Source organism: Polyodon spathula, chromosome 5, assembly GCF_017654505.1.
Source record: "Polyodon spathula isolate WHYD16114869_AA chromosome 5, ASM1765450v1, whole genome shotgun sequence".
NCBI classification, from domain to species: domain Eukaryota; kingdom Metazoa; phylum Chordata; class Actinopteri; order Acipenseriformes; family Polyodontidae; genus Polyodon; species Polyodon spathula.
The window spans coordinates 62942203-63086381 of record NC_054538.1 but is presented as its reverse complement, the minus strand read 5'-3'; the positions used below and the strand labels follow the sequence as shown (position 1 = coordinate 63086381).

The 144179-nt window shown below is 37.2% G+C and overlaps 2 protein-coding genes across 5 annotated transcripts; one reads left to right on the top strand and one right to left on the bottom strand.

The window, feature by feature from the left end:
* The first annotated feature begins 40178 nt into the window (after positions 1 to 40178).
* On the top strand, positions 40179 to 76584 carry LOC121316143 (serine/threonine-protein kinase VRK2-like). 4 transcript variants are annotated; one of them, XM_041250962.1, is made up of 14 exons: positions 40179 to 40249; positions 40965 to 41109; positions 41209 to 41213; positions 43478 to 43535; positions 44072 to 44141; positions 48432 to 48519; positions 50639 to 50747; positions 51357 to 51449; positions 52184 to 52316; positions 59623 to 59743; positions 63323 to 63381; positions 66417 to 66595; positions 74708 to 74848; positions 76148 to 76584. In XM_041250962.1, exons 2-14 carry the CDS (start codon positions 40990 to 40992, stop codon positions 76367 to 76369), a joined length of 1398 nt encoding a protein of 465 aa, XP_041106896.1. In that variant the 5' UTR covers positions 40179 to 40249; positions 40965 to 40989; the 3' UTR covers positions 76370 to 76584. The 4 variants fall into 4 exon arrangements, with proteins under 4 accessions (XP_041106896.1, XP_041106895.1, XP_041106897.1 ...); XM_041250961.1 differs by having other exon boundaries at positions 40237 to 40320; XM_041250963.1 differs by having other exon boundaries at positions 40237 to 40320; positions 74708 to 74831; positions 76148 to 76276.
* On the bottom strand, positions 76383 to 118747 carry fancl (FA complementation group L). Its single transcript, XM_041250965.1, has 15 exons — positions 118340 to 118747; positions 116453 to 116556; positions 108504 to 108562; positions 107554 to 107614; positions 103711 to 103767; positions 102869 to 102966; positions 99174 to 99270; positions 96893 to 96961; positions 86560 to 86710; positions 85101 to 85184; positions 77646 to 77691; positions 77472 to 77553; positions 76777 to 76893; positions 76619 to 76690; positions 76383 to 76471 (listed from the first exon to the last, which is right to left on the bottom strand). The coding sequence occupies exons 2-15, from the start codon at positions 116543 to 116545 to the stop codon at positions 76436 to 76438; spliced, it is 1122 nt and encodes a 373-aa protein (XP_041106899.1). The 5' UTR covers positions 116546 to 116556; positions 118340 to 118747; the 3' UTR covers positions 76383 to 76435.
* Positions 118748 to 144179: the final 25432 nt, after the last annotated feature.

Here is a 144179-nt window from a genome sequence, read left to right as displayed (position 1 = left end):
GAGTGGAGGTGATCTACATTTAACTTAAGAGAACAGTGAGGTTGAGTTTACCCGTTTTATAATACTATTCTGAGGATGAAAAAAACTGACATACAGTAAGTCTTTGTGACCAACAGGGAATGTAACAGGTTATTACTGGTGAGGGGCTCACACAAACATGCTAGTTCCCTTCATCCAGTCTCCTGGCTGTATTCTTTGCATGGGGATCGAGGTATGGGAAGGGGAATCTAGATGCATATGATAAAACATAAAACCCACATGACCTAAACCAAGAAATAAGCTTTATTCTTTTTTTTTTCTATGGCGATAATATTATCTAAACCTAAAAATACTTAAAATGAAAGTCCACCGTAATCTATTTGATGCAATTGTCTGTTCTACAAATCTAATAAAACAGCATGCTTTGATAATGTAATAAGTAGGTGGTAAATTTTACACAGGTTTGAGACCAAAATGAATCAAATGTAACCGATACCATTGTTATAGGCATTACCTATATGTTATATGTTTAACACTCGTAAAGTGTTTGACTAATCTTGTTATTCCTTTATTCACATTTTACTGTAGCTATTGTTCACAGAAACGCATGTACCTGCCAGTCGAGGGTCTGTGCAATGACTGATTAGATTATTAAAATGAAGCCCGTTGTGTACAAAGGTTATGCAAATCAAACATCTTAAAGTGCACTTGAGTTTCTTTAGTGTATTTATGGGTATGAAAATAAGAAAAATGCTATGGAACTGTTTATTTTAATGATTTCACTATCACTGTTTGCCACCATCAGTTCAGCAAATGCCTTTGTAAGGAAATGGGTATAAGATTTAACAAATCAAATGAATGGATAACAGATTCATTCTAATCAGCATTTTTATTAAAAGTCACCATAGCATTGTAACAGTTATAGGTTATATTTAAATGGTTAATCAAGGGGTAAAAGTTATAATAATGTAAAGTTTAAATAACATTTATTATTAACAACTGAAAACAAAACTAAGTACAATGTTTAAAAGTAAATCAATAAGTAAATTGTGATAGTGTTTCCTGGAGGGAATGTTTTGGCAGTAGCGCAGTTTCACTCGGTAAGAAAGCAAGTGGCTTGTTGTTTTGTGCTCACGCTATGTAGCGAGCGATCAGTCAATGAGTTTATGTTGAATGCCTGCAATGTTGGACTCTGATTAAAGTCATCTTGTTGAAGACAGTATCTGGAATGGCCTCGATTTCTAAACCCACATTAAGTCTCCAAAAGGTCTTACATTATTATTATTATTATTATTATTATTATTATTATTATTATTATTATTATTATTATTATTATTATTATTATTATTATTTCTGTTTTTGCAGAGGCTGTATATCAACAGTTTATCTATATTTATACTTTTTTCTGGTATTGGAGAGAATCTGTTAAATATGAATGAATTCACTATATTTATTCTCAAAATAATAGTACAATCAAATTGGTGGATGTAATGTTGTGAATCACAGTCATTCAAATTCCTCACAGTTTAGAAACTCCAAATTCTCTCTCCACTGTCATGACGTAGCACACACATACCACTCACATTCCTCATGTCTAAAGCATCACACGACTTTAAAGGGTGTGTAAATCGCGTTGTTACACTACAGTCCATCCTTAGCTTATGCTTTCGAGACTTTAGCTGTGAAAATCCTGCCTGTGACGTAACCTTGCGCAACTTTCTACTGTATAACTAAAGGCTGTATCAAGCAATCCTTTATTATCTGAGATCTGCTGGAAGTAGCCCTGACAAGTTTCTTTGACCAAATAGGAAAAAAGAAATATACAGTAAGAGTGGTTTAGAGACCTCTTCATTCCGAATTTTTTTTTTTTTCCAGGCAGGCCCGCAGACACCAGGCCAGTCTACAGGGGTCGCTGGTGCGCGGTGAGCTGAGGGCACCATGGCTGACCTAAGCCCTCCCTACCCTGGGTGGCACTCGACCAATTGTGCGCTGCCCCTGGGAAATCCCATCCATATCCGACAGTGAAATAGCCTGGACCCGAAACGGTGACCTCCACGCTATAGGGCGCATCCTGCACTCCACGTGCCTTAACTGGATGCGTCGCTTGGGAGCCCCTGTCCTAAACATTTTGACTGAATAACTTTTATATCATTAATATAGTAAAATGCTGATATTTTAGCTCTATCCATACACTATCAGAATTACTTGTATATATTATATAATAGGTTTATAATAAATATACATGTAGTCAAAAACTGTTTAGCAAATAACACAAGGATACTACGCAGCACTTTCTTATGGAATATATATATTTTTTTGTACAGTATTTGTGTAATGCTATATCTCGGTTTTTATTTTGTTTCCTGTATTTTTTTTATTAAATGTTGTTGGCCAAATGAGGCAGGCTGTACTTGTGCTGCTTCAAACCAACCAAAAAAAGACTTGGTGGAAACACAGTTTTGAGAAAGCTACACGCTATGTGGAGTCATGCAAGGTCAAATTGGAAATCAGACAGGTATTTAAGTATACTCTGCCGTATTTTAATATTAATTAGGTTTTTTTCTACTTGGAAGGAGACTCTCTCTGGCTAAAAGAAAACTACATGGAAATCCACACTACCTGAAATGTACGACCAAAACAGCTTGTGAAAAATGTGAGGCTTAAGTATCTTTTTCCATGGAAATCCAGCCATAGATAACAGGATTAATCATGGGCAACTTAGCATACATTAGGCTTATACCTAATATTGTCACATATGTCAAATTATATTGTATGAAGTTTTTTCTCCCGCTGATTCCCCCTTTTAGATCTCCAGTTCAGGGACTGTGGTGGAAGGAATGATGTGTTCTGTTCTGCAACTGACATCTATCTTAGATCTTATAGACGTTTTAAGCCATCTATTGCACATCCACCATTCTTATGCTGGCTCTCTACCTTGGCTGAATCTCTCATCCCTTTATTTATGTCTGTTGATGGTCCAGATGGCATGTTACATATCCAATCACAGGCTATCAGCTGATCTCTGGAGCCAGCATTACACTTCAGCCATCAACACCAGGCAGAAGGATATCTACATCATCAGATGGAAGGAAACACAAATGGATGGAGATGCAGATGGATCACATTAGTTTACTGTAAAGCCGAGTTCAAATCAGCATGAAGTTTTAAAATTTACTCTAACGTAATGGAAATCATGAAAATCTGGGTACATCCAGTGACTGCTGTGAATAGTGCAGCTGGCAACAAGGGAAAGACCTTGTGACAGCCTGGAGAGACAGCTGACAGGAGGAGAGAGAACCCATTGGGGCAGGCAAGGGTTAGCTACCCTTGTCGGCAGTATCCAGCTCTGTTTATAGGATGCTGGAGACACAATGCCCAAGACTTCTAACAAATTAGAGAAAAATACCCCTAGAGTCTGCAAGAGCGGGGGCGGAAGATGACTCAATGTTGGACAACATGGTTACTGACTTAAGAACGGAAACGGATATGAGAATGGAGAGAACTTCACAAAAGACTAGTTCAAGACCTGCAGTTAGCAAAGACATGGAACTCTAGGTTTGTGTCTGATGTTGGAGCAAGGCGACAATGGTCAGGGGTTTGAAGATTCATCAAGGGAGAATAAAATGCTTGAGGGAAAAGGGACAAGGGCCCCGCATTGATCAGTACTTCTTACAGAATGAAATCCAGCAACAGGAAGAAAACCACAGTTTGCAGGATATGATCCTTCTTTACCCGGTCAGACAAACCAGCATGAGAGAAAAGAACCTCAACGGGCACAAGCCTGGAGTTAAATGACAAAGAGCTTGTGAGAAAACTGTGTGGGACACAGTAAACACAGATCTCTTTTGCATTGGACAGGTTAAGTACAACAGTTGAAAAGAAGCTGGATAAATTTGGGGACATCATCTACGCATATGGAAGCGAGCAGTTTGGAGTTCAAAAAAGGAAGGAAAAATTACAAACTATTCCAGGAAGGCAGCAGGAGATTGAACGCTTAAGTTAGAGAAAGGAGACAGCTGAGGAAGCAGTGAAGAGCAGAACAAAGTCAGAAGGAGGGACTCAATCTGTTATAAGATAAGCTTGTGGAAACGCTACAAAAAGGAGCGTGTGTGAACTAAATAAGACCCATTCAAATTTTAATGAAGTTATTCACCAGTGAGAAAAATGGTAAACTAAAAGAATCTAAGTTTGAGCTGGAGAGATACTTGGAGGAAACACACAGATTAAAAAATGCAGGACACTATGTCAATTCCTTCAGACATCCCACCTATCAATCCATCAGAATACCAAATGAAGAACTGCTCACCTAAGTGGAAAAAAGTAGAGCAAGCTGTGAAAAAAGCAAAGGCGTCAACATCTCCAGGGCCTAATGGAGTTCCATACAAAGTGTACAAGAGTGCTTCAGGAGTTCTACGAATCCTGTGGAAACTGATGAAAGTGGCATGGGAAAAAAAGGTTTTACCAAAAGCATGGTGCTGAGCAGGTGGAGTCTTTAAACCAAAAGAAAAAGATTCTACAAGCATCAATCAGTTTTGCCCTATTTCCTTACTAAAGGTAGAAGGCAAGATTTTCTTCAGCATTATTGCTCAGAGATTGTCAAATTAAATCAGATCAATAGTGGGTTCCCCATCTTCACCCCCAAATAAAAAGTGTGTTCCTATCAAAAAGCTTTTCATAATCATACAGTAGCCCCTTGCTAAACCCGATATGGTTGTCTGACGGGTTTTAAAAAAATACAATAAAATGGCACACACATAAATTTATAGTTCTAAATGTATTTTAAATGTATAAATCATTGTGCAAAATGTGTTTCTGGTAGGCCAAACATTATATTATAAAAAAATATAAATCTGTACAGTATGCCTATACAGTACATTAGTAAAATCAAATAAATACCTAGCGCACTTTCTTTTCACTTTAGCCTGAATGCTACTGGTAACACAAAACAAATCATGCTGCTACATTGTACAATAAGAATATTGGTGTACAATAAGAATAAAAGATTATTTAAAAAATTGAAACAAAATTAAAAATTTTAACATTAAATTATTATTTTTATTAACTTGGCCTACTTAGTAGCCTAGACAGTTAACATCAAATAGATCATGATGCCGCATTGACAAGTTATGATACTTACAGGAGGACAGTCAAATCTCGTTAATACAAATTTCAAGGTACGTAATTGCCAGCAGCTTTAGTACATCTCATTATAATATCTGAGAACCCTCATTTGCACCATCCCCACTCCCCTTTTTGTGAATTTATACAGGAACGCCCAATAATTACATATTCATATTAGGCTGAACCACAAAGGAACATTGCTGCAGAAAAGCATTCCCTAAAAAGTCGCTAACAGCATTGCGCATATTTAGTACATTCCGTAGATATTAACCTCATCCATCACCTCTTTTTTGAGGTCCTCTATCAGCCTCTTTCCTCAAGCAGAATCAGTTGGACATATTTAGCACATTTCACCCTAGACTTCCGACTCATTTGCAACTGGTTTGAGACTCTTGCGACAGGCGCAACACTTTAGTACATCTACCCCTTGATGTTTTAAAAGCTGTTTGGGAGCACATTTTCCTGTTATATGTGGTGTCGACATTTTATTCCCATACTGTACTATCATAACGAGGCAGTAATCTGACAATAAATAAATGTTGCAAAACTAAAAAAATTCTTGCTCAGGATTCACTGCAGTAATGATGTATTTCTAAGGACACTAAAGAAAGTGGGGGGAAAAAGGTAAGAGAAAAAATCGCTTGTAAAATATAAATGAGTTTTAGTTAGCTTGATTACAACAGGTTCTATATTAAATAACAGTCAGATTGTTATTATTGACAATCAATAATTGAGAGGAATGGTAGTTCCTTGCGTCAAGTTACCAGCAAGACTGCCAGACCGTCTGTACAGCAAGGATAGTTTACGTGTTTTCAGGGTACTGGCACAGCAAAAGTAAATCAGCCAAAAGCACCATTTCACTTTTAATTTGTAGTTCCCAACACTTAGGTAAAATGTAGAAAAAAAGTGAATATCTATCATACAGTAAGATAAATAAATTGCAGATTTTTGCAGACTCCAGTGAGATTTGTCCATTATAGGACACCTGAGTTTATTGACAATTAACTTATTTTATCAGCATAGAAATTATACTAGGGAATGCACTTATTGTGACATATGTGTCATTTATATTAAATGATATATATTACAAATGTTTACATGCTATATATATATATATATATATATATATATATATATATATATATATAAGGTCTGGCATGTGTGGGATTTGATGAATGAAACGCTAACTTTCAGTTTGCAAGCGTGTTGTGTTACACTGTTACATGACTAGTTGAAAACAAGAAGTGTTTTGAAAGAGTCAGCCAGCTGAGAATTCCTGGGACACTTATTTTTTACATTTTGGAGTTAGATTTTGAAGAATTGAAGATTTTTGTACATAGTGCTTGAACTGCTTTCATATATTTTTACTTTGAAATTTAAAAATATATATTGTAACGATCTGAACAATTGCTTTGTTGCAGGACTTGTTTTCTGTTCAGTTTGTCTTGTCTGTCTTTTGTGTTACATGTATTTTAAGGGGAACGGGTTATACCATTACGCAGAATGGGAAAGGGGAGTGAGTGAATGAGTGGGAAGAATGCGTGTTGCTGTTTTCGAGGGGTTGCAGAGCATTGATGTGACTGGTTGATGAGACAGACAGCGGTGGGAAACAATGGGAGGTTATATAATAAGGGGGTGCAGGAGCATGGGGACTGGAGACAGTCCAATGCTGAATTTGAATGAGAAACCATGGGTGCGATTGAGCAAGCGTGTGAGCTGTGACCGAAGAGAATATGCAGTGAAAGTGCCAAGACTAAAATGTAAGGTTATTATTTTGGTGCCGTGAATTCAAACAACATACACTTTTTTCTACTAACTTGGCACAAAAACACAAGCCAATTTTATAGTTTGGTGCCTATTTGCTCGGTGCTGGCCAAGGTTGCCCCAATGGTTTCTGGAAACTTGGCTCGTGTTTTTAATATCTCCACTTTAAATGGCTGTGCACTTTTGATAACTTGGCATTTTTTTTCGCATTTCCAATATGTTTTTGTTTAAGTTTATGTAAAACAAGGGAAAGCAAGGGATCGCATAGTTTTGTGTTGAGTAATTAACATGCTTTATTCCATTTAATTAATCCCCACAACTTCTTAAAGGTAAGTACTCGGAAAATACAAGTTTCGGCACACCCCCACATTATGTAACCGACTCTTACTTAACTTTTCCATCACAATTCATGTCAAGGCACTATTGGATCATTCAAAGTGATTTTATTTCCATTAGAAGACACTAGGGGTTACCTTAAATTATTCAACATCTTACAAAACATTTAGTAATAACTAGTAATAGGCAGTTCAAAGGCTTAATTCACAAACGTGTATAGGCCAGTAAAGTGGAATTAACATAAAACTGATTTAATGATGATTGAGAATTGTATTGTATTGTAAATTTAAACACTGAACAAAACTAAAAGGAACTTTTTTACACCAGTCAACATTTTGTCTTCAATTTCTTGAAACATCTACTGTGCTGTACGCAAGGCCTAAGATGTATTGAAGTTTGAAAGGGGCATTAAAGTTGTTCTCCTAAAATTTGAAAAATCCTTAGACTGCATTTGCAATCATGAAATTAAGGACCACTGTTACACATAACTTATCAGCAACTTAACTGTCTCTGTTCGGTTGGACGTGATTGTTGACTGACAGGGGAATGAAATGACTGTCGAGGTTTGCAACATCTGAAAGACATCAGTCAGAACATAGTGACCCAAACATTAAATTCAAGTAGCAAGCATATTATATTGACAATAAAACTGCACAGGGAGTTGCACACAATTCATTTTCATAAACTCCTGGTGTGGCTATTCAGTAAGTCTTAATAAAGAGACCACTCCATGTATACATGCACTTTTTTTTTTTAAACCATTAACCTCCAACTTGATCAACAATGAATAACAACAGACCAGGTTCATGGAGCAAATTTTGTCAGAAGTCATTCACTGCAACAGCAATTAAAAATTGGAATGTAGCTAAATATAAGGTTTGGAACATTTGTTCTGGAGTACTAAATGTCTGAAGCTGTGACATAGGGGTGGCTGAAGGCGATCTGGTAAAAAGCAACACTGAACATTTTTTTAAGAGGTTAAATTATAGGCACATTTGTACTGGCCTACCTCTTTCTGAACTAATTGGCTCTCCTGGAGGGGTGGGTAATTGCACCTGACTACACTAGCTGTCCTAGAGCTCCCCTGGAAAGCTCCAGTAAGCTTCCAGTGTTCGCAACCATCAAGGATTTCACAGGTCAGGCATTGGATCGATACAGCTAAAAGCAGCAGGGACTGGTAATGTCGACAGCAGGTTTCAGAAAATGCTGTAAGTGCCAGTTTGTTTCCCTTCATGCAGCTGCTCAAGACAGCTTAATTAACCCTCAGAAAATACAATTTATCCAGAGGTTCCACGGGTCTAAGCTCGGCCTTAAGGGTGGACTGATGGCAGAGATAGCTGGCAGCTTTGAATTCCCATTTGTCCCTTTAATGCTATTACAGCTATGAAACAAAGAAAACATGTTTTTCGAAGAGGTGTTCTTCACATCCTGAAGAGCATGCTATAGGAGTCTTGAGGAGAGATCGTTTTGTTAGATCTCGCATGTGATTTCAGTTAGATTTGGGCCCAGCAGGGGGCATTGATCATTCATGTCCTGGGCAGCGTGTATGTGAGAGAAAGCCATATCCAACTGGTCTAAATGCTTCCTTACACTCTGGCAGAGTTGTTCCCTTGTTAGCTGTCTATTTTATTGTCCTATAACAGTACACAGCTGAGAAAAGTGCATTAAAGGTCAAACTGTAGCACACACAGTTACATTTAGTTAACTGAACAACGTTTAGCTAGATCCTGTTACAATGAGCTCTGCTGTAATCATACACCTTTCTCAAACATATAAACGGGTAAGAGCAGGTAGACTTTTTATTAATTATTAGACTTCTTGGAAATAGACAGAGCCTCCGCCATATTTTTTAAACTGCAAACATTTTAACTAACCCTACAGAGGGCATTTAACATAATGAAAAGGGCCTTACCAGACGACAAAGTTTCTTATGAGGATTCTGAACATTTACATTTTTTTTGGTAGTTTTTAACTCATTATTCCATTCCAAGTAATGCGGTTTGCTCAGAATTCCAACTGTGATCTGGTCTGGTAGCCTCGGGCTTGATCCCAGCGGTGGATGGTTCGTGGGAGTTTCCGATTGCCAAATAATTTTTTTAAATGCTACTTACATGGAGCTGTTCTTCAGTTCAGGTACCTCGTACAGAAAAACGAACATAGTTTGTGAACTCTGTAAAATGTAAAGGATAAAAGTATAGCTAACTTAATTTGGATTTGAGTGCATGTTCATGTATTTGTGTAAGTTTCAGTTAGGTTCTAACATTTATTAGCGAAATAAATAAAACAAAAGTTTCACTAATTAAAAATATCTAGTTGACAGCATGTTTTGTCGTCCTGTCATGAACAGTATTTTGTTTTGGTGTTCAATCAGTACTAAGAGACAAGGAGATTGCGAAAGGATGAGACGAACAAAAAAGGCAAAAACAATTAGCCGTCTTTAAAAGCATGAGGTTGCAAAGACAATGGGCTTGCATCACGGCTTTGTTTTTTTTTGTTTTTTTGCTTTTTGATATTCCATCACAAGGGATTTTATTTTACAGCAACATTTTTTGGTGTATCCATGATAAAGGTACTGCTCACCGTAAAATGTAAAGCTGTTTAAAGCATTTAAACGGTAAAGCAAAACCTGCACGTGCTTCAGAATATTGACTTAACTGTATCGATACCGTGTCGGTTTACCTGTCCATACTTAAGCTGGTACGACATGAATAAGAACTCCAGTTTTGCTAACGTTTCGGTACGTTTCCGCAATGATGTGAACAGGGTATTAGTCTACATTGAAAGACATCATTCAGAGGGTGTGTATAAGAAGAGAGATTCCCTTTCAATTCAAAGACAACCACCAACATTGCTATGGTATACGCCTGCCTATTGGGTAGGTATTACTGAGCTTTTTATATCAGAGCTGCCGATAGGCCCCTTCCTGGGATGACGAACTCTGTCCCGCCTTCCAAGGGATTAAAACCATCATCCTGAGAAAGCCATTTCTCATTTTTGATTCTCAAGACGGTACGGTAAGACCTCTTTGTTTAGCTGAGTGTGTTGATAGAAAAGAGCTTCTTGAGTCGACTGCAGTTTCCCTGCATTCATGTTGCAAGCTGGCTTGCCACTTTCCTGGAACCAGAGACTCCAAAAAATCGAGTTCCTTTTTCTGTCCTTAGCAGTCTACCCAGTTGTGCTGCAGGCTGCCTTCTTTGTTACTGTCTGTCATGTGTGAGCGACTGCCTATGCAGTACTATCCGTGTGTGTGTTTTTTCCTTTCTAAAAACTACACTCTTGGGAGAATACAGTGCATCCACGGGGATAGGTCTTGCCGCATCCCCCGCTGTCAAGTGATTCCACCAGCCGCTGACTGGGTCTGTGGATTAGCTGCAGCGCGGTTGTTAACAACAGCCAACCAGCCGTGTGTTCCTCCACCGGGCTCTGTTTACATACACCCTGCTGTAGAGTAGACCTCCCCGGCTGCGTAGGCCCACCCACCTCGGTGAGTTGGGCCTCTGGAACAAACAACAGTGTGTTCTTCCCCCAACTCTTTCTCCCCTGTTTCTTGCTGTTTGCTTTTCAGCTCGCCCGCCGCGGCTTCAGAACCTTGCGTCTCCCTATGCGCTGACCAGGTGCGTGACCACACAGATTGGGTAGGCACTGTTGCATAGCTGCTCCCCGGTGCTTCAGTACTTCCATGCATGCGTAGCCCTCTGTGTTCACTGCACATGGTGCACGTGGTGTTCGGTGCTAACAGCATCCAGTGCACATGTTGTTAGCAACGCTCGGTGCACAGACACACGGTGCTGCACGGTACTCAGTGCAGATAGTGCTCACGTTACTCAGTGCACACGGTGCTCGGTGCACACTGTGAGGATAAGGCTGCGCTCCTTGATGCGTTAATATCCCCGGGACATACTTTTGTGGCCAGCCGTGGAAGAGATTCTGCAGCAATCCCACCGGTAATGCAAGGCCTCCCGGCAGGTGGCCGCGTTACTCCCTTCCCACACTCCTGCATGGGCCAGATCGAACCGCTGGCAAGCTCCTCTGGCATGGACTGTCACTAGGACAGTTCTGGTTCCCACTGCTGCACTAGGTGACCTGAGGCATAGCCTACAGGGCACAACTACAGTTAAAAACCAGGCAGAGGCAGAAGGAACCCAGGTCGTGGCCAGCCCACACACCATCGTCCCAGGAGGCGGTTCCAGGGCCATCGCCCAAGGCAACCACCCCAAACTGCCCCGACACAACTTCAGCAGTCCCAGCAGTGCCCCTGAAGGCTTGTAGCCTCTGACCCCCTTTTCGGCACTCATGCTGCATTATTAGCACGCTTGCACCTCGGACAATGGTTATGCGCTTCAGTTCTGCTTGGGACTTCCTCCCTTTCGAGGACTCACGAATACTTTCGTGACAGACCCTTTCCAGGCCTCGGCACTTCAAAAGGAAGTGGCCGACTTGCTGTGTAAGAGCCATTTGTCTCGTAGACCCCACCTCCCATGGTACTTTTTGCACAAAAAAGATGGTGACTTTCGCCCCATCCTAGACCTGAAGCTTCTCAATGGGTTCTTAAAAGAAATTAAGTTCCAGATGCTGATTCACTGTCTCATGCTCCAGTTAGTCAGGCCGGGTAACTGGTTCACCACCGTAGACTTACGGTACACGTATTTTCCCATTCCCATTCGTCCAGAGCACAGGAAGTATCACCACTTCGCCTTTTGTGCTGCAGTTCAGCCTCTCCCTAGCTCCATGTACATTTTCAAAGTGCGTAGATGCTATCCTGGCTCCCTTGTGATTGCATGGGATCAGAGTAATAAACTATCTTGAAGATTGGTTGATCTGTTCCCAGTTGTGAGAGGGAGTAGTGGCCCATACGGCGGTCGTGACCGAGCATCGGGTGAGGCTGGGCCTCACCATTAACAATGCACATAGTTATCTTACACCAGTGCAGTGCACGACGTACTTGGGGCTCCAGCCGCACATTTCTCTTGGACGAGAGAGTAGCAGCTATCCAAGGTCGCCTCTTCCTGTATCGACAGGGGTCGCAGGTCACTCTGGTGTGGTGCCAGAAACTGTTGGGTCTGATGGCCACAGCCATTTCAGCCATTCAGCTGGGTCTAGTCTGCATGCGCCCGCTGCAAGCGTAGCTCAATGTGTTTCGCCTATGTCTCAAGCGAGACAGACATCGGCTGACAGTGTCTCGTACGTGCTCGACAGCCCTACACTGGTGGAGGATGATGGCCTCTCACCTGTGCGAGGGTGTGTGGATGGGAGTGGTGTTAAACCTCCAAGTGGTGATGACAATGCCTCAAACTTGGGTTGGGGGGAGGTCTGGAAAGGCAGAGGAGTCCGCAGATCCTGGTCGGACCGTTGGGCGTCTCTGCACATAAACATGCTGGAGTTGCAAGCAGCCTCCCTTGCTCTCCATAACTTCCTCCCAGTGGTTAGGGGTACACATGTGTTGATCCGGACGGACAACATGACAGTGGTGGCATATGTCAATCACCAGGATGGGCTACGGTCCCCGGGGTTACATCGCATTGCCTTCAGGCTCTTGACATGTGCTCATAGGAACTTTCTGTACCTACGGGCATCACACATCCCTGGAGTGGTGAATTGGGCAGCAGACCTCCAGAGGGAAGGTCAGCATCCGTCAGAATGGAGACTCCACCCACAGGTGGTGGAGTGCATTTGGGAACGATTTGCAAAGTCGCAAGTCGATCTCTTCGCCTCGGCAGAGTCGACACACAGCCCCCTGTGGTATTCCCTCCACCGCTTAGGCAGTCCACTTGGCGTCGACTCCCTAGACGAGAGCGCTCCTATAAGCGTTCTCGCCAATTCCATTACCCCCTGGCCTTTCTCGAAAAGGTCCGGTTAGAGAAGGCATCAGTTCTTCTAGTGGCCCCCAGGTGGCCCAGGAGAATCTGGTTCGCTACCCTGTGCCAGCTTTTTCAAAGCCAGACCTGGGAGATCCCGCTTCTCTGGCACCCGGAACCAGGCAGGTTCTAACTATGGGTCTGGACCCTGAAGGGAACAACTGGTTAGCCCTAGGCTTTCAGATGCAGTTGTGGGTACATTGCAGAGCACTAGGGCAGATTCCATTAGGCTATTGTATGCCTACAAGTAGAAGTATTTCCAGAAATGGTGTCTGACTAATAGTCATGACCCAATCTCTTGCCCCATGCCTGTACTGGAGGATCTCATGAAGGCCCCGTTTGAGCCTGTATACGCCATAGAGTTCTCTCAGCATGCCTACGAAAACAAACACAATAATAATGCTTTTTAATGAATGATTTTGAAATATCTCTTTCCCCCTTTTTTTTAAGAAGCCAGATTCACAAAGTTCTTTAAAAGTACTCCATACTGTCATTACAAAAGAAAGCATAATAGTAGTTGTTTTTAGAATTATATATAGAATAGTATAGAATATATTATAGAATATAGTATAGAATTATTCTTCGAAAACAAACAAAAAAACAACTCAGACTACAGGGCTGAACTGTTTGCAAAACACATCCTTTCATGAAAGAACATTTATTGGGGTATTTATATTGACTGTAGTGTTAATGGTGTTGTGTACTATCTGGTATAATATTTTCTATTATGTCCAGCCCAGTCCATTATGAGTGCAGCCAAGGGGTAACTGAACATGTGCTTCTGGGATGTTGGCATTGTTTTAAATTATTGAAGTTACTTGCCAGTGGGTGTTCCTTGTAGTTCACAGTATAGGGCACTTGTGCGTTTACTTTATTAAATATTTAGTACAGGCCTTTCAAGCAACAATATATACATTGCCTTCACACAAGTTTTTAAACTGAACAGTTTATAGTAATAGCCCTGTGTGTAGCATTGTGTAAAAAACTGTATTGTGAAAATAACTCAGTCAAAACTAAAGATAATCTGTGATAACCAATTGTCTTTGAGAACACATTTGTTGAGAACGTATTAGATTGACACATGTCTACACTTTACATAGGGACTGGACTAAACAAAGGGGTCTATTATAATGTTCTAAACAGCAGCAGATCTAAATAACACCCCTCTGTAACGCCATTTAAACTGTATTGATGTTTAACCTTTAGCAATTATTTATAGACCTTATATAAATACCATGTATAGTTTTGATAAATACCATGTATAGTTTTGTTTATCGGGGGCTTTAGTGAAATGTGTTTTGATTGGGGAGTCATCCCTGAAGTTCACTGAATACATACTGACTACAGCAGTGTTACTGTGTGATATGCATGTAGAGGGAGTGGGATTGCAGCACAATGAGGAGGAGGAGGAGGAGGAGGAGGAGGAGGGGGGTTTGAGGGATTGCAGAGCTTTGCATCTCCGCTTAATGAAAAACTGTGAGATTTGCATCCCAATGGAAAATAAGCCAACAGATGCTTAAATGAAGTGGTAGTCCTGACAGTAAAATACTGTACTGCAATGTAACTTTAATTCAAAGGCCATTACACATAACACCAGCAGTTAAACTAGGCACCCTCACGAGACGATCGCTTCAAGTATACTGTAGTAAAACAGGATTTTGCAGCCTTGAGTAAACATAATTGTGATCATATAATAAGCTGCTTGCCCACGAGGACTGTTTAAACTGCTATGGTACGTTTTTCTAATTGTAACACGACAGTGTGGCCGAGGACAGTGTAAATTATCAGGTTTTACAGTTTTAAACCGGTGTTGGTTTTATTTTTCTTACACTGTGGTGGCATAACAATCGCTAATAAAACAAACATAACTAAACAGTACTTCGTGAGGAACAAACACTAGATCTCTTATTCGAGTTTTGGTATCTTTTTGATACTTCTGCTTCCTTATGCCTCTATACCCCCATCACAAAGCTATCAGCTAAGCTGTTTCTATCATTAACTTTAACAAGCAGTTAACCAATTGACTAGTATCCATAATTTGTTAAAGAAAAGCAGCAGAGGATTTTTCGTGGGCGTGCATACATGCAGGAACTTGTGACATCTAGTGGCCAACCCATTACACTACAGCCAGGGAACATGCTCTTCTCATTCTCATTCTGCACCACTGTAATCATATTGGTCCCCTTTTAAGAATCAGCTGCTTATAACAATCAAAACACCCAGAACGGATATGATTCTTATAAACGGAGTGCGCTGTGTGTGTGTGTGTTATATATATATATATATATATATATATATATATATATATATATATATATATATATATATATATATATATATATATATATATATAGAAAGTCTACACCCCCTTTCAAATTTTTCACCTTTTGTTGCCTTATAGCCTTGAAGTAAAATGCATTAAAATAGTTTTTTTTTTTCATTTATCTACATATCCTACCCCACAACTTCCAAGTGAAAAACTGAAATAGACAACAATAAAAACTGAAATAGTTTGGTTGGATACAGTGGCTCTCAAACAGTATTCACCCCCCTTTGGACTTTTCCAAATGTTATTGTGTTACAACATGGAATCAAAATGGATTTAATTAGGAGTTTTTGCCACTGATCAACACAAAAAAAGTCAATAATGTCAAAGTGAAAAATATAACCTACAAATTGTTCTAAATTAATTACAAATATAAAACAGAAAATAAATTGATTCACCCCCTTTGCTATGACACACCTAAATAAGCTCTGATGCAACCAATTGTCTAAAAGTCACATAATTAGTTGAACGGAGTCCACCTGTGTGCAATTAAGGTGTTTCACATGTTTTCAGGTTAAATACACCTGTCTCTGGAAGGTCCCACAGTTGGTTAGTACCTTTCCTAACAAAAGCTACATCATGAAGACGAAGGAACTTATATATATATATATATATATATAATTTCATACACACACTGAGATGCAACTTAGTTTTAAGGGATATCCTCAGCGCAAGATGAAGTTGACCAGGTATGATTGAAATTTAGCCTGGAAGGGATAACACCTTAAACAGCAATTTAATGTTTTGGCGTTGACTAAATGCTTTGAGGTCTGGCCTGGAGGGAAGAGTTACCAATACTACTTCTAACAACCTCTGGTTTTACTTGGTAATCATCCAGCCAAGTACAGATAAGACCAACCTGTGAACGCAAACTTTCGAGCAACTTCCTCATTTTAAAAGGGTCTGTGACAGAGATTGAACGACACTTGGTGTTAGATCTCCCTCCCGCCGAGAGGGTACTAGATAAAGGGAGAAGAATACCCTGGACTAAAAGGCATGACACTTTATTCTCGTGGGTAGGTGGAAGTCGGCCGGCTAGAAAAGGGGCTGAGCAACGGTACCCGAACTCAATGACCCGAACGGGAAACGGAGTGGCATCCGCGGATTGGAGAAGTGGATGTGCTCATTAACCAAGGGGTCATTAGCGAGGGTATAAAATAGGGCCGTAGCAAAGTAATCTGCTCCTTAGTAAATGGTTATTGTTAAACCTACAAGGATTATGTGTTGCCGTATTGTGAAACCGTGGGGTTGTCTTGTGGTTGTTAGTGTTTATTAATTTGTCTGTTTCTAATATACTACCAGTAGCACGATCCGGAGCTGTAGTGAAAGCCAGCATAAACCCGGACATCACTTTCACCCCTGCATTTCACAGAGAACTGTAATACGCCACTAACACTTATTCACTGTCACCAAGAACTGTGTTTGTGTTTCTGTTTAGTGTCAGTGTGCTAAACTGGACTTTTTGTTGCGGGTCAAACCCGTAGGATTTTTACAAATGAAGTGATACACGCCGCTGTATTCACTTTCATCCTTTATTATTTACAGGTGTTTGCCATAAGGCTCTGGACATTGCATTTAACTACAATAAACACCCTTGCACCTGTTAGTAATTGTTTGTGTGATTCTTACCTGCACTGCACTCACCAGTATTTTAGCAGCATGCTACATTTTTAATAAGACACTATATTCATTTCATACATATTTCTGAGCCACAAGAATAGGTATCCTATACTGAGATTCTGTTTGCTTTCTTGCTTTGATTGCTTACCATGTCTCTCTTGTTGTTGGGATGAATCTATTCATACAGCATTTCATGCTACAAAATGAGTGTCAATAAAACATATTTTTAAAAAGGTGAAAGAAGATATGCAACCCTTACAAATCTATATGTAATGCAGTTTGAAAAGTGGCTTTTTAGTGCATGTTCTGCTTCCTGTGTCACTTTGTTTTGAATATGTAAGCTTTTTCACAGGCACAATGATACCTAGTTATGTGCAGAAGAGCCATTACTCATTTTCATATTCATACACATCCTCAGAGCTGTCATACTCAGCTCTCAAATAACGCACACACATCTATCCACAAATGAAATGCCAATTGCAGTTCTTCATATGAACCTAACCCAGATTTAGAAATACTGATGTAGCCTGTTGTACTGATGTAGCCTGTAAACATATTTCAAAGAGCTCACTGGCAACTAGATTCAGTACTTTGATGGGAACAACATTATGCCAGTAATGTAGTGCAGTAATCAAGATATTTATATTACTTGGACACATCCTTGTTCCATGTTCTTGACAGACCTAAAATACATTAAGAATAACAAATGGATTTTTGCATTGTGCACGTCCACGCACCCCATGCTTTTTGAAAGTGTCTTGGTAGCCTAAAGCATTCTATTCACCCAAGGATAGAAACATTCATTGATCTGCAGAGATTTGTTCACAGCTTAAAGCCATTGAACCATCTGTTTAGTAATCATTTGTTAGCTTGTCCGGAACCCATCAGCTGCAAATGCAGTGCTAACATATGAATCTTTTTTTAATAATAATTTGCCACTTCAAATCCATTCACTTTTAACCCAACCACCTTTATGGGCCCTAATTCCTAAACTGAGTGACTGGATAATAACGAATAACAGGTAGCCTTTACAGATGGGCTGGATCAATGGTTCTTCCTGAGAAGAATAGCCTTTTCTCTTCGTGTGAGACACCCAACCAATTAATATGTAATTGTGAAGAGCAGAACCACAGTCACTTCAAAAGAAATGAACTGCAGCCTGCTTTTAGACCTTGAACAAAAAAAAACACTTTATATATATATATAATATATATATATATATATATATATATATATATATATATATATATATATTATATATATAAAAAAATTTAATTAAGGAACTACTATAGCTTATCTTACTGGCCACAGCTAAAGGGGTATTTAACCACGGCAATAACAATGTTAAACAATAGTCAGTTGATTTTTCTAATTAACTATTCTTAAAACCCTTATTCTCTCGCTCCATTTTTGAAAAAAAAAAAAAAATCTTTGACCTAATAGTACAAAAGAAGGTCTTGTATCAAGATTTCTACAACTGCGATTTTTTTTATCCCTAATGGATTTCAGCAAATGCCCTCCTGTGCCAAGTTATTTTTCCAGAAAGGCTCGATTAGACATAATATAATGAAAGTGTCACAGACTCGTACATTTATATAAGACAATTGGTTTATTTTATCACAAGGAAAAGTAGTGAGCTGAACTAACCTTAGCCCGCAGTCCCATTACACTTTTTTAAAGATAGAATTTTTTGCTTTGTTAGTTTTTTTTTTTTAATCTGTTCAATGCAACACTGATTTTATTTTCTATGCTATACTATTTTTTATTGAACAAAAAAAAAAAGATATTACACGCATTTTACATTATTCACACATTATATGGGTTTTATGGTGGGGTTAAAAAAATGAACTCGATTTGAAGTAAAAAAAAAAAAAAAAACTATTTTTTTCATTTTAAAACTATATTATTTTAAAAAAATCTAAATTGATCCTAGAAATATGATGAACATAAACTAATTTGACAGCTATAGTACTGCTGCAGCCTATGTGGCACAACACACCGAATAACCCCACTTACAAAAGGTAAACAACAAGTTTATTTTATGATGTCCATAACTTAGTCAAGAGAATAATAAAATACAACTGTTTAGCAAATTTGAAAACAGTATGTCTCCATCACATATGAGACAAAAAAGGGCAAGGTTGATCAGTTAAATGGCAAAGTGTTTATAACACCCAGCACATATGAAATCTTTATCTCAACTAATGATATATGTGATTCTCCCAGTTGGCAATTTGTCCTGTGAACAAACTCGACTGTAAGAATACAGTGCTACCCCCATTATAACGTGACCCGGTATAGTGCGGAATCAGTTATAACGCGGTAAGGTCGTGGCTCCCATTTCCCCCATAATGCAATTTGACTCACAAACACTGGGTTTTATTGTTGTTTTACATTACCGTATTTAAACCCATTTAAGTTGAAACTGGGACATATAGTACTTATAAAGCTCCCATGCTTGCATTGTATTTATTTATTTATTTATTTATAAGTAAAAACAAACTGTCCGTGAATGTTACAAAACAAAACCAGTGTGTATAAACATCATTGGATTATATAAGAGCGGTGCCAATTTTAAGCTGGTGGAATAGCAGTTTCTATTATACTGTATATATTGTTTGGCCCTAAATATGATAATGTTACTGACGAGAATACGGTGTGTGTGTGTGTGTGTGTGTGTGTGTGTGAGATCAGGAAAGCAGGAGGCTTGCCTAGGCAGTATCTGAATTATGTGATGAGCTTCGATCCAGTTGGAATCTACTACCAGACAAATCTACTTAACAGCTGAGGCTAAGGTTTATCAGCAAGTTTAAATAGTGATTAATAGTGCTGCACTTTCTGTAATTTTATGGCATTTTTTTTTTAACACAAAGTATGGTGTCTCCTATTACAATTATTATGATTATTGAGAGTCATGCACCAAAATACTGCACATTCCTATCTAAGAATATCCTATAGGAATATTGCAGAAGGTTTATAAGCTGCACAAACTGACCCAGTTTAAATTTTTGGTCCGGATATCAGATCAACCTGTCACAAATGATTCTGTATCCCTTTGTAATTACAAAACAGTATTTAAAAATATATTTTAGTAATGTGATAACACCGTGTAACACATTTTTTTTTTTTTTGGTTCCTGGGTAGTAAGTGTTATTTCCTAATTGCTTATGCCTCAAAAGTATAAAAAATGGCTATTATTCCCCACAAACTTTGCTTTTGTGACCAGGACAGTGATATTTCAAAATATCACTATTTCCAATGGGAAAACGGGCAAATGTGTGTCTTTTCGTTCACATAAAGTCAGAAAAAAACAACATATGAATCCAAATTAACAAGTATTTATACTGAAGTAATACAAAAATGACTACAAAAGATTTAGAAGTGAGTAGTTTTTCGAGTATAATTTACAGTATAATCGTAAATCTCAAAAAACTACTCACTTCTAAATCTTTTGTAGTCATTTTTGTATTACTATAGTATAAATACATGTTAATTTGGATTCATGTGTTGTTTTTTTCTGACTTTATGTGAACGAAAAGACACACATTTGCCCGTTTTCCCATTGGAAATAGTGATATTTTGAAATATCACTGTCCTGGTCACAAAAGCAAAGTTTGTGGGGAATAATAGCCATTTTCTATACTTTTGAGGCACAAGCAATTAGGAAATAACACTTACTACCCAGGAACAAAAATTGTGTTACATAGTGTAATTCAGGATACTAACCAGGGCTGAAACTGCTACTGTGTGTATTGTGTGTCCTTAGTTATGCTCTGATATAGAGTGTAAAGTTTCAAGCCAAGGAATTCCCAAACACCTGACCCACTGGATGACAACAATGTAAAGATTACATTTTTCCATGCATATTAAATTCAAATATCCAGTTCTGTGTTAATCTTATGTTGACACAAAATAAGTCATTTAAGTTCTAGGGGGGGGCTCCTGGGCATGACAAGAAAAATCCCTGGACCCTGAATCCCAAGTTAAAAGAAGTTCAAAAAAAAAAAAAAAAATTATATATATATATATATATATATATATATATATATATATATATATATATATATATATATATATATATATAAATTCTTTTTAAAAACAGCATTGCTTGTACTAAAAAACTATGGTCTCGTGGGCAAGTGGTACATTGAGTATTACATAAAAACAACTGGACAAAACATTAAAAACTGATGTCTGCTAAGGACAGTATTAAAGTATAAAGTGGTTGACAGATAAATACTGAGCAGGAATACATCACAGATAAGTATTCAATTCAGGAAATACTGTTTACACAAGTGAACAAACTGCAACAATTACCCTTCAAAAAAATGTGTCTAGTACTGTCTAGTAGGGCAGCAGTAATTGAGCACTATAATAATTGAAACCCAGCCAGTAAGTTTAAATTCAGGTTTCACGTACTCCTACACAAAAACACACAGAAAATGACACTGTACACACATTTAATCATACTTCAAACAAATACAATTACATCCTCTAACACAATACTCATGGTTTAGGTACATTGGATAGTGGGTGTACGAAGCAAGAAGTCAAAAGAATGTATCTAAAAAGAGACGTATGTTCCAGACATGTCTAATGAGGCATTGCAGACAGCCTTGGCAAAACTACTTTCATCAGCAATCTAAATGGATGAATCCTGAAAAAGCAACTTTCATTGGTGGATAGGGATAGGGACTAGTGAGAGAGCAGTGGCGGCTTGTCAGAAGAAGCATATTTATTTGTTTAATTAATTCTATATAATATGCAACAATAAATATAAAACTTTTATGCTGAGGCAGGCAACCAATCCAAATTCTCCACTTTGTCATCATTGTACGTTTGGAGGAAGCAGACATGCTGTGGTCTCCTCTGTAGTTATGATTAGCAATTACCAATCAATGCTGTGTAACTACCAAAACAACCAGTCCTGTAGCTGCCACTACCACATCAGCCACAAACCACAGTCTGTCAGCTTGACTGGAGCTCTTTCAACAACAAACCAAGACACGGACAATTCAGTAATATTGCTCCATTCAGTTATCTGACAGAAACTACTGTATCTGCAACTCCAACAAGTAAATAAACAGATTTGTTTTTTTTCTCTCAATATGTAAATCATCCTTTAATATATAAAAAAAAAAGTGGTACTATTTTCTTCAAACTTTTCTGTGTAAACATTCCATGCTTAGGATGTTAAAAATGATATCTTGTGCTTCTTGTGACAGGGACAATTTGTCAAAAGGGAAAGTTTTGATGACTTATAAATGTGTTTGTTTTGTTTTTGGTTACACTTACTACTATCTAGGGCAGAGTAAATAAGTTTTGACTTTTTAATAGAGTAAGAAAAGCAAGTCAACATTAGATTAAAAAATGTATCTCATACTTCATGCACCTCCTGGAACAAAGCAAATTACAGTTCACTAACTTCACGCCCCCAGTATTTCTGTACAGACAGCAACATCAAGGAAGCAGATATGACTAAATTATGTTTAGTTTAGGGTTCTACATTTCAATTTTGCCTCAGGCTTTTGAGACATTAAGGCCTTAATCTAAATCCTGGTCAGTGCATTTCCCAAGAGCATAAATGAGTTTATTAGCATCTCAGTGGTTGCCCCAGTAATGACAAAGCAGTTGCTCATTACTGTTCATTAGATTCATATTACATTTATGTGCAATTGCCATACATCTTCTATTCATACTTGAATGGAAAACAACAGAAGTGATGAGACACCTGCTCAAAAACCCCCAGCTATTTTATTGCAATAGAACAGACCTGCTAGGGGTCATTATGTATAGACGCTTAATTCTTTTCAGAATAAACTGCTGTAATTAGAGTTGTATGTATAGTTGTCTAAAATTTGTTGTGTATGTTATGTACAGATAATATACAGTACATCTATCCAGTTTAATATGAAATATGGGACACTATTCACAAAGTGTATTAATAAAGTTTGATATTCACAATGTTCGAACAGGCTTTAATAGTATGCTAGCCCCATCTACTCTACATACTGACATAGGTGAAAGGTTACATTGTCACTTGATTTGAATGAAATAGTAAAGGCAGTTTTATAGAAACATGAATAACTCTATTTTGAAGTGACATAACCCAGAATCACTCAGAATGATGGCAAACCCCATAGAATCAGGGGAGGACCATGCCTCCTGTGTGTCAGAAAAGTGTAAAGTTATTGTTGAATGAGAGTAGTAAAGTGAACACTGTGGGATGCAATTATTGATTGGACACTATTAGGACCATTTGATTTTATTCGGTCTTGGAGCAAACCACTGAGGCACTAGATTACAACAAGAGTTAAAACAGAGAACAAACCCTTATCCATGCAATTAGTTATTTCCATACCCTCAAATATTATGGTTTTCAAAAATACAGACTAGTGGGGTTGATCTTATAGCAATGGAAAAGGTAATAGTCTTTAACTTTATCTTAAAGTGAACTCAATAAAGTCCTTTCACTCTTATTTAGTTGGCCTACATGTTAAGTTCCATGATACAAAACATGACTGTAAAGTCAATGTTCCTTGTGGCACATTTTTAAAGGCAACTCAGTTTGGGGCTAGTTCTTTGTTTTTAGACAGGCTAAGTTGGGGCTTCTATAGACCTGATTTTAAACAGTGACTTCTGGGATGTAAATGGTTTAAATGTCCAAAAAATGAATGTCATTTTGATAGGTACATAATTTAATATATGTTGCGATTCAATTATTTTCAGCAAATTGCTGTAAAGACAGATGTTGCTAGGAGCCAAATTGATTTTATCATTCAGTTTTAACCTACTGTAACTTAAAAGATCTCTGAAACAAAAAACTTAAAACCAAAAAAAAAAAAAAAAAAAAAAAAAAAAAAAAAAGCTTTTAATAAGCAAAAATCATCATCTTTGATTTACAATATTGTGCAGTGGCGGTGCCTGGCTCTCCCCAGTGAGGGAGCTGAGGTGGGCTAGGCAAAAATTTGAGGGGGCTACACTGCACTTTGTGTGGGCATGTATAGTGTCAATGTTTCGATATGTCTCACAAAACTTCAGTATTAGGATTAAGTGCCTGTTAATAATAATAATAATAATAATAATAATAATAATAATAATAATAATAATAATAATAATAATACAATGGCAAGAAAAATTCCTACGCTCTGATTGGTTAGCTATGCGCTCGACCCATGATGTTGTCCCAGCATAACATCATGGATCTATTACTGGAATTCTCCTCACTGAAAACCTAGATAGACATACCAATCTGCCACAACTGTCAAAAACACAGAATAAATTGCACAATTCCTGAAGTGAATTTTACCTTAAACTACATGACAACTGTGAAAACCTTGTTTGGCACAGCGCCTTCAAATACAGAGCAGCCAGGAGACCAGACAGCACCTCTCAATGAGAGAAAAAAAAAAAAAAACATTAAAAAAAAAGATACCTTGAGATCGACTCTGAGGGACTTGACAAGATAGAATCTGGCAGAAATTAAGCATCCACAAAACGACAAACCAACTTGGCAGGCAAAGATTTTATGACTGGGTGAGTGAAAGTAACACAAATATAGACTTGAAAACTGTCACGATAGAACACCTTTATACAGTTCTACTAACCCAGACAGCACGCTGATTCTGGCCCAGTACTTGCCCGATTATGCCTGCGATTCTGGCACGATGACGGCTGCTGTAATCGGCCTGATGTCAAAACTATTGAATGGCCCTTAATTGGGCCGAGGGAACTGGGCTTAACCCGGCAGCCAGACCCAACCTGATTCCTGTGTCCCAGATCTGGCCCGATTCTGACGATTCAGGTATGGCCCAACTCTTCTGGCCCGTTGCAAGTTATGTAATCAGCTTTGAATTTTACATTTTAATACCAAAAATATGTCCCTCATTAAAGGCTTGCAGACCCACAACTAAAAATCACATTTTCTGTATTCACCTCATCTTGTTATAGTTAAAATGACCTATTATAGCTTAACAAAAAAAAACTGCTTCCAGTAGCTTTTCTTTTTTTCTTCCCAAAAATGTCACACTGTTTGATTAACTGACACTCATCAAGAAGATATTCACGAAACACAATTTAGAGAAAACTCGCATAACAGGTGAAAGAATTTTTGCAACGAGTCAAAATAGGATTTCAAAATGGGGATTAAAGCAAGTTAACTAAATAAATAAAATCATTGTCAGTAGACACTCTGATGTAGCACCTTTGATTTGCAGTTTTTGAAGTGTGTTTTATTTTGCCTCTTTGTACAGTCTCCTGTCTCCTCTGTGCGTTACCATCGCTGGTAGCGTCACATGACCTGTTTTGTTTACTTTTTGTGTGTTAATAAATCCAGCACGCCTACAACTCCCATGTCTCTCCGTCTTGCATATCAGCGTTTACCCACACACGACACAAGTACCCTGTCACACTGGGTTATAACAAACAAAAGTAAAAAACCAAGCAGATCTAGGAGTGCCCATCAATGCCTGGTCAAAATCAGAAATCTAAAAAATTCTTAAATTTTATGTTTTCAGGCGACAAACAGAGCTATGATTGAAGAGCTTGTTTGACCCGCCTATCTGAATAGCATCACTCACTTACTCACTCATTTCATTCATAAAATCTACAGAGGAAGTTGGTTTCAGAAAATAGGCATATATTTAAAAATGTATTTTTATTGATGACATGAATATAAAATATTTAATGAGATATAAAAGACACATTTGTTTTAAACAAATTATTAAAAACTAGATATGTATTACATACTTAACTTACATTCTTAGTTACTCCATTGAGTATGCTCTCCAACTCTTAGAACAGGAATGAAAGAAGAGAGGGAGATTTGGATTCTGCCCAAGAAGCGGTGGGCAGACCGTCGTTTGACCGGGCAAAGCCCGAACATGTTATCAAAATTTATTTCAAGCTTTTCCCAAAGTCAGCGGCCTGTAACACACACACACACACACACACACACACAGTCAATTAATTGCTCAAGTTCATTTTTCGGGAGATACATTTTTTTAATGCATGTATTTTTCGATTGCACATAACCACATTATGTAGCAAAGCACTCAAACTGAAGGACTTCTGAATGGGAAGTCTATTTTTTAAAAACTTTGACAGTTCATTGGATAGAAAGAAGGTTACTTGTATCTACTGTCAAAGTGAGTTTCAGATTCACAGAAGTGCATCTTGTCTGCTGTACCACCTGCGTGCTAAACATGCATTCACTTCTCAAATACACTTTCTAGTAGTTCTGCTACAGACAGCAACAATACAACAAATGAAACCCGTCAGTGTTGACAGAATACATTTAGAAATTCAGGATCGCTGCAAACCCATGAATCAAGCTAAGTATGATACTATAACCAGCGCTGATGCAAAGTCGATGGCCACTGACTTCAGCCCCATTAACATTGTAGCTTTGTTTTATTTCAATTATCACATTTATGTTTAACTATATTACTTACGATTATGGAGGATATAACCATTACTCAGTGAATGCTTTGCTTTATTTAGGCAAGTTCAAGTTATTAATAAGTGAGAATTAAAGTATTATTATTATTATTATTATATTATAGGCAATGAAAAACACTAGTTCATGAGTAAAGGAAACTGATCATTTTAAATGCAGTAAGATGAGTGACTCAAATGTGATTCAGCAGTTCAAACAATTTAACAACAAATGCTGGATTGTAAATAAATATAAAAACTGTAGTAGAAGAACAATTCAGCCTACGCAATGTCAACTACAACAACAATCGTAAAATTTTTATTTTAAGCATACACTGCTTAAAAATGCAGCCCAACTTAAATTGTTCATTTAATCAAAAACAAAAAGATGTCATAAAAATATCCGGTTACTTGAACTTGTTACTAAACAAGACGGCACAGTAATCAAAATGCCGCCGAATACACCCACAACCAATGCAGATTAGGCAAGACACACACAAATTATAAAAGGTAAAGGTTAAATCGGGTAAAACATGAAAATCAAGTAATAATTAGTAATAATTAAAAACCTAGTAATAATTACTGCAACAAGATTAGAAATAAGAAAATATTTCATGCATATTTAACTGGTCATTATATATTTGTCACAGTACAAATTATAAACAAGACAAATATGAAATGTTTTCCTGTGATATCCTGCTGTTTATACATATTACTTACTTAAGTGTTATAATTGATGTATTCAATGTATATTGCTTTGATTAGTGTCTGAATGTTCATCCCTAATTGTGCTCTGCAACATTTAAAAAACTAAACAGTTACTGTACTTTCAGAATTGCTCGGTGTGTTGTGCCCCCTCTTGTTCTGCTGCTTCTGATACACTAGCTGCAGAGGCCCGAGCAACAAGTCAAACACCACCTATTCCCACTCTTATATCTCTGAAACCACTCATAGGTTTTTTCTTCCTGACACACAGAATTAACCAATCATTTACGTTTTGAGTGACTGATAGGTGGTTACGGCTTCCAAATACTGCATCAAAAACATGCCCCACCCCACACTGTTCTTAACTACCTTATCACCCTTCTTCCTTTCTCTAAAATGAAGGCAAATAAAATCCAGTTGTTTTTTTTGTTTGTTTTTTTTTTTTTTTTCAGCCCTGATGTTTAGCAGTGAAACCCCTGCCAAACTACAATACTAACCTTTATACATGAAAAATAATTACCAATTAAAAACTTAAACTACTTGGCAGTAAAAACAAACAATTCAATCTTAATAACTTAACATTCTTTATACAGGACAGTACTAAATAAAACTAACATTTTGGCAATATTTATAATAATAATAATTCTTAATTGTTGTTAAAGAAGCCAAAACTAAAGAAAAACCACAACCACAATAAAGTGCTTTTCGTGTGAGACACACCTCAGATACATATTAAATACAAAACAATACTAATAAAATCAAAAGATACAGGCCAAAGCAGTTTCAATTGCTAAACTACATAAACAAGTCTTCAAGTTTTGAAGAGCTGAACTGAGAATTGAGTTCTAGAGCTTAACCGCATAGTTTTTCAAACACTACCTCCATTGCAACTGTACCTCACTTCGGGGGGTTGGTGGTCCTCGGTTGGCCTTGCTTGACTTCTGACTGACATTGGAGATTGCACCTCAGTTGAGGGAGGCTCCTGCTGGTCCAGAAGGTGAGATCCTGTGACAGTCTAATCACCCCATACTATATTTTATACTAGGTCTATCAATGATGTACCTCAATCTTTGAATATTAAAATATGCTGTGTGCTGTAATTAGATAAAAAAAAAAAAAAAAATTTATATATATATATATTATAAAAAAAATTAAATATATATATATATATATATATATATATATATATATATATATATATATATATATATATACACACACACACACACACACACACACACACACATCTATACAGTACTGTGCAAAAGTTTTAGGCAGGTGTGCAAAAATGCTGTAAAGTAAGAATGCTTTCAAAAATAGACATGTTAATAGATTATATTTATCAATTAACAAAATGCAAAGTGAGTGAACAGAAGAAAAATCTACATCAAATCAATATTTGTTGTGACCACCCTTTGCCTTCAAAACAGCATCAATTCTTCTAGGTACACTTGCATAAAGTCAGGGAATTTGTAGGCATATAATCAGGTGTATGATTAAACAATTATACCAAACAGGTGCTAATGATCATCAATTCAATAGGTAGGTTGATACACAATCATTAACTGAAACAGAAACAGCTGTGTAGGAGGAATAAAACTGGGTGAGGAACAGCCAAACTCAGCTAACATGGTAAGGTTGCTGAAGACAGTTTACTGTCAAAAGTCATACACCATGGCAAGACTGAGCACAGCAACAAGACATAAGGTAGTTATACTGCATCAGCAAGGTCTCTCCCAGGCAGACAGGGGTTTCCAGAAGTGCTGTCCAAGCTCTTTTGAAGAAGCACAAAGAAACGGGCAACGTTGAGGACCGTAGATGCAGTGGTCGGCCAAGAAAACTTACTGCAGCAGATGAAAGACACATCATGCTTACTTCCCTTCGCAATCGGAAGATGTCCAGCAATGCCATCAGCTCAGAATTGGCAGAAAACAGTGGGACCGTGGTACAACCATCTACTGCCCGGAGAAGTCTGGTCAGTGGCCTTCATGGCCAAAAACCCATACCTCCGACGTGGAAAAAAGGCCAAGTGACTCAACTATACACAAAAACACAGGAACTGGAGTGCAGAAAAATGGCAGCAGGTGCTCTGGACTGATGAGTCAAAATTTGAAATATTTGGCTGCAGCAGAAGGCAGTTTGTTCGCCCAAGGGCTGGAGAGCGGTACACGAATGATTGTCTGCAGGCAACAGTGAAGCATGGTAGAGGTTCCTTGCAAGTCTGGGGCTGCATTTCTGCAAATGGAGTTGGGGATTGGTCAGAATTAATGGTCTCCTCAATGCTGAGAAGTACAGACAGATACTTATCCATCATGCAATACCATCAGGGATGCATCTGATTGGCCCCAAATTTATTCTGCAGCATGACAACGACCCCAAACATACAGCGAAAGTCATTAAAAACTATCTTCAGCGTAAAAAGAACAAGGAGTCCTGGAAGTGATGGTATGGCCCCCACAGAGCCCTGATCTCAACATCATCGAGTCTGTCTGGGATTACATGAAGAGAGAGAAGCAACTGAGGCTGCCTAAATCCACAGAAGAACTGTGGTTAGTTCTCCAAGATGTTTGGGCCAACCTACCTGCAGAGTTCCTTCAAAAACTGTGTGCAAGTGTACCTAGAAGAATTGATGCTGTTTTGAAGGCAAAGGGTGGTCACATCAAATATTGATTTGATGTAGATTTTTCTTCTGTTCACTCACTTTGCATTTTGTTAATTGATAAATATAATCTATTAACATGTCTATTTTTGAAAGCATTCTTACTTTACAGCATTTTTTCACACCTGCCTAAAACATTTGCACAGTACTGTATATACACACACACACACACACATATACATGTGTGTATGTATATATATATATATATATATATTATATATATATATATATATACACACACACACATATATATATATATATACACACACACACACACACACACACACACACACATAATAAATATATATTTATAATATATTCTTATGATATATATATTTAATAGGTATTCAGAAATTATAAAAATATCTTAAAATAAGTCTTGTGAAACTTTACTGGTAATCAATTTGCTGGAACAGATTAATTACATTGAGAAGATCTGTCCCGACCTATAAAGAGAAAATTACACCAAATAGATTTATATGCAGTGTTACAGATATTGTTTTTCATAACCTTGGTACACAATCTTTGTATTTAGATTAATTGACATCTAGATCATTTAAATACACTGCGGGGTCCTTCAAAGTTGAACATTACTTTATTACATCTAAACTGCTTCAATTTGACCCACTATTTTATACCCAATTGCGTTATATGAATGCAACCACTGACTGTACCGAACAGGTAAACTGAAAATCAACAGTCATCCTCCCTTCCCTTCAACCCAATGGCCTGTTCACCCTCTTAACCTAAGCAACTAGCGTTATCAAGCTACTGAACCCTGGTGACAAAGGCCCAGGCTGGGAGGTCTCCGCTAGTATGGGTCACTGAAGCCACTTAAGGGCAATTAGGCAAACTAGCTCCCTATGATTTTCCTCCTTAACTCTGCCAAATCTGCATTCTTTGTGGGTCTCCTGCCATTACAACCCCACTGTGGCGTACACGTTTATCAGCTGGTTCTACGGCATTTCCAGTGCACCTTTGTTGGTACTATTGAGCCCAAGTAGTACAGTGCCTAAGTGACTTTGTGTTAAGGAATCCTAGACGTCTGATCTTGAACACCTTGTTTATTGTAGTTTTAGTTCTTTCTGTTTTTGTTTTACAATAGCGACTGTAATCTGGACTACTGTATAGAACATTAAATTGATTTTATGCACCGTCATTATATTGCTTGTACTGGCATGCAACTAGTGTGGCTAACTATCCACTCCAAATGACAGTGGTTTTACTAAGTGAACCACAGGGAAACCTCTAACAACATACTGTACCCCTCATTTTGGACCTGGTCTTTCCCAGCATGCAACAGTGATCAGTATTGCCAACTTCCGTTTCCATTGGCTCATATCAACACGGTATCTAGTAAATTACAGTACAACAATGGCATTATTTATTTTGCCTATATCAAGTATATATAAAACAATATAGTAGCAATATACAAACCGCTGTATGTGGGGTTTATCCAAATGTACACGTGTATAAATAATGACAAAACTGGAATATAGCAATACACAATGCTTTAGTATGTGATTGCTAAATTTGCTAAATATGTTGATAATAATCTTTTATGCAACTTCTGTTAAAGCCTCTGACAGGAATCTCTTCTAATTTTAATAATCTTGAGGTATAATTGCATTAAATTGATGCTGTATTATTCTGAAGTAGTCAATTCTGACCCACCTCTCCTTACTACAGCTTTTTTTTTAAATGTAGGGCTTTTAAACTCATTTAACTTTGTGAATAAAAGTTTGCATTGTAAGTGATGTCAGCTGCTGCCTTACAGTTTTTGTTCAAAAAAACATTAAAAATGTTAATACTCTGAACTTGCCATGAGCATTGTAATGATGTGCACTGAAAGACCTTAATCACTCATGAAAACCTGGCAAATTATACCTGCTTCTCATCCATATCGAGTATCTATTACTCGTGGACATAGCACATTAACTGAGTCATTATCTGTTTCAAACCATATGGACTTGGGTTTGGGTGGGTCATTCTGAAAATATCCCAAGGTGATTTGCCTAATTATGACAATTATGCAATCTCAATCATGGGGCCAGTTATAGAAAATGGTGCCGTGACCTTCTCAAATTGGTGTCAATATACCCAGACAATGACTGAGATGGGTGATATGCCCTGTGGCTGTTACAAATCCCCAGGTGCAAGCATGGTAATTACTTTAAAAAGTTTCAAAAAAGTGCAAATATCCAGAGCTACAAGATGTTTTGCTTAATGTGTCTGTTACTACAGTCTGCCAACTGTTAACCTCAGGTTTCAAAATAAAGTAACAAACTATGGGTTGTACATTTACTGGCAAACAGAGAGCACATAGTACATCCACTAGCCCTGATAATTAAATTTTTTATCAACTTGATGCAAAACCTATAGTAATCATAATAAAACCAGAAAAATTATATTTACTTCATTTAGCTTTCTTCTGGAACTGTGTTTTATAAACCTGAATGACACTGAGTGCATCATTCAGTGCACTGTTCAATAAAATCATTTAAATAGCTAAATGTGTCATCAGACCATTCCCATGTGATTCCTATCCAGTGACTTCAGTGTGTCTCACAAACTAAGCCATCAATCATGTTAATGAATAACCTTGTAATAATACATTTGAAGAAACACTTGAACAAATAAAGCGACTGTAGTTTAACTGCAATGGAAGTGCACTGATGTTTGGGCACTTAACTGCAAAGTATTAAACTGAAGGTGTGACTGCAGTTTTGCTTCAATGTAAATACACTGGTACAGCAAAAGTAATCCTTGAATGCCTGAGGTATAGCCTGCTAGCATGCTAATATTTAAAAACGAATGTGCAACATGTTTGGTTACAATTTATTTAAGGTTTAATAAATGACAGTCAGGGGCGTAGCTAGGAATGGAATGTCGGGTAGATGGTCAGGTACCTAAGGTCTGATGTCACAGGAAATAGTTTCCATTATAAACATGATTTAAATCAATTAAAACGTTGAATACATCGCATATCTCCCCTGGGTTTAAGCAGAGCAAAATAGCCATGACTGAAAATGTATGGTGCCGAGTGATTTTTGCAGTTTATAACAGTAGTTGCAGGTATACACTACAAACACAAAAGCACACTGCATACAACCTACCGAAACAAACACACTGTACACAATAACTGCAAAAAACGTTTATTTTGAAAAAAAAAAAACACAAAACCCTTAGCTGTACTGTAATCTCTTGGCTATATTGTAATAATATGTTACCTCTGTAAGTCATCCTGTATAAGGGCGTCTGTAAAGCCAAAATTAAAAATCATGGTAAGCTCCTGCAGCCTTCAAACCAAAACTGAAATCTTAGCTGTGCTGTGAATACTACATTTCACTACATTTTCTCATGTACAGCTAAACAAAGATATTGCGTTGGCTGCAAAAAAGTTTTGTAAACCTTTTAAAATTATATTGACATGCTACTGAAGTAATTTCCATATTTTGCTGCCTTTAAAATAAATAGTATACACGGGAGAAAAGTTAACCATAAACCTTAAAGACAAAACCCAAGTGTTTGTATGTCTTTACATTTCTCATACTACATATGAATAGTTATGAAGTTTTAAAAACCACAGATACCTTGAAATTATTAATAAATTTTAACATCATACATATCACTGACTCACTAGGTCATTGTAGTATGACTCGACACCAATTATGAAGTCGGTATTTGTTTGACCGAGTTGCCATAGTAACCAAATGCACGGCTCTGATAAAAGCATGATGGATGAGAAGCAGGCATAATTTGTCAGGTTTTTATGAGTAATTAAGGTCTTTCCATGTACATCATTACAATGCTCATGGCAAGTTCAGAGTATTAACATTTTAAATTTTTCTTGAACAAAAACTGTAAGGCAGCAGCTGACATCACTTAAGGCTAACTTTTATTCACAAAGTTAAATGAGTTTAAAAGCCCTAAATTAAAATAAATAAAAACCATGTAATAAGCAGGGGTGTGTCAGAATGATCTACTTCAGAATAATACAGCATCAATTTAATGCAATACTGTAAGGAAAATAAAATGCCTATTTTTTCACGATAAATTGCATAAAAGCAACTAATTATTCAGTTCCCAAAATATTTAAGACGGAAAATATAGTCGGAACACTCCCAACCACTGCATCTCCCATGTAAACCATTTCAAATGTTTTAAGTAGACAGAAAATAAATGTACTTACATATATTCGCAGTGAATGCACTTTAAAAAGTTAAACAGGCAGCGTCACCAAACCAGTGTGAACACAGTATTACATCTGAAGCAATTACAGGCAGTCCCACGCACTTACGACACAGTAGGTTCCTGAAAGTCTGTAAGTCGAAGCACATTTTCCCATAGGAAAAATGTTAAATTGCGGTGTTCCTGACTCTGACCAGATAATATATTGTTACAAAAATGGCCCGTTAAATTGTACTCATGCAAATATTTATTTAAATATTTACAGTTAGCCTGCTGAGTACACGCATATTACTCAGACACCTACCTACCTGCCCTCTTTAAAAAAAAAAAGGGGGGGGGAGGGGGGGGCTTTCCAATGACGTATTCAGTGTGTGTATGCGGTACTTCTAACCGGAACTACAATCGTCTGAATTTAAGCCCCTCATCATGTGACAGATTTCACAGCTTGGGTTTCGTTTTGAGTCCATTGCTCTTATTAGACATTGTTAAACGCAAATAAATTCTTAAAAAATACAGTTACATGCATATAACAAAACCCCACTAGACTGAGTCAGGGCGACCACGGCAGGTACAGCAGCTTGGACACCGTACTTGCGCATATGACGCATGGCTTGTGTCGCCCCGTGTTGTAAATGCCGTAAAGATATCATGAAGTCAAACAGGGTAATAATGCAACAGTCGGAAGTGCTGTGCTTTGTAAATTGAAGTGTCGCGAGGATCGCCTGTACTAAGTACAATGAAAGTCGGTCAGTTACTTACCATTGCCAAGTTAGTGTCTTCTCGTCTCTGCTTCACCTTACACAGGATAAAGCATCGGGGCTTGCAGTTATATAGCTATGACACTAGAAAATCGCATACGTCTCTTCAAAGGACAGCAATTTTAAGCTATTTGTCAACATTCGGCCAGCTGTCTTAATCCTGTTCACTCGAGCCTTTCTTTCGAGCGTATTTATTTTGCCATGTTGACCGGCGCCCTGCTACTAACTTACTTTAAAAATGCACATTAAAATAAACATCTGTGACTTTTGGCTCAAGAAACAGTGTGCCGTCATTCACTTCATAATATGGAAGTGACGAGAATAATTATGTGACAAAAACAAGTTTTGAGGCACTTGACAGGGTGATTTTTATTAATATTTATTTAACTACATTACAAGGAATGTAGATCTATTTCATAAAAATGTCCCATTTACAAAATACAGATTTACCGCACACCCTCAGACAGAATCCAGAATTGAATCATTTCGACTTTAGAAAATAAGACAATGATATTTTGACTGCAAGGTCTTCACCAGATTAAGTCAAGTCTTCACTTAAGTCACTTAAATAGAGCAACAATGTATCATTTAGTTATATTACAATTAGAATGATAACATTTACAATTAGCCAAATCACATCACATAATTAGAACATAATACCATTATTAACCACACATTTTACAATTATTAATCGAATTAAAAACATCTGCTTAATAATTAAAAACAGATAAGCAATAGCGAAAGTCGATTAATTTTCTATTAAATTAATTTCGCAATTAGAACAAAGTACCATTTTAAATTATACGAATGACTATGTTTTTGTAAGTTGAAACATCTCTAATGATTAAAAACTGGTAAACAATGGTGAAAGTCAGTTAATTAGGTCAATTCACATCACGTTAGGACATAGTATAATTTTCAATTATATGTTTTGTGGTTAAATATTCAAATAATAGCATATCTTTAATACTTAACAACAGATGCCTCTGTTCTCTTAATGTCACAATCAGAAAAAAATAAATAAATAGGAGTACTAAGACGTTACAAAAATACTTTTAAACCAAGTTAATCATTTAGATTACGCCTCTCTTTGAAGTAATCGTTTTTTTAATATTCCCACCTCTCTGATAAGGCTTCACATGTTCTATCCCCTGGTATTTTAAAGAACTCATATCATGAGCTTAAGCAATAAAATGTGAAGCAACCGGTTACTGAATATATTTTCCCTGTATCATGCTTTTATTTTCGCTAATTTTCTGTTTTAGCTAAGGATAAGTAAAGCCTTTAGTTTTGCTCTGCACTGAGCACACGATTAATAACATTTGCTGTTTGTGTTAGGGAAGGGTGTTTGAACATGTAAATGTTTTCTTCCACACAAAATTGTACCTATTGCAAAAGCCAACATCATACATGTCTGCTTCTGAAGAAGACTGCAGGTATGATTATACATAGGCCTGGAACCACCCTATGCATCTTACCACTTTTTATCACTTAAGTTATTAGTGCATTACACTGTGTAACACAATTTTTGTTCCTGGGTAGTAAGTGTTATTTCCTAATTGCTTATGCCTCAAAAGTATAGAAAATGGCTATTATTCCCCACAAACTTTGCTTTTGTGACCAGGACAGGTAAATTTCTAAATATCACTATTTCCAATGAGAAAACGGGCGCTTTTGTGTCTTTTTGTTCACATAAAGTCAGAAAAAAACAACATATGAATCCAAATTAACATGTATTTATACTAAAGTAATACAAAAATGACTACAAAAGATTTAGAAGTGAGTAGTTTTTCGGAATTTACGATTATACTGTAAATCACTTTCACGAATCAGACCCAAAATGTAGTCTCCCATCATGTTCTCGTTATACTGTCCTTGGTAGCGGCGTTCAAAGTCCAGTATATCTTGGTGGAAGCGTTCGCCTTGCTCCTCCGAGTACGCTCCCATGTTTTCCTTGAATTTATCAAGATGAGCATCAAGGATATGGACTTTGAGGGACATCCTACAGCCCATTGTGCCGTAGTTCTTCACCAGAGTCTCAACCAGCTCCACATAGTTTTTGGCCTTGTGATTGCCTAGGAAGCCCCGAACCACTGCGACAAAGCTGTTCCAAGCCGCTTTCTCCTTACTAGTGAGCTTCTTGGGGAATTCATTGCACTCCAGGATCTTCTTTATCTGTGGTCCGACGAAGACACCGGCTTTGACCTTTGCCTCAGACAGCTTAGGGAAGAAGTCTTGAAGGTTCTTGAAGGCTGCCGACTCCTTATCTAGAGCTCCGACAAATTGTTTCATAAGGCCCAATTTGATGTGCAGTGGTGGCATCAGCACCTTCCGGGGGTCCACCAGTGGCTCCCACTTGACGTTGTTCCTCCCCACAGAGAACTCGGTCCGCTGTGGCCAGTCCCGCCTGTGGTAGTGCGCCTTGGTGTCCCTGCTGTCCCAAAGGCAAAGATAGCAGGGAAACTTGGTAAAACCGCCTTGGAGACCCATCAGGCATGATGGCCTCTTGATGCCATCTCAGAAAAATGCAGATATGTATCCACTTAGGCAGCTGGAACTAAACTGAACTGGTGGGCTTAAGGCCCCTGTATTTATACTACTATTTATATTACTGGAAAGTTCTAGAAAGTTCTAGAAGTTACTCCAAGTTTACTCAGCACTGAATCTATCTGGAATGTTCTGGAAAATAGGTCAATTTCAAAATATCACTGTCCTGGTCACAAAAGCAAAGTTTGTGGGGAATAATAGCCATTTTCTATACTTTTGAGGCATAAGCAATTAAGCAAAATTAATATTTTATTTTTGGCCACTACTTAAAGGCAAAACTAATTTTATAGACCCTTTTACATGAAAACTTGAATCAATTCTACAGTATGTAGATTAATTGTGCAACTATATTTAATTTTTTCTATGGCATCATGAAGGTAAGCACAGCAACATTTATCATTCTGTTGCTTCAAACCTTTTAGATTCAGTAAAAGAAAGTACACATGAAATAGAAGCAACTGCCAAAGGGACTCAGGTCAACAATGTGATGTGAAATCTTTATTTTTAGTGGAACCAGGAATTCAGGTCAATAATGCACCTGTTGGCAGCTGTTCTCCACACACATTCACCCATAATAATGGTGCAACTCAATGGTGCATAATTTATCATACAAGGGTTGAAGGGATTAGTGGCACATGTGGTTTTAAAAATATTGCTTATACGTTTAAGAACCATATCTTATACAGCTAGCTTTGATGAAAATATCAGCACTAGATTTATGAAAAATGTTTTCAGTACAACAAAAAGATAATATTGAAAGAACCAAAGATATCCTTTTTTTCAGTTGCTTTACATTTTTTCTGTATTCTTTCCTGAGCTAGTGTTGCTGTAGGCTACATTCTAATTATCTACAACAACAAAAAAAAAAAAAAAAAAAAAAAAAAAAAAGGCTTTAAAAGGTGTCTGTCTGCAGATAAGACTTTGGGATTTTTTATGATGAATAAAACCTTGTAAAGAACTATGTACACATGTTGTAAACACACCAAAGAATAAGATTTTAGAATAAAATTGGAAATAATTGTGGGACACTGCAGCTTTAACACACCTGTGGCTCCTGGATTATTAGGACTGATGTTACTCCAAGGTTTTCTGTATCCAGCTGTGGGCTGTTGTGTAACCTCTGTTTATACCACATGCAGAGACGATCCAGCGAGCAGTTTATCACTAATCGATTATCACTCACCACTTTCTTTCATCTATTGACCTCAGCAGGAGAAATACAGATTTGTGTGCTGCCAACTCCAAAACAGCACTAACAGTGTTTAATGGGCAATCTTTATGCAGTGAGTTCTGAATGGAGGGCATTTCAGGTTTAGTCGAAGGAGTTTTCTACGCACTGTAGTCCAGAAGCTTCAGTTTTTAACATATTACAGTAGAAAGTCAATTATCCAATCTTTGATCAACCGTACTGGCTAATCAACCGAACGCACTTGTAATCACGTGATGAATGACGTGTGGTGCATTACGCACACAGCTAAAATGGCTACGAGATTTAGCTGCCAAAAAAGAACCAGCAGACTGGGGCAAATGAAAGTTACAGAATTAATCGAAACCTTAGATGGAGCATCATGGGCTTTAAATTATCGCAGTGTGGCAAATTAAAACAGTCACCTTGTTCTTGATTCTCTCCTATTTTCGTCAGTAAGGACTGGAGATCCTTTCTCTGTTATTGAGCAGCTAAGAACTTGTATTGCATTCATTTCAATTGCAAGTTATTACAATGCCTTAACAGCAAGTATCAAAGTATAGAAACATTTTACTGTTTTTTTTTAAGTTTAATGATTACTAAAGTTCTGTAATGTGTCAAAGTTGTACTTAATTGTATTCTTTGATGATTTTCAGAGTTTGTATATGGTAAGTTTAATTACAGTATTTCATTACCTTAACTGTAGGTGTTAAAATTTTACTGAATTGCATTAATTTAATGATTTGTAAAGGTTTGTAATTTTGTATGCTTAATGAGCTACAACAGGTTACTAGCTATATACCATCAGTAGGTACTTGCGCATGAATTACTTGTGCATGTTATGGCAATCTAAACATTATTAAAGGTACAGTAATTGTTATTAATACCTGTTCGATTATCCATACAAATCGATTATGCAAACTGGTATTGTTCCCAATTAGTTCAAATAATTGACTCTCTACTGTAGTTATTTAATAGATGTTCACCACAATGGTGAATCAGAAATACATTTTACTTGTTCATCTGCATCTCATAACACTCTTAAAAGTAAATCAAAGGCAAGATTCCAGCTAATCTATAAAGATTACTATAATTACAAACTGTAGACAATGAAGATTATGTCAGTGATATGTATTCCCAGCCAGTAACATAATATCAGTAGCTTAATATGCAAAAGTATTTCCAGATAAGGTTTCATCATAAATGAAACAAATAGTTAAGGAGGTAAGGTCTATAAACAATGTAAATGTGACATACAGACAGATGGTCAGACTAACAAAACAGACAGATTACGCAACTCGGTTAAAAAGAAAATCCTTAGCTAATGTCGTCACATTTGGTGTTTCTCCCAGTGTAAAAAATCTGTGTGTTTTACAGATGAACTAAAATAAGAAATATACTAGCCTAAAGTATTGGCAGACAGGCCTTCACTAATAATAACAGTACTACTACGACTACGAATAATATATGAAGCATTAAGCAGTATAATACAACCACTGTACAATTCCAATTTACAAGGGAGCATGATCAATGCTAGGCTACTTGTTTTTGACTAGGTTTCTATTTCCAAAAACAGAAAGAAGATACTGCACAGTTCACTCGAGCAGCATTTGCTGATTACAGCCCTAACATTGCTCTGATTGGTAATTCTCCTCAGAACGCCCCCACTCCATAAGCGATATCAATCGTTCTCAGAGTTGTCAGTTAAGGTACCGTCACAGGAAATAGATTTTCCGGGAGCTGCCAAATACTTGGAAAGAGAGCGCTGTCAGTACTTCTGTTTTTTTTTTTTTTTTTTTTTTTTAAATTAATTTATTTTTATTTCGAATACCTTGCATGTGAGTTACATAAATGTTAATATTAATACAATGTCTGGATATATCATGCAATGTGACACTAACAGTAATAACTTTCTTATGCGCGTGATCATTCCTCTGAATTGTTATTTCTGGAATTGTTATTAAATATAACTTTTTGCAGTTTCTGTAATTGTAAATAGCGTGTTATTATTGTTTGTTCACGTTTTCATATACGTTACAACTAGAATTTAATCGATCAGTATTTTGAACTTGACTAAGATATTGTTGAAATCACTTACAGTTTCGTTTTATAAACTTCTCTGTTTCTTGGGGTAGGCGAACGTTGTGAAAATGCCATTGATTTATTTATGCACCAAGCATAAACGCTGTATTTAGTCTTTGATATCTGACAACTATGTCAGCAACAAATTATTTGGTGATGGGTCTATATACTAGGAATACAAGTTTGATCATCAAAAAATAATGTGTTTGACAATAGTTTTTATTTTCATGCCTCATCTAATGTAACAAATGTTAGCCAACATCTTTTTGGAATTACCCTAGTGCTGCAACTAAAACTTAAGAAAGAATTGGTCTTTGAATTGCTGTATTAAACGTGCCACAACCTTCATTTAGGCATGGACAGTACTAATAGTTTCTTTTTTCTTTTTTCTTTTTGACAGTATTTTATGTTTTAAAGCTGCTGTTATGCCACCTAAAAAAAACCTGCTTCCTCAGTCATTCCCAGAAGGACTGATTGTAACTGACACACAAAAAAAAACATGGAGACTGGGAAAAATAATTGGTCAAGGTGGATTTGGGTTGATACATGGATTAATATCCATTATAATGATTTGAATCGCGTCACGGTCTGTGCGCTAATACGAAGAGACTGGTGTAACCAACCTAATGTAACATGTCATATTTTACCTACCAAAATGTGATGTGTTATTATATAATATATATATAGGTTATATATATATATATATATATATATATATATATATATATATATATATATATATATTATATATATATATATATTAGGGTTGGTGCAGCGATGAAGATTCTCTTGGCCGATACCAATAGGAGGCTGTGTGGTCCAGTGGTTAAAGAAAAGGGCTTGTAACCAGGAGGTCCCTGGTTTAAATCCCAGCTCACTCACTGTGTGACCCTGAACAAGTCACTTAACCTCCTTATGCTCGGTCTTTCGGGTGAGACATTGTTGTAAGTGACTCTACAGCTAATGCATAGTTCACACACCCTAGTCTCTGTAAGTTACCTTGGATAACAGTGTCTGCTAAATAAATGATACCGATAATAATAGACAGTGCAGGTAAGCTATTGTAAACCACTATACTAAGACATGGGTCCTATATTTAAACAATTTTATAATTATAAATTTATAATTTTAAAAATGAACAGATATCATTTACAGTTTTTGTGTTTATGACAAAAATGAACAGATATTGTTTACTTGTAGCATTTACTTCAGAAAATGAATACAATAACATAGTATTATGTTGTTTTCACACAAAAATAACATTTTTATAATGTCTACCTATACTGTCGAAATGAAAAATGTAGCCTACTCAATGTCAACTACAGTAACTTTAGTTAAATTGTTAAATACGCTGCAGTGTGTGTGTGTGTGTGTGTGTGTGTGTGTATATATATATATATATATATATATATATATATATATATATATATATATATACATATACATATATATATATATATATACATACATATATACAGTACCTTGCAAAAGTATTCAGACCCCTGACCAATTCTCTCATATTACTGAATTACAAGTGGTACACTGAAATTTCGTTCTGTTCGATATTTTATTTTAAAACACTTAAACTCAAAATCAATTATTGTAAGGTGACATTGCTTTTATGTTGGGAAATATTTTTAAGAAAAATAAAAAAATGAAATATCTTGCTTGCATAAGTATTCAACCCCCACACATTAATATTTGGTAGAGCCACCTTTTGCTGCAATAACAGCTTTAAGTCTTTTTTTTTAAGTTTTTATCCAGAAAATGTGACAGCAACTTTAATGGTTTACAGGTGGAGGCCAATGGTAAGGTAATTGTGTCCTTGTTAGGGCAATTTCTTTCATCGGTGCAAACTGGGAGCTTGCACAGCAGAGGGGTTGAATACTTATGCAAGCAAAATATTTCAGTTTTTTATTTTTCTTAAAAATATTTCCCCAACATAAAACCAATGTCACCTTACAACAGTTGATTCTGAGTTTAAGTGTTTAAAAATAAAATATCAAACAGAACGAAATTTCAATGTACCATTTGTAATTCAGTAATATGAGAGAATTGGTCAGGGGTCTGAATACTTTTGCAAGCCACTGTGTGTGTGTGTGTGTGTGTGTATATATATATATATATATATATATATATATATATATATATATATATATATATATATATATATATATATATATATATATATATATATACATACACATACACACATAGGCAGATAACTTTTTTGAAAACTATAAGAAGGGTTCAATTGAAAAATACAGTACAGCTTTAGGACAAGCACTAATTTTCTTTTCAGTCAAACTTCGTGAAGAGGACTCATTCTGAGAATACCCGTGCAGATAGATGGGTTGAATTGAACTCTGTAATGCAGTAATTTCTAGGAGAGTTCTTCTAGTTTAACTACATTCAAAACTAAAAAATACCGCATTAGGGGGAAAAAACAAACAAACAAAAAAAAACGTTGGCTTTTACTTGTAAAACAACTTTTCTTAGCTAAACCTGTTTGTTTTTCCCCTCATTAACATTAACAAACGGTGTCATTAAAAACAGCATGGGGGCCAGTGTGGTTGTTTTTTTAGGTGTGTTTGTTATAGCCCAGTCATCTGAAAGATGAAAGTAATTAAAGAAGGAGCATAGTCACATCCAGCTGCTTGTCTCTCAGCACATGTATCATTTGCATTGTGACGTGACATTGTATTATCCTTTTTAGATTCCACATTTTTCCTATCCAAATACGAAAAAAATGAAGATAACTTTGACATGCAGAACCAATGCATGCCTGAGGATGTTTTCAATTTCAATATTAACACATTATCAGCAGTGCATTGTGAAAAGCTTGAGAAGGAGTTTCAAATTATTTCAGTTTATTTTTGGTTAATGCATTTCTTTTTTTTTTATTTTTCTGTCAGCTTCCAACAATACTAGTGCACCTGTTGCAGAGGATGCAGCTTTTGTTGTTAAAGTAGTAAGTATGAGATGGCGTTTTCTTTTTAATTTCTTATTTCTGATTTTATAATGGTTGTTTGTCCACAGCCATGTAAAGTACATTAAAGTACTTCTGTACCATTTACTGTAAAGTTGAACTTCTTTATACTTTTCTGTTGTCAAATAAAATAATGTGCCTCTTATGCCTGAAGTAATTGATGTATGTTTAATGTAGGTGAGTGACTTTTCTTTAAGGGGGTTACACTAGTTATAAATAACAAGATACAGCAGTACACAATTACAGACAGGTGAATCCAGTGGAATGGCCTATTGCTGACTATACAATGCTACAGTACCTTGTTTCATATAACCCTGTATTAAATAGCACCATTGAATATATTGTTAGGGGCCTCACTTATGTTATAAATGCATTTTATGGGAGGGCGCCTGTTCAAGTTAAATTGAAATTGTACAATGGAGATATCTTTTAAGTTTTGGTTTGAATATGTATGCCGTCTTCTCAGAAATGTGGGTAGTAAAAAAATCTAAACGTAAAAGCCTGCTTATTTTCAATAGGAATACTCTGAAAATGGCTCTTTGTTCAGTGAACTGAAATTTTACCAGAGAGCTGCAAAACAGGAGTGCAGTAAGTACTACAATTCTGGATATTTTTTACACGGTATTATATTGTACCTTTTCTTTTTCCTGGGTTTGATTTCTATTGGCAGAAAGCAGTAGGCCTCAATCATTAGCAATAATAAGAGTGGTTGTTGATTGCCAGCAGGTCTTAAGAGTGAAGTTATATTACCAGATGAGGTGGCCCACTTGGGACAGAAAATATACTGTACCCACAATAAGAGCATTATCAATATGAAGTGGCTTACAATCGAAACTGCTTCTGCCAGTCAAATTAATAAGCCAAAATAAAGTAAGCCTTTTAGGTCATTATTGTAGTCATCACTCATTTTATCCTGTAGAGAATGGCTACATTAAAAATGGTCAAGCAGGGAAATTTCTGTTTATCTTGCCTGCTGTCACTGAAAAAATATGCAAAACTCACACATGACTTTATTCTACTGCTTTTCATAACAGTTAATGTGATGCGCTATAGACACATACATAACTTTAGTACTGTACTGATAGATCAGCATGTATACAGTATAGGTGAAAGAACACCAACACACACACACACACACACACACACACACACACACATATATATATATATATATACATACATACATACAGTGAAACTCCAATACGACGTACTGCCTTGGGATAGTAAAAACAGTGTGTTATAACTGAGGTATGTAATAACCAATACATACACATACCCGACAAATCAGCACAAAAATCAAAACCTAGTACAATATTAATTAATGTATATATAAAATGCATGTAGTATAAAGGTTTATTACAGAAGAAATAATATAAAACAATGTAACTAGTACTGTACATTACTGTACAGTTTGTAACATTCTGTATTTTTATTATTTAATACAGTAATTCTATGTTACCTTGGATAAAGGTGGTCAGCTAAATGAATTATAAAAAATAACAAACATGTAATATACTGAATAACTGGACTGTAATTAGTACAGTAATAATACAGTACAGTAATAATACATTATAGAAATAATAAAACTGATAATAAAAATAATATACAAGTCAATAAACATTACCATACAAACTGTCAGTTCAGGTACAGAACAGTAATCATTGCCTGTATGCTATTTTAAGTCTTTTAGGCCCTGGCCACATTAGCGTTTTAGAACAGAGTTATCAGCAAGTTAAAGGTCTTTATTTAAATTAAATTAAAGAACGTCTTATCCGCCCCAGATTTTCCCTTTGTGCAAATGCCCATCTAATTCTGCTCCTGTGTTCAATGAAAATAAACAACATTTACGAGGGGGAAAAAAAGAAAGAAGAACGTGTATACATTACATTGGTTTCTGGGATACAGTCATCCTGCAAAGTGTTTTTTTCAACTAACCCGGTTACATTACGGCAATCTGGATGCTCTAACACTGTTTTGCTAGGGTTCAGGTAAATCGGTTTTGAACTTGGTTGTCAATTTTTTTGCTCTAATGTGGGCAGGGCCTTAGACGACTGCCTCAGCGACTGCTGCTTTTTAAACTTGAGCTCTTTGACAACATAATTCTGACTGTGTTCACCCTTTTAAAATTTCTCTAATAATGTACAGTTTGTCATTAACTGAAATTGACAATCATTTAGCACTGGCCATGATAATAATGCATAAATTACAGTAATTAAGAGCAAGGTCAAGTTCAAACAGCAAGAAGTTGGCCTACGAGTATGCAATATGCGCAGCACAGACCACTGCATATCAGTGTGTGTGTGTGTGTGTGTGTGTGTGTGTGTGTGTGTGTGTGTGTGTGTGTGTGTGTGTGTGTGTGTGTGTATATATATATATATATATATATATATATATATATATATATATATATATATTTTTTATTTTATTTTATTTTAACTGTATCGGGATATAAACCGAAAGTATTGACCCTCCTTGGCATTTTTCCTATTTTGTTGCCTTCCAACCTGGAATTAAAATTGAATTTTTGGGGGTTTATATCATTTGATTTACACAACATGCCAACCACTTAGATGCAAAATATTTTTTATTGTGAAACAAACAAGAAATAAGACAAAAAAACAGAAAACTTGAGCGTGCATAAGTATTCACCCCCCCCAAAGTCAATACTTTGTAGAGCCACCTTTTGCAGCAATTACAGCTGCAGGTCTCTTGGGGTATGTATCTATAAGCTTGGCACATCTAGCCACTGGGATTTTTGCCCATTGTTCAAGGCAAAACTGCTCCAGCTCCTTCAATTTGGATGGGTTCCGCTGGTGTACAGCAATCTTTAAGTCATACCACAGATTCTCAGTTGGATTGAGGTCTGGGCTTTGACTAGGAGACATTTAAATGTTTCCCCTTAAACCACTCGAGTGTTGCTTTAGCAGTATGCTTAGGGTCATTGTCCTGCTGGAAGGTGAACCTCCGTCCCAGTCTCAAATCTCTGGAAGACTGAAACAGGTTTCCCTCAAGAATTTCCCTGTATTTAGCGCCATCCATCATTCCTTCAATTCTGACCAGTTTCCCAGTCCCTGCCGATGAAAAGCATCCCCACAGCATGATGCTGCCACCACCATGCTTCACTGTGGGGATGGTGTTCTCTGGGTGATAAGAGGTGTTGGGTTTGCGCCAGACATAGCATTTTCCTTGATGGCCAAAAAGCTCAGTTTTAGTCTCATTTGAACAGAGTACCTTCTTCCATATGTTTGGGGAGTCTCCCACATGCCTTTTGGCGAACACCAAACGTGTTTGCTTATTTTTTTCTTTAAGCAGTGGCTTTTTTCTGGCCACTTCTTTCGTAAAGCCCAGCTCTGTGGAGTGTACGGCTTAAAGTGGTCCTATGGACAAATACTCCAATCTTTGAGGTGGAGCTTTGCAGCTCCTTCAGGGTTATCTTTGGTCTCTTTGTTGCCTCCCTGATTAATGCCCTCCTTGCCTGGTCCGTGAGTTTTGGTGGGCGGCCCTCTCTTGCCAGGTTTGTTGTGGTGCCATATTCTTTCCATTTTTTAATAATGGCTTTAATGGTGCTCCGTGGGATGTTCAAAGTTTCGGATATTTTTTTATAACCCAACCCTGATCTGTACTTCTCCACAACTTTGTCCCTGACCTGTTTGGAGAGCTCCTTGGTCTTCATGGTGCCGCTTGCTTGGTGGTGCCCCTTGCTTAGTGGTGTTGCAGACTCTGGGGCCTTTCAGAACATGTGTATATGTACTGAGATCATGTGACAGATCATGTGACACTTAGATTGCACACAGGTGGACTTTATTTAACTCATTTTGTGACTTCTGAAGGTAACGTTGCACCAGATCTTATTTAGAGGCTTAATAGCAAAGGGGGTGAATACATATGCACGCACCACTTTTCCGTTATTTATTTTTTAGAATTTTTTGAAACAAGTTATTTTTTTCATTTCACTTCACCAATTTGGACTATTTTGTGTATGTCCATTACATGAAATCCAAATAAAAATCCATTTTAATTCCAGGTTGTAAGGCAACAAAATAGGAAAAATGCCAAGGGAGGGTCAATACTTTCGCAAGGCACTGTATTCTATGATTCTGTCAATAATGTTTAATTACAGACTGTTTCCAGTAAACATTAACCGCTTGAGTGGTATGTTGTTTTAACCTCTGACCATATCACACAAGTTGTTGAGTGTGTCATAATCTTGGAGTATATGGAGGCGCCCAATTTATCTTTCTGTCGCTTTTACAGTGTCTAGATTTTGTCTGTAACACATGGAATGCCCTTAAATGCAGAAACATATAAAGATAAACAAGCTTATCAATGCAGTGGGCATCTGTATATTCACAACCTTCAATTCACATGTTTCTTGTCTAGTTGTGACAAAAGTTATCATCATTGGTAGATGCATTTTTCTGTGCTGCTATCCAAGTACAGAATCATATGTCACATATTTATGGTGACTGGTTGGCAGTTGAGACTATAAAGAAAAATACCCAAAACAGTTAATTACGGTAAACAAGGTTTGAAACAGCAGTTTGATTCCAATTCATTTTGTGTAAACATAGACGTGAGCTTTTGATTTTGGCTAAAATATAGTTGTGCCAGTTCTTGGTCAATTTATTGTGAATGGAAACACATGATGGTCTTTAACTCTTACTCGTGTGTAAATTCTTTTTTTTTAGTAGGTTTTTTTTTTTTTTTTTTTTTTTTTTAATTTAAATCCCATTTATAAAAAAAAAAAAAAAAAAAAAAAAAACTGCCTGTAAAAACAGGTGCTTTTTATTTATTTTATTTTTTAAATGTGTATTCCTAGTAAAGGCATTGTGGTTTTTAGCCTCATGTTTACAATACTTTAAAAATAACTTTTTGCAGTAAAGAAATGGATGAAAAACAAAAAATTACCATTTCTGGGTATTCCTTGCTACTGGGGATCTGGTTTAGCTGAATTTCAAGGAAAAAGGTAAGCATACAGTCTTTGAAGATTAAGCATTTATATCAACAAAATAAAAATACAACTAAGTCAATAACAAAACACATTTGTATTTGTGTTGTCAATAAATGCACTAATAGCTAAAGTAGGTTCATACTTATCAATGTTATGAAATGCTAATTTACAGAAAATGTCCCCTTTTTGTAACCACAACCCCCTCCCCACCCCCACATTGTTTATAAAAAAAATGTGCATATTACATATCCTTTTCTGTATCTCTGGCCTCTTTTTCACTTCCTCACCTGCTATGTTGCAATAAAAATGTTAACTTGAAATTGTTCTAATAAATCTTTTTTTTAAGCCTTGTACACTCCCATAACAAAATATTAGGGAAAACCTCTTGTGCCGTGGTCAAAAACAGATTTCAGACAGGATATAAAAAAGATTAGCAGCTGAGCGACCTGGGGACCCTATCTGTTACAAAGTATGACCACGTGGCGTGCAGGGTGAGTCATGCAGTCAGGGGAGCTGGGGATTACACAGTGACTGTTGCATTGGCTTTGGTGTTTATGCGGGTCAGGGAGGCAAAATCAGCAGGAACTGTTTCTCCTTACCGTGCTACAGCAGGCCCTACTGACTAGTTGAGCTCAAACAGACACCTGCAGGCTGGCCTTTTTCTTCCAGGGCTTGGTAGCTCACCAACATTTGCTGTAGCGCTCCGGGGTGTAGAGGCAATTGGCTTGGTCTTGGGAATTACTATACAGTACACCCTCGCTATAACCAACCTGCTGGGGTCCAAGCCTTTTGTTCGTTATAGCGAAAGGAAAGTCAAAATGAAGGATAAACTGTTGGAGTAAGTTAATGAGATGAGATTGTAAATAAAAGTAGAATTACATGTACCTGTTAGTTTCATGTATGCAGTATTTTGCCTTTGCTTTATCCAATTAAAACACAGTACAAAAAAAAGCACAAGTCCCGAATTAAAGCTGAACTTTTATTCAAAATCAGTGTGGCGTGAATTGTTTCAAAGTGCACCAAATCTTAATCCAACATGCAAGAAGCCCAAACTGAGCTTTTAATCCAAATCAGCCCGACATGAAAAGCTAATCAGGTCTTCAATATTTTTATTTATTGTATTTTATTTATTTATTTTTAAATCAATTTTGCTTTGCCGCATGGTTGCTGAACAAGCCAAAAAACTAGTGCTTTTTTTTGACAACCTATATTCACAACAGAGATATGTGTACATTACTACTTTTTTCAATATAGTGTCCAGCTTTGTTGCAACATTAAATTATTTTAATTTCAGAGGCATAGTTACACAGGGTGCGCTTCTTGTTAAGACTAAAGAGTTGACTTCACTGCGGAGGTGGCATCCTGTGCGTTCAGACTGTGGTGTTGAAAGTGAGTGCATATTGTAACAAAAATCTGGAACGCTATAAGAATGAGCCTTCAGTCGATTCAGGGCCAAACTTGATCTTATTACAGTAATAAATGATCAACTAACAATTAACAGGTCACTGTGGGCCACGACCTACACCGCTAAAACAAATTTATTTTTTAATGGAATCTCTGGGTGGAACTGTTTTGTCTCTGTTTGTTTGCTTCTCTCTCCGCTTCACAACAACAACAAACACTCCCCGTCACCGGTCTTTAGCCCAATTTGGTCCCGCCTTGTCCCACTCCACGGCCAGTCTCCAGCAGCTCCTGTGGTCTGTGCCTAACACCCATAGGCTGTTCTACCAATGTGAAACACAGCCCCTCCTACTCAGACCTCACATGCGTTACAATATTATCTTTTTTTTAAATTTTATTATTTTTTAAATTTGGGGTCCAGCGGCCAGGTTCGTTATAATGAAGGGCGTTATAGCAAAGGCCGTATTGCCTTGACTGATTGCAATATCTCATGACATTACAACGTTCCAATGTTCAAAACGGCTCCCCACAAGACCAGAAAGAGCGTTTGTATTTTTATTTTGTATGATTTATTTTTCGGTCTTGTAGCTGCTTCCATTACTCTCAATTACTACCACATTTGTATTTAATCAGGGTCATGCATTGCTTATCTAAGATGGAATACTTTCAGTATTCTTGATTTCCAAAAGGGCACAGCAGATTTGATATGGGATTTTGTTTTTTTTATGATAAGGTACAGATTCATGGTGATGGACAGATTGGGCCGTGATTTACAAAAACTGTTTGAAGGAAATGGAAAGAAATTTAAATGGAAAACTGTTATGCAGTTAGGCGTCCAAATGGTGAGTGAACAGTGCGAGTACAGGTTTTGTATATTATATCTTACCAGAGACCAGTTTTTTAATATATATCTAGGGAAGTCTTGTGTTCTGTTGTTTAGATATTTTGACTTGAACTATTCGTCTTGTGGTAATTGTTTAAAATTGTCACCTACAACATAAGTTGCCAGAAAAGTTGCCCAAAATGGACTTTACGGACTGCATGTCGTGTAAAATTTAACCGTTTGAATCTCAGGTTATAGAAAAGGTGCTCTTTCCGTATACAGTACAATGGCAGCAGTTTTTACATAATGAATATTACAGTGTGTGAACAGTGCAGTTGTATTGAATGTAGCTTGAGGACTTGCTTCATAAATTTGAATGAAACCTGCTGGTTACGTTAACATATTGAATTACATACCACTTTGTAGTTTTCCATATACTTAAAACGAAAAACTGACAAATTGAATGTGACGTTTCAAAATCTAACATGAAATATTGCACTACTATTATGGCTTTTGCAATATCATTTTGTATTTTTTCTTTGATTTATATGATGTTAAATAAAATGTCTAAATTATGTTCATATCTTTTTTTTAAATTATGTCTCCGACACTTTTTATTGTTTATTAGCTGGATGTTTTGGAATACATTCATGAAAATGAATACATACATGGAGATATTAAAGCAGCAAATCTACTACTTTGCTACAAAGATCCAAGCAAGGTATGCAAACTTTCTTATACCTGTAATCGCTTTCAAAGATGCTTATAAAGATACAATGTAAATTGCTAGCTGTACCTTTGTAACTTTGTAACTTTGGTGCAATTTTTTATTTAATTTTTAATTTATAAAAACTTATATGCCAAAACATAAGGAACATTTCACCTGATGTAATGTGATTGTGTGTTGTGTTCATGTGACTTTTTGTGGCAGTAATTTAACAGAGTGGCCACCTCTGCACATCTCACTTGTCCCCCGTGAATGGTCACAAGTTCCTCTTCTAAGTTGTGTAGTAGACCTGGTTTAAGAAAAAAGTATTTGGACTTAGCAACTCTTACATGTTGTCTCAAAAAAGAATACTTCCTGCGATTAATTACAATATACTTATCATAAACACCACATGGTGCTGGAAGGTGTAACAAAGGATGCTATTCCATTCAGTTAATATTATTTTACACACATTGGTTCAGAGAATTTGGCAGATGATGGTGACGATGAATGTGCTCTTCAAGGTCATCCCAAACATACACGGTGCTAGCACAGTGGATGAGAACATCACCTTCAGGGTACAGGAGCAGCATTGTTGGCTGCAGTTGATCTACAGTAATGCTTGAATAAACAATGGTAGCTTTGTTGTACTGCAGGGACCACATGTCACATCACATGATCAACAATATTTGCATCTATTTCAGGATGTTGCCAAATTGAGTTGGGTTGAATGGTGATTTTTCTTGCAGGTTTTTCTGGCAGATTATGGTTTGTCATATAGATACTCTCCAAATGGAACCCTGAAAGAATATAAAGAGAATCCAAAGACACGCCATAATGGGACAATTGAATACACAAGCATCGATGCTCACAAAGGTGTAGGTAGGTATTTTCTTTTTAAATATCTATTTTAACTACACATAAATATATTGGTGTTTTTTTTTATTTTTTATAATCATTGATAGTTTTATGTTTAAAAGCACAGCTGTAGCTTGATATTCAGTACAGGAAAATGCACTTGTTTTTGCCTGAACTTACTTTGGGGGTACCATGCAGTATGTGAACATGGGAGATGTTATGTTTTATGATTGTGCCTGTTAAAACATTAATAACTAATCCTGTTTTTTTTCATGCTTTTCCCCTTGTTTTTCTAATTGATGGGCTGCTTCAGTTTTCTGATTTGATACATTTAGCAACATGAGTACCTTGTTAAGGGTGTTTGGTAAATGTTGGGTGTTTTGTATGCTTATGTTTGTCTCTTGCACTTAATGATAGAACAGCTACACATGTAAAAGCTTTGCTGAAAACTGTTACTATCCCCCTAGAGAATAAAACTAATAAAAGGCTTAGGAAAAAGCATTTGAGGCCTTTGTCGCTAACTGGGTATCGAGTGTTAATTTTCTTAAAAATCTATCTGATGGCCTTTCATATCTCTTATTTAAACTCACTTTGATGGTATTGGAAACACATTTTCAGGCAAATTACATACATAGTCTTTTTTATTGGATATCGATCCCTCTGCCTTGTGTTCCAAGTCAGGCTTAATTCGACAATTCCCTAATTAGTTAAAGTCATAACCTGTGTCTTGTATTCATTTACCATTAATTAAACCGTTGATGTTTATTAGACTGCAGCTCAAAGTCGATACTAGACCAAAAACATCTATAGACAGTGTGGGAGCTCAATATTGAGAATATGTAACATAACATCCCACTAACAGCTGAGTTGTTCACAATCAATATGGGTAATACAATACAACAGTACTAGTTACAATGTCAGCAGCTGAGAAAAAAGTCAATTCTAATGTTATGTTAGAGAATTGTTTTTTGATTGCTAAAGAAAGTGTTGCCTGTGTTATTGACACAAAGTCATTCTTTTAAGACAACAGAATAACATCTTTGTGTTTCATAAGGAAATGTGTGTCCGACTGTTGCCCCTGTATTCAAGATCAAACTAAGTGGCCCTCACCAACTCATAAATAATAATCATTTAAGAACACTTTTTTTTCTCTTGGTCTGGCTTAAGACAAAAAATGGTTGATTGTAATATTGCACACAATTGTAGCACAGCTGTGAAAAACAGTGTCATGTGTTTCCTCCCCTTCTGTGCAAGTGTGCATAATAACCTCCTGATTATTTCACTGGCAGGAGGTCATCGCATTCAATAGCTGCACTACTTATATGTCCTTGATTAACATTCCTGAGTTTAACATTAGCTTGAGTTACCGTGGAATGGAAATCTATCCCCAGTGAAAGTATCCTGAAACAGATCTTTCCCTGGAGGTCTGTCATTACTACTTACTTGTGTGGGTTTTTATGGTTGCTAAGGCAACAGTTTGGACAATGGAATACCTGAATCATATTTATCTACTTTTTTTTTTTGTTTGAAGGCATGGCTTATGTTTTCTAAACTTTAACATGTTTTGTTTTATTTATTTATTTAATTAAACAGTTGTTATTACAGTACAGTTATGGCCTAAAGTCAGAAGCTAAGCAAGGCTGGGCCTGGTCACTACTTGAATGGGTGAAATGGGTTGCCGCAGGAAATAGTATTGGTGGCTCAGTACGGCCACTCATCTTTCTGGAGCACTGTTCTGTCAATATATAACCCTCACCAAACAATTACACTTAGCAGAGCTTGAAACTCACATTAGCCCTACACCAAGTTTTGGATTGTAGAATGTCTTTTGTTTAGGTCCTTGATAAATCTGCTCTGAACTGATTACACTGATTAAGACATGCGAGTCTGTAGGTTTACTAATAGGGCTAGTGTGAGTTTGAAGCGCTGACTTGGTAGACTAACTGTTTAAAAGTAGCTATGTGGACTACCATAACATGTTATAAAAGTGTTTTATATTGTGGTATGCACAATGTACAATATCAGATTATAATTAGGATTCAGAAACCTGCTTAAAAAAACAGCAGCTATAAGACACTGTGCAGTAATATATTCCCCAACTAAGAAGTTGTGGAAATTGCAGGTTTGTAAAATGCTCAAATTCTTTGTTACATTTAATATTTCAAAGAAATGTTAGCAAATCCTTGTCATGCAGGTTGATAAATACTGAGAATTGTTTTATGTCCGAGGTATTTTTCAACTCGTAGTTAGTGGTGCTTAAAAATAATGTTTAGATCAATGCATGCTATAGATTCCACCTGAATTTTCTGTTGCTGAAGCACACAGTCGATATGTAATTTCTCTTGAGATATTCTGCAGTTACAGTATTGAGTTAGTAAAATACTCCAGACCTGCCTGAAATCGGTTTTAATTAACCATTATTGATGAACTCAAGTTACATTTTACTGAGTGGGGTGCATTATTAAATGATGTTATGCAGGGTTTTTAAGTGGAAGGATACTTGCAGTAATAAGTTTGACTCTATCTGCAGTCTGCACTAGGGTATTAAATTGGGCAATATATAAAAATAAACTTATAACTCCATGGATGATTATGATGAAATATGTAAATGATGACCTCTTTAACTTTTTCCGTGGTACTGCTTGAAAGTCGGCAGACATCATCATGTTTTCTAGTGCAGAACAAAATAAGTTCCATGGTGACATCACGATTTATTGTGAAGTATGCTTGGCTCCAACATTTATAAAAGACCTCTAGTGATCCCATAACACACGTGCATGCAGAACTTTTCTACATTAGGTGGGTCACAAAAACAATGATTTTGATCCTTTTTTCCATTAGGCATTTAGACTGAGTGCAATACAGAGCAGGATTTGAAACTTTAAATGAAATCACCATCAGGGCTTTATTTGTCATTTTCAGTCATAGGCTCTGTCTGTTTACATCTCTTGTAAAATGCTGATGTTCATGATGTAATTTTATGTAAGCAACAGAGACTAGCCATTTTTTGAGTCTGGTTAGAGGTTCACCATTTATTTTAATTTATTTTTGCAACACACTGCTCAAAACCTGACAAATATGTAATGGTAAAAGTAAAAGTCTGGTTAATCTTAAAGAGTAAGTAGCGGGGTTCCGAAAAATATAGCATTATACGTCCCCACGTGTTGCTGCAACGTACCTGACAACTTTTTACACTTATAACTTTCAAGTCTGTTTCAAAGCTCTTTTCAAAATGGCCGCTCTAGTGCACCTAGGGGGTGATGTAAGGATATGCACAAAGTGATTTGCGGGTTCAAAACCCCCATAGTACTGCTGTAAGTCGTGTTTCGTAGCCGTAAAGTCTGATTTTGCTGGCAGCAAAAAATATGGCATAGGTAAAGAGTGGTGTTCCAAAAAATGGAGTTGTCATTTTTTTAATGTCATAATGCCAGCAAATTTGTTTGACTTACTGTTTTTTGATTGGATAATATGTTTGTTGGATGGAGTAGATGGATTCTTCAAAAACTGACGTTAGACACATTCTTCCAAATTTTAGTTTTGCAAAAAAATCCACACATATAGGTAGTAGGGGTTCACAGGTTTGTGTCATGAACTGATATTTTTCTTGATGATACGATTATAGCTAGTTTTTTTTTTTTTCTTAAGTCAAATTAGTCCCCTGTGAAAAGCATGGCAATTTTTAACAAATTCTGCACCAGGGCTCTGATTTCTGCAACAGAAATTCTTGAATTCTGCTATAGCCTTTTAAAATCTAAATATAGGCAATCCTCGACTTACGACGCTTTGATTTACGATGCACAGCACTTACAACTCTTTTGCATTATTACTCTGCTTCGACTTTACGATATCAATACGGCATTTACGACACAACGAAACACGAGCCGTGCGTCATGTGCTCAAGCTCGGTGTCTGAACCGCAGTACCTGCCATGGTCGTCCTGACTCAGTCTAGAGTTTTTTTCATGCTTGTAAGTGTATTTTTTTAGAATTTATTTGCGCTTAACAATAACTGATAAGAGCAATGGACTCATAACAAAACCTCAGCTGTGAACTCTGTCACATGATGAGGGGCTTAACTTCAGGCGGTCGTAGTTCGGGCTAGAAGTACCGCATACACACACTGATTACGTCATTGGAAAACCCCTGGTCTGTACTTTTAAACAAGCCAGGTAGGTGTCTGAGTAATATGTGTGTACTCACCGGGCTGAGTGTAAATATTTAAAGAAATATTTGCATGAGTACAATTTAACGGGTAATTTTTGTAAAACAATATTATCTGGCTGAAGAGTTAGGAACGTAACCCCAATTTATAACATTGTTCCTATGGGAAAATTGCTTCAACTTGGGATGCTTCGGCTTGCAACGTGACTTTTAGGAACCAATTGTGTTGTAAGTGCGATGATTGCCTGTACATTTCTTTGTTCATTTGTATCTTTATAGGGCTTCTAAGGTTTCTAAATTAATCACAGTGTGTCACTGACAGCAGGGAGATAAGTTACAAAAAATACTGGCCTGGTCATGCAGAAGGTAGCATTCACTTACAGTATCTGGTTTAAAATGAATATCCATTTATTTATTTTTTTAAACCTGTCAGATTCCAATCTTTTTGCAAACTGATAAAAATACCTTTTTTTCCTAAACATTTGTTTCCAAAAACTGTGCAATTGTATAGATGTTTTTTATTTATTTTTATTTTTTTATTAATCAGAAAACAACAAAAGAAAAGCAGGTTGTAAATCGTATTTGTCCAAAACCTGTTTTATTGTAAAATGTAATTTTGGCTTGCGGTCTTTTTGTGTTTGACCTGCTGTGATAGTTTTGTATTGAAGGTTTAAAGATTTGAACCCATGACCCCAGATCCCACTGTGCTGCTATCGCACTGGGTTTGATTACTGCTTTTACGACCTGAATTGTTTTTTACGCTCTTTAGATCTTTCCAGTTGTCTCGCTTGTTTATTTTCCAACTTCGTGCTGTCAGCTTCTCTTACTTTTATTAGGGGAAGTATTCTTAAGTGGAAGTTGCTCTTTCCTACTGTAACTGCTGTTCCAGTTTTACAGTGACAGTGTGGCAGGGATGGGGTTAATTCTATCTGCCAGAATTCACATGGAGAATGTGGCTGGGGCCTTGATTTGAATAATTGATTATCAATCAAGCCCCTGTCACATGCTATATAAAGGGAACAAGATCCTTTGTTTGGGAGAGGAGGTTTGGATAAGTCAGTGAAGGCGAATGGCTAGCCTGATGGTGAAAGAGTGGCTTTGTGGTGCCTTACTTGTTTTGTTTAACCCTTTATTTTGGCCCTTGTTTATTTGTTATTGTGTTTTTGTTATTTGTAAATAAACAGCAGATTTCTGCTTCCAACCCTTCAACAGCCTTGGCTGTGATGCTGTCCTCACAGGCAGCTGTAGGAGTGTCCTCACAGGCAGCTGTAGGAGTGTCCTCGCAGGCAGCTGTAGGAGTGTCCTCGCAGGCAGCTGTAGGAGTGTCCTCACAGGCAGCTGTAGGAGTGTCCTCACAGGCAGCTGTAGGAGTGTCCTCACAGGCAGCTGTAGGAGTGTCCTCACAGACCGCTGTAGGAGTGTCCTCACAGACAAAGTCGTTCATGTTCATGTTGCTAAAGTCCCTTAAATCTGTGCTGATACCATTCCAGGGCAAATAGGTCTCTAGAGGCTGCAGAAACATGCTGCAAAATCATGTTTTGGTTCTAGTTCTTGTTTATCTTCTCCAAAAAAAAAAGTTAATCCAAGACGGGTGTTAATACATTGAAAATATGGCTAACTGTATAGTGATCATGTTCCTGTAAAAAAAAAAAAAAAATAAAAAAAAAAAAAAAAATAAATATATATATATATATATATATATATATATATATATATATATATATATATATATATATATATATATATATATATATATATATATATATATAATTTTTTTTTTTTGTATAATTGCATTGGCTTTGAATGTTCAGTTCCTGGCCCCTTGTTTCCACAGAGCGTTATGTGGTAATCTGTTACAGTCCATTTGCCCCAACAGATTTCCTGGGGAGCAGTTAAAGAATAATCTGCTCTTGAAACAGAGACCTTGGTTGATATGGTTCCTACTGAGACCTCCAATCCCCAAAATGGAAAGAATGAACTTGTGAACACAGATGCATGGATGGAGTCATTCCATAGTTAACAGGATTTTTATGGATGATGAAATTGCTATACAACAGTTTGTACAGCTATAGCCAAAATAATAGAAACAATTAAAAAAATGAAAATTATGTGAACTTAATTTAGATATTTTATTTAACATCATGTAATCAAAGAAACGACAAAATAATATTGCAACATTTTACTGGAAGCCATACCAGTAGTACGGTATTTCATGTTAGATTTTAAAATGTTACTTTTTTCAGTTTTTGTCAGTTTTTTGTTAAGTATATGAAAATATAATGCAAAACCTTTGCCATAGCTGTAGTTGAAAGTGTGTTTTTAATTTAATGTGGTAGCCAAGTCCCGTGTTAAGACACTGTACAGTGTGATGGTGTTCACAAATACAAAAAATAAACTGCACACATGGGATTTTAGAGCATTCTACTGGATTCTGAAACACTATTGTTACATTGGTAACTTATCTAATACAATACGGCCTTTGTCCAACTTAAAATGATGTATGGCCATATTTTGCTTTTTAAAAAACAAACATTTTCATAAACAAATTAAATAAATAGTTACTGTATTGAGGAAAACACGCCTTCTGCATAGCCTTTCTACTGCAATGTAGTGTATTGAAACAAGCTTAACTTAAAGCAAAGCAATTACATTGTTGGTTCTACACTAGATGGCAGTTTTGTAATATCTTCCAACTTTTTTACACTTGAGTGGTAGAACAGGAAAGGCCATCAGTGTTTAGTCTGTGCTTAGGGTCTCGGAATGGTCGATTCAGACCCCATGGACTTCCTGGAACATGTGTTAGTAATTTAGCAGCAGACATTTATTTCTTTGTTTTACTGCTTGGCTCTTTGAGAAAGTGTCGGAGCTGGTTTATGGGCTGTCTGGATCATGTCAGAGGCCACAGGGATCAAGTTCACATGACAAGCCAGACTAAGGAAGGATGAGGTTGGGGGAGGTAAGGAAACTGACCCTTTCTTTCAACTGCAACAAGTCACAAGTCTGTATGTGAACCGAGGCCAGAAAGTTGGGCGTTAAACTCCAGATACAGCTGAATAAACAAAACCTTGGCTTTTGCATATTTCATCAACAGGAGTTTAATCAAAGCCATTTTGTCTTGAACAGGTTCTAATCCTTCATCCTTTACTTTTTCCATGCTCTTAATCCCTCAGCACCTTCCAGAAGGGGTGACCTTGAAATCCTTGGCTACTGCTTACTTCATTGGATGTGTGGAAAGCTGTCCTGGGAGAAAGACCTGAAGAAGCCCTTGCTTGTCCAGGAAGCAAAAACAAAGTACATATGTATTACATTTATGTTATATGTGTCTGTGTGTTTATATATATATATATATATATATATATATATATATATATATATATATATATATATATATATATATATATATATATATATATATATACACACACACACTCACACACACAGTACCAGTCAAAAGTTTGAGTACACTTGCTGGAAACTAGTTTTTTTTCATAATTGAAAAATTTTACGTCATATACGTTTCTGTAAATACTTGAAAATGAAAACACACGTTACAAGATACAAAACATAAGGAGTATCAAAGCAATGTTCAAGAAAATTGAAAACTGTCTCTAAATCTTGGATTCCTCAAAATAGCCACCCTTTGCCTTAATAACAGCCTCACAAACACGAGGCATTCGGTTAACAAGTTTCAGCAGGAAATCACCCGACATGTCTTCCCAGCTCTTCTGCAGCAATTCCCAGAGATGTAGGGCACTTGTGGGTAGCTTTGCTTTGACTCTTCTGTACAGTTCGTCCCATGCAAGTTCTATGGGATTGAGGTCTGGAGACTGGGCAGGTCAGGTCATTAGGTTGAGTTGTCCTTCACTTTCCTTCTTCGCAAGATAGTTCTCGCACAACTTTGAGGTATGTTTCGGGTCATTATCTTGCTGAAGAATGAAGGGCTGCCCAACTAGCTGTAATCCTGATGGAATGGCATGCCTCTGAAGTATGCTATGATAGCCATGCTGGTTTAGCTTGCCATGGACTTGGTAAAGATCACCAACTCTGTCACCAGCAAAGCAACCCCAGACCATGACACTGCCTCCTCCATACTTGACAGTGGGAACCACACATGCAGAACTGATGCGCTCACCTTATATGCGTCTTACAAATACTTGGCGGTTGGACCCAAATATTTCAAATTTTGACTCATTGGTCCATAAGACCGACTTCCACTCGTCAAACGTCCAGTTTCTGTGTTTTTTGGCCCAGGCAAGTTTCTTACTCTTATTCTGCACTCTTAACAATGGTTTCTTTGCAGCAATTGTTCCAGTTAGGCCAGCTTCATGCAATCTCCTCTGAACAGCTGATGTTGAAACATCTGTACTTCTAGTAGCATTTAGCTGAGCTTGTATTTCAGGGGCAGTTAATCACCAGTTTCGCAGACTTGTGACTCGAATTAACTTGTTCTCTGATTCTGAGGTTACCCTTGGCCTGCCTGACCTTGTTCGGTCCTCATGAGTGCCGGTTTCTTCAACTCATCTGATGGTCTTGGCCACAGCAGTTATAGATACGTGCAAAGTTGTTGCGTTTTGTTTTAAAGATTGACCTTCATTTCTTAAAGTAATTACAGACTGTCTTTTTTCTTTGCTTAACTGAGCGTATTTTGCCATTTTCTGCTCCCTTACATTCAGGAATGACAAACTTGTGCCTATGCTACCTATATTTATAGTAATCATGGACTCTCACCTGTTAACAATAATTGGTGACAAAAGGTTAATTAGGTAACATCCTAGTTAACTCGGAGAACATCTAACAAAGACACTTTTGTACTTAGGCCAGTGTTCTAACACCGTGTTATACACATTTCAGACTTTTAACTGACTTGGGCTTCAGACTGAAATCCCCTTGCTTTGGGTGACCATTTCATTGAAATTGACAAGATTTACATTTTCATTTAAAAATAAATTTTTTGAATGCAATTCACTTATGATTATCAGCTTATATAAGTACACGTATCATATAATGAAATATTAAGTGTTTATAGACAAGTTTATCCAGTTAAAAGCATAGATAATCATGAAAAACCTGGTTTCAAGGTGTATGCAAACTTTTGACTGGTACTATAGAGAGAGAGAGAGAGAGAGAGAGAGAGAGAGAGAGAGAGAGAGAGAGAGAGAGAGAGAGAGAGAGAGAGAGAGAGAGAGAGAGAGAGAGAGAGAGAGAGAGAGAGAGAGAGAGAGAGAGAGAGAGAATGTAATTACTTACAGTGCAAACAATGTAATTACTTACAGTGCAAACAATGTAATTACTTTCCATGACACATTGCACACTTATTTAAAAGTAATTTAAGAGACACTTTTTAAATATGTACTAATTACCTACTATATATACATGAGGTGCTGTGTGCTTTTTGTTTCTGATTTAATCTTGACCATGAAATCTTTACTTTAAGTATACAGTGCCCATACCATGTACTGAATGCAATATGACCTTTATTGGTTGGTTGCAGGTACATTTATCGCCTATGATGCTAGTCATAGCATATTGTAACCCATTATTTGATCTGAACAAAGTGGGTAACTACCTCTCTTTTTTTCAGTGTCTTCAAAACTACATTTGAATTTTGGTTTCTACTATGTAAAATCTTCTTTTAGGCAAACCTGGTGCAGTTTGTATTTGTTTAATAGTTAATAGTTGTTTAATTATTGGCACCCTATAGTGGTCTAATGAGTACAATGTTGTACACCTATTGGTGAATTAACAGGTTGAACTTGCAGTCCACACAGGGTTGTGTGTCTCGTGAGATACCATCATATATTACAGTTACGCAATTCCACTTAGTAGACTTCGGTATTTGTTAGGTGTGTGCTAATACTTGTTAAGAAGTGTTTGGCGGCAGGTATGAAATAAATCAACTCACACCTAATGTGTTGATTTCAAAACAAGAAAAGCTGTCCTTCCCTGACCTTTACAACCAAGTATCAATCAATGGCAATTAACTTCCACACTGAGTGTTTAAAAAGTTGATTGAAAGCAGATTTTCCTCTCATTCAGGGAGCTGACATTGTTACTACTGTGCTGCCATACCAAGGCCGTAAACTGAGAATGGAAATGAGTTGCAAAACTAGCAAATGCAACTGATACTTTAGACTCTAAGCAGTATGACTCTTGGCAAGAACTTACACTTACGGAAACTGGGATATGTATTTCTTTGTCGAGTTTAATCAGATGTAACACCTTGCCCAGGACTTAAGTCCCACAGTTCATTCCAGAGATGACACATTTGTAAGGAGATGTAAGAAAAGTGAACAAAAGAAAAAAAAGAAAGGCGATAATAATCGCATATAAAATATAAATTTGTTTTACTTGGTTTGATCACAACAGGTTCTGTATTAAATAACGCTGATAGTTATTGATTGTTATTGATTGTCAATCAATAATTAAGTAAACAAGTGAAACCGAGGGACTGCATGGTTTTGTGTTGAGTAATTTAAAATAGTTTATTCCATTTAATTAATACCTAACAACTTCAAATTTCTTAAAGGTAATTACTCGTAAAATACAAGTTTTGGTATCTGTACAACTTATGGAATTTCTAACAGTGGTTAGTTACTCCATGTGGTTTACACTCATCTGAGAGTTAGTCTACAGTCTAGAGTTTTCAGAAGTTACAGAACTGTGTAGTTGCCTTTTCTGCTATGTGTTGTTCTTCCTGTCTGCTTTCTAAATTATACAAGTGTAACGTTCAGTGATCGTCTATTTTTGTATTCAATGTACAGTACATTTAATTTTTATTGTATTTGTTAAAAGCCAGTAGAATTTGGACCGTTCTCTGAAATATATTTTTTCTGCTTATTTATTTTTTTATTTTTTTATTTCCCTTTTAAGGCTTATGGAAAACCTCCCAGGTTCTGTAATTCAGTATTCTTCCCCTGAAGCCAACTGTGGTAAGTGCATTTGTTCAGGAATTCCGAAAGGGGAAATTATGAGATCATACGAGGAAGGTAGACCTTATCACAAGGTGCAGGTTGGGACATCATGAGGCCAGAAAGCAATAGATCCTTGAAAACTATTGAGGCAGCACTACACATTTTGCATTCTTGTCACATAACATAACATCAGATGTATTTCAAAATCAAAAACTGTAGAAAATAATTTCTTTTGAAGTATGTAATATTTTTACATGAGGGAGAGGATGATTGTGAGGGCAGCAGGGTGGAATGTGCATCGCTAGGGGATTCATGAAGTGTGAGAATGCCTTATGCACAACCTTGTAAAGCGTGCAGACAGCTGGACTTTCAAGATAAGACTAAAACATGCATCACTAATGTCTTGAATTTGAAAATGTGCATGTGATATACATTTAACTTAAATTATACTGTATACTCCTTCCTTAGGACTAATATATAGATTGCATGAACTCCTGTATCATTGTATTAAGGCTCAAATCTTGAAAGTGGGCAGAGAAATAAAGGATCCTGCAACACCCCGTTTCATCATTTTACATGTCACGGGATCCTACATGAAAGTTGCAATGAAATGGACAAATGAACAAAATGGTTGTGTTGCACACAATTTACTTTCTTTGCAAAGGGCCTGCACATCTCCACAGTGTGTGTGCTTTGTGTTTCTGTGACAGCTGGATAATGCGATTGCCAGCAGTAAGGGTGAATTTGTACTGAGAGGTTATTTATGTAGCAAACCCATTCCCTGCATTTTGCTTAATGTAAAATTGAGTTTTTACATTTTTACTTTTTTTTTTGTCTTAAACTTCAAGGGATGACAGCAAACACTTACAGGTGTTTTTGCAATATTAACAGCTTTCATTTTCTCCAAGTAGCAATCTAGTACAGCAGTGGTTCTCAACCGGGGACAAAATGCTACGAAAACCCTGGTGTATGCACATATCTCAAAATAATGCACAATTCGGCACGACCCCGGCAACATTTTATGGACGGCCAGTAGTGCCAAACTTAATGCAGCATGCAAATAGCTTTTGGTATCTAAACACCAATCAATGGAATAACATGGTTAAATAATACTTGAGTGTGTTCTGGCAAAGTGGTAAATATGTGCAGGTGAGTGCAGGGCAGGACGGATAAATGACACAGAAGATGATTTTCAGGTGCAAGGGTCTTTATTAACTGATTGTAAAGTCCAGTGCCTTATAGCGAAGCTGTAAATAATAATAATGTTGGAAGTGGTACAGCGGCGTATATCACTTCTGATTTATAATCCCATGGGTTTGACCTGTAACCCAAAGTCCGATTCCTTCACCCACACAAAACACAGACACAGTATTGACAGTGCGTGATTTTATTGCTAGTGGTGCAAATGACAGTTCCTGTAGTGGGAAGGTGAGTGGTGATATCCAGGTTTTTCGCTGGCCTGCAGCTGCAGCTCCGGATCGTGCTCAGTATTCTTAGTGAGAAAACGACACACAAGATAAACAGTGTTATTACACAGACAACGCAGAACACTCACTGTTTTCAATACACAATACCCGCTCCTTCTCGGTTGTTTAGCTTAACCATTTGCAAAGGAACAGATCACTGAACCTACGCCCCCCTATTTATACCGCCCATGACCCCTAGGTCAACGAGGGCATCTGCTTCAATCCTCAGATGCCACGCCGTCTACCGTCCGGGTCAGTGAGCTGGGGTGCCGTAGTTCCGCCCCTTTCCTAAATGGCTGACTTCCACCTACCCTAGGAAATAAATTGTCTTGCCATTTGCTTAAGGTTACTCTGTTCCTTATTTCTAGTGTCCTCACAGGTCGGGAAGGAGATCTAACACCAAGTGTCATTTGATCTCTGTCACAGTGTGCAGAGATTGCTTTTCAGAGCAATGCAGGTTCACGTAGCGTAGCGTAGTGCAGTGCAGTGCAGTGAGTATGTGTTTACACTGTGAATTGTGTAAACCACGCTGAACTCTTGAAGGAGCTGAAGTCTCCAGTGGTTTCTCAGGCTGCCATGGCAAAGAGAGTTGGCATGTCAACATCACAGGTGCCTCACCTTGTGATAAAATGTGATTTCATTATTTTTCATTTTTCAAGTTCATTTTGTTTTGGAATAAAAAAAAAACAAAAAAACACTTGACTCATATTTTAATTTATGTTGTTAACATTTAATCATAATGAGATGTGATTTTATTATTTTTCTTTTCATTTAGAAACAAAAAAGTGTGACTCAGGTCGTCTCAAATGGCTCTCGTTTAAGTGGAACAGCAGCTTATTCGGGATATTTTTACATCTCCCAAGGCGTCCCGATAAAACGGCACCGATCTATATTAGCAATAAAATGCATGTTTCTGCGAACTTTCCGTATGGGGAAAAAAAAAAAATAAATCACACAATATCGTGATATGGAAATTATTATCGATATCCTATCAAAATATCGATATTGGTGCCCACAAGTAAGTGAAGCTCGCTCTTTAATCCACAATAAATAAATACATAAAAATCTACATATTTTATATATATACATACATACATATATACATACATACGCACAGATACAGTTGTCGTCACAAGTTTACATACCCTCTATTTGCAACAATGTTATTTACCAATGTATTAAGTGTTAGAAATATTGTTTGATACACTATACTTACACAGCAATGATACCATTACTTGCTTGACAGTCATAGGATGCTGAAAGTTTGAATATGTGTGACTGGACTAGTTATAGGCCTCCTCGAGTCATAATAATCTGTAATGATTGTAACCTGGTGAACAACACTTGATAACAAGGTTAAAGTGACACTAAAGAAAAGTTGTAATGATTTGCGGCTCCTGGAAATCAATTGAATAGAGATGTGCACTCTATACTAACATTCTTATTTTCCTTTTCTTTTATATAGAAAGGATCAAGAGATGCAGTGAGTAATTTGGAGGGTAGTGTCTGTCCCTGAAGCCATTGGCTAGAGAACATTTCAGTGCAGTGTAGAACTAACCAAGACCTTGCTCTTTTATCTGCACTTAGGGGAAATTGCCAGGTTTTTGTCCTGTGTTAAAAGATTGGAATACGATGAAAGGCCAAACTACCAGATGATGAAAAATATACTTTTAGATGGACTACGAGAAACAAAAACAGACTGCAGAGGTCCATTGGATTTTTCCGCTGCTTCGGAACTGGAAGCACATAGTTCCAAGTGGAGTATCGTAAGTTGTCTATGACGTTTTTTGTTTAATTGGCTGCAGTTGTTGTGACCTCTGCTGTCCGCTTAGGTTTGCCTAAAAAAAGATTGATCTGTCTACCAGATGAAGAGATAGTAATGTTTGTTAACCTTGCAGTGACCCCAAAGATACAGCGTTCAAAACTGTAAACTGTGAACTTGATGGGGAACAGTAAAAATAGACTTCCTAAAGTGGGTGGAAAACTGGAGCAGTTCTTTTTGTTCACAGTACAGCTGTGGCCAAAAATTTTGCAGCACCTACATTTTAGGATTGAGCATAATTTTAACCAAAAAAAAACCCCAAAACTATATGAACATAATTTGGATATTTTGTTTAACATCATTTAATCAAATAAACTACAAAATGATATCACAGAAGTTTACCGGAAACCATAATAATAGTACAGTATTTCATTTTAGATTTTGAAATGTCACATTTTCCAATTTTTTTCAGTTATTTGTTAAGTATACGGAAAACTACGAAGCGTAACATTATTCAACATGCTTCATTTGACTTTATGAAGCAAAATTAGTTAATCTGGTAAGATGATGCAAAACTTTTGGCCATAGCTGTATATACAGTGATTTTAAAAATAGATGATGCTCATGACTTCATATACTGAGCCAGAAGCTTGTAGAGGGAACTTTTAAGCTATCTATTTGTACAGTTTTCAGGGTGAAAATTAAGCCCAACCCATTTCTATAATACATTATAATAACCAGATAGAATTAAACAGTCTATTAGGGGCCAGCTTCAAAGGCGGCTAAAAACAGTTTTGTTTTACAGAAGAAAGTAAATTGAAAGAAGACACATCCAAGAACTGCCTTTCACAGCATTATTCGTCTTTTTGTCTTTTACAAACAGTGTACACTACTGTTGTATTGTATTGATACTTCCAGTACTTCATGAAGCACTAGGTTTATACACCAGCTTTATGTTAGAATTTTTTTTTATATATTAGCGCTGCATCCTAAGAACTATTTGTACAAATCTTGTTTATAAAGTGCTGTACTGTTGCTCTTGGAAATGTTTATGGTGGCTTTTCAGTTCTTGCTGCTCATTTTCGCTTTTAAGCCAGAACGTATATTTACAGTTTGTATACTAAAAGAAACAACAAAAAAACACAACCTTTGACCCCTGTAGGTAGCCATACAGCAGCCATGATTTTATTAAAAAAAAAAAGTTGTGAGACCACCATTAAATAATGTAAAAAAATTCTTTCTTGCACAATTAATACAGGCACCACAGATTGTAGATGAGTAGCCTAGAGTGGGCAGCTTTTTATTCATTGGAATTAGTTAGTAATGGTATCCATCATATTTAATTTCAACCACTGAACTGTATGAAATCCTTAGTAGGCCAATTAATAACCCAGTATGAATGATTTCACACACTATACCGTGCATAAACAGAGCTCATGGTGTTTGGTATGCTTTAATATGAATTGTGCTTGCATAGTGGATACAGTTATCAACATATATAAAGGCTTGGATTTTTTTTTTTTCTAATGCATTTATTTGCAGTTCTCATTTTAATATATACCAGACCAAATGTAACTGAAAACGCACATACAAACTACCATAATGATACAGTTAAATAAATACATTCAAGTGTCCCTGCACCCAATTGTGATGATTTGCTAAGTTTTGTAGCTGCTACAACTGAAGACATAAATTATTCTTGCTGTCATAAATTAGCTCTTCGGGAGCAAAACCTTGGCACAAGAGTCTTGCAGCCTACAATTAGTGAGACAAAGCAGTATTTCAATGGCTGTGATATTGACATCTGTAGACCTGCATGGTAATCATTTCTAATATAAGAGGATATCTGTTTGAAGGGTTCCTTGCAGGGCTAATTAACTGCCAGTAGACGATGCAATTTTTTCATGATCTTCTGATTGTCACCTCACTCTTGTGAAACAATTATGCTTTATTGAAGCAAGTGGCTTACCCACCCCATTGTTAGGACTATTTACTTTCGACAGCAGACAAAATAAGTATTTGTTCTGATTTCTAGAAGTATAAGAAAATGATGCTGATGTTTACTTTTGTGTTCTTATTTCCAAGCACTGAGATAATATATTACCTGCTGAGTACACTGTAAAGTGTACGCTGTAGAGAATAATGCTGCTTAGGTACGGCTAATCAAAGATGTTACCAAAATATTTTTTCACAAAAACAACCAGATATTTGGTAAAAAGTCAGATACAACTATGGCCCAGAACTCCTTTGCAGTGGCCATCAGTTAGCAACAGATAAATATAGTTTTATTTTTTTCGTAAATCTTAATTTACAATTTTTATTAGCAATGTGTATGTTTATTAAATTAATTTGCATAATATTTGGATAAAAGCAGATGTGGGCAATGGCTTTTAGAGTGGTCCATGCATTCATAAGTAAGATTTCTTTCTTTAGGTTACTGTATTTAAACGTGTATGGGATATAGTAAAGACATTCCAAGTCTCATTTAATTTCACTCATTTTTTGGCATTGATTTATACATTTTAACTCTTTAAAAGAAAGGAAAAGACTACATTTTAACAGTGTTCCCAAATCTCACTCCTTTTGATGTTGTCACCTAGGCATCCCAGATAGTGTGGTGATCAGGATGAAAACAAACAGCAGAAACACTATATATTGTTACATTATGTATATAGTTACATTACAGCTTGGCAATTTTTAGTACTTTGCAATGAGTACACAGACAGCAATACAGTTTATTGTATTTCAAAAAAAAAAAATGCTTTGTTCTTTATTGAACGCAACACAAATTATTCAATTCAATAACACATTTCATTTTGTTTGTGAAAAATAAGCGTGCATATGGAAACGATCCTCACAGGAAGAATTCCCGCCCCCGGGCAGGTGTGTGTGTGTGTGTGTGTTTGGTAACTAGTAAGTAAAGCAATACACTTAATTTAACGACAGTTCACACAATTCAAACAGTTTACATGTTGATTAAAATGAATTAATTTGTGATTTAGAGGGGCGAGTTGAAAAACATTTATTAAAGTGTCCTTAGAATTTGCAGCCAGGTGGCAGCCCTATAGGCCACAGGTGTACAGTTTAGGATTGCTTTGACATCAACTTAAATCTTTGCAAGCATCCCTTGAATATAAATTCTTGTCCAGACTGAAAAGATCAGTGTTCATGCCTGTGACATTAATGTTCAATTGCCTCAGTGGTTGCATTACATTTCAAAGCTGTAGTTGTAAAAAAAAAAAAAAAAAAAGCTTCAATTTCATGCTTTCTTGGAAAAACTGAAGCTACATCTGACATTGAAGTATACTGACTTGCAGAGAGTACACTTTAATGTTTATGTTCCCTGCACCTGACTCCAAACTTACAGCCAATTTAGCTTGGAAGAGTTTACAAAGTGTGCCATTAATCAGCCCTTTTCAATGCACAGTATTCAGGTCAGTGTAAGCGCAAACTCAGAAAAGCTATCGCCATTCAGCACTGCAGTTATACTTCTGATGTAAACGAGTATACCAAGATGAGATGTTGATTCAGTGAAGACTATTAAAAAAAAAATACATTAGGGAAGTAGGTTAATTTGGTTGTAAAAAAAAAAAAAAAATCGAAATTGAGAGAAATTCTTGTGTCCTGGTTAAAGATACACCCCTGAGTTGCTCACTACCGGCCAGAGAGAGAAGTGCTTAACTGGACCAGTCAGCTTGAACTTTGTTTTAACACTGCAGCTGTGAGATGTGAAAGTAGTGCTGCATAGCCCTTTTCACAACTCTATAATTGATCTTATAAAAAAAAAAGTCAAAATGACTTTACCTTTAATGCAAGAACTATGTCATGTATGTGTTGGGTTGTATCAAACCTTTCCAGTGTAGACAACCTTGGCATTGTTGACACCCATCCTTTAATTTTAAAAGACCTATGGCCATGATGCAACCATAAAGCAAGTCATTTTTAACCTTTATTCATTTTATGACTTGATGTAATAAATAAAGACTGACCTAATCCAATCCATCTAATTTAATTAACCAAGTATTATAGTGTGGTTCCCTATCAAGTACGAAATGTAACAGTTAACCCTTTGCAGTCCTATGTTGGACCAGGTCCGACATTACAATTTTCTCTTTCCTGTCCAATGTCGAACCCTGTCCGACATCATCAAAAAGACGTAAAGCACAGGTCTCTAGTTATTTTTTCTCCAGAAAAAGCAGAGAAAACCTTTCAATGGCAGAGTTAGATCGATAGGAGCCTAATAAAACCGAAAAAAAGGGGGCATCTCATAGCCCTATCCACTACAGAGATACCACGGACATAACAAAAGAGGTCGCTGCTTCTGCATCCAGCGTTCAAAGAATAGCACAGACATTTGTAGAACTTTTTGGAGATGTTATAGTAATAAAATAATAACTTGGATCGCATTATTGAGGAGTTTTGGTGATAAAACGACTGATCAGGAGTGTCCTTTTGCAATTCAATGCCTTTTAAACCTGTTTTACTCTGAAAATAATTAAACAGCGCATGTAAAATAAACAGCGTGTGTGAAAATAAATTGGACCTGATACGCCTGAAAAGCGCTGAATAAATGGACTGCAAAGGGTTAACTCATGGGTGTTTATCCTAAAGACCTTGATAACCTGAATAAAAATACATCAACACTGCATGTCCAAGCCTGTGATGCAGTCATGCCCACCCCCAAGAGCATAGCTGGACTGCAGACACAGGCGTCATCATTATTTTTCCTTTCATGTGAACCTGACGTGAGGGACTACAAACAGATAAGTGTCAAGTTACTTGTATCTGCTTTTTCGCTTGTGTAAATTACACTAATTAAGGCAATTAATTGTTAGTGCTTCTAGTAATTGCTACTTACACGTATTGTGCACTCAGTCCTTTTTCGTTAGTCCCGCAACGGCTCAGTGCACCACGCAAAGCCAATGGCTTTCGTCGCCCCTTCCCTAGGATCGAACAACCTTAAGTCAGCAACTCGTGCTCTCTCAGGCTGCTAGCTTCGTTTGAAGTTAAAGAATAAAGTTTTGTTTTTTGTGATGAAAATTATATAATAAGTGGTAATAGAGTTGTTACTGTTTTGTGTGAGAATTTGTTTCTCGTCTGTATTTTTTTTTTTCCACAGAGCTCAGCAGTCCTGCTTTTGATAGAGACACGCACTTCTGGTTGAAGTGCTTGCAGTTTCTCCCATGGTCTCGATGCCACATTAGTTCTGCTCACAAAATTATTGTGAAGGCTATTAGGGCTCTAACAGTAGGCTTTCCTCAGTTTTCGGACTGTCTGGGTTAGCCAAAAACGCAATAGATCGCTCCCATGGTCACTAGGTCCAGACCTGCTCCTGTTCCCACTGGTACACTGTACAACAAACAGTGTTAACACCCCGATTCATTAGTAGCTGCTCGGCTCAGCTCTGCTTCGGGTCTGACTGTTTGCAGTTGCTCCCGGAGTGTTTCATTGCTGCCCTGGTCTCTGCTTGCAGTGCCATTGCGAAGACTGTCAGAGCTTTGACTGTAGGCTTTCCCGAGTCTTAGAGCTGTGTTGGTTTGCTTGAAGCTACCTAGGTTGGCACCCCTATATATTGCTTCTGCGATGACTGTGGATCGCAGACCTACCCCATTTCCGAGCCAGTACACGTACTGAACAGCAAATGATGTTACCACACTGGGGTACCACCGACCCATACCACGAGCCACACCGTACAGAGTTTAATGATCAAGGGATCATGTGAAGCAATCTGAGTAATGCGGTTATAGACTATTCTACTTAGCACAATTTTCTCTCACACACACACACACACACACACTACCGAAACTAGTGGTATGGTCCCACCCCGGAATAATACAGATAACCTGAATGCACAGCACCAGATTGAAACAAAAGTCTGCCAAGCTGAACTGACCAGATTGCTACAATATATTGATCTTACATTCATGAAGAAATATTATTAACATTTTTCAAGTACTCGAGTAATAAATTAGTGCTCGAGTAATTATAATTGTTCGAGTACTCTAACCCACCCCTACCTCAGACAGGTGAACCTGTATCTGAGTTGACAGAGGTTCAAGGTGTTGACCGTGCAATAGCTGTTGCAGTCAGTAAGGCCAGGCGACTGGTTCACCACGGTGGACTTGAAAGACTTGAAGTTTATTTTGATATAAGCATAAGACCAGGGCACAGGAGATACCTGTGGTTCGCTTTCCAAGGGACACCATACAAGTTCCGTCTACTGCCATTCAGCCTCTCTCACTGATGGCAGTAAACCTGCCTGGGGTGATCGACTGGGTAGCAGACCTCCTCAAGGGGAGTTCACAGCGCCTCACAATGGAGGCTTTACACGGAGGTTGTGTGCTTCATTTGGCAATGATTCAGGAGAGCAGAGAGACCTTGTTTCCTCCCATGAATTATCCCATTGTGCCCTCTGGTTCTTCATAACAGGAGCTGGGGATCCACTGGCGATAGATGCCTTGGCACACCAGTGGCGAAGGCAGCTGCTGGATGCCTTCCCACTGCTCACCATGCTTCTGCTGTATCTGGAGAATATCAAACAAGACCAGGAGACTAGTTTTTAGCTCTGATGCAGCTCCTGATGGACCAGCCAGCCATGGAGCCTCCTCAAATGCCACAACCTGCTCAGTCAGGCACAGGGGACATTGTAGCATCCCAGCCAAGCGAGCCTGCGGCTCTGGATCTGGCCCCTGAACGGCAACATTTGAGCCATCTGGGGCTTTCTAATTGGGTCATTGACAACCTGCAGAATGCCAGAGCAGTGTCCACATGCTCCCAGTATGGGTACAAGTGGGGAGTCTTTTAGATGTGCCTGCCTGGGGGTTTTGACTCCATGACCTTTGTGTTTTTTTTTGTCTGTTATGGGGCGAAGTCCCATGGAAAAGCCCTAAGCAGAGGCTATCCAAATGGATCACAGACAGAGTCAAGACTGCCTATGAGCAAGTCAACTTGCTCACTGCCCATTCCACCAGGGGCGTGGCAACTTAGTGGGCTTTGTTCCAGGATGCATCTGTCGGATACATTTGCAATGCAGCGGTGTGAGGTACTCCGCATACTTTTATACAGTTCTATACACTGAATGTTGTGGATCCACAAAACCCTGGCTTTGGAACATTGTGAGTGTTAAGGGCGGCTTCAGGGTCAACTCTTACAACATAAACATAGAGGCGAGTTCTCAGCTTTGGTATTCATACCCATGAGGTAATGGTTACATTTCGTACTTGTTGGGGAATGTTAGGTTATTATCGTAATCCTGGTTCCCTGAAATAGAAATGTAAACATTAACCTTCAAGGTTGCTTCGTCCATGATTGCAGTAGTCTTGAAGGAAATATTTTGATGCGTCTGCAGTCCAGTTATGGCCTCGGGAGCGGGCACAATTGCATTACAGGCTCCGATGTGCTGCTTTGATATACCTTATTCAGGTTATCAGGGTTTCTAGGATAAATACCCATAAAGTGAAGGTTAGATTTCTATTTCAGGGACCCAGGGTTATGGTAATAACCTGATATCCATTATGGTAGATTACTATTTTTGTGAGTTTAAGCTTTGTATATAGTATGTGTATACTTGGCATTGTGTACAGTATTCCTAAAAGAACTGCATGCTTTCAATTATGGGTTGTAAGTAAAAAGGCAGAGGATTCCATTTGAATAGACATGATTGGGTTGATTAAATATTGAAAGGCAACCTAGTTGCAATTTGCTTTATATTGAATCGGTGATGACAGCAGTGGGATAGCACCAAATCGTTTAGAGGCATTCCCTTAGTCATGCCAAATCTAACCTTATCTGCAGTTTGTGAGGTGTCATTTTGCATTTCGTATGAAAAAAAGGCAACTACTGTTGCAGGTTATTTTTTGTTTTTTGGGGGGAGCGGCGATGAGAACAAAAAGTCATACAAACTTATATCGATACAACAAAACTCAATGTATCCTAAGTCAGACATGTGGACTGTTCATATTGAATACAATGTTGTCCAAAATTGGTTTATTCAATTGTATAACATATATACATCTATAAATTGTGTAATTCAGCATATCCATGAAGCCTTAAATAAGTGAGACTATGATGTGTGCATATATTATCCTGAATACCTTTATTTTTCTCAACATTGCAGAGTGTAACCAAACCAAAATCAACTAAGCCTGAGCCAAGGAACTTGGAACATACAGAAACCTCCCATCAGTCTAAAAGTGCTGAATATCCAACACAAATTCAAACTCGCCAGAGGAAAGCTCAAAGTGAGTCACTAGAAAAGGTGAATTTTGTGGTTTAATAAAAAGGCATTATTGTTGGTGGGGGGGCAGGAAGTCAGCTCTTTTGACAATTCCAGTTGGCAACAGAAAAAAACAATTATTGTCTTTTAAAATCTTAAAAAATGAGTTTCCAAAGTTACAAAGGAATTGACAAAGTTAACTAGCCAATATTCTAAGCACAATACTGAAACCAGAACCAAAAGGACATAGTTGGAAATTAACAAGATAAGACTAAGGACAGAAGGTAGGAGACACTTTACGCAGATAGTGGTATGGAATGGGTTACTTAATCATGTTGATGCTAAATCACTGAGATTGTCAAGTTGGGTTTTAAACAAAGTTTTATGATAATTCACGTACAAGGAACTGGATGATTTATAGATTATCTGAATGGTGTTCTCTGGCTTCTACATTTTCATGTGTTCTTTTATTACAACAAACTTGCAGGGACCAGAATAAGTTAACTAACATTTGACAGTACAGTACTATTACAAACAAAAAACTATGCTTGTAACACAAAACATAATTTTTACAGTGCAAACTCCATGTATTAGGAAGGACATTAAGCTTTAGGAGAGGTATTCATTTTTTACTGGGCAAACAAAGTACATTTGATGACCACAGAAGGAATAAACTTGAGAAAACAGGTAACTTAGGAGGTGCAAAATTCCTTCTTTATTCTTATAAAGCATAGATCTTCACATCGACACATAGTGATTGCATAAAATATACATTTAACTTTGCATAACAAACATTTCTTTTCAGGTGAATAGTACCAACAGTATATTGCCTTACATTGTGAAAGTGAATTGGGTATTGCAGTTGTCAATTGAGATGTCTACTTTACAAGTACATTTCCAAATCGACAAATTGTGGACAACACTACTAGTCAATCTATAACAGACCTTACATTGCCAAGAAAAATGCTTAAAACAATTGCTTTTATGTACTCGGCCTTATAGCCTTTTCCTTGAAAAGTGTCTGGGGGTTCATTAAAGAGACTTCACATAAGGACCAGTGGGCCACAGCATAGCAACTCAAGAGCACCATGATACATTTCACCTGGTCATTAAAGTCATGTTGTGAAACATGCCTAAACAGACATTTTTATATGTCCCTCGAACTAAGGAGCAACACAAATGTGTTGAATGTGTGAACTCATCTTAAAAAAGATCAAGGTTTTGTTTTATTTTTTACCATTTAATAATAAATTATACAAACATTATTTTACACAGTTATATTCAAGATTTAAGTTTTATTTATTTATTTACTTATGATAATATAACCATGTGCTCTTACAGGAAATGGTGCCACTAACAAGTGGACTTCGTAGAAAAAAGCAACACAAGCCACTCCATTTACAGAACAGTGGGGACATAAACCAGGAAGAAACATGTTTGCCACCTTTGAAAGAATCCATCTTAATTGAGTGGCAAGCCACTACATCTAGAGAAGTGAAAATGTATTGTCTTTTAATACCATTTCTCTTAGCATTAATCTTGCTAGTCGTATGCTTCCTGTGAAGAAAAGTTTACTAGGCTGCACAACTGTCTGGATTTTTTTTTTTTTTTTAGAAGGGTGTTTTTGATTCAGGGCTTCTTGACAGTCATTTTCACAGTAATGGGCTGCAAAAAAATAATGTAACATTTTTTGTGTCAATATTACAGTGAATAGTTTTGTATGCATAACTGGTATCTTAGAAAATAAAATCACATTTAAGTGTTGAACTTTATTGTAACAGTCTAATAAATCAGTATGTATATAGGACATACCTTGCTACAGTAAGGGCACTCTCCAAAAATAATGTTAAAACTTTGTCTACATGAAGGAAGACCTCTCAGCCACTGCAGAGAAATAAAAAAATAAATACAAAATTGTCAATTTATAAAACAAACCAAAATTCAGCAAGTCTGACTGTAACGATTCTTACCTCATATAGACAAGCTTGATGGAAAGGCTGACCACATCGTGGATCATTGCACACTTGATCTGGTATGGCTGAATCCAGTCGATATGAATAACAAATGCCACATTCCATACTGAAATTCTGCAACAGTACAGTGAATACTTTTTTCATTCTAATGTTCTCATTTTGAGATATTTTACATTTTTATAGAAAATAAACACTATGTGCTCTTCTGGATGCATGCCGATGTATATTCAACATTTGTTGACTATACCATGTACCCTTTCCAGGGTTAATATCCTTTTACTGTAGTGCTTTAGGTACTTTCTTAGTGTGTTTCTTAAAAGCATCATACCAACTTTCACATGATAAAGACCTTTTTGGGCCGATAAATCTTTTAGTTGTTGCTCGCAATAATAAAGCTGTAACATTACTATGTAACATGCCCTTAAAGTTATCTCCTCCTGCTCCACATACAGTATCTGCATTTTGTATAATTACAATCTCTTTAAGCCACTTTTTAATATAATAGGATGGCTGGACATTTTAAACATCTGGTAATTTTAACTTTTACCTCATTTGAATGTTAATGATGCTTCTCCATAATGGGGGGGGGGTAGATAGAACATAAACAGAGTATCTATATTTAAATAGTTTTGGATAGTGCTGAGTATTTAAAGAAAAAAAAGAAATACAAGAACCAAGTTATTCAAACATACAGTTTTTTCACGGTTGGCAGGTATGGGGAATTCTATTTCCAGTATTTCCTTGATGTTTTGCAATACACTGCATTCTGGATTCCTAAAAAAATATAATACATTTTATATTTTATTGAAAATAATAATAATAATAATAATAATAATAATAATAATAATAATAATAATGAAGATTACCACAAATGCATGTTTGTATTCAATTTATTCCTTAGGGGGTTTACCACTGTGGGAAGAGAGTAATGAGAAACATTTATTTATCCAATAAAAAAAATAAAAAACCACAATTATAACAATAACAATTTCCATATATTAAACACAAAATGTCTGCTACAAGCCATGTATTAAATGACGTTTGGGTCAAAAGTGAATTATACATTAAAATAAAGTAGAAATACGAAAAAGATAATATTAGCTCCAAAGCTATACATTTGAACACATCTCCCTAACACTGTACAAAGGGCAATGATGTATGTAAATACTACTGTTGTTTAAAACATTAAAACAGGACCCTCCACTTAATTTTACATATTTTTACAGAAAGAAATACTGTAAACTGCAGATGCAGGGTTTGACTCAAATAAACATTGGCAATATTTAGGTCTGCTGTTTACATTGAATGTTTAGACCCAAAAATGCTACAGATTAACAGCTACACTGCAAAATAAAGCTACCATTTCACTTTGCCTGCGAGTCAGGCAATTCTAATACAGAAAATAGGTGTACCATTTGCCCTTGCAAGGCAATGACATCATTACATCCTGTGCTTATAACTAATTGTGTTGAGGAAAAAAAAGTGAAAGGAGCAAACTAAGACAGTTCAGCTAATTACAAAGAACATTACCAGGTAGGTCAAGTTAAATTCAAATTAATTAACCTTTTTGTATTATTTTCCAGAACTTCAGATTTAACACTGGATGGTTTTCTAATCATGATAATTTTATTTTTTTTTATTGTTTAGTTACGATATCTCTAAACTTATATCATCATATCAGTTATACCTGCACTAACAAACTGGCCTCAATTTGAGCAATTCATGGCAAAGCTGGGGCTGGTTATTCAAGTGTGTATTTTATATCAACGAAGCACATCGCTAGGCAACCAATAATATGGTCTGCATGTCAGTGCTGGCCAAGCATGACCTTGGACTTGAAGAAACAATCATGCCTGAACACTAAGTATGTTTCCTCATACCTAAAGCTGGCCAAAGGTGTTTTTTTATATCTAAAATATTCTAGACATCTCCTTTTTTTTACTGAACAGCATGAATATTGTGAAATATGTCTCCTGGACATATTAAAAGAACTGTACAACTACAGGTTAAATGACTCACCGCCGCCTCCCCACGTTTTTGGAATGATAAGTCGTTGCAGTTAAATAAAATTAATTTAAAAAAATACACAACGTTTAAATTGTACCACACATTTATGAAAAGCACAAGTTACCTCTTTAAAATCTACCAATAACGTAAAGCTCCTTGTCACAGATATAATTAAGTTCATATTTAAGAGGGTGGTTTTGTCTCACCATTTTCTCATGCTATTTTGGGTAGTACCTTTCAGGTAATTTGGGTTTCCATTTAGTTTTCTTTTAGGGAGAGAAACTTTCCTTCCAATTAAATATTAAAACTATGAGAGGGTATATTTAAATGTTCCTGTCTGCATTCCAATTTGGCCTTGCGCGACTACTGATATAGTGCAGCTTTCTTGAACTGGGTATCTAGAAAGATTGTAGATTGTGTTTTAGAACCGCAAGTGCACCAATACAATTAAAAAAACAGAACGGAAACAAATTTACGTTGGTTTTTAGCATGAACAGGCGATTTACCCACCTTTTACATCTTACCATGCTTTGGCTGCACACATGCTATAGTATGAGGAAGCTGCATACTACATCACATTCTCACGACAATGGAGAAAGAACGTTCCCCGAAATAGGAATATTAACCATTACAAATGGGTGTTTCCCCTATAAGACACCTGAACCTGAAAACTTTAGACCAAAGACACTCGTCAGAGTAGGGTGACGTAGTGCTGCTCCACCCCCGCGAGCATAAACTCACTACTCGCCATGACAGTACCGTCATTTTCCTTCGAGAACTGAGACAAAGGATGCTGCGACCTCAAAGTTAATGGTTAATATTCCTATTTCAGGGAACCAGGGTTATGTTCCCTTTCAAATAGGGAATATTAACCATTACAAAATGGGTCAGCATACCCAAGGTGTCGCAAGGACATGGAGCATACATAACACAACTGCAGAGGACAAGCCGAACCACCTTGTGCCTGAATCAACTACCAGCATAGCTGGAATAAAACAAGTCAGGACCCATCTTACTATATAAGAGTATACTTAACCGTTACAAGTCACGGTATACAACATTGAGTTACAAGCTATGCAAAGCCGCTTGTGCTACAACAATACTCCCGTAACTGAAAACATTAGAAGGACTCACCTCAAATTCTCTATTGTGAGAATCTGGGAAGCCGCCCTCAAAAGTTTAGTGCCAAATCCAGGATTCTGTGGGTCCATGACGTTCAGCCGATATAACCTGGAAAACGTATGGGAAGAAGCCCAAACCACTGCACTGCATATCCCCTGAATAGATGCACCCTGGAACAAAGCCCATGAAGTCATCTGACCCCTGGTGGAATGGCCAGTGAAATTGCACCTGTTATCTAGTTGGATAGACGCTGTTTAGACAGAGCCTGTCCCTGTCAGATCGGAAAGGAGGGTGATGGAAAGCCTCCAATTCCACCGACTGGTTAATATGGAGAGCCGAGATAGTTTCCGGCAGAAAAGCTGGGTGAGTACGAAGTGTGACCTTTGTTCTGGCCTCTGAAAAAATTAGACAAGTTTTCGATATTGAAAATGCTTGCAATTCAGTCACCTGCTTAGTGGAGGTGATTGCATGCAAGAAAGCTGTCTTGAAAGACAGAAAATTGAGCACTGAATGCATGGGCTCAAAACAGGAGGTTCTGTTAGCGCATTAACTCTTTGCGGTCCTATGTCGGACCAGGTCCGACATTACAATTTTCCCTTTCCAGTCTGACATCATCAAAAAGACGTAAGGCACAGTTCTCTAGTCGTTTTTCTCCGGAAAAAGCTGAAAAAAACTTTCAATGGCCGAGTAAGACCGATAGGAGCCGGAAAAAAAGTGTGTATCTGATAGCCTCATGCAACACATAGATAACACGGACACAAAGGAGACAGCTGCTTCCGCATCCAGCACTCAAAGAATATCAGACATTTGCAGAGCTTTTTGAGATGTTACAGTAATAAAATAATGACTTGGATCGCATTATTGAGGAGTTTGGTGATAAAACGAGTGATCAGGAAAGGATTTATCAGTATACACATCTATAAAGATGTATGTGAAAAATACAACGAACAAGGGGTGGAGATACAGTACTGGTTGTCCTTTTGCGATTCAATGCCTTTTAAACCTGTTTTACTTTGAAAAAAAAAAAAATTAAACAGCGCGTGTGAAAATAAATTGGACCCGACGCACCTGACAAATGGACTGCAAAGGATTAAGCAACACATTTAGCCTCCAGGGAGGGACTATTATCCTTCACCGGTGGCCTAAGCCAACGGGTGGCTTTCAAAAATTGCCCCGCCAGGAAGTGAGCTTCTGGGGAGACTGAATCAATTTTTATATGGCACACCGAGATGACTGTCAAATTTCCCCTCATCAAAGAGGTCCTATAAAAATTGCAGTATAACTGCCACAGGGCATATTGTGGGTTCAAACCCACAAGCCAAACACCACGTCTGGAACACACCCCACTTGTAACCATACCGAGAGCGAGTAGAGGCTGCCCTGGCGTTTTGCAAGGTGTCGATCCAGTGTTTGCTCCAGAGCTTGCAGACTGAGGGTCAATGTGGCCCCCTCTCAAATTTTTAGGGGGACATTTTCTTCAGAGAGGGGGTCAATATGTTCGTTTCAGAACCAACCACCATTTCTTATTTGTTTGTTTTAACATGCAAACAGAGTTTACTGACTTTTTGTTTCTGAAGAACAAAAAAATAAAACTGTAAAGCTGTAGATACAACCAAGGTGTCTCTACAATACTCACTGTCACTTTGGGGGAAAATATTGGGAAATGTGTCACAGTGATGTTGGTGTATCACTGAGTAAAGGATATTCATTGTATCAAATCACTTTAGAACAGGGGTTTTAAATCTTTTTAAGTTGCATACCCCTTTCCAAAAAATGCAGTCCACTGCGTATCCCCATCTGAGATAGTCATAATAAAATGAAAACGGAAAAAAAAAAGGTCTGCAAGATACAATAACATGATACAACACATAAGGCTTGGAGTGTGTGATGGATACAATTATTTAAGTTAATGTATTATAGTGGTAAAATATAAATTATATTTACCTTTGGATAAAAATAATCCCAAAACAGGTTTCTAGTTGTTGGAAACATCAACATCATTTTAACTAATGAATTAAAATCAATGAAGCCTCAGTGCTAGCCACAATCACTCAGAAATGACATAGGATGGGAGGAGTGGCAGTAATGTATTATTATTGATAATACAATTACAGAAAAGCAGGCAAAGAAATGTTCACTATTCGCGCATCTCTACAGCTGATCTTATCAAGAAAACACGTTATTGGTATTTTTAAATTCTTGGTGACTAAAACATAAAGTAATGATGCAAATTAAAAAATCCTAATAAAACGCTTACCTAGTATCAGTGTGATGGATGTCCCTGCTTGTTACCACACATCACTGATGATGACAGGGAGATTTAATAGAGCTTTAGGTCGCAAGACATTGCTGGCGTTTTTAATCTGACGGCATTTCGTCTTGATCGCCCTTTTCTAGTAATGTACTAGTATTGACCAACAATTCATATTTTTCAATGGATTGAAAAGCTAAAACTCTTACTCTCATACCAGAAGTAACAGCTTGTAAAATCAGACCACATGGCAATACTTCGGTTTCTGATTGGCCATACATTCTATATTTTGAAATGAACCAATAGTACTTAAGTTACAATAAACTTTAATCGGGTCATAGAAAAAAATATCGATTTGCAGGCATGAACGCACACAGGAAATAAGACTAGGCTTTTAGTTTTTTAAATATGTCTTTTTTTTTTTTTTTATCCCAAAAAAAGACTCCAGAACCGCCGAACTGTTTATATGACATTTAAAACAGGGCTTATTTCAAACGTACCTATTTAATATGTAAATTAGCCGTGTACGCACTCAACGCTCTGTCACAGCAGATCTGTCTGGTGTTAGCGATTAAACGTTGATTACAAGACAAATGTTTGCAATAGATTGGCAAGTGGGACTAAATAAAATGCGTTGTCCGCCATTTCAGAATTTTTCCCAGTCTGAAAACCACTGCATTAGAAGAAACCATGTTACCAACAGGTACAGTTTAATAGCAGTAGTATTTAAATGCCATTATCCTGACTGGTAAATTCTTACCTTCCAGCTGCCCCTTTATTTTGACAATTTCCATATAAAAAACTGCATTTTTGTTCTTTGACGTTTTTCATTCTTAGCCCCAAAGTAAATATTTTGGACAGTTTTCTAAACAATTTTGCTTTATTTTTACAACAAACATTGATGTTGTTGATAAACACGGACATCTGCTTCAGGTACTAATATATATATATATATATATATATATATTATATATATATATATATATATATATATATATATATATAAACAAGGTTAAATGATGGCCTGTGTTACACAGAACACTAAAAATCAAATGTCAAATATACAATTTCAGTGGTTTTGTGGACTTGCTATATTGTAACATATTTTAATACTGCACATAATGATATAGTTTTAAAAATGCTACTTGCCCAAACCGTGACTGCACATGAAGCGTAAACAAATTTCCTTTATTCCAATTCCGGTGGCGTTTTCATATATAGAGTCATTCATGTCATTATAGGCCTACTTGCGGAATTGCCAAGAGACAGTTGGTGCTTAACACATACTGATCGGTGACGCTGAATGCGTACAGGCGTGGAGGAATGCTCCTTCGAGTGACGTCCTACCCGGTTCTCTAGCGTACGCTTGGAGAATGGAGCACACAAATCACAAAAAGAGATGTCAGATCAAGGCGCTATGCGCATGCTTGTGGGCACAGACAGACAGAGTGCATTTTTCATGTCCGGCACTTGCAGGCAGTTTAGCTTTGCAAGAGACACATGGATCGAACCCAGACATTTTAATAGTGTGGTGTTCACAACAGTGTATAAACCACACAGTGGAGTATTAACACTTTATGAGCTCAGAACCGACACTAGGTACTGTCACAGAGTGCACTAAGTATCATCCCTTGGTACCTACACGGATTGGGGATCAACACTCGGTACCGATCCAGTTCAACAACTAACAATCGGTATGGACACAGGGCACTCTGCGCCAACACAGGTTCTAAGTACTGACACTCTGTACTGACAATTCACTCAGAACCAACCCTTGGTTCCGAAGCAGTAACCTTGAACTCGAGAGAAAGAGGGTGATACACGCAGTTACTGCTAGAAATAGCCTGTTTGCGAACAAACCTTTGTAATAGTGGAGCTTGGACAGCTACACTAAAACAGCAACAAGATGCTGAAGTTGGCACGCCCACAGTAGCTGCTCGGGTTTCAATACTTACCTTCCTGTAAGAAAGAAACTCAGTATATTATGCACACGCACACACATACACACACACACACACACACACACACACACACACACAACACAACACAAAGCGAACAGACACTGTAAATAGTACTATAAATTAATAATTCAACAATTAACAATAAGATCCTGGGAGGGATGGCAGTGGAGCCGCAGGCTTCCCACGGCACACAAGGCCGCGTTGGGACTTAACCAGAGCCAGCTGAAAACACACAATATACAGAAAATACACAAAATATATACAGAAAACACACTAAAAATAATAAATATAATTATTATAGCAATTCTGTAATAATCCCACACTGTAAGCAATTGCTAAAAAGGAGCACGAAAATACACAGGAGGATTTACTTATCAACTCTCTGATGTTAATCAGGTTAGACTGAAAAGAAAAACGACGATACTCTCAGGGCGAGTAGTGAGTTTATGCTCGCGGGGGAGGAGCAGCACTACGTCACCCTCCTCTGACCAGTGTCTTTGGTGTAAAGTTTAAAGAGCAAACACCCATTTTGTAATGGTTAATATTCCCTACTTGATAGGGAATTTAGAGTTTCAAGACTGCATGGAAACCCCACCAATGATACGTTAAAGACTGTTCCATAGTTTAAACTTTTTGTACTTTCGTTCCATCATCATTAAAAATGCAATACATATTGGAGAACCCTGTTGGTCACTTGAAGTGAGCCGTGTGTGTGTGTTTCGAATCCTACCCATGCCATTCTGCTTATTTTGAGTGAGGACACATAGGGAATATCTCTCCCGCAGGTTAAGGAGGAAAAGAGTGTGGGATCGCTTGCGTCATTGTACTTCAGCAAACCCTGACTTGTCAGACACCAAATCCAGACAGACCAATACAGTCCTCCTCTTCGGTAATTGGGTTGCAACAGTAAAGAGACTTTCAAAGTGGGTAGAAAAACAAGGTTAAAATGTATTTTAAAATCATGCATTCATTCAACATACCATGGTCAGCTCCTAGCAAACAGCATTCAGGCAGCATTTTAGGGTGTCTGGCATCTACCTCTAGATTAATTGAGACATTATTTCCTAAAGGAAATAAAAAAATATAACCACATACATTACATTATTGTACAAAACATTTACCACAATATACCAAGGACCTTAACCAACCAAAACTGCAAAAAAATATTTGGTAGTTTTATAAATGACAAAATCTACTGGAGAGGCATTGCTGACTTGTAATTTCAGTCTCTAAAAATGTGTGGCAAATGTAATTAGTAATTGCCATTACTGAATCTGAGCCACAACATATTAATTCCAAGGCAAGTAAAATGTAGGGTTTTTTTTTGTTTTTGTTTCGTTTTTCAATAGCAGCGTTGTTTTACATACATTAAACAACATCTTTCAAGAGACCCTCCTATGTTATGTCATGTCGCCCACCCACTCTCAAAACTAAGCTCAAATCTCAGCTCTGTTTGTCATAAAAACTGTCAGATATTGAGGGTTAACACACGTGAGCACAACTGTGTTGATCCCAACTCTGGCGCGGCTATGATACTTTTGCCAAAGCTTGCATGCTATGTGGCTGGAGATTTTCACTGCCAGACATGTTTATCCATTTTTTTTTATTTCTGGACTGATACATTGTCTTAAAAATCAAACACACTTTTAATGACCTTTGGCTTAAATTTTATAGACTTGAGCTTACCATCCTTATCTGCAATAAAGAAAGGAGGAAGGTGGAAGGAGAACATCAGTTTGACCATTTATATTATACAGACAGCACAATCTTATACAAATGATGGAACGATGATGGATCATTCAAATGTTGGTTTAGAATTGGCAGTGTATTACAAGACCATAGGCCCTTATGTTTACAGGCCATTTAGAGTGCATAAGTTATACTCCATTTTGATAGAACTACCAGACAAATGATTAGATTTTCCGATAAGTGTCAAAAAATATTGTGATGTCTACAAAGGGCAAAACAAACTCTATAATGTTTTTATTTTATTATTATTATTATTATTATTATTATTATTATTATTATTATTATTATTATTATTATTATTTCTAGTTATAAGAAATATAAAAAAGATCACAAAACACATACATATTCATTAATTTAAATTAACAGTCACATACTGTTTATTTTTCTATGAAGAAATGACAGATATTCAAATATTCTGGGTGACAGCGAGTTTTAGCTTTCTTAATCTAATTGCTGTAGCTTTATGGCAAGACAACGGAAAGTCTACAAGACGATAACTGGAAATCTGGTTCTGTAGGTTTTCTCAATTCATGCTTGTGTCAGCATTGCATGTTTTCTTTCCTTTCTCTAATTCAACATATTCTGCAGTGATAGAGCCTCTTTTTTCCTATTATTGCTACAAGCATTAATATAATAAAATAAACAAAAAAAAGTATTTAAAACAGTAGATTATTTCTGCGTTTCCATTACCTATTGCAATCCTTCGCATTGTAGCACTTCTTGTAGGTTTTTCTGGCTCAAGCACCCAGGTCATCTTGTCAATTTCATCCATTACATCCCAAAACTCCTTTAGCGACTCCAAGGCTGCCAGAAACTGGTTGTGAATATTTGTCAGGGAACTCTACGAAAGAATGAAAAGTTGAGCTTGTTGAATGGCATCCTTCCAACAGTAACACTGAATTATACAAATACTAACTATGGGGATGATAAACTTCAGCGGGTTACTTTTATCACAAATAACATTAGAACACAGTACTGTGCTAATTATAAGTTCTTGCTGATGTCTGATGACACAATGGGCCATAGTCAGTATGCTTTAATTCACAAGTTATTAGAAGACTTTTTTCGGTAGTCTGTTTTGATTAATGAAATGAAGTTTGGCATGTTAAATGTAGAACATTATTAAATACGACAAAGTTTCATGAATATTAAACCTTTATTAGGCAAAACTGACTTTGAAAACACTCTTTAAAATGACTCAAGTTAAAGCTTTGTGAATAGGGCACATTCTCTTCTATACTGTATAGACCCTGTTAATACAAACTGAATAAAAATAAAATAAAAATAATTAAAATAAACCATCAGCAAACTTCTACTGAAATAGGAGCACTATGCTTCTGTGCACCACTCAGCTGCTGTACAAGGAATAAAGGACTATTTGAATAATAATTAAAAAAAAACAAAGTTCGCCCACTCTACTATGACACTACAAATAAATACCTGAATCTGAATTTTGCAGGGGCAGTGCAAGCCTCCCGCCAGTAGAATGTGGTTATATATGTGTTTTTGGGACAACCGGGAATTTCCTGAACTATGTTATGTCTTGCAGCAAGCTGATGTTAACCAACTTTTTCGTGTTTTCTTTCTTCTAAAACAAATCTTCCTCAACGAGTAAAGTTTAAGAGATTTTACTTCTACTATACAGTGATGGTGGACGCTCAAGCCTGGTGCTGCCGGTAGCCCGCAGCCATAATAAAGCCACTGGCAACGAATTCCCAGCTATGCTACTTTAATACATAGGGGTACAAACGTGGCTATTTTTGTCCTTGGTAGGTACCCAAGATTGATAGGTCTAACCAAACTATAAAAGCAGTATCATTTTAAACGTTGAATAAATGGTGTCACATCCAAAAAAAAAAAAAAAAACTGAATGAAGAGGGATCTACATCCCTGTACTTATTTTTTCCTATTTGGTCAAAGAACCTCTCAGATAATAATGGGTTGCTTGGTACAGACTTTAGAGTAGACAATTGCACAAGGTTGTGTCACAGAAGGGGATTTTCACGCATAAGGTGCGGCTTCCGGACGTTTCCAAAGTGGTTGTCTCAAAATCTTGCCACTTGGAACAGCATATTCAATTCAACAGTTTAGATTACGTTTGTAGTTTTTACTAGTAGTGCACAACAATATGAATATTTTATATCAGCCTGCTACGTTTTTGGTCAATTGTACGTCTTTTTAGCATGAGACGATTTACCCACTCTTTAAAGCCGTATAATGTTTTAGACACACACTTCCTATAACGAGTGCAATGTGCGTGCTATACCATATAAATAAGGACTGGAGAGAGAGTAACGACTTTTTAAGCTGCATGGAAACCCGGCCAATTCTTGCTACCTTGGAATGTTTTGCTGTTTAGACAGCTCTGTAAGTTTACTTAGGAAATGTCCCCGAGTTCAGTATTTTTCATGATTCTAATTATCTCTGCAAGAAAACATAAAGGGACATCACAATGTCCAGTAGGAGTCACTACTAATGGTCAGGGGACAGGAGATTCTCTCCCAAATTGCGTGATTTAGTATGCTCATCCACAGATGAGTTCTGTTTAATCTTTTCAAACAACAAATATTTAACTACTTTAATGACTTAAATATGCCTTCTTAAACAAGCTCATAAATCACAACCAAATCAAATCACGATTGCCAGCTGATAGAATTTGGCCCAGCTTTACTGTCTTCTGTCAGAGTGACAGACTGCAGGTCATGTTCTCTATATGGACTATCCAGCTGGAGCCTCAGGTTTTTGCCTTAATCTAAACTATTCTGAAAGGTTTAGTCTGGAGCAGAGATCCCTGAATGCAGTAAGTTTATTTATAGTTATATTACACTGAAACAGCCCCATCTGTACAAGAAGCTAAAAGCAAATAGTGGAGCCCTCCAGCCAACTGCTTTGCTAGTAGAGGCCTGGGGGTGTAATCCACATAACCTGCTGCAAATAAAGGATTAAGGGAAGCAGGAGAAGAAAAATTACATGAAAATTAACTATAGTTTGCATTTGCGATTTATTTTTCCCACTTTCCTACTAACTAAAGAATTATAATTATTATTGTTGGAAGAAGATGAAGAAGATCTAAGCAGGAAAGATACACTGAGATGCAACATTGACTTTACATGGATGTCATGCCCCTGACTGCAGGGGAAGGGGGAACTGGAGCTAGTTTTTTGGAAGAGAAGCAAGTCAGAATTTATTGAGGACACTGGGGCTATTAGCGCCGCTATAAAACTAGCTAGGACTGGACATTGCTCAGATTAGCGATTTGTTTGGAGTAATCGTCGTACCAACAAGTTCAGACATACACTGCCCAAGGTTTCAGTAGCTTCGTAACATCCAAAGCTTTGGTTGACAAAAGGTCACCTGTAGATCTTTAGTTCTCCTGATCTGTAAAAACAATGTACTCAGCGAGCTTCTCTTCTGCCAGCTGCATAGGCTCGCTAGAAAAGGTTTTCTGGTGTGACAGGTGTAGGTCTATTACTATGCAAGACAAACCATGAATTCAAATTCAGCCTGAATTTAAGTTATTCCTCCCAAATTACAACTTTAATTTCTGTCCTATGAAAAGATTAGAATTACAAAACTATGATTGGGAGTGCAGCTGTGCAAAGTATGCTGTCATCTGGCTGCTATCAGGGAATTATTGTCCGAGAAAGTATCAACAAAACTGACTTCATCTGACCTGGTGCAAACAGTTGTCTGGTCAAAATGTTGCTGAGAGATAATCCAAAAATTAAGCTTTGCAAGCAAAGGGGTGTAAAAACTGTAGAAAACAGGCATGGAGGTGCTTTCAAGTACAGCAAGTCAAGCAGTTTTATGTACAAAGCCATAGTGTTCTCTTGGAAACCATACATAACAGGATGCACAATACCATCAGAGACATGTCCAAATACAATACACAAAGACTTATAAAAACGATACAAGCAGAGATTTTGAATACAAAGAATGCAACTTAAGTTTTCCATACTCTGTCACAATGATACAATACAGATACTATTTTTTTTTTTTACTTAGTAAGAAAAGTTAGAAAAGTAAGAAAGAAAATACAAATGTGAAAGTAAAAATTATAGGAAACTAAGAAAGCGGTCGATTTGATAAACCCTACACAGTGGCTAATGTTTAGTAAATGTTTGTATTTAACATGTTTTCTTGAATTGCCTTTTATTAGGTGTAGGGTGGCAATACTTTTGTCTGCGACAAAGTGTCTAACCCTGTAAATGCCAAACACTAATCCTGCTCTGTGCTCAATCAAAATGTTAAATGTTAAAAATGCCTCATGACCCTTTCTTTGTTCAGCTGCATCCAGGTGAGGGAAGCGTGGTCTGTGGCCAATCTGAACTGTCGCCCAAGAAGGTACTCTGCCTCTGCCCTTGTTAATTCTGCGAGCTGAGCCACTTTTATGGCAAAGTCTGAGTTAAACCGCCTGTAATACCCAGTTATCCCCAAGAATGCCCACACTTTTTTTGCTGACTTGTGGTTTCACCACTCCTCGCCGTATTGCGTAGCGCAGATATTTGGCTTCAGAAAGCCGTATGGCACATTGTCCGGTTTGCTGTTAACCCAGCCTCCCTGATGGAGTTTCATACAGCCTGCACCTTCCCTAGATGTGTCCCAATCCTCACTGTGAATTACCATGTCATCTAGATAGGGGTGCAGTGTACTTTCGGTGGGGTCTTAGTATTCTATCCCTCAGGTGTTAAAACGTAACCCGAAAGACAACATCACCTATTGGGGAAAAGTCATCTGGTGTGGAAAAGGGAGTCTTTTCTTTGCCTCTTTGGATGAGGGGTACCTGCCAGAATCTTTGTGAGGTCTAGCGTGGTGAAGGAACAGGCTTTTTCCCAGCCTGACTGATCAACAAGGACATTGGATACACATCAAATCATGCTGTTTAACTTCCTAAAGTCGTTCCAAAACCTGATGGTGCCATCAGGTTTTGGCACTAATACAATAGGACTAGACTTGTCATTACAGCATTTTCAAATTTGCTTAGCTTATCGCTTCCCTAGGAATTTGGGATTGCAATAAGGTTTTAGTTTTACTTTCTCCAAGATGTGTTATGATGTCATGTGCCAGTAGATTTATCTCGGGTTTGACTTGGGGGGTTTGGTATCAAGAGGAGGTAGCATTTCTTCCACCACCAATACCTCTATCTTTACATGCTTTCAAAAGACTGACAGTAGATTTGTTCACACTTTCGTTTCCCAGGCTGTCTAATTATATAGTTTACCTCGCACACTCAATCCAAAACTTTATAAGGGCCTAGCAAAGTGGCCACAAGTTTGCTTTCAACTGGGAACAAGTACTAACACTCGGCTCCCCCAGTTGGAATTTTGAAATTAAAACAAACATTCAGAATTATTGCAGATGGAGCTACTGATGGCAATAAAAAGAAAATATCCATAACAACATTTGCTATAGATTTGGCCAGACAGGGTGTGATCACATTATCCCCTATCAGGACAGTGCGTATGAATCGTGAATGCAGCAGTTTTTAAATCGATATATGATTATCCCAATAGTGTGCCAATCCGTAAAACAATAACAACGAGGCTGGAAAAACTTAAAGAAAATCGTGCTGCTGCTGCTGTTCATACAAAACTTTCAAAAGGGAGAAAAGGTTGCAATTACCACAGACTCGTGGACCCCATTCCCCAATCTTTCCACAGATGGAAGGCTTATTTCACTTGAAATTGTTCTGTAAGCTTTTGGACCGAACGGCTGTTTATGTTCAGTACAATTTTTATTTGTATGTTGGAGCTACTGCACAAAAGTAAAGGACCGTCAAGACACACTTCAAACAGGTAGGCCAGGCATCTCTTTTTACAATGTAAAGTTGTGTAGATACGTGAATTTTAATTTAGTAATACCTGACCATATACAATTAACTGCACAAGAAGGCAAATGTTACATTAATTACTTATTATATTACTTGATTGTGCGTTAGTCTGGTATTTAAAATAGGACTTGTGGCAATGTTTGGGGGGTTTACATACACTAGTAGAGTATGTGGAGGAGAGAGGTGTTTGATTCAAGGACTTGGAAATTGTAATACTCAAACAGTTGAGCAATAGATCTCAAAAATACCACCCTACTAACAAAAACAGCAAAATTTTAAATCTGAGGCAGACTTTTTAATATCAGTCACAGTGCTCTTTACAATTCCAAAATATTGTGCTATGTTATCCCTGGTAATTACCTTTTTCCAGAAGTGAAAGTATATCCAACTTTTTTCAATTGTAAGCACCACTCGCTTTCGTTTTCCTGTAGCCATTTTGCATTAGCGCTGTACAGTGGGTGATGATCTTTTTTTTTTTTTTTAAAACGTTGCCGTTTGGGCAAAGTTATAGTTATTATATATATATATATATATATATATATATATATATATATATATATATATATATATATATATATATATATATATATATATATATATATGGAATAGGTTTTTGTCTTTTTGTTGTTAAATTAACTTTTAAGAAACATACTATTCTAAAAACATTATACTATGCGAAAATGTGTTCATAGTATATATACTCTTCAAAAAAAGAAACACATAGGTGTTTTGAATGTACTTTTTATAGCATTAGTATGGCAGTTTGCATAGTAAAACAGACAGTTCCAAGAACCTTAACCTGTACAGAAACCATTAAGACATTCAATAATATCACTTTCAAAGGTCAAACAAAAATTCAAGGTCAACAAAAACCAGTCGCAGGTATGCCCACCACTGGCAGCGATGACGACCTGACATCTCCTGCCCATGGATCAAATCAGAGCCTGGATAACATGCCAGGGAATGGTAACCCACTCTTGTTTAAGTGCCTGGAAAAGTCCTTGTAATGTCTGTGGCTCGGGGTGAAGTTGTTGCACACGTTGATCAAGCTCATGCCACAAATGCTCAATGGGGTTCAAATCTGGAGATCAAGACGGCTAGGGAAGCACATGGAAAGCTGTGGTGGCCCGGGCTGTGTGCGGTCGTTCATTGTCAAAAATGACATTACGATGGTTCATGAATGGGATCACGACAAATAGCGCAGAGCTGACAGTCTGCCACTCACACCATGACACTCCCACCACCAAATCTGTCAACCTGTCACAGAGTTGGCCGCAAAACGTTCATGACATCGCCTGTATACCTGGGCTCCTCCATCTGCACGTCGAAGCAGAAATCTGGATTTATCACTGAACACCACGTTTCTCCATCTTTGTATGGGCCATACTCTGATTATGACACCACTGAAGTCGTAGTCAATGATGTTGCAGTGTAAGAATCACTCCTCTAACTGGCCTTCTTGCTCGGATACATGCCTCCCCTAGGCAGTTTCTGACAGTCTGGTCGGAAATTTTATGCATTCCTGGTACTGCAGATGTTGTAGAGGTTGCAGTGGTGAACCTGTCACAAATGGGCGTATGGGGTATAAATCTCTCCTGGGCTGCCGTCTACCGGATCTTGGAAGGTCAAGTGTTGCTGGTATCGGTGCCAAAGTAACCCTACAGTGCTCTAGGAAACATTCAGGTGCCGTGTCGAGCATTATTCCATTGAGCTTTGGTATGTCTAGGCATAACTTTGAAATTGTTTGCAGTGAACACCAATAAGACATGCAAGCTGAGAACCCTCCACTTTTATAGCCACACGGCATGTTGCACGTACAGTGAATGTACATGAATATTGCAAGTCTTAAGCAAACAATGTTAATTTTGGGAATATTTTGTCATTTTGGCGTACGTCATACATTTTCGATCCTGACAATGTGCCACCCTGTCAGCAAAACTGATTAAATGATGTTTTTGTTGCAATTTTTAAGAGATTGAAGAAAAAAATCTGCTATGCGTTTTTTTTTAAGTGTATAGTTCTCCACTAGCAACTTTAATTACAAACCATAATATAAACATTTCAATATATACTTTGGTGTGTACGTGTTTTTTATTTATTTATTTTTTGCTTTGTAGTTAAGTATTTGCAATGTTAAAATGTAATTTGCTTATTCAGGGTTTATTTGCTTAGAAAATACTAACCAGGGCTGTCAGTATCAAAATGTAATATAAAGAGTGTGTGTGTGTGTGTGTGTGGATATGGTTTAAACGTTCATACAAATGTAACAAAAGCACATCCCTATGCATTGGATATTCCTAGCTCTGTTAGAATGACTAAATTTTAAAAAATTAGCACCACCATTTTAGTACTTTTCAATTTCAACAATATAAAATATGTGCTATAGTGTTGCCAGGCATATAGGAATATACCTATATGCCCATACATTTTTGGAGAGGTTAGCTGCATATGCTAACAGAAGTTAATGTGAAACAAATAGAGGCTATCTTGGTTGCTTGTCTTCTGAACTGTACCCTTATTTAACAAAACAGGATTTGACATCATATTTGCATGTCTGACAATCTGTGATCTATTAGTAAGGTAATTTTAAAACCATACAGCTGCTTACAATCCAATACGCAATATTTTTTTAATTGAGTAATGCATGATCAACCGTATCAAAGGCCTTGGAAAGATCAATGAACAGAGATAAACATGCTGATATTTATCTAGAGTCACTTTAATATCATCCATAACTTTAAATGCTGCAATCACAGTACTGTGACCGGACCTAAACCCAGACTGCATGTTCTTTAAAATGTTGTTTGCATCCAAGTAACATTTCACTTGATTACTGACCACAGGTTCCAACATTTTTGCCAAAACTGACAAATTGGAAATTGGTCTGTAATTGGTCATGTCAGATGGATTTCCAGCTTTTAAAGAGGAGTAACACAGGCCGACTTCCAGACATTAGGCAGTTAATTTGACTCAATTGAAAGATTATAAATATAAGTAATAGGTTCTACAATAACTACAGCAGCTATTTTTAATAAAAATAGATCTAGGCCATCAGGACCTAATGACTTCTTACAGTCAATAGCTTGTAAAGATTTTAATATATAATTTACTTGAAAAGAACAACACTGAAAGCTGGTTGAACATGGGGAGGACAGACTGTTACTATCATTGTTGCATAGAAGTTCAAAATTAGAGGCATTGCTGTTTTGATCTTCAAAAATATGACCTACTTTACAGAAATGCTCATTAAAGACATTAAACATATTAAATCTTATTAGGTATAACTGAATTTCCCGATACTGTTTGCTGAGGAAAACCAGATGAATTTATACATGCAAAAGTTTAATTGTTTTCCAAAATGTAGTATGATTTTACAGAATCACAGACTTTGTGGCTCAAATGTACTGAAGAAAGAATAATTTACAAAAACGACGAGAGAAAGTAAAAATAAACTAATGAGTTTATTATTTTTGTTCTCTGTATTAAATCGTGGTAATTATTCTTTCTCTCCTGTTTCTTTGAGCCTGCATGTTAACTGCAAGGATATTTCATCACTTGTTGACTTTTGACACCGCTGGCGCATGCGTACCTCGATCATCGAGTGAAAGCTGGTAGTGCAGTTGTAAGTAAATGTCATAATTTTAAATTAGTGCTTGTTCATTTCGTGGAGACAATGGCATTGAGCGAAACCATCCACAAGTAATAAACGAAAGTATGAAGCTTTAAACCATCCCGGGAGAAAGAGTTTGCTTTCACTGGAAATTGGTAAACCTGTGTCTCATCTGCAACAAATCGTCTGCACACTGTGGCCTATACAAGGTGAGCAACTTGAAACGTCATTATGAAACAAATCACAACACATTTTCATCTGAATGTCCTCCTGGATCAAACTAAAGGCAGATGCTACTTTCGGTGTTCAGCAAAAAAGCTGGTTTAACGACTCAAGTTTTGTATGTGAGTTTTGTTTTATAAAATTGGAGTGTTGGCACTAGGTTAGAGAATGCATGTTTAAATGTTATATTGCAGGTCTAAAATTTATATCATATTTACATATATCTTACGTCTCACTGTTACCAGGAACAGTAATCCCTTTCAAAATGAATGCAGTGCATTTGTCATCCACAACGCTCTTAAAAGTACTTAATACATGCAGCAGTCATACAAAAAAAAGTCTTTTTCTTCCAACCAAGGATTCAGATCTTCAAGGGAAGAGCTTGTCAAAAAGAATTCTTGCAAAAATGTGTCTATGTGGGGTAATTTAGTGGGTTATGCCGTGCTAAGTTCAACTGCAATCTTTGCTCTGCTGTACTGTCTTTTTAACAAATAATAAAAAAATGAAAAAATGTGTTTGTCCCATCACTGATCATAGTCCATGAGCCACTCCTTTATTCATAACGAATTACAACTATTTATTATATCACTACACTTGCTAATTAAGAATATATTTTGTCTCACTTTGGAATGCATTCAGAAACATCACTTTTAGCCTTGGTGCTCATTTCTCAGTGCTCAAGAATGTCGGTTCTGGGCTGTAGTTCACCAACTCTCCCTGATCCTGCTGTGATACACCTGCACTGGATACTAGGCTTGCCATGACGCAAAGAGCCCTACTATCTCCATCTTGCCACGGTGCAGGTAATAATTATTCATTCAAATGAACATGTCACAGCAACAGCGGCAGGCCTCTCATCACAGCATAAGAAAAATACATCAAAACATTATCAACTCAGCAGGAAGACTGGGACCATAAGGTAACACTACGCATTTCTGTAAGGATGCCATATAGAATAAAAAGTGTTCTCATATAAAGAATTCTTGTATATGCTGCACCAGCTAACACTACAATGAAATTAGATGCCAAAAACAAAATTAATTAAACTGTCCTAACATATCTTCACAACTTTCCTGCGGCTTACAATCATTTTAATTAAGTTGCTGCCATACAAAGCAATCAGGTGTAATTTAGGGGCTTAGCAGTTTTTTCACATAAACTTGTTGGTCAGCATTTCCCTTTGATACATGGTCTTGAAGATTTTCTTTATTTTTAGGTGATCTGCATATTCTAGTACAGACAGCTTCAAAATGTTCAACCTATCCATGTACAGCCAGCTAAAGGCATGACAGTGAATGATTATTTTTTTTTAAATAAATAAAAATTGTATTTAATTATTTTAAAAACACAAACTTAAATACCTGCTGTGTCCAAGAAATGACAAGGGGTATTGGAAAATCTGCAGTGAAGTCAGGAGATTCAGCTGGATACTAAAAAAAAATGTAAAAAAAACAAGAAGTGAACCTTTTTCCTCTTAAGACTGAAAAACAACTACAGTGGCTTGCGAAAGTATTGACCCCCCCCCCCCCCCCCCCCCCCTTGGCATTTTTCCTATTTTGTTGCCTTACAACCTGGAATTAAAATGGATTTTTGGGGGGTTTGTATCATTTGATTTACACAAGATGCCTACCACTTTGAAGATGCAAAATATTTTTTATTGTGAAACAAACAAGAAATAAGACAAAAAAACAGAAAACTTGAGCGTGCATAAGTATTCACCCCCCCAAAGTCAATACTTTGTCACCTTCTGCAGCAATTACGGCTGCAAGTCTCTTGGGGTATGTATCTATAAGCTTGGCACATCTAGCCACTGGGATTTTTGCCCATTCTTCAAGGCAAAACTGCTCCAGCTCCTTCAAGTTGGATGGGTTCCGCTGGTGTACAGCAATCTTTAAGTCATACCACAGATTCTCAGTTGGATTGAGGTCTGGGCTTTGACTAGGCCATTCCAAGACATTTAAATGTTTCCCCTTAAACCACTCGAGTGTTGCTTTAGCAGTATTCTTAGGGTCATTGTCCTGCTGGAAGGTGAACCTCCGTCCCAGTCTCAAATCTCTGGAAGACTGAAACAGGTTTCCCTCAAGAATTTCCCTGTATTTAGCGCCATCCATCATTCCTTCAATTCTGACCAGTTTCCCAGTCCCTGCCAATAGAAAAGCATCCCCACAGCATGATGCTGCCACCACCATGCTTCACTGTGGGGATGGTGTTCTCTGGGTGATGAGAGGTGTTGAGTTTGCGCCAGACATAGCGTTTTCCTTAATGGCCAAAAAGCTCAATTTTAGTCTCATTTGACCAGAGTACCTTCTTCCATATGTTTGTGGAGTCTCCCACATGCCTTTTGGCGAACACCAAACGTGTTTGCTTATTTTTTTCTTTAAGCAATGGCTTTTTTCTGGCCACTTCTTCCGTAAAGCCCAGCTTTGTGGAGTGTACAGCTTAAAGTGGTCCTATGGACAGATACTCCAATCTCTGCTGTGGAGCTTTGCAGCTCCTTCAGGGTTATCTTTGGTCTCTTTGTTGCCTCTCTGATTAATGCCCTCCTTGCCTGGTCCGTGAGTTTTGGTGGGCGGCCCTCTCTTGCCAGGTTTGTTGTGGTGCCATATTCTTTCCATTTTTTAATAATGGCTTTAATGGTGCTCCGTGGGATGTTCAAAGTTTCGGATATTTTTTTATAACCCAACCCTGATCTGTACTTCTCCACAACTTTGTCCCTGACCTGTTTGGAGAGCTCCTTAGTCTTCATGGTGCCGCTTGCTTGGTGGTGCCCCTTGCTTAGTGGTGTTGCAGACTCTGGGGCCTTTCAGAACATGTGTATATGTACTGAGATCATGTGACAGATCATGTGACACTTAGATTGCACACAGGTGGACTTTATTTAACTAATTATGTAACTTCTGAAGGTAATTGGTTGCACCAGATCTTATTTAGAGGCTTAAGAGCAAAGGGGGTGAATACATATGCACGCACCACTTTTCCGTTATTTATTTTTTAGAATTTTTTGAAACAAGTTATTTTTTTCATTTCACTTCACCAATTTGGACTATTTTGTGTATGTCCATTACATGAAATCCAAATAAAAATCCATTTTAATTCCAGGTTGTAAGGCAACAAAATAGGAAAAATGCCAAGGGGGGGTCAATACTTTCGCAAGCCACTGTATAATAAAAGAAAATTGAATAATATAACATTCACTGAAAGAGGTTGGTTTGGACTTCTTTTCAGTTTCAATTCCTAAACTTCATGGCAAAGACGTTTAAATTGACCTACTGAAATGGACAGGACGATGCCATTTTTTTAAACTACAAATGGGTAGATGGTCACAAGAGAATTTCACACCTTGCTAAATTTAACCCACATATAAGCCTTGACTGGGTGTCTAAAACCTTACTTGTCCACTGTGAGAAGTGCTTAAATCTGGACTTGTGCTTATAGCTCCTGATTTAAGTGAGCCGTGGTTCACTCTAACCATCACAAACACTAAACAATTGCTACTACATATAACTAAGATGTGCTTCTTGCTATTTTTATATTGGTGTTGTTGCTTGGCAGTCAGAAACAAACAATATTATTTACATGTCTATATGACCTAAGATTTGAATGGCAAATATTACACATGAACACAACCTTAAGCAACCTCACCTTTGACTTTAATTTAACTGTAATCAGATGTTCTCTGCCAGAAGTGTCGTTAGCCTTCAGTTTGATGGTGCTGAATTCTGTGTCGATGTACGCAAGCCTAGGGAGAAAATATATGAATGGCTTGTTAAAATTAAGGGGTGGTGGTGATTCAAAGTGTTTGCTTTCCTACGGTTAATCTGAAAGTAATATCAAGTGGACATGCATTTCTTCCGTCAGATTTACTGCTGCTAATACACTAGTCTACTGCTTACTGTGACCATATATTTACTATGTGTGTCAGGGCTCACACTGTGGTCAGTGGGCACTATGTTGTAGTTTTCCATCACATGAACCTTTGGAACACACAGGAGGTTTCTGTCAGCCTATACTTATGTACACATAAAACTTTGTCAGGCCTTTGATCCAGCTCTGCAGTTTTATACTATACAAGACAAACTCACTTATGCTCCATATGCCGTGTTTAATAGGGAGCTGTTTTTATGTTATTGCCTTTAAATAAAACAATTAAAGTTATAATGAAATGTCTATTTGTCTAATAAAACAAACTGAAAAAAAAAAAACACACACATTCAATCCATTATTAAGAAATATAATTTGTGAATGAAGTACATCAATTATTAATCTTCTGTACTGTCAATCCTAGGAGTAATTTATATGAATGATAGATATTATAATAGTTGCTATATATAAACTATTTGACTGCTAGCGTATTTTAAAGCCTTGGCCTCACCTTTAAGCTGAATGAAATGGTAATGGTTTTAATTACCATATATATATATATATATATATATATATATATATATATATATATATATATATATATATATATATATATATATATAACACACAGTATCCACCACTTACACTGTACATGGTTATTTCAGGCAGTCATTTATATCAGACTCATAACTTTTGCCGTTTGCCATTTCAATAACAAAGGCATCGTTTATACTGTGTTAAGCACTCTGTATATTTCAGGCAAACTCACATAGATTTAAAAGACAAACGCACTGCTTATTATTCCACCAATCATCTCTTTTTACCTTGTTACCTTGCCATTCACATAGATTAGAATACAAAAGGCAGCATTTTACTGTAGTAAGATTAAGTAATAAGATTAATTCTCAAACTGAACTTAGTAGGGATTCAAGGAAACACATGTACATGGATTAGGGAGTGGTTAACATGTAGAAAACAGAAAGTACTGATTAGAGGAGAAATCTCAGAATGGAGTGTGGTAACTAGTGGAGTACCACAGGGATCAAATTTGCAGACGACACAAAAATAGGAGTGGCGGCAAACACTGCTGCAGCAGCAAAGGTCATTCAAAATAATCTAGACAAGATTCAGAACTGGGCAGACACATGGCAAATGACATTTCATAGAGAAAAGTGTAAGGTACTGCACGCAGGAAATAAAAATGTGCATTATAAATATTATATGGGAGAAACTGAAATTGGAGAAGGAATCTATGAAAAAGACCTAGGAGTTTTTGTTGACTCAGAAATGTCTTCATCTAGACAATGTGAGGAAGCTATAAAAAAGGTCAATAACATGCTCGGATACATTGTGAAAAGTGTTGAATTTAAATCAAGGGAAGTAATGTTAAAACTGTACAATGCATTAGTAAGACCTCATCTTGAATACTGTGTTCAGTTCTGGTCACCGCGCTGTAACAAAATATATTGCTGCTCTAAAAAGAGTGCAAAGAAGAGCGACCAGAATTATTCCGGGTTTAAAAGGCATGTCATATGCAGACAGGCTAAAAGAATTGAATCTGTTCAGTCTTGAACAAAGAAGACTATGCGGCGACCTAATTCAAGCATTCAAAATACTAAAAGGTATTGACAATGTCGACCCAAGGGACTTTTTCGACCTGAAAAAAGAAACAAGGACCAGGGGTCAAAAATGGAGATTAGACAGAGGGGCATTCAGAACAGAAAATAGGAGGAACTTTTTTACATAGAGAATCGTGAGGGTCTGGAATCAACTCCCCAGTAATGTTGTTGAAGCTGACACTCTGGGATCCTTCAAGACGCTGCTTGATGAGATTCTGGGATCAATAAGCTACTAACAACCAAACGAGCAAGATGGTCCGAATGGCCTCCTCTCGCTTGTAAACTTTCTTATGTTCTTAAAAGGGAGGAGCAGACGAGCCCGAGCGTCCAGAAAGGTGTGGCCCAAACATCCAAAGTGCAAGAGGGAGGAGCCCAGTGTGTCCACAGCCCAAGAGGGGGGTGCCGGTGTATATATACCTACATCTACTGAGCAATTATTCGAAATTTGTTCTAAACTAGCCCAAAAAGGACCATCATACATAGTGCTACATGTAGTTAGTGTAGAAGTTTTACAACCGAGAGCAAAAATATGTAGACATACTGATGCTAAAGTTATAAAAGAGCTTCAAGTTTAGATGCAAAAGAAGTCAAGGACCTGAGTCAATTATGCCGCACTGTGTTGTGGTTTTGTGCTCTAGACCACTTTAAGTTGAGGACCACCAAAATGGTTCATACCTTATAAACTTCAAGTTTGAAGTGAATACATCAGTTGCTAGCTACAAATGTTAAACTCATATAGCACGTTTTATACAATAATGTGGCAATACTGGTACATTGCATGTGATACAGTACATTATCTTTTCACTTGCAGTTATAGCCCAGCATACACAAGGTAACAGGTTTTGTTTATGCGGGAGGGTTCTCACTAAACCCTCATTGTTACTTTGAAAGGCTATGTAATGTTTTCTTTATCTTCACACTTGTATTGGAGGAATTAATCAGTCATGTACTGTTTGGAAAATTGTACTTAACCTTCCAGCTTAAAAATTTCCACAATGACATACATACATACATACATACATGCTGAGTTAGTTATATTTCTAATTAATCAATCTGCACCCCTTTAAAGTTAAAAAGTATAAAAAATTGAGAGAAGGTGTAACTGTTCCCCTGCTAGGGACTCTAAATTCTTAAATAATGTCATCTAGGTAAGCCAGAGCATATACCTGAAGCAACTTAATTGTTGTTGAATTAGAAAGTGGCCACACTGAACATTTGTTGAGACTGCCCCATCAGACAAGTTTGCTGTCTTTACATTTTGTATTTCACAGTTAATTAAATACAAAATACTTAAAAGGGTGGGTAAATCGCTTTAAATGTACATGTCAAACTTCATTGTATGTACAGTAATCCGTCGCGTATCCGCCATGAACAACCTCTCCAGCAACGTGAGTTTATTATTGAACAGAGAAGATTAGTTCAGATATTGTAGATCCTGTCAAAGTTTTCGTGCTGTTCACGTGAGATGTTCTGTGTGTTGATATGTAAATAAATCCTGTTCATTTGCGGGACGTATCAGCTTCAACCTCTGTCTCGACCTCCTGCCTGTCACTCAGCAGCGAATGCACACACCCACACGGCAGATGGCTATCCTGTCACAAGCATTAATACTCTGTATCTTTCTAAACAAGGGATTTAGGGGAGCTCCCCAATAAAAGCTGAATCTCAAAACAATAACTGTGTGAATATATTGTTACAGCTGTGTACAATGGTATGTAAAACAGGATTCATTCATCCAACTGTTTACATATCCGCCCTTACTCTGGTCCCACTACAGTCAGATATGCGACGTATTACTGTATGTATGTATATCAAACTTCATTGTACATCTATCTATTTATATAATTAAACACATACTTATCCCATCCAAGACTTTCTATTTCCTTAATAAGCTGTGTATAATATTGTGGAGGTGGGGCCGCATGCATCTCATGTCTGTTCTTCAAAGCCACTTCCTATGGGAGAAATGTACAGGAATTTAAACGCCAGAAAAAATAAATATATCCCCAAGACTTTGCAAGTGGAGGGAAGTATTAATTATTATTTTTACAATATTTAAACAGGTAAGACCAAAATAATATAATACCTTATTTCCAGCAAGCTAAATTATGTTTAGAACAGATGCAACTGTTTTGTGGTGAATTTATATTTAATCGCTATTGGTAGGAAAGGGGAATGTTTTATTTTAAAATTCATATACAGCTGTAATTCATAATTGCATTACTTGACAATGTCTACTTAATTTAGATTGCTATACATTTGAAACCATACAAAGGATTTTTAATGGCATTTTATGATAATGAAGGACAAAGCAGGGATCATCCCTCTAATGCTGTGTGGAAGCTGGGACCCTGACCAAACTAATTTGTAATCATCCCCAGTTTGGGGTGCTACAGACATGAAAGTGAACAACTGTTGATAAAGCAACATAATTTGCCAGCAGGATTCCAGGTTGAAAAATCAAGTATCTTGTAACCATGGCTGTGAACTAGGGTTGTATTTCTCAAATACAGCCACAGGGTTTATTCTGTGGTGCTGGTCATAACTGCTATGCTGCTTTCATTCAGCTAATTTCTGTGCCGGTTTGGGTGGCTTGCATTATTGTTCCTCTTACTGCTTTATGTTGCTTTCTGTTAGTCAGTATAGTACAATGCAGACACTAGTAAGTGATATTAACAGACAGAGATGTTATTACTCACCAAAAGAGTTCTGAGTTCAAGCATGAAACTAGCCAGATCACAGCAATGCTGCAACCGCTATTGGAGAAAAAAGAATTTGTAAAATAGTTATCAACTTGAGTGACCCTGTGCCATATCAGGAAACAAAACTAACCATCCACTTTAAGATGCATGTCGTTTTACATCAAGATTAATGGACAGTACTAAACGCATTCAATGTCTTCTGATTTGATTTATGGTTGTCTCCATTAGCTTAAAATATTAACTAATAAATGTAAAATCTATCATAATAATGAACTACATAGCCCAAGGTAAAACATAAATCTAGCCATAATATTTTAACATTAACTTTTACAAATAAGAACATTTTGCATAGCAACCATATTCATAATTTGAATAGTTAAAACCAAAAACCTGTATTAAAATTTCAAAGCAAGAATCTGTGGGAATTATTTGGCATCACAGTGTGAAGGTAAAGCCTTGTAAATATTGTACTCTGGTAATAAAGTTATATCTTTGCGTCAATAAAATGAAACGACACACAAGTAATAACATTTTCTTTTTAGGCGTTTTATTTTTTAATTTGGGTTTCACAGGCTGACCCTGAGACTAGTTCAGTAGATGCTGTGATATACAGTTAACTCGCATTGAAATTAACTTAACTTAATTAACAAATTTTCTACATGGTCACAATAAGTGACTGCCAAAATGTGAATTAAACCAATTGCCCAAGTTCAAACAACTGAGTGTAAAGGATATTGGGAAACGTATTACGTTGCATCCAGATTTGCTCAGTAATGTATTTTAGTGCTGTTTTGGGACTACTAACTGTATGATGTATTTGGAGTTGCCATAGTGCTCACACATCAATGTCATTTCCATGAAGTATTGAAATGAAAAAAAAAAAAACATGCATTATCCAAGCAGACAAAAATGGAGATGTTGAAAGTGGCAAATAGTGTACCACCAACAAAAAAAAAGAACACTATGCACAACAGCTGGGACATGAAGATTACAAGTGTCATTAATTTGAAATACACAATTTTTTTGTTTTTGTTTTTAAAATTCACTTACAGCCTGTGAACAGGATAGCTTGAGGGTGACGTCAGACCAGGAAGTGCAGAGACACAGTATTGTGGTTGAATGCACTGGTGCACGAGTTTTATTATAAAGCAAATAATTAATCAAAACAAAGAACAAATAAAACGGCACAGTGGCCAAAATAAATTCACAAAACAGACAAGGAACAAACAAGTATCATGCTGGTGTACAACCAGCATGGGTAGCAATTGTTTGCTCTACTTCAGTTCTCTTTACTCACATCTCTCAATCCACCTCACACTAACCCCGTTCAGTTTTTATACATGTGATGTTTAGCAATAAATTAATGAATCTCGAGATGGTCACACTCTACACGAGTTTAGTGTGGCTGGGGAATTGTAACCCCATCCATGCTGCAAAACAACAATAACAAAAGTGTTTTTAAAAAACCAAACCATACATTTAATATATATATATATATATATATATATATATATATATATATATATATATATATATATATATATATATATATATATATATATATATACACACACACACACACACACACGTTTAGATTTTTAACTACTGGCCCCTTGGGGTTTTTTTATTTTCAGTATGTTTCTAACTGTGTATGGTAACCAAAGAGAGCCCACGTCTCAAAAGAAAGTGGCTAAACAAAGCCTTTATAGCCAATATATGTTACTTCAGCCACTTAACACGTATATAGCAAGTGTTGTAAGAAGTAATCCAAATTTGGGTAACATTGAAATTAAAAAGGTAATTTAATGTTATGATGAATATAAAGACATACTAGATGTTAAGCACCACAACACAGTAACTATAAGAAAGGGCAAGATACTTGGAGTTGTAAGTTTTTTTTTTTTTTAAACTCTGGACTGCTGTTCAATGTAAAACATCTACTGTTGACATCTAATATACAACCAAGTATCCTTGTTTTGAATTATTTACAGGTTATTGAATAAACAAAGTAACTTGACTGATTCATCTGATGTCAGTACTTGATGGCTAGATGTAATTAGTACTGTTAAACTATTGTAATGTTGGAATGTATTTTCTATTTTGGCCAGGTTACAATATTTACACTAAGATTATTTTATAAATATGAGTTAGAATTAAACAGATGTAGAACACTTAGGTTGCTATATGACAGGTGTTATTTTATTCTGAATACACTATAAACTTACTTGGCGGTTTGCCCAATATTATGCTATACTGTTGCTTTAATTGGAAGAGATACATGCTGTGATGTTGCTGCTCACTGAGTTATGCATTTTAACTCAGTAAAAAGAAAAAAAACTTGTGCCTAAGGAAATAGGGTACAGAGCGAAGAAATTTCGTCTTGGACATTGTTTGACACTTTGTGAACCTGGCTAAACTTTACCAGCTTACACTGTTATGCTGTCTGCTTGTGCACACGCATTTGCTTTACTCTTGGTAGCGTAAGGAACCAGAGTTTGGGTAATCGAATACACAAAAAGGTTGCACCCTGTGTATTCAAATAGGAAACTATTCGAAATTCCCACCCCTAATCCTAATTATAACCACTATCAAAACAATGTTCATAATACAAAATAATAGCAATCCTATACAGAGCGTTGTCGCTTGTGTAGCCTCTCTCAAGTCAGCGCCAATCTTGCTGAATGATACTAGCGAGTCCTGGAAAGTTTGTGAACGCCATTTTTAACCTGAACCCATCGGGACATCTTACTGTGAGACTGGATATAATGTAAACGAAATGTTGAATTCACAACAAATAAAGCTGCTGTTTGATCCGCAAATCTCGGAAACTGACGCTAAACAAGGATACAAGTTACTTTTTTCCCCGTCATAATGAAGCCTTCTCTCTAAATGGTCGTTTTCATTTTTTTTTTTCATAATTACATTCTTTGATTTATTGTTTGCTTAGTTGTACAAAACCCGATTTGTAAAAGATTTTCCAGGGGAACGAGTATCAACACAGTACTTCGGTACGTCGCCTCAGATTCTGACTGTACAACAAATATGACACGCGGCAGGGAAGTTAGGATTAGTTCGTAGTTATGTTTTTAAAAAACGGTTTGTAAATTCGTTTTCAGCTTTTTGACACACTGGCCCATTTTCCTGTATTCATGAAACGGAAGCCATATATATATATATATATATATATATATATATATATATATATATATATATATATATATATATATATATATTCACACACACACACACACACACACACACACACACATATATATATATATATATATATATAACACACATATATACACATATATATATATATATATATATATATATATATATTATATATATTACACACACATGGGTTACCCCGTCACACCATATTTTCAATAAAATGTATGGTACTTTTCATTGTACTTTCATTGAAATTAGATTTCACTGGTAATGTAACATCAATAGAAACTGACAGAATGCATTTGGCTTACACTCCTGATAAGAATTACTGTTAAGACATTATTTTTTTTTGCTTGTCCCTTGAAATTTGTATTAATGAGAGTTTACTATATTTATAGTTTGAGTAAATCGTGTTAAGATCTAGTTTATTTTTCAAAATCCTGGGAAAAAAAGGAGCCTGGCCAACTGATGAAACAAGGCTAGTGATCGAAGTTGCAGTTGAAACAACATCCAAACAAATATCAGTGTCAGGAATAATGTGTGAATAAACCAATAACTCAACAACAGCACAAACCAACAACATTTAATAACTGGTATCTAATCCTTTATTTCGATTTTCAAAAAAAAATCATAACCAAGAATAAATTTAAATGTTCCTTGAAGTACCTGCTTTATGATGTGGTGATATCCATGCAATAACTGTTTCAGCTGCCAGCTACACTGCAATCTAAAATAAAGTTAGCATAAGTTTACATTTTTTTTTATCAAACAAAATACTTATTTATATATTCTTTTAAATGAAAAGATATAACATGAAACAAATATTCAGCTGGAAAGTTGAAAAATATACATTCAAAGATTAACAAATAAAAGTGAGGTGGAAAATACAAACTTCTGCAGTTGAAGGCAAAATGATTGAGCTGTATAAACACCTACTGGTACTTACTGCTCCCACAAAATAGAGTAATTAATGACATCACAAGGACAACATGAAGACAGATGTGACTTGGACCACTCAGCAGGTGGGGGTGAATGAAGGTTTAGCTGATGTCGGTCCCCATACACAATAAAATCTTGAGATTGTGTTTGACTTCATTCCTTTTTTTGGAGAACTGACGGTGCCAGACAGTACTTCCTTTTAAGGATACCCAATAGTTTTAAACAGGAATGCTTACTGATGGAATATTCTTAAATTAAAACAGCAATTAAAACTGAAGCGATCAAGGATTCATACTTTTTTCTATCTTGGACCTCCTTTTAAGTGATACGGGTCTGCAATTTACCACCTTGTCGAAATACAGTTTGCTAATCTACAGCTTTAAAGAAATTCACCTAGACACAGATTTTTACTGCTAAACACTCATATTATTATTAACATCATTATATAAAATAGGCACTGCAATAGACTGAGCATTTACATTTTTTTTAAACAAAAATAAACAACTAATTGTGATGCTGAATTTTCGCAAGTCTTCTGTAACATTTCTGCAACCCCCAGTTTAGAGCCTCAAGCCCAAAATATCTGCAGCAATCCACAACAGAACAGTCAATACCATTAGCAGGTAAAGCAAGGCAGTCTGGATCTATATACATTTTTTTAACGTTATTATTTTTACCTTGCATGTTTGAGCTGGAGATCTGAAGGCAGGATTATCCTTAAACGAAAATCCTTCTCCTAGGTCAGTGGAAATAAAACAAGAAACAAACAAATATATATGGCATGATAATAGTATGGCACATTTAAAACACACAAACAACAAGATCAGAAAAAAGTCACAATTCCAACTACACCTGGAAACCTGTTTAATTTACCGTATTCCTTTGAATTTAAGATGCACTTTTTAAACAATTTTTTCTTCAGAAAAAAAAAGAACCTGTATCTTAAATTCGAGTACAGTATAATGATGCATGTATTTAAAAAAAAAAAATCGCTAACAAAAGACATGACTACCAAAGTACACAAACAGCAACATGACTGACTTATGAGAAAAGACAAACCAACATGTTACTGCCCAATCTCAAATCATCCACAGCATAAAGGCAGCCATTTTCAAAGAAGCGTCATTTAGAGCCCTGTGCGGGTCCGATTTTTATGACCCGCTTCCGACCCGGACCTGCTACTACAGGAACCGACCCGAACACGCTGCAACACCGTCTTCTTACCTGCGACCTGACCCAAACCCGCAAGTGTTTGTCCTTTACCTACTGCCTGCGCCGACTAACTTGTTTTTTTTTTTTTTTTTTTATCCGCACCTGAACCGCAAACCACGAAAAAGTTCACATTCCGACCCGAATCCGACGCGCTTTTGCGGGTCACCCGTGCGCCCCTGACCCGATGCAGGACTAGCGTCATTAGCATCCTGAGGAATTTAAGAAAAACTTTTGCAATTTTAGCATTTCTAACAAATAGATCAGAAATGCTGATCAAACCCCCATATTTTTCGGCATGCCAAGCAATAGCACTGTTCACGAATTGGGAGAAAAACAGGTGTGAGTTATCACAAGTGGAAATGACAAATAACACATAACTGTCATGGTCTGTGTGATAGCAGACAGCTGCAAATTGCCTCCTGTACGTAATTGAGGATTTAACTTTGTAAATACATATTTATTTGATATTTAATTTTTTCCTCAATTTGAGGGTGGGAAATTTGGGCTGCGTCTTGAATTTGAAGGAATACTGTGTATTACATATAATTACTTACACACACACACACAACTGCTCCAGATAAGCTTTTGGGTCTGGAAATAACTTACCCTCTAATTTTAACACAGATAGTAAAATGTATTTTCATGGGGTAAAATGCAACATTACCTAGAAGTCATGAGTAATCTCGATAAATACTGTACAATCTTTAATAGTAAGGAGGTAGGCATTAAAAAAGAGCCTTCCATTTTAAATGCAATGTCACTTTGAGCTACTGTACAACCACGTGTTTTCTACAAGACTCTTTAATCCGCTCTGCGCATTTTTAATGAGATATCACAGACTCTGCAAACAGTGGCAGCATTTGCCCTGCAGTGTCCCCATGCAAACCTCGATTCCAGGGCCTGTATTCTTACCAGTACAACAGTATACCATGATTTTCAAACAGGTAAACGACTATTTGCATTGCATTTTACTACAGCAATCTCAAGAAAACACATTCACAGTTAGAAATTAACCTTTGGTACTTTCTCAGCGGCAAAGCGTGCAATTCTAGCTGAATAATCCAGTTATTTTCGGCAAATCTGGTGCATATTGTTCTGCAACGTTGTCGAAGGTAAAGTTTTTTGATTAATGTCATTCTCAGGTGTGAAAATCGTCTATCCCCTGACGCAACAGGCAGTCAAAAGCAAACGTAAGGCAATGCAAATCCAGCAAATTTCCCCCAGGATGTAGTCGAGCAAGAGACGAGGACGATACATTAGCTGGAAACGCATTTATTTTAATAAGTTTCCAGGTTCATTGAAATACGCAACCCTACACATGCAAGATGCCTGTATATGTATTTCCCTCATAGATAAAAAGAACGGTACAATGGCTAATAAGTCAATAATTCTGGTACAGACTTGAGGTGAATATAAGTTTTTTTTGAGCCACAACAACAGGGGGCCCCTTGCAATGGGTTGCATGTGCCTAAAACCGCAAGTCTCTGCAAATTAATTACGCTACTTATATTTTAACATTACATTCTTAAGCTCAGTGAACATGTTACATGTTAAAACAATATAAAGCCACACATATAAAATAAGGAAATGCATTAACACAAAAGTTATAAAACTGTTTGTTTAATATTATAGGCACCTTTGTTTTAGTGGTTACCTTGGATGATAGTTTCAGTTGTATTTATAGCTGGACTGGGGTGTTTATATACAACAGGGCTAACCAGAGATTGGATCATGTGTGTTAGGTTGGTTTTACTTGTATACACTTTCCTAGTAACTGAAGACATATTCTGGGCAAAGTAGTTGTTAGTGGAAGTTTTAGAGGAGGTGGCAGGGGAGGCAGACAAGCTGTGCAGCGAAATTGCTATGTGGATTTTTACACATTCAATTTTAATTTAGTTTGTAGATTAGGTTTGTTAATATGTAAAAACGTCAGCTACACAGCTTATCTGGAGCATTAATATATATATGTGCAGGGTTAGAAACTAACAATATTGTGGTACTAGTCCGAAGGATTAGTACCTTTCTGAAAGGTCACAAGCGGTCTTCACTAAAGCCCCAATTTAAAGACAGTACTGTAGCAATCTGTGCATTGATGTTTATGTACTGTGTTCCCTGCTGTTTGTTTGAGTTTCCATGTTGTGTGTTATTCCCTCCCCGCTGTGTCCAGCCGCTGCTTGTTTACCTTTTCCAGTGTATAATGTAACCCGCTGCCCGTTTGTCTTCCCTGGTCTGTTTCCCCATTGGTTGTTATCTGTCTGTCTTGATGGGTTGTTGTTCATCTGTGCCCATTGGTTCTGGTGTGCAGCTGAGGGCCAATGGGATGTGTGTCAGCTCTGGTACCTTGTTCTGCATAAAGGGCGGAGCTGAAATTATAAAAAGGTTCTGCGACACCAAACTGGTTGTTGTTCATGGAATGCAGTGAAGCTGATAGAGCAGTAGTCTCTGTGTGGGTGCGTCCTAAAATCAAATAAAGCATTCAACTGAAAAAAGCATGTCTTCTCCATTTTCTGCCTCCGGCAAAACGCTACACTGGCGTCAGAAGCGGGATTGAGGATGGAACAACTGTCCCAGTATGCCAAGGAACTCAAGACGGAGCTCATCCGGATGGAGGAAAAGACCAGGAGCAGTGCTGGGAAACGGCAGTCACCGCCGGCAGAGCACATGGGTCCTGGCTGGGCACCCTCCAACAGCGGTTTGGCAATACAGGGGAACAGAAGCTACTGTTAGACAGTTTCCAAAGGCGAGCGCAGATGGCAGGGGAGACTTTGGCTCGACTAGCCACCGACCTGGAGAGGGAAGCCCGGGGGGTATACGCAGACGCTGCCACCTGAGAGCAAGAAGAGCAAGCCCAGTTCCAGTTCACTGAATCCACGGATCCGGACGAGCTCCACAAGTACCTGTGCCTGGCCAAACTATGCAAATAAACACACTCCTGCACAGGAAGCGGACACAGGGCAAGAGCAGTGACAGCCGGCAGTATTGTTTTATTGTTTGTTTTTATAGAAGCCTTCCCGGCTCAGTCTATTGCAGCAAGAAGAAAATAAACAGTATTGGGGGGCAAAAAAAACCCCATTTATTTTACAAGCAGTGACTTTGGGATGTTTCTTCTTATAACTTAAAAAGACAACATGGCCTAGACAAAATGGACCATTGATTAAAAAGACAAGCACCTTGCAACGATGAGGCATCTGATTGTTTTATATTAAAAATGTAATGCAGAATGTTATAATAAAACACAAACAGGCAATGCCAGTGAAGTGAAAGACCAAACTGGCTGAAGAATTACCCATGGCTTGAGTTTATTAATGATTGTGGTCAAATCAGTAGTTCAGTCTGCAGCCTCTATGCCACTGTAACGCTTGCTAGACGCTGTTACAAAACCGTTACATTAAATGACATTCTAGTGGCAGTGCACATAATGCAGCTTTGCAAAAAAAGCTTGAAGTAGAAGCTTCACGTCGGGCAATGGCAAAGGCAATAGACAGTGCAGATAAATAGAATAGTAGATACATGGAGAGGTTTTGTTGAGCAGCTTTAAGTCATTCGTACCAATACTTGCTAGTGTGAATGATGATGTAGGAGAAAACACTACATCTTTTTTTGGAACCGAAAAAATTTATAAAGTATATAGCTAGTTATTTAAAATTTTCTTCGAGCATGCGCAGTTTATTTTTTGCTAACTCATAAGTTACGCATGCGCAATCGGACTACACCACAGAGAATAAGTTAATGGGTATTCGTCAGTTTAATAATCCTCTGTATCCTAATAATCCTCTGGGTAATTTAATTTGAATTCCTTAGGTCACTTATGTCTTGTGGATGCTTCTGACCTTAGCTCAGTCTATAAAGCTAATGATGAGAACCATGATTGACAGTGCTATCTCCAATGGGGACTCCATAAGTTGATGTAGCAACAAATGAAACTGTACCTCTTAAATATTTACAGCCAAGACATTAGTCAGGATGTATTTAGTTTATATGCAATATATATACTTTAAAACATAAGTATAAAATTTGTAATACTATACTATATTGCGTAAGATAACATATTACAAACAGTATAATGTGCATGATCATTAATATTACTAAATGTTTGAGGGTTTGTTTCCAAAGACAACAAGTATGTAATAAATTGTTCACAAACAATTATGGATTTGCAGCATTTGACTGATGTTCAGCACCTTCTTCCTTCCATGTGAACTGTGACACACAATACATACAGTATAGCTGAATACACTACGGTAGCTGCATTTGAACAAAATAAAAAAAAAGTAAAAGTAAACATAAAGGAAGCTTAAAAGCGTTTTTCTATTTTGTTTTGCAAGTGATTAACGCCATCGTTTTGTTTACATGTTGAAATCCCTAGTTAACTGAGTTACAAGTATCCGGGAGATCCTGTTGTTCATGATTATTAAGCTATTACCTTGTTAATATTAAGTTATGAAATGGTTGAATTAATTGTATGGAAACATGCCGTTCTCCTCTTAATGACGCCATTTGAATCAATTTCAATTTTTAAACAAAGTATAAATATAAATACACTGGGGGCTCCCGAGTGCCACATCCAGTAAAGGCGCTCCGCTTGCAGTGCAGGATGCGTCCTATAGCCTGGAGATCGCATGGAAAATGCTTGTGTAACATTATTTGTCTCCTTTCAATGAACTCATTACTAGAGAATCCCTAAAAGGACATGGTGTAAATTAAAAAGGAAGGCTACTATCTCGAGCACACAACTTACTATCTCGTGATCACGAGATATTATAGCAAGTCGTGCGTACAAGATATTATGTCTTGCGCATGAGACAGTAGTCTCCCATTTTATTTTTACATCATGTACCTTTAGGTGTTCCGTACATTACTATGCCACACTGTGGCAAAGTGCCCCGCCCTTTGGCTATTTATTTGTGTTGTATGTTACGTGTAGTGTGTTAATGTTGGTGTAGTCATTGGTACACGGGATATAAATGGGTCTGTGTAACACAAGTGTTTAAAATGTATATTTGTATTTAGGCACGAGGATTGCACAGCACTTCACGTGCAGGTAAAATGTAATAATACATGAGCATGGGGAATTGCACTTTTATTAATTCACGTGCAGTTGTACCGAGACTCTAATTGAATGACTGACTAGCAATCGAGTATCAGTACAGCTGCTAAAAGCAGCATGTTTTCACTCACTCAGGGTTGTGTGTTCAGTGAGTGGAGAACGGGATTGGAGACGGAGGTAATAATAAAAGTAAATAATAGCAGCTCACCGTGTTTGTCTGTTTGTTAGTGTCTGTTTCGTGTAGTGTTAGTACGTTTTGTTTGTCTGTTCACTTTGGCTACTGTGCCGTTTTATTTTACAAAGTGTTTTTCGTTTGTTCAACCTTTTATTTTTCTGTTTTGTTTATTAAACTGTGCAACAGCGCAATTCACATTTCACCTGGCAGTACTGAGTGTTTCTTCAGGTCTGATGTCACAAACACGCCATCCTGTTACACACACATCCATCAAATTTTTTGTGACCTTCATAAACAAAGCAGCAATACAGGTGGCAAAATGCCTCCCTTGCCACGCCACATGTGTCTGTGTCTGTCCCGGGCTTTACTGCAGCAGCTCACATGTTGTACAACTTCAACCCACCTGACTTCCTGGTTTGTCAATAAAGCTTATTGAATACAAGACCCTTCAATAATTTTATACAATTAGAAGGGAAACACTAATACACACAAAGGCGATGCGACAGGTTTGAAAACTGCCAGATCAATACAACTGTTCAAAATTGCTACTGACAAACTATGATCAAGACTGGTACATATTCGTCAACATGACGTGGAAATTACAAGTGTCTTCTCTGACAGTATTTCAACATATATGGCAATAAATCATACACATCAGGCTTATCCAGTTCCTACGAAATAGACTATAGACAATACTATATATTGTCTTTCAAATCTGTATCTTTATAATTGTGATGCCCTTTGTCAGAAACTGGGTATTTTTTCAACAAGTATTATTGTTTTCTCCGTCATTCTGGATGCTGCTTCACCCTGCTGGGCCACATACATTGAAGCTGTTCTCCGATTGCTCAATGCCCTAGTTAACGTGCGTCAAACCGCAAAAAATAGGACTCAATCCTATTTATTTTGTGCTGCTCCTACATCGCCTGTGGTGTGAAAGATACTTATCAAAAGTATAGGTTCTATTCGTTTTGACGCATCGCTGCACAGTTCCGCTTGCCGCTTCGAGTCTGGTGGGAAGAAAGCTTAATGATAACAGGAGAGTTAACAAATAGACTTGTTAGCCTTTTAAAAGCAAGCATCCTTCATTTATTATAAATTATTTTAACTGTAATAATGATGTTTTATTAATTAAATATTTTACATGATTTATTAATTTTGTAAATATAAATGCTAACCTCATTTTGAAATACTTACTGGTCCTGAATGTATTGGTCCTAAACAATAACACAAATAATCTTACACTAACTTCAATATGCTTGAATTGTTGTTATCACATTCTTTTTATTTCCCTGTTTTTACCACAATGAAACCAAAATGGTAGGAAGTACTATTTTACATTACATTAGTGTTTATCATCATCATCATTTTTCCTTCCTATGATATTTACATTTTAGTTTTTTCAGTTTATCCATAAATACAACACAGCAACCTTTGTATGTTACAAGCAGGAATGAGATTTCTGAGTTTACTTTATGTTAAACTGAGTAGAAATCTACACGCTATCAAATTTGAACAAAAACAGTACCACTGATTACCGATTAAAAGCCAACGCCTGGCTTCAGTGCAGGGAGCTATGTCCTTGCAGGCTCGAATCTACACTGTTGGATCATTCATTCATACTATGACACGCCTGAGGTGACTATGACTGAAGCATATGCACTTAAATCGCCTAATTAGTGAGACAGTGGATTGGACATTGGATATGGAGGGATTTCAGCTGTTGAATTGCAAGCTTGAATAAAAACAATAAAGAAAATCACATAAAAAAAATAAAAAAAAACAATATGCTGCATCTGTCAAGAGAGCAGCGCCTTCGTGCAATCGGCATGTTGGAGACTGGACTAGGGCAGCGTACTGTGGCTCGCTGTCTTGGGTGCTCACAGCCAGCAATTTCAAACCTGGCAAGACGGTATAACCAGTCACACACCTTTGTGATGTCAATCGTTAATCAGCACAATAAAGTCACTGCACCTGCTCTAAAACAGAGTTTGTCATTTTTTTATCACACCTAGTGAATTTTATCCAAATATAAGTGATTTTTCTTTTAATGCACAGATGTAAGTGATAAGTTTCTTTTGATGCTCAGTATTTGTGTGTGGGCGTTTCTATAAATCACCCAACAAAATGTCTTCAGAAAATACTTTACTGTATTATCTATCCCTTGAATATAATGAAATAACAAAGCATACCTGAACTGTAATAAAACCATCATATACTGTCTTCTCTTTATTCTGAGGCAGCAGCAGCGGGCTCTGACTTATTAAAGCAGATGACGTAGACATCTCGATGCATTCTGAAACAGGAGAATAAGTAACAAAACAATAAAATTAATGGGTTGATGGTTTTCATGCTAATTGTAATGATCCAAATTCTGAAAAGATCATAAAACAAAATCCCCCCCCAACCCCAACCACAGAGTAAATTTCGAATTTCATCCATCCATGTCGGTTGCCATATCACAGATAAAAAAATATAAAATTGACTTGTTGACTGGTAATCTTTCGTAGCGTAGAGGTGATCAATGCCTAAAATTGAACTTGAAAGTTCAGGATTCTCAATTTGGAAATGTCATTTACTTTATAAAATGTGTAATTCCTGTGCTTTTGTGTTTAAAATAAAGCCAAAAATTCTACTGAGACATGACCTGTTTTTTTTTTTGTTTTTGTTTTTGTTTTTTTCAGTACTGAAAGACTTCCAAAGACTCTACCAAAACTCAGAAATCAATGAGCATAGCAAGATGGTCAAGCAAAACTGACAATTACAAAGCTCTGCTTTCCTTTTCACAACCAAGTCAATTGTACAGACACTACAACAAATTCAGGCTGATAGTGCATTTGACAGAGACACATCTGGTACAGCTCTGGCACTCAGCAAAGCAATTGACTTTGATTTTTGTTTTTATCTGAAAGCATTCAGTAGAATTATTTCAGTGACAGGTGTGGTGTCCAAATATCTTCAGGCAAGTGACAGACTACAGCAGCAGAAATGATTGAGGACTGCAAATCTGAACTAGAGACTAAAGTCAGATTAAACATTTCAGGCATTGTGGACTGAAACAGCTTACTTCACAAATAGAAGTAGCGTTTCAAGAAGATCAGAGAAGGCGGCAGCCAAAATAATGGATCCCATGTGGCAAAATGAAACCGTACTTCGTTCACAAAGGATACAATTCACATAAAATTATATTTTGCAACCCTGGATCATTGAAAGCACCACTGAGAGGTTTAGCACCAAAGCACTGCCTCTGCTGAAGCACATAAATAGCCTAACACCTCCTTCAGTTGGAAAAAATCTGCAGCTTACTATGTAAGAGAGGCGGACAGACCCACATATGGCAGAGCAGGAATATAAACTTTATCATCTAGACTTGAGTCACAACCGCCTACTACAGCTATCTGTTTCTGAGCAACATGCTAGATGCATACAGCCAAATTACAAAGCTATACCAGCAAGTCCTGACACTTCCAATGACATCTTGCAGTAATGAGAGAAGCTGTTTAGCGCTAAAGTTTGTGAAAAATCGTCTAAGAACAACCATGACACACGGCCGCTTGAATGGCCATAGTACTAATTGCAGCTGAAGCAGAGATGGGTCAGTAGTCGCTTGGAGGTAGGGAAAAATAATATTGAACATTTATACATTTATGTAGAACAGTGACCAACTACAAAAAAAGAAGAAAAACTAACTACATGACGCCTTTGACTGCATTATGAACATCAACAGTACTATAAAAACAGAATCGTTATCATAAATAGAAATGTTTTGTACACTGTCATGGAAAATGACTCGCGCACAGACCATGCCAATTACAATTATTTAACAACTGAAACCCAAATTTAACACACACACACACACACACACACACACACACACACACACACACACACACAACAAAACAAAACAAAAATATTGCCATGTCCGTACTATACAGTAGCAATTCATTATCACTTGTATCAAACGCAAGTAGTTTGACAGGAAATAAGAATCTAAGCTGCCACAGCTACCTCTTATGTTCTATGCTGGTTAACATTTATAATATAAATGAAAGTTGAGAGCAGTACAACAAAATAATTACCGGTGCCGACTGACTGGGCCTCCTACGCGCTTGTAACTCCAACTTCTGCTTACGGTTGTAACTTCCCCTCAATTCAGCAAAAAAAAAAAAGTACAAACTCCCGCGCCACAGTGAAAACACACCCCGCCTTTAGTTTGTCACTGTTTTTAAATACAAAACTTTATTAACAAACCCAAACACTTTGATTTTAACCCTGAGCTGCAGGTATGACGATGCTAGCCTGTGCTCGGATTGTTGGACAAAAAATGAAGGGACTTTACAAGGTTCTCTAATGTCTGGTCACACGGGCAACTTTTCTCGACGGCAACAAGAGGAATTAATTTGTTGCCTTGCAGTTTGCGTTGGTCATACGGGAGACAAGACTGCAGTCGACAAGCTAGCAGCACGCAGGCAACAAAGTAATATACAACCCAGTCATAATGCGCGTTTTTTGTCACGAAATGTAAACATGATGTGATGGAAGACGACGAAATAAAAATGTACTAATGTACTAAACAAACATGTAGTTCCTTCTTAATTAAATAAAAGGTGTGCATTAGTAGAATTGTTTAGTTAAATCTACATATTTAATATGCCAAACATAATAAATATATCAGTGTTCATTATCCTAAACAATGCTTTCAATATACTGCACTTTTAATTCTAGGCTTTCGAGAGCAATAAAGTAGACCTGAAATTCTTTTAAACAAATTGTACTTTGTTTACTGTTAAAATGAAAGATGTTATGTTTGGGGGTTAATGCAGGAATGACACTTTTAATTAATTTTTTTTAAATTGTTTTTAGATTCAAATACTATTCAATATAAAATAAAACATTTAATAACTAAATATGTTATTGTAATCGTGGACATTAAGATTCGCTTATCCACATACACAATGTATTGCATATTATCTATAGACTATATAACTGATGAAATTCAGGAATCAGAATGTACTATATACGCAGTCTGTCTGAGGTTCTGGTCTAGCCTTATCATCATGTGACACTACTATCAAATTTGACTGGCTGGTATTGAAAATGTTCGCCTTGTGTTGCCTAAAAAATAGAACATTGTCCTAAGTGGGACACATGTCGCCGGGGTGTTGCCCTGGGTGGTCACACGAGGCGAATAGCCAGCAACATCTATCGCCCTCTTTTTGCAGTCGATAAAAGTCGCCTGTGTGACCGGGCCTTTACGAAAACACAATGTAAAATCACTGTCTTCCTGGAAACAAAAGGCTAGAAAATCAACATATTTTCTTCGATTGATTTATGCTGGAAATAAAGAGAAACAACACAGACATAACATTAAATATTTAGATTTACTAAATTGAAGAAAAACATATATTCTTCTTTAAAAGTCATGTATTAATACAAAAAAAAAAAAAAAAAAAACATGTAGGTCTTTAAGGCTGGCAACATTGCAACAAACTGAACACAAATATATGGACAAAAATAAGCCACACACACAGTCTGCAAATACAAATAATCAATGATGCTCACTTGTCAAAAAAGAAACAATTCCGACTCAAGGCCTTGTGGTTTGAAATATTATGATATTATGGGTGCATTATGTGTACGTTAAGCTTACATAATACATGAACATTAATAGACGGTTATATTCTTAAAGTAAATATTGTATTACTAAAGCCTGTTTCATACTGGGACTCCTACCTGGGTCACAATTAAACCAATAGAGCCCGCCAATGCGGTGTCTACCGTGTGGTAGATGATTGTGACTGGAGTTATGCGACCTGAGCCAAAAGCGAGGGAGTTAACGAAAGTCAAGGTCATCTACCACACGGTAGACCCCGCATCGAGAGGGTTCTATCGCTATTAGAAAACGACTTATTTCTTTATTTTATGTTTAAAAAAGCTTTAAAACCTGTATTTACTTTGAACTTCTGCTATTTCGCCAGGTAACATTCCGCTGAGGAAAATAGTCCCTAACATAATTAGAATATAAAAACGAAATACACGTACAGAAAACTTTATTATTATTATTGCTAACATATGTATTTATTGGGGTCTTACTCGTTTTTATTATAATTTATCTGGACATGTACAATTGTTGAATTGTCCATGTAGTATTGAGTCTAATTTGAAACTTGTTGTTGGAGGCGGGGCATCATTCCAGCAGGCAGGGAGTGGATTGGCTGGTGGTGAAATAGGGTTGAGAGTTTGACTGGCTGGTTTTGAGGGATGGTGTTGTTTGGATCCAGCCAATGACAGAATTGTTGACCAATCATGTCTTCCCTGTTGATTTGCTGTTCAGTAGCTGCGAGTTGAGCCTTCATTATGTCACAGACATGATTTTTCTTGTCTCTAGACCAGCGTTAAAGTATGTTTAAGTAGTTTTTTATGTTATCAGATTAGATGTAGATTAGAATGTTAAGGGGAAAAAACGGTATTTGTGCGCAGGTTGATTTTAAAATATAATTCACAGTTAAGCACTTCTATGTTTAAGTAGCTTTTTATGTTATCAGATTAGTTGTAAATTAGAATGTTAGCAAAAACAGAGCGACACAAATATAGTTTTTACACATGTTGTTGGTTTCAGAGTTCTTCACTAGGTTTAAACATTATGTTTCACCATTGCAAAAACAAAGCAAATTGTATTACTGCTACACTATAATCATACCCCTCCCCACCCCCACACATTTTAGAAAGGCACAGGTGTCCTTGCTATACATGTTTTAAAAATTCTTTATTTAGGAAGGCCATATGAGCTTCAGGTGGCTCGTTTACAAAGTCGTCCTAGTACTGTGAATACATTAATAAATGCTTTTAATGTGCATTGCAATCCGAAACTTAACGAGACTGTATTAAGATACCGATTTTTTCACAAGAAACCAGGAAATGGGGGAAAGCATAGATAAATATGTTACTGACCTCAAGGTGTTAGCAGCCATGTACAATTTCGGAGAAATTAAAGACTCGCTTATCAGAGATTGGATAGTGTGTAGAATTCACAACTCTCACCTCAGAGAACGTCTCCTAAGGGTAGCAAGCCTGACCTTAGAGAAAAGCTTAAAAGTTTGCAGAGCTGCTGAACTGTCTAAAGAGAATATAAAAACAATAGAAGGTAATACAGTTGAAGAAGTGCATGCACTGAAGCAAGAGAAACTAAATGATGCGAGAGACATTCTATCATGCAGGTAGTGTGAGAGGAAATATGTAAGAAATAAAGAGAAGTACCCTGCCTATGAGAAGCAGTGTAAAGAGTGTAGGAAATACAACCATTTTGCAGCAAAGTGACAAAAATGCAGAGGCAAAACAGGAGTGCTAATGTGCTAGCAACTGAGCAGGAGCTATATGAAGAGATTCTGATTGTGAAGGTGCAGACAGAAACAGATGGTAAATAAAGTACAAAAAAAGTACAAATAGTACTCCAAAGCAACTTTTTGCAGCAATGCTCATAGGAGAAAGTCTAGTCAGATTCCAGTTGGATTGTAGGGCAAGATGTGATATCATCCCAGTTAATTTGTTAAATCCAGAAACGCAGATTGAGAAAACACATCAAGTACTGGTGATGTATAACAAAAGCACGCTACAGCCCCTAGGCAAATGCAGAATTAAAATCAGGAATCCCCGAAGCAAAAAGCTGTACTGCTTAGAGTTCATGGTTGTTGATTAAGAGTAATCAGTGCCTTTCCTTGGCAGTAAACAGTGCAAGCCATGAACCTAGTTAAAGTGCAGCTTGAGAACATTTTAGCAATTGACAGCATTGTACCAGAGTTGCTGGAGGAGGGGAGCCATTGGAATATGAATCGAATCAAAAACAATTATGCAGACTTCTTTGACAGGGAAGGCTGTCTAGAAGGCAGATACAGAATTGAAATTGATAGTATTGTGGAATCGGTAAAATTACCGAAATGAAGAGTGCCTGTTGCTTTGATGACACCACTGAAAGAAGAGCTTCAAAGTTTGCAGAACAGAGGAATTATAGCATCTGTATATAAGAGCACAGACTGGATCAGCATCCGAGTGATTGTCAAAAAGCCATCTGGAAAACTGAGAATCTGTATCGATCCCAGACCACTGAACAAAGCTTTAAATAGAAGTCACTTCCCACTGCCTACTATAGATGACATCTTACAGGATTTGTCTAAAGAAAGAGTCTTTACTGTTTTCAATGTGAAAAATGGGTTCTGGCTAGTAAAGCTAGAAGAGGAGTCTAGATACTTTACCACATTTGCTACACCATGTGGCAGATATAGGTGACTAAGAATGCCTATGGGGATCAGTCCCACTCCAGAAATATTTCAAAGAAAGCCGAGTCTCCCAGGAACCCGAACAATCGCAGGTGGCGTACTAATAATTGGAGAAGGAGATAGCCCAGAGTTAGCAGAGAGGGATCATGACAAAAAACTGAAACTGGCCCTTGGAAGATGCAGAAAGAAAAACATAAAGCTCAACGTGGACAAACTCAAATTGAGAGTGACTGAAGTTCCATACATAGGATATCTGCTCACATCAGAAGGCTTAAGAATAGACCCAGAAAAAGTCAGAGCAATCAAGGAGATGCCAAGACCCACAGTTGTGAAAGGAGTACAAATTATCTGTCAAAGTTTTGTAATCACTTGTCAGAAAACTGTGGACTGTTGAGACAGCTAACACACCAGGACACTGTATGAGAATGGACTGAATTTTAGGAGCAAGCATTCATGAGAATAAAAACATGATTGGAACTGCACCCCTTCTGAAGTACTACTATCCAGAAGAGAGTCTACTGTGACTCATCAGAGACAGGACTGGGAGCAGCCCTGATGCAGTGAGGACAGCCAGTGGCTTTTGGAAGAAGAGCATTAACACAAACAGAATGGGACCATGCCCAAATCAAAAAGGAATTCCATCAATACATATATGGTCGATAAGTCGATGTACAGTCGGACCATAAGCCGCTAGAAAATATTGTGAGGAAACCCCTGCTTAGTGCACCAAAAAGACTACAGAGAATGCTGCTCAGACTACATAAATATGACATAAATGTTGCCTATGTTCCTGGAAGAAACATACTATTAGTTGATACTTTAAGCACAGCATACTAACCGGAATGCAGCAAAGAAGGTTCAATTGAGGCTGAAATAGAAACCGTAAAAATGATACAGTACCTACCTATCTCAGAAGAGCGGCAGAGAGCTATACAGAAAGCAACAGAAAACCAGAAGACCATGCAGATCCTAAAGAACGCCAAACTACATGGGTGGCCAAACGATAAAAACCAGGTGCCGGGAGAAATAAAACCATTCTTTTACATGCAGGGTGAAGTGAGTGTCCAGAATGGAATAATATTCCAGGTAGAGAAAGCTGTAATCCCTTATATACTCAGAAAATAAATAATGCACAGAGTTCACTCATCACATCTGGTGATAGAAGGCCAGGAATGCATGAACAGTTGAAGACATTCATGGAAAAGTGTGAGATTTGCAGATCTGGAGATGCACGACAACAGAAGGAGACATTATGGCCTCACGAAGAGAGACCTTGGGCAAAAGTAGGGAGAGATTTGTTTACCTTTGCAGAAAAAGAATATCTGATCATTGTATTTATTACTCCAATTTCTGTGAGATTGACTACCTACAGGACACAAAATCTAGATCTGTAATACGCAAAATAAAAGCTCATTTTGCTCGACATGGGATACCGGATACAGTATGTTCAGATAAAGGTCCACAGTTTTCATCTAACGAATTTAAACAATTTAGCAGAGACTGGGAATTTGAGCATAAGACTTCCCTGCCAGGTTATCCTCAGAGCAATGGAAAGGCTGAGTCAGCTGTGAAAACATCCAAAAGACTGACGGAAAAAGCAAGGAATGCAATACTAGACTGCTGCAACACCCCATCCCAAGGACTGAGTGCAAGCCCAGCACAATGACTAATGTCCCAAAGAACCAAAACACTACTACCAACATGTGGAAGCCTGCTACAGCCAGTTGTAAGAAAGACACATCTAGATTTGCAGAGAAACCAGATCAGACAAGCTCATTATTTGAACAAATCTGCAAGAGACCTGGAAAAACTACAACAAGGGGACATTGTGAGAGTACAGCCTTTGGAACCACAAACAAGTACTGGAAAAAAGCTACAGTGCTAAAACCTGTGGACAACAGATCTTACCAAGAAAAGTGGACAGATTCTGAGAAGGAACAGTCACCATCTCAGAAGAACCAAATAAACAAACATAAATGAAAGAAAGATCAGCCCAGAACAAGAACAGGAGAACACAGCAGAATCACCAAGCTTGGATCAGCAAGTGATAAACAAGCCTGCTGGAGTGTTGGAGACGAACAGTACAACACCAAAGAGACAGGAAGAAAAGGTTTCAGAAGCTGAACAAGAAATCCTCAACAAGACCATACAACAGTCTCTTAGACATCACCTTGTAAACAATACAGAAACACAGGCCCAGACAACTTTCCAATCCAGAACAGGTTGAAGGATTAAGCTACCAATACACCTGAAAGACTGTATGTGTTATGGGAATTCAAGGACCTTTACAAAATATTGAAGTTTTTCAGTAACTTTTGTAACTTCAGTTAAAATGTAAAAGAGAGAGAGAGAGAGAGAGAGAGAGAGAGAGAGAGAGAGAGAGATGATGTAACAATATAGATATTGTTGTGGGTTATGTTGTATTGAGCCACAGTTGTGGATGGGACAAATAAAAATGTAACACCGGACGCACGTTTCGTCTTTAGAGAAAAGTCAGAGTTGCAAACATGCAAGTGACAGTGACCAAACCTGTAAGAATTGTTTTATAAGCAAATTTACCAGAATGTTGGTTGTTCTACTTAAGTGGATCACAATATTGTTCAGTACCATGTTGAACTAGTTTTAAATGTTTAATTGTGCATTACTGTAAGCTCATTAATGATTATTTTGTTAACAGAAAATGTGTATGCTGAAATAAACACATTGTTCGACGTTAATGTTTTTTTGTTAATAGAAAATATGTATGCAGAAATATTGTTTGACATTAATGATTTATGTTGTTAATTGACAATTTATATGCAGGAATAAATAAATTATTCAACGATATATCTGCATTTACCAATAAGCTTCAGTACATAATAAAATTAACCGGTAAATGTCTGAATAGCAATCTATTTCTTCATAATTTCGGACTTGTACCACCTTATTTGGTAAATATTGACATTTACCAGTAAAGATTGACCAGATTCAGACTTGTATCGTAACATATACATTGTGTGTCAATGAAGTAACTTTGGTTTCAAAAGTGTGGTCCTGTTTCTGTTGCTGGGGTATAAAGTAATACAATAAAAAAAATAAACATTAATTTTATTCAGACTGACAATTACACTGCATTTTCTTGAAGTGATACTGCATTGATTTCATGAGCTACAGTATTGATAGTATATTAATGGAAGTAGGCCTTTATCATAATACTGTAAAACTTAATTGTACATAAGCAGAGCTTAACAATTTTCTCAACAATCTATCTGTTGTCTTTCCTGCACAGGGTTTTATTTACACTTTAATTGCCTAACACATTTAAGATGAAGGTCACTGTTTAATGGAATCCACCCCAAAGCAATAGTCAAAACCACAGAAAGAGCTTTGCACCAAGAATAAAAAACTCTCGGTTTACTATATAGACCTTGTTTATAGCCCAGTGTACTGTAAACCCAATTTTATTAATGCATTATTATATATTTAGCTAATTACGCTATGTACATTTAATATAGATCAGCAAGATATGTTTTATGCTATGTAATAATACCTTGAAAACTATTCTGATGATATACCACACACTGAACAGGGTCCCTTTAGAATTGTTTTAAAATAACTTGTGAAATAACTATGTGAAAAAATGGTGATTTCCCCAAAAATACAATCAAGAAATGTGTAGAAAACAACAAACTTTTTTTTTTAGTGCAAGATTAGAAAACACACAAAAAATGTAATCACATTTTACTCTGCTAAATGAGGTATTACACAAAAAAAAAAAAAAAAAAAAAAACATGTTTGTAAATGTATTTGTTATTGTAATTAATAAAACCTGTAGTGTCTGGTTTACAGCTTCATACTGTGGTGATTAATGTGCAAAATGTAAAGGATAAACTACTCTACTAGCTTGTAGCTACTTCAGGTATATTAATTAAGCATGTTTAAATTTCGTTTTTGACAGTCCAACTGAATCCATACTCCAACAGTCTATTGTTTGAACTTGTGGGCATGACCTTAGGAGTACACAGGCTTTAAAAATGCCCCCCCCCCCCCCCCCCAAAAAAAAAAAACAAAACAAACAAAAAAAAACAAACAAACAAACACTCCATTCATATTTACAACACTGTTGGTATGAAGTACAGTAATTTTATTTTTTTCCACACATTTCATAAATCATTCAGAGTGCATTGTAGATGCTAGCTAATTTCCATGAATTTGAATAATTAAATTGTTATGTAAAATAATTTTTAAAAATGGCTTACATTTTGGAGTTATAAAGCAAACAAAGTTAAAACACAGAATACTGTTTGCAGGTAAAATATTTAGTGTTAAAAAATTAAGCTACCGGTATTGCATTTGCATGTTTTATGTATGTTCTAGCTACTCCACATACATATGCTGCTTAACTGTACATTTTGAAATGTCGTTGTTCTGTTGGAAATTGATGATGATTTCATAAGTTTAAAAAAAGTAATTGATTGTACATAAATAGGCAGTTTGCAGAAAGAGTCTGCAACATGCATCCTGGTTTCACCCCATAAATAACTGTATGAGATGTATAAGACATTTTGGTAAATAGACCTAAACACTGTATTGGAGTGTGATTATATATTGCTTGTAAGGAGTGCGTGAAACGTGCAAGCTACACATTGTGCCAAGAGAGATTGATGTTTTGTCACCCACCTGCTTCAAAGCCATAAAACCTGCAGCTGCTAAAGAAAATCTATTCGGCTTCAAAAATCTAAACAAAGAAATCTTTGCTGGGATGTTTACATTTCTGAAGGGGGAAAGATCTCACATTCTGTACCGATGGTGAAATGGTTGAACGTTGTCTGTGTCTGGAATTGGTGAGTAGTGAATTGCTAAATGCTTGTTGTTTGTAATAGCATGCAGCTATTTATGATCGTTTTGCATTGCTTTGGGTTTAGTGGGTGAAGCATCATTTTATGCAAATATATAGCACTGTTGTAGTCTTGCAATATGCCATGCTAATAAAATTAGAAATGTAAAGTATAAACATTTTGATCCTGCTATATGTTCAGTGTGTCTGCTGAGGTTTTCTCTGTGTGCTGTGTCTTCAATGCCATATACCTTGGAACTGAATGGCTTGTTGTATATTGCTTATCGCTCTTTGTGGAAGCCATGGTCACTTTGCTGGAATGCAATTGGCTAGCACTACAATGTGCAGGTCTTGCACCCTGCATATTTTTTTTTTCAACTGATTGCATTACAAGGGCAGATATGCCCTTTTCATTTCCAGTACCATTATTTTCATTAGGGAAGTAAAATAATATAAATAGGACAATCCTCCAACATAATTATGTTGAATTATCAGGGTGTTTAAACCAGCATTTTATAGGTTTTATAAATTAAAAGGTAAAGTGCAGTAAGTGTTCCATTTTACTGTGACAAATATGTATGTTGTATCAGGCTTTTACAGTGTTCATTCTAGAACAGGTTTATAGATTTAGCTACCGGACATACATTACAGGAAAAATGATTTAATTTTTAGTCTCTATGTACTTAAGTATGTATTTAGAATAACATTTTAACCTTCAGTAGTGCTATTTGACACATTTTATCCATTAAGTGTGTAATAGGGGTGTACTGTTATGTGTGGGTATCTGCTGAGGGACAAAAAAGGGTTTGAAACGCCGCACAGGTGTCCATGTTTTATTATTTACAAAGGTGCAGTTGCAGTGGTTTGTGGCCGCCACTAGGGGTAGCTGAGCAAGCAGGTAGCACACACAGAGGGGGAGCAGAGAAACAAAACAAAAATGCAAAACAAAGTACTGTACAAAACACAGCTCAGAAAATAAAGGTGACCTTGTGAAGGTTGTGCGCTACCTCCGCTATATAGGAGGGTCCTGCACCAGGAATGCTACACTAGCATCCCCTCTGTAAACTGGTTTGGGATCGTTCTTCGATCCCCTAAACTAACTCTAGCTCTGAACGATCCCCTAAACTAACCCTAGCTCTACACTGTTTAACCAACCCCAGTTGCAACACATGGCCGTTGGTATACTCCAAGTTATGTTTTATTTTTTTTTTTTTATCTGCTCTTTACAGACACAAAGTATCCACGCAGCTGGATAAACGTGGAAGAGGGCGTGCTTGAATTGTAGCACACTTTTATGGCCAGATGTTCCTCTAGAGACACTCCCCAGCTAATCAGGGAGGCTCATTTTCAATAATGTATTTGTATTTATCAAATATTAAATTTGATAAAAGTTTTTTTTTTTTTTTTTTTTTTCCGAGCAAATTACTTTCAGTATATTCTTTTATTCTGTCAGCATGAACATCTACCTCAATGCAACAGTATTTGCAATGCAATGCATCTGCTGCCTTATCTGGCCCAATTCTGCTATTTGGCTTTTTGTACACTTCGAAACATTGTTTTCTTTTTTCATAAACTGATTTACATTTTCTCCCCGTTCCACATCAAGACCACCAACTCCCACCCGAAACAGCAACAGCAGGGAAGCGCCCAGGGGCCTGTATAAGTGGGACGCTGCCGGCTCCTCAGCTAGTCCCCAGCCAACTGCCTGTACCAACATCAACAGGAGTCCCTGAGTCCATCTGGGAGTCCAGCTCCCCAGAAGCCGTTGCCAACCACCGATACCGGTCTCCCATGGTAGTTGGGAGGGCCACAACAGGGGACTATTGCCATATTCCAGTCTGCATTGAGGGGGTCCCCTGCATGCCTTTGTCGACATGGGATCGACAGTGATGCTCGTCCATCCTTATGTGATGCCAGTGGGAGTCCGACTGGACCCCACTACTGAGCACAGTGACAGGAGAAGTGGCCCCGATGTTGGGAAAAAGTAAGCTGGCCACTGAGGTAGCAGGACAGTATCTTGGGCCTGGACTTCTTGCGTTACACTGGGGGGCAGCTGGGCCTCCAGACCGGGACTTTGCATTTAAGGGGAGGACCGAGTTTGGCCTTATTACACCCGGAGGGGTCTACCCCCTCCCGGACCAGGCAAACCCAGGGAAGGACCTTGCTGTGCAACAGGTCCAGGCCTCCTGGGCTCCAGCGCAGCCTCAGCGACCAGCCTCGCACACCGCAGAACCGTTAAGGACAACAACGCTTACCGATAGGCCCAGCGCCGACAAGGTCTCCATCTTCCATGGGATCTCAGGCTGTCTCCAGACTGCCTGGCAGCCTCATCCGGCGCCTCTGACCACCACACTGCCACTGCTGGAAAATACAATCGCCCGGCGTCATTCATAATGCCAAGGCCTGCAACCCTCTTCCTCCCTTTAACTCCCTCTCCAGCTGTCTTCAAGCACCCCCGATGGGACCCCCTTGGAAGATCCCACTGTGGCTCCAGAACCGTGAGTGTCTCTGCCCGGACCAACAAAGATGGCTGTGGGAGCTGTTGTTCGAATTTCGTCACAGCTTTGCCACTTTGTCGGAGGATGTGGGGAGGACACACCTGTTTCAGCACAAGACCAAGACCGGAGACGACCGCTCCATCAAGCAGCACCCTTGCTGCTTACGAATGGCACATCAGGAGGCTGCGGAACAGGTGCTGTGAGATATGACGGAAGTTTCCATCGTTGATGCCTCGAACAGCCCCTGGACATCCCGTGGTCATGGTGCCCAAGAATGACTGCAAGTGGTGTTTATGTGTGAATTATAGGCGCCTCAACGATGTGACAGTGAAAGATTGGTGCTGAGACGAGTGACGGAGGTGGGACTGAAGCTGCACCCCGAGAAGTGCCACTTGATGCGGCGGGAGGTCTTATTCCTGGGCCACCGGGTGGGTGAAGAGGGGATCAGCACGAAGGCAGACAAGGTTGAAGCAGTCTGGGACTGGCCCATCCCCATCAACCCCTGTCAGATGAGAGGCTTTCTGGGACTCACCTCCTCCTACAGGAGGTTCATGCAGGGTTTTGCCACCATCGCTACCCTCTTGCACAGTCTCCTGAAGAAGGGAGAACCCTTTGTGTGAACACACGAGTGGCAGGAGGCATTTGATGCATTGAAGAGTGCCCTGTGTCAATCCCCTGTGCTGCTGCCCTCCAACATCAAGCTCCCATTCTTGCTGGACACTGACGCCAGTGATGAGGGCATCTGAGCCATCCTGTCGCAGGCTGGGCCTAATGGTGAGGGTGGTTGCCTACTACAGTCGGACCTTCAACAAAGTAGAGTGCAGATACTGTGTCACCAGGTGGGAGCTGCTGGCTGTAGTGGAGGCGGTTCCCCACCTACGCCATTACCTCTGTGGGCTTCCCTTTACTGTGCGGACTGACCATGCTGCCATCCAGTGGGACAAGTCGTCTGCCGCATCAAGCAGCTCCAGGCCTACCAGTACACAGTGCAACTTTGTCCAAGTAACAGGCATGGCAATGCGAACGCCCTGTCCCGACGGCCCTGCGCCAAGGAGGGCTGCACCGACTGCCACAAACGGGAAGAGAGGGAGGCTGAGCTGGGGAGATGTATAGTGTCGGGTGGTTGTGCTGGGAGAGAAGGCAGAGTGGAGAGCCCAGCAAGAACAAGACCCAGACCTCCGACCGGTGCTACGGAGCTCAAGGAGCAGCGAAGGCCCCTGTGGGAGCAGGTAGCATGCCACTCTGCAGCCACCAAGGGGCTCTGGTCCCAGTGGACTGGACTGGCCATTCGAGATTTGGTCTTGCAGCGCCATTGGAAAGAATCAGCAACTGGAGAGGCGAGGTGGCAAATGGTCGTCCCCAAAGCCCTGCAGTGTAGGAGGGATGTAGAGGACCACTGTTGCCGTTGTGACATTTGCACTGCCCAGAAGGGACCCCAGAGCCTGTCGCACGCCCCCCTCCAGGAGTACCAGGTTGGTGTGTCAATGGAAAGGGTCACGGTGGACATACTAGGCTCCTCTCCTCGCTTGGAGAGGGGGAACCGGTTCGCCCTGGTGACCCTTGATTACTTTACAAAGTGGCCAGAGGCATAATTCCTACCTGATCAAGAGGCAGAGACAGTGGCTGAAGCCCTGCTGGTGGGGTTCTTTAGCTGGTTTGGGATCCCACAGGAGCATCATTCTGACCAGGGGCGGAATTTCGAATCCCGGGTTGTGTGTGCCGGCGTCAGGACTCCACCTCCTGCACCCCGGCTCTGCCAGACTGCCAGAGCCTGTATGGGTATGTGGTGTTTAGAGAGAACACTACCTATCCTGTACTGGCACGAAAGCTCAGAGAAGCCAATGACAGGTCTTCCCCCTGTCACACATGTGATAATGAGGGGGGAAAAAAAGAGTTAAAAAAAAGTGGAAACATAGTTCAACGAAAGTATTTGAAACAGTATTCAGTAAACATATTACTGAGCCGTCTTATATGTTTAAACATATGACACACATTGCTTGTGTGCTATGTAAACATGTTAGGGGTTTAGCATCTTTATTACTGGCTAATAATCCCCCTGTGTCCTTTACGGTATAGTAAAAATGTAAATTCTATAAATCCGTACGGTACAATAATTATTTACTTCTCACATATTTGCTCCTGAAAAACATACATATTATATTTCATATTTCTAGACCACCTCTTTAAATGCATGTTTTGATTCTTGTGGTGAATACTTAAGAATACTGGTTCTGCCCAGTTTTTCTGAATCTTTTATAAATGTGCTGGTTCAGTGATTAAACATAAACTCAATAGCTTTAGCTTAAACATATAAGTAGACATAAGTGGTCTTTGTAAGCCAAGTCAATTAATGCTCTGAAGCCAAGATTGAAATATAAATAATCAGTGCTGACCTAGATGTTATGGTTTAACATTATATAATTACAGCATTGGTTTTTAGAATTTATGCCAACAATTCTGAAGAATGTTTAAATTTATTTCTTAAATTATGTGAAGAAATATAATCCTGTTACTTGCTTTATTTATGATTTTTTTCAAAATGTACTCAAAGCATGCTGATCATTTAACTGTTTCTGTACCTCCTGGAGACCTAGCAGTTACTTTATGTTAAAATTGATTGCAGCCCTTGTTTAATTTATAAAAGAAATAATAATAATAATAATAATAATAATAATAATAATAATAATAATAATAATAATAATAATAATAATAATGAACTGGAAATTAGTAACAGTACCATAAAGTTTGTTTTCTTTCTCTCTTGTTTGATAAACTTTGGGGTAGATGTACTAAAGTGTTACGGCTGTCGCAATAGTCGCAAACGAGTCGGTCTAGGGTGATATGTACTAAACATGTGTAATGCCGTTAGTGACTTTTTAGGGAATGCTTTGTGGCAGCAGTTTTTCTTATGGTTCATCCTTAGATGAATATGTAATTATGGGCGTTCCTGCATAAATTCGCAAAAAAGGGGGCGGCGATAGTGCAAATGAGGGTTCTGAAGAGATGTACTAAAGCTGCCGGCAATTGCAAACTTACAATTGCATCAATTTGTTAAGAACTTTTGAAAGCACGTTTTAAATAGTCGCAATTGTTGCTGGCATTTCCCAGACTGCTTTTTCTCATGCGTTGCTAGTTGTGCTCAATGGATTTTGAGGGAAACACCCAATACCTATTTTTCCCTAAAAGCAGGGTGTAATTACAAGCCTATGATATTTCTGGTTTCCCCAACATGTTGGGAGCAATAGACTGCTAACTCCTCCAGCTCATTCTGAACATCTGTATAGGAATAGGAAACACACCTATTCTATTAATGTGCAGGTGGTTTGTAATTTTGCACAATTTAGCACTGCACCCCTCACTAACTGACAGTATACATTTGGCTTATGTGCTACTCATGATAATACGAATTAGTGCTTTAATGCAAAATTTGTTGCTGGTCCCTTGGAATTCGTATTAACGAGAATTGACTGTCCTCCTGTAAGTACCATTATCATGATCTATTTGTTAGTTAATTGTCTAGGCTACTAAGTAGGCCAAGTTAATAATAATAATAATAATAATAATAATAATAATAATAATAATAATAATAATAATAATAATCCTGCGGATGAGATGTTAAATCAGTGTCCTATTGTAAGTGACTCTGCATATAATGCACAGTTCACAGCCTACCTCTGTAAAGTGCTTTGTGATGGTGGTCCACTATGAAAGGTGCTATATAAAAATAAATATATTATTATTATTATTATTATTATTATTATTATTATTATTATTATTATTATTATTATTAATACTACTATGACTACGACGACTATTACGACTACTACTACTACTAATAATAATAATAATAATAATAATAATAATAATAATAATAATAATAATAAAACACAAAAATCATTTAGTTTCAATTTAAAATAAGCTTTTATTCTCAATATACAGCAATGTGTACAATGCAGCAGCATGATTTCTTTTGTGTTACCGATGGCCTACAGACTAAAGTAAAAAGAAAGTTTATTCATTTAAATGAAGAAAAGGTATTCATTTGATTTTACTACTGTACTGTATACTCTATAGATCTACTGTACAGATTTAAATGGCTACATAATGTAATGTGTAGCCTATCCAAAACACATTAGTGAAATTTAAACATTGAAAATACATTGAGCACTATAAATGTATGTATGTGTGATTTTATTGATTTTTTTTTTTTTAAACCAACACCTCCTAATGTCGGACAAACGCAAGGGGCTACAGCATGATTATGAAAAGCTTTTTGATAGAAACACATTTTTTATTTGGGGTGAAGGTGGGGGCCCAACTATAGAATCTTATGAGATTAAACTGCCTTTCGTTATTTATTCAAACAAAGTTTGAACGACTCTCACAATGCTAGAGATGACGTAAGAAATATTTAAATGAGTATATTGCAGCTCTTTTTATTAACATATTTTTCTCTTAGTACATACGACAAAATGTATACTTTGCAAATTGTTGCAACAAAATGCAAATTGAGGTATGTTTGCACTAGGACTGGCCCATCTTAATACATCTACCCCTTTGTGAGTTATTAGAAGACAATTCTTTTAACTTAAATGAAGTGATAAGAAAAATCACTGGGCCAGATTGAGCAGGCTGACTATGGTTTTACTTGGCTAATTGTGTCCATACTTTTTCAGAAAAATAAATGTGTGCGCCGATGCTGTCACAGCGATGGTATAAGACCTTAACAGCTTGCATTATGATATCTAGCAGTCATCCCAGTCATTTTTAAATCACATGTTTTACAGTATACTCTGAATCTGGAAAAAGAACATTCAGCGACTCAACATTTTTATCCCAACTTCACAATTTAATTGGAACTGTTGATTTTGCTGACCAAACCAAACTGACCTAACTGAGCCAAACTGACTATTTTTGTTGTGTACTATATATGGATCTGTTGTTTTGTTTTCACTGCATGATGCTCAATTACTGTCTGTATATATTTTTTTTAATTGTATCTATGTCTTGAGTAGGCCTCCCATGTAAAATAGATTTTAATCTCAGTGGGATACTGTGGATATGTAAAAGTCAATAAATATGCCACATACACTATTGGGAGGATCTACACAGCGTTATTATAGTAACTGGTGTAAAAAAATATATATTTTGTTTTCACACATTGAGGATTGCGGTGTCTCATGACCATGTAAATGTTTGGTGTAGTAAACCTACAGTTTAAATGCAAGGCCTCACAAGCTATGGGCTACAGACGTGTGTGTAGGAGTGTTTGTGTTCTGCCAAAAATGACCATGTGCAGGGTAGGATCTGTTCCTGGAGCTATAACAGCTTGGCCACACCTGGTCTTTACAATTTTGGAAGGTCTCAGATGGTATCAGGAACCAATCATTTTTCAAAGCCCCTAAACACAGTGCATTACAGTTTAGCTTGGGGTTGCTTTGCCAAGAGCCGTTGGTCTACATTCCTTAGGGATAATCCTGAGATCCGGCAATAGGCCAGGGTAATGCTGCACATTGCATTCACCTCTGTTATTCAGTAAACTTGTGTGTGCTTTTTAACAAGAAGAGAAAAAAAAAAAAATTAAAAAAACCTTTGTAAATCTATTAAAAAAAATTGTGGTGATTTTTTCAGTTAAGTAGAGCATAGTATACCATAAACATGAAACGAGGATGACATACTGTATGTTTTACCAAAGCATAAGCATTTAGCTTGGTTTACATTTATGTCATACAACTATATATTTTTTTGAGATGGTGAAGTCTTAGAAAGAATTACAGTACCTCTCAAACATGGCTAAATCCCCGCCAATTGATCGGATTACAGGGGTGTAGTCCTTCCCTAAAGGGACCTGAGGCCAGTAGGATATAATTGGCCTGAGGATTTTCAATATCCTGTGGTTACTTTACTTCCAAAGGGATAACTTTGAGGGTAAATAGCAGAAACTTGATCAAGTAGGCAAAGGATTAGAAAAAGATCAATACCAACAGTGTTAAATTTCAGTATCGGATCTGTTCAATGTCTTCTGAACACAATACAATCTGACCTCTCACTAGAGGATTGGCCTTTTATGCTCTACAGTAAAGGTGTTGAAGGTTAATTGTGACCTGAAGAGCATTTTCAGATTTCAGCGTTGCTGTACAATTGTACTTATTCAGTTTATAAAGCGAGTTATGTTCTGTGTTGATTTATTTTGAGTTTTATAGAAACAAAGGACTGCTATAAGGATCTCAATTGTCTACTCTCATCTTATCCATTGCTTTGTGTCTTTTTGCAGTATGACAGACAAAAATCCAAGCATAGTGAGGTGTAAGCCCTGTAAAAGGAGAATAATAATACAACAAAAAAAAATGTTTATATCATTTAGTAATCTAGAGAGAGAAAGCCAGACCATGTGAAGTTTCATTTGAGGAAAATATTTAGAAAAGAAAGTTTAATCATGTTCAAGTAAGAAATAACCCACGACAGGGTGTGTGGTAAGTCAATTCTTACTGCATGTCGTGGGTGCGCTGTGAGGCACGAGGCTGCAGGCCGTGTGCCTTCAACCACCCAGGAAGTGCGGTAAGAATTGTCTTGCCGCACACCCTGGAGAGGGTTATTTCGCTTATAAAATGTCAAAAAAAAGAAATAAATAATTGAAAATAATTAAACAAACTGGCTTATTTAAGGAAAAAAATAAGAAATATATTATGTGTCCTTCCACTGAGAAACAATAGTCCCTGAAGACTGATTGATTGTAACATATATTTTGTATTTTTTTTTTATTTGCCATAAACATTACATTGAACATTGCCATTTATAGTAACTTTTTTTTTTTTAGATGAAATGACATTTGTGAATTGAAAGCAGACTGATTGCCCCCTTCTGAGGGAGGATTGGCATGGGATGAAAGGGCTTCCGAGTGTTTTTTTTTGTTTTTTTTGTAAGAAATTAACCTATTCATGTTTTACAGTCTTCAAGAGAAGCTGGAGAATAATTTATGAGGCTGTTTTCACAGAGATACCGGTAACCGGTATAATTTCCCTAGATTGTAAACCAGCATTAGGCTATATGTGGACTAAATGACTTCACTGTCAGTTTGCACAGTGCTGCAGTCCTTCCCGTCTGCGGCGAGTACAATAGAATTCTATGCCGAATTGGACATTGTTTAAAAACCCAAAAGTTGTGTCAGCAGAGAGCAGGAGAGTTTAATTTTGTTTTAACTATGTTTCTGAAATCAGAGAGTAGTGGTGCGATGTATCTGTTGTGTCGAGTTTAAATATTGCATACTCGCTAGTTGGTTATTTAGTTTAATAAGTAGATGCAGCTGCTGCATATACAGTATATTAAATGCTGAGTGAACCTGCGTGGTGATTTCTCAGATGGCTTTTGAATAATGTTACTGCGACTGCTTGCCTCTCAGTTCACTTTCAATTTGAATGACAACCATTACCGAATGGGAAGAGCCTCTCTGACCGTCAATCTCTGAGCAAATATACAAAAGCTGCCCTATCAGGGCCCTGCTGTGAGGGGGAAGTCCCGCCCACCTCCTGCTGAAGAGGGTCGTCCTCACAGAGGCACATCACCATTTTGTCTCTCATCTCTCTGAGACAGGTCGTACATTGCTTTTGCTTTTACTTACCGAATTTGGCTAATTTGTTGGATTTATCCGCAAAATAAAAAATTGCACTCAAGCATGTCTAGAAGAGTGCCCTTGCTTTATTCTCGCATCAGTTTTCTGGCTAGAGTTGGTTTCAACCCCTTTGAAGAGATTAGCGAGCGGCCATTGCTCTTTTCACTACACAAAGTCTTGTGTAGTTGTTACACTGTGTGAGAGCTGTTGTGGTGCTGTAAGGAGACCCCGGGGGCTCGCGGTGTTGTCCTCTATGCCGATTTAAAAAAAAAAATAGCCTGGGCCTAGCGTCCCTCTCAATCCTCAGGCTTTCCTAACACGGCTGCGCTTGCCCTCGGTGACCACGCTGATTGAATCGGCTGAATACCCCGGCATCGACCGCGGTTTTTCCCGCAGATCGCGAGGTTGAGAAAACAGCACCTACACGGTCCCGATTGACTCGGCACTGGTGTAAACATCTTCGGCGCCACCTACAGCTCGGCCCCGACTGTGCCTACCATCGAACAGCTCCGCTCAGCTCCGCCCACTCGGCACCGACAGAGCTTTTCTCAGTGCCATTTCCGGCTCCGATTCGGCACCTGGGAATAGCTTTGAGGCCGTCTACAGCCCGGCACCAACCGTGCTACACATCGGCATCGACATCGGCGCCTATCGACTTGGCTCTGCCCACTGGGCACCGACCACGTGCATCTTGATGTCGACCTCGACACCGACAGTGCGTGCCTCTACGCCAGTCTCGGCACCGACTGATCGTTTAAAAAAAAAAAAAACGCATCTGCAGGCTGCTCATTGAGCACAATAGTTTAAAAAAAAAAAAAAAAAACAACAAAAAAAAAACCAACTGCAAACATGCTAGTGCAGTCGACTGGGTCTTCAGCTGGCTTCCACCAATGTGATCGGTGCTCAACTAAGCTGCCCAAGCAGGACGAACATCGATCCTGTGCCAGGTGCCTAGGGCCAGAAGACGCGGCCAAGGCCCTGGCAGATGAGTCTCGAGGAGAACTAAACGACAGAGAGCAGCCCTATCCCCAGCAGAGTCTTTCTCCTCCAACCAGGGGAGAATGAGATCAGAGCCTCTGCAAAGGTCATCCAGGACACCCCCTGCTACAGTGACCAGGGAGCTCTCATGCTCATCTGGGTCACCCTCCCCTACTGCACCACTGGTATAGAAGCGCAGACACCTCTCAAGGGATGCGAGATGGTCACCGCCGAGGCGGTACCACTCGAGGGGATGCTCACGAGGGGACGCTCACCAGGGGAAAGGCGGTCGCCATGCAGGCACCGCTCCCCTTCCCCAAGGGACAGATAGTCGCGGCTCAGACACCACTCCCCTTCCCCAATCAGGCGCAAACGTGCACTGTCACAGTTGCTTCGAAGGCGCCCAAGCTCGGCCGAGCGGCGCTTCATGCAACTGTAAAGGTTCAGCAGACCATGCTGGAGACCCTATTGAAATCTCAAGACAGGCTGCCCCCTACCACTGGGCAGCTCCAGCCCCCACAGTCTCGTTTCCCATCCCCTCTGCCTAGACCCCCTAGCCCAGACTACAAAAGATTTAGAAGTGAGTAGTTTTTCAAGATTTACAATTATACTGTAAATACAGTATAATTGTAAATCTCAAAAAACTACTTGCTTCTAAATCTTTTGTAGTCATCTTTGTATTACTTAAAATACTTATAAATACATGTTAATTTGGATTCATATGTTGTTTTTTTCTGACTTTATGTGAACGAAAAGACACACATTTGCCCATTTTCCCATTGGAAATAGTGATATTTTGAAATATCACTGTCCTGGTCACAAAAGCAAAGTTTGTGGGGAATAATAGCCATGTTCTATACTTTTGAGGCATAAGCAATTAGGAAATAACACTTACTACCCAGGAACCAAAAAAAAAAAAAAAATTGTTACACAGTGTATTTTTACCTACAGAAACACTGTTTAGGTAAATGTTACTATTAAGGTGTAGTAATATTAATAGATCAGCAGGTAAGTAAGTTGGTCTATGATGTCATAGCCGTGCAGTAAAACAATTATTACCCCCTGGTCATGTGATCTTGTTCTGCCAATCACAGCACTTAATTTTTCCAAACCATTTGATAAGGCAGATTATAAACCTTCCTTGAACAGGAATTGTCTTTCAGCACAAGAACAGAGCCAGTATATTATTTTTGGTCTTACATTATATTCTAATCTGAAATATAGTATCAGACATTTGTATATTTTAACCATAAATGTATTTTCACAAAAAAAAAAAAAAAAGGGGGGGTATAATAGTGTGGGGCTTGAACTCTATTCCTCTCAGGGCCAGGATTTTACATATGTTCCTGCTTTTGTGTTGAAGAACATGAGTGAAGCTGAATAGACTGGGAGCTAGTCCTAGCCTTTATCACATTTCAAATTGACATTTGAAGAGTTGCCAATACAGTTATCCAGGGCTACAAGTCTTGAAGCTTGTTTTTACTTCCAAAATCTAAACAATCTTAGCTCAGCTCTTTGAAGAGGTTTTGTTTTTCTTTCTCCACACTCGTAATATCAATATACAAAGCCAAGGTTCTGAGCCGAACTAGAATGAAAATGGGTGCCAACAGAATGTCACTGCATTAGACATCATAATTATTTGTAGTAGTGAAACCTTTTTTTAATTGTAATATTGTTTTACATAACTTTTTTTTTTTTTTTTTTTAAAGAAATTGACTACTGACTTCTTTACTGTGGTCTCTGACAAATCCAGTTTTCAGATGAATTTCCGTTGACTAGCAGCTTTTAGAGAAATCTATTAACAGTGACCCCTATGTGTTTTTTGAGATGTAGACAATCGGACAGCATAACAGGCAGCAGATCCGCTGTCCTATATTGTATATTTAAACTCAGTGGCTTGGTGGCATTTTTAACCAGCTTGCCTATCCGGGATCTTTTATTGGAATAGTATTTTTTTTTGTTGTTTGGTTTTTTTCAGTTTAAAAACAGATTTTTCTTTCAGTATGTTTATAAGCAATAGAAAATCAAGTTTCAAAGTTTATTTAATTCCAGTCAGTCCTGAAGGGTTACACACAGCGTCTGCATCCATGGTCTCGGCTATTGATTTGTCTTTCCATTTCTTCTCGATCCATGTGTTTTCATTACATCAGAACCCTCATAGTCTATAATTTCAGCTGAAGCATATGAGAGCACTCTTCCAGTGCTGAACCCATACAGTTGTTGGTAATTTATTTTGAATATATATATATATATATATATATATATATATATATATATATATATATATATAGCCTAATATATTTGATGCTGTAATGTTACATTTGATGCTGTTTTTATGTTGACAATGTCAACACAATAAAAAAGGTGTTGATTTTGTTATTCAAAGTACTTTCTCCATTGGTCTTTTCTGGCAGTTACTAAAAAGAAAAATCTCCTTCCCTTCAGGTAAGTTTAAGTGTATGGAAATAATGAAAAATAAAACAACATGGTACATTTAACAAAAATATCCTTGAGGCATTGTGCAGTTCTTGCTCTTAAACCTCTACACATGACTTCAAGATACCAGTGTTACTGCTCAAGCTTTCACTAGCAAGTACACGCAAATAGAAGATATACAATATTCTTATTAAAATGGTACAAAACTAGAACAGCAGATCTGTATTGGCTATGTGGATGTGGTTTTATTTTAATGTGTCTCAATTGGTATTCTTTCCTGGTTTAAATACATACATCAGTGATATTGAGAATAATCATACTATACCGGTTTGTGTTGTTGTCATCTGAATGTATGAAGCATTGCAAACCTTGTCTTCTTGTAGTTTTTGTTAGTTATTATTATAATTTTAATAGTCTGATTTTAGGATAACAAGAAAATACCTATTTGTATCCTCAAATTACTTAAACAGACCAGAGAGTTCTTCATGTATACTGATATTAGGTCATCTGACCACAAGTATGTTACCTATGAAAACAAATTTGGCTAGATACTGCTGAGTGATGAGGTGAAATCCAAACTGACCAACTGCAAAGGACCATTTAAAGAGTACATTGCTTAACGCTAATTCAAGTTCCTTTTCTTTTTATGATGTTAGCACTCTATCTCAGTGGTTATTGCAAGTACTCAATTCTTTACATTTTTCATTTTATTTAACATTTTGTTATGGTCTTTGTTCCATCGTCTTTCTCAAAAAATAATAATTATAAAGAAAATACAATTCTGAAGGTAAAGGACATTTTTCCATATTACTGTAAACCCCATCTTCTGACAAAGAAGACAACAGTAACTCACAGTGAAGACCACTGTCTGTCAGTCTTTAAATATACAAAATATCAAGATCTACTTTGACTACTGGATGACCGGCTCACTAAAATCACTTTTCAGTCAGTCTAGCTTCTGTCCCTTATTAAACAAACATATATATTTAATATATGGTAGAAAAGTATGATCCTTATATTTTTTATATATAGAAATTGGCCCCTGTTCTATATATTTAAAAGCTATGGGATATATTTATATATATTTTAGCTTGTAATCCATCTATTTATTATATATGGAATAGACTAATGAAAATATATGGTGCACTATGTATTTTCAACATATAAAATAAATATATGGATTACAGACTAAAATATATTTAAAATATATCCCATATATTTTAAATATATAAAAAGGGGCCAATTTCTCTCTCTCTCTCTCTCTCTCTCTCTCTCTCTCAAGAGAGAAGGAGAGAGAGATATTATATAGATAGATATATATAATAATATATATATATATATATAACTATATATATATATTGAATATATATAGATATATGAAAAATATAACAATCATAATTTTCTACCATATATTAAAAATATGTTTTTTCCATAAGGGGTACTTTCAGATTAATACATTTTTAAAAATGCTTAACTAGGCCCATCCTTTAAGGTAGTCACAGTAAAAAGTAAAAAGTAAAAAAAATGCATTTTTTGAGTATGCTTGTTGATAATAGTAAGATGGCATGAGGTTTGATCTGAATATATTACAAGCTTCTTTATTTGCTGTATATAGCTGTAGTCTTAATAACAAGTGTTGACGATTCAATATAAAAAGTTTATTAACAGAAATCTTTATTAACTAAATAGTTCCTTGTTATTTTTTGCAAAAAAAAAAAAAAAAAAAATTATCAAGTTCTTTTCTTGGTGCATTGCTGTAAAATAATACAAGTCTATAAGGTAACCAACTCATAAAATTGTGAATTTCGACCATTTTGGCAAAGAATTAGGTTTAACTTAATGGATCAATTATTTTCTTATTAAACCCAGTCTCTCCAGTACCAAGTAATACATTCAGCATTGATTTTTTTCTAACCAGTTATTGGAAGAGTTTTTTTCCCCCCTTTTTTTTTGTTGTCAAAAATAAACAAGGCTTGAGACAAAGAGAAAGGTACACAACCTGAAATACATTTTTAATGTATATGCAAAATACATAAATAAAGCATTCTCCAAACCACTAAATGGGCTTTTGTTTATTTATTTATTTATTTATTTATTTATTATAAAATCACAAACAGTATGTTAAACTTTAAATGTATTTCTTATCAGCTGACAATCTTTTTATTGATTATTTTTTCATAAGAATTTTTTTTTCAAAGTCATTTAAACATTGCTGCTTACTTGTATCTGATTGCATTGAGACCATTTTATTGCCCATTGTTTTTGTATTGCTAGATACAGTACACAACATAAACTGTTAAATGCATGCTCAATGGGCGATGTTTCGATTAAAGCTGATGCATGTTACACAGTGCAATGTGGCATTGTGCAAATATGAGAAAATGAACCAAACAATTCAGCACATAATGCTCCAGACAGGCAAGGTCATCAGTCCCTGCTTGTGGGCTGCACAATCAATACCTGATCAATGGCTTTTTATTAAAAATGTTTACAATGAAATATAAAATTGATCTTATTTTGTTTAGTACGAAAGCATAAAGCTGTTTAAATGCTGAGGTTCACTTTTTGCATTATATCCACCACAAACCAACTTTTGTTTAAAATAATAGCACTGATCCAGTAGTGATAGTTGAGCTGAGTAAAGCATCAAACTGTTCTACAACCAATTCAAATGTTTAGGAATCAAAAGGGTTAACTTGGTTTTAAATAGTGTCAAATGTTTATAAACATTTTGAGCCATTATTTTTCTCTGCTGAGAATTGTAAGAAGAAATGAGTTTTGATGCAGTGACGTGTAGTAACCAAAAGAGGGCATCAGTTCATTTAAGATCAACATTGTTGTCAGCTGTAATAGAATTACCACATTGAACGAATAGATTGTAATTTCATATGAAGAGCTTGATATTTAAACACAAAACTTTGACATACTGTACTGCACTGATTTAATTTCTGCAATTCTACATTTTACCATAGTTGTTCTTTCATAAGAATGAAGAGGATTTCTACCTTCATCATCATATTAAATATATGACACACATATTAAAATCCCTTACTTAGATTGCTGTGCATTTTGGGGAACATTAGGACTCAGCACATGTAAAATAAAGTTTAAAACATATAAGTTTCCTCCCTGAATAAAACATACCAGCACTTGCAGTTTTGTGGATCAAACTGCTATGCAGTGGGAGTCCTGTTTCCATTCCTGATAAAGGAATTTCATAAGAGTCAAAAGAGCAATGAAAAGGTAAACCAAATGCTTCCACCAGCAAAAAAAACAAAAAAAAAAAACAAACAAAAAAAAACAGTTACC

Excerpts from the sequence above, each read along its gene's own strand:
- LOC121316143 (XM_041250962.1), top strand. The coding sequence starts at position 40,990 with ATGCCACCTAAAAAAAACCTGCTTCCTCAGTCATTCCCAGAAGGACTG. Across the intron at positions 50,748-51,356 it reads TGCAGTTAGGCGTCCAAATG|CTGGATGTTTTGGAATACAT; the intron begins GTGAGTGAACAG and ends ATTGTTTATTAG. Across the intron at positions 52,317-59,622 it reads CGATGCTCACAAAGGTGTAG|CACCTTCCAGAAGGGGTGAC; the intron begins GTAGGTATTTTC and ends TTAATCCCTCAG.
- fancl (XM_041250965.1), bottom strand. The coding sequence starts at position 116,545 with ATGTCTACGTCATCTGCTTTAATAAGTCAGAGCCCGCTGCTGCTGCCT. Across the intron at positions 102,967-103,710 it reads TTGAACTCAGAACTCTTTTG|GAAGTGGCTTTGAAGAACAG; the intron begins GTGAGTAATAAC and ends TTTCTCCCATAG. Across the intron at positions 77,692-85,100 it reads TTTGCTAGGAGCTGACCATG|TGGTAAACCCCCTAAGGAAT; the intron begins GTATGTTGAATG and ends CTCTTCCCACAG.